The 144,179-nt window shown below is 37.0% G+C and overlaps 3 protein-coding genes across 4 annotated transcripts; 2 read left to right on the forward strand and 1 right to left on the reverse strand.

Annotated features, from left to right (window-relative positions):
* The first annotated feature begins 20,768 nt into the window (after window positions 1-20,768).
* Window positions 20,769-71,672, forward strand: LOC114419210 (ATP-dependent DNA helicase homolog RECG, chloroplastic). Of its 2 annotated transcripts, XM_028384855.1 has the most exons (17): window positions 20,769-20,884; window positions 21,012-21,064; window positions 21,150-21,255; window positions 21,927-22,481; window positions 22,579-22,691; window positions 23,707-23,929; window positions 25,716-25,879; window positions 43,361-43,442; window positions 44,835-44,924; window positions 51,118-51,351; window positions 52,791-52,862; window positions 53,607-53,759; window positions 53,865-54,008; window positions 60,360-60,518; window positions 62,187-62,270; window positions 62,883-63,455; window positions 71,289-71,672. In XM_028384855.1, exons 1-17 carry the CDS (start codon window positions 20,882-20,884, stop codon window positions 71,379-71,381), a joined length of 2,901 nt encoding a protein of 966 aa, XP_028240656.1. In that variant the 5' UTR covers window positions 20,769-20,881; the 3' UTR covers window positions 71,382-71,672. The 2 variants fall into 2 exon arrangements, with proteins under 2 accessions (XP_028240656.1, XP_028240657.1); XM_028384856.1 differs by lacking the exon at window positions 71,289-71,672 and having other exon boundaries at window positions 62,187-62,290; window positions 62,883-63,018.
* A 1,391-nt stretch (window positions 71,673-73,063) lies between these two features.
* Window positions 73,064-76,021, forward strand: LOC114420528. Its single transcript, XM_028386399.1, has 6 exons — window positions 73,064-73,178; window positions 73,258-73,292; window positions 73,341-73,788; window positions 75,368-75,499; window positions 75,575-75,768; window positions 75,857-76,021. The coding sequence occupies exons 1-6, from the start codon at window positions 73,073-73,075 to the stop codon at window positions 76,019-76,021; spliced, it is 1,080 nt and encodes a 359-aa protein (XP_028242200.1). The 5' UTR covers window positions 73,064-73,072.
* A 21,227-nt stretch (window positions 76,022-97,248) lies between these two features.
* Window positions 97,249-100,166, reverse strand: LOC114419211 (pentatricopeptide repeat-containing protein At1g62350-like). Its single transcript, XM_028384858.1, has 2 exons — window positions 99,762-100,166; window positions 97,249-98,013 (listed from the first exon to the last, which is right to left on the reverse strand). Exons 1-2 carry the CDS (start codon window positions 100,044-100,046, stop codon window positions 97,600-97,602), a joined length of 699 nt encoding a protein of 232 aa, XP_028240659.1. The 5' UTR covers window positions 100,047-100,166; the 3' UTR covers window positions 97,249-97,599.
* Between the last annotated feature and the right edge of the window lie 44,013 nt (window positions 100,167-144,179).

Genomic DNA, 144,179 nt, shown 5'->3' on the forward strand with positions numbered 1-144,179 from the left:
TTTAAATTCCTAGGATCATGGGCAACTAGGTGTGTCCTACTATGACTTGAGAAACAAAATGTGGTCAAATAACAAGCAGAAATTTAAAAGGTACTAGGTTGCCTCCTAGTAGCGCTTCTTTAACGTCTTGAGCTGGACGCTTGATGGCTTGTCGGTCACGGACCTAGTACTTTGCTTATCTTTGGCTTTGGACTTGGTCGCCTGCTGGTCGGCCATGGGTCGTAGGCAACGCACTAACGTTTTTTGTGGATGAGCTTAGGGGCTTTGGAGGTGGCGGCGGTGCGTCTGTTGCCCGCTGCCAGCCATCCCCAAGCTACTGTGGTGTCTTGCCCGGCGCCTGCCTGGGGGCGTAGTACTTCTTGATGAAAGTTCGATTAGTAGGGGGCCTGATGACCTTGCTGGGGGAGACAGACACTCTATGGAACTAACAGAAGCCCATAATCAGAGCTGGCAACTCCAAGACCCTGTGGGACTTCTTCGGGTCCACTGGGTGTCTTGCGGGCACGATCCCTGCAAACAATAGATGACATCAAAAATCAGTTGAGCGATGTGCATACTTACCTATGTCATGATGATGTGACCTTGCTGGGGGGAACGGGCACCCTGTAGGACTAACAGAGGCCCGTAACCAGAGCTAGAAACCCCAAGGCCCTGTTGGACTTCTCCGGGTCCACTGGGTGTCTTCGTGGGTGCGATCCCTGCAAACAATAGATGATATCAGAAATCAGTTGAACCATAAGCATACTTACCTATGTCGGGATGACACAGACCAACTGATACTTCCGCAGGGGGAGATCGGCATTGTGGTCGTTGGACGGAATGTTGCTAAGTAGCAGTGTCATCCATATCTGTGTAAGAGTGGTCATATTGGTGTGCATGATCCGCACTCGTCTCTTTGCAGTGGCACAGGTGAAATCCTGCCCCGGTGTGCATAGTAGTTGCGTGATAGCCTCCCTCTTTGGTTGTGCTTGCATAGTTGGTCGCCCTCCAATATCAGGGGGTGGCCCAGAAACTGATGAAAATAAACTACTGGCCCCTTAACCAGGAGTGCAAGTCTCGGTTAGGCATTAAGGGCGGAGGACCTTGAATTCTCTAAAGGTGGGGATATGGATCCCACTAAAGGTGAGGATGCATAGCTCTCTAAGGGTGAGGGTACTAGTACCCAAGGGTCCACCCTTATGAGAAAGCAAAAGATTGACTCATTGAGAGGGTCAATCATCCCAAATTCAAAAGATTGGACATTAGATGTAGGAAATCTATGCAATTAACATGATTTTTTAGGGATGCAGATGCATGCAACCTTTGTCTTGAAATGCGGTAAATGCGGACTTCATATGCAACAATGAAATGTATTGGAAAGTTGTACAATGTTCATGACATTCTTTCCCTATTTTGTGATTTTGATTTTGATTTAATTTTTTTTGGAAAACATAGATTTGACTGTCCTTTGGAAAGAGGTGATAATTCATGCAACCTTATCCTATCTTTTGCAAATCTCTCCAGGAACTCCCTCAGAGTGTATGTTCTGTTTGATTTAGTCACTTGACCATTTTGGAGTGACGGAAATGGAGCTTTTTGATGTTTGATCAATCCATTGAAATGCCAGGGTTTGTCCCCCCCCCCCTCTTTTTTGTTTAAAGACATTGACGGGTGAGAACTTTTGATTTGCCCCTAGGTTCGCTTGAGGCTCATGCACGATGCCCCTCATTGCCCCAGTGTTGGGCTTTGAGGTACCAATCGTTGTCTTTCGTCATGACCTTGTAGCAGGGAACCTATGGGGTGAGAACTTCTAATCTGCCCCTAGGTTCGCTTGAGGTTCATGCACGGTGCCCCTCATTGCCCCAATGTAAGGCTTTGAGGTACCAATTGTTGTCTTGTTTTCACAACCTCGTAGTGAGGAAGAATGAAAGAAGCAGTTGATTCTTGCAAAAAGAATTTTCCAAGGACGAGAAATAGTTGAAGGATTTTTTTCAGTTGATGGATTAAGTCAAATGACTCCTATGTAGAAGCAAGATGTTTTGATGTTTTTGATGATGCCAAAAGATCATGTGCTTCTAAGTTTTATTCAAGACAAGAATCCAAGAATCCAAGAAAATCAAGATATATGATCAAGTTGATCTCTAGAATCTTAGGAAGAAGTTTCCAAATTGGAAAAGCAAAAGGTTTGGCCAAAGAATTCTATCTAAATCATTTCAATTTGAGATTTACTCTCTGGTAATCAATTACCAGCAGCTGAAAATGTTTATAACAGTCACTAGAAATTTGAATTCAAAATTTATAATGTGTAATCGATTTCACATGGATGGTAATTGATTACCAGCAGTTTATTGAACGTTTTAATTCAAATTTTTAAAGCCTGTAATCGATTACACAAGTCTTGTAATCGATTACCAGAGGAGATTTTTAGAAAATAATTTCCAAGAGTCACATCTATTCAAATGGTTTAAGAATGGCCATCAAGGGTCTATTTATATGTGACTCGGAAACATGAATTTAAAGAGATTTTTCATTGCCCAAAAAGTTTTATCCTCTCAAAAGATTAAGAGAGTTTTTCTGAACTGAAATGTCTTATCCTCTCAAAAAGATTCCTTGGTCAACCACTTGCATTTTCAATAAGGAAATTTGATCGATCTTCATTGTACAATCTATCTCTTTTAAGAGAGATTTCTTCTTCTCTTCTTCTTATTTCTGAAAAGGGATTAAGAGACCGTGGGTCTCTTGTTGTAGAGGATTCCTGAACACAAGGGAAGGGTTGTCCCTATGTGGTTCAGACATTGTAAAAGGAGTTTTACAAAGAGTGGAAAATAGTGGGTTGCTTGAGGACTGGACGTAGGCATGGGATGTGGCCGAACCAGTATAAATCAAGTTTGCATTCCTCTCTTCCCTTAAACTTCTTTTATTTATTGCTATTTATCTTTTGCTTTAAAGAAGTTTATTTTGAATTGTCTTCTGAGTAATCCATGTTAGGGGTGCATTGTTAATCCAAAAAGAGAGAGTGAAAGTTTAATTGGGGAATAGTCTTTGTATCTTAATTCAACCCCCCCTTCTTAAGATAACTGAGGCCATTTGTCCAACATCCTATTCTTGATAACTCATTTCTCTCTAAAAAGACAAACTTTCCGGAATGATAAAATGAGGTCACATGAACGTCTTGAAAACACAGTCAATCAAATGCTTTTTTTTTTATTTTGAAACTTATTTGTTTTGAACTTTACTCGTTGTTTTACTGCTCCCCCACCAACGTGCAAGACGAGTAATCTCTGATTGAACGGTCTTGGAAGTCAACACTCAGGAATGCAGGTCGTTTTGAGCAAACAAATCAATGGCTCGCACCCATATTCCAGTGGAAGCAAAGATGTAATTATGAGAGGATGAGGGACAAAGATGCCAAATTTATCCATTTATTTGGCGTTGTAACTGTGGTTAATAATGGCATAAACTTGAAAATCCTGATGAGTCATTAGAGACATCTAACAACAGCTTTCAAAATTGCCCCATGTGTGGTGTCGCTTGTCAATGTTAGGATTTACACGCGATTCTCCTCAAATTTCAGCCAGCCCGCATCAATTGGACCTTGCACCTTACGCTTCAGGGCCCTACAATGCTCAAAGGAACGCCCCGGGGTTTCTCCATGACAAGCACCCGCTGCGTTTGAGTCGTATTTTCGAAGAAATGAAGGTTGAGGATCCTTGGTTGGGGTTATGGCTATCATTGAATTATCGAGTGGATATGGGAGCAAGTCATCATAGGACACCGAAATTAGGGTGAATTCTATAGGCTTTTTCGCTGCGAAATTCCTTCCTTCGTCGGTGTTTTGGTTCGTGCTAAAGGTGGTGTTCGTGATTGGAAGTGTGGTAAACAGGCTTTGTGGTTGATTTAGGGATGGCCTTTGTGGATAATTGGGTGGTGGGTAAGGAGATGGGTTGTTATTGGCTGAGTAATGACATTGTTGGGTTGGTGGGAAACTTGGCTGTATAGGAATGGTAGTCACAGTATGGGTTTCTCCCTCATTCTCACCCTCTTTACTTGCCCCAGTTTTTTTGCATTTATCAAAGCATGATGATCAGATTTGCCTCTTTTCGGACTCACATCGATCCTTTCACTGGCGAAGACCAAATCCGCAAAGCTTTGAAGGTGTGTAGCCCACCATCTTTTCATAGTGAAATATCGATAATGTGTTTACCATCACGATTATCGTCTCCTTTTCCATCATTGGGGGTACCACTTGAGCTGCCAGATCCCTCCACCTTTGGGTGTATTCTTTGAAGGATTCATGCTCCTTTTTACACATGTTATGTAGTTGCATCCTATCCGAAGCCATTATACTGACACCGCCTAACGAAGGCAGCCATTAGGTCCTTCCAAGAATGGACTCGGGAAGGTTCCAAGCTAGTGTACCAGGTAACAGCTACCCCAGTAAGACTTTCTTGGAAGGAATGTATCAGCAATTCCTCATCTTTTGCGTATGCCCCCATCTTCCGACAATACATCTTTAGATGGTTCTTGGGGCAAGTAGTCCCCTTGTACTTGTCAAAGTCCAGCACCTTGAACTTGGGAGGGGTGATGATATTGGGTACTAGGAACAACTCTTCTAGGTTAGCAAAGGCATAATCTTCACCTCCTTCAATGGCCCTGAGCCTTTCCTCTAGATGATCCAACTTTCCCATTTCTGCCATAGCACGAGGGTTTTTACTTGTTGTGGAATGCAAGAGGTGTAGCTAGGGGTGATACTGAGGGCCCTCCAAAGGGTTTTGTAGGGGTATACCACCAACTGCTTGCCCTTCAGTGGCATATCCGAGGCAAGGCTCGAAGTCGGTTAGATTGTGGTGGGGAATTTCATGTGTCTCCCCCACGGTTTAAGAGACATGTGCATGATCAGTTTGGGGTTGTTGTCTCTCAATGGGTATAGGAGTGGAGTTATTGACATTCTCATTGGGAGTGTACACCACATTGGGTGGCGTATAGTTAAGAGGCAAGCCATATGGCGGGAAGGCGTGCTCTTTTTGAATTTGCACATCATGGGGGCCGCCCGTACTTCCCAAATCTTTGCCTACCATATCTGAGGTTGGATGATTCATTTGGTTGATGCCGGATGGGGACGTCGGGTTCACCTTAGCAAGAGCGCTGGTAGTGGCAACTGCAACCGCATTGGCTTCCATTATTTTCTTCATGCTCATCATGGCCTCCATCATTGCGGCCATTTGCTCTTTCATGGCCTCCATGTCGGCCTCCATTTGCTCTTGCACCTCCTCTACTTCACCCATTACTCTTGCTCTAGCACAGGTTTGGTAAGGGCGTCGTAAAGCATGTTCTTTTCTTTTTTATAACAATGATTAAGTTCTTTTTTTTTCAAGGAAAGAATGCAATGAGCAATGCAACCAATGAACAACACGGATGTATGTGAATGATGCACAGTTGAAGTATTGCGAATTTTTACACAGGATATGGGGTTGAATCAATTTAGATTTTCAACATGGTCCATGACATCTTCGTCAAGGTGAAACTAGAAGTAACAGGGACATCGACAGTCCTAAATATGTTTGGCAGTAGACGAAGCAGCGATGTAACACGATCCATTTTTTGCCCCAATTTTTTGCAAGATGGTTACTTCCATACTTCAACTTGACTCGATGAACCTTTTTGTAAAAGCACGAGCTTGGTTCAACCCCATAACCCAGGGAATGACAATTTTGATCGCCAATACTTCATCAACATTTCATAGGGATGAAAGACTCGGGAATACGCATGCTATGCATGGAAAATGTAATTATGAGATTGAGATGCCCGAAGAAACATCCTTTCTTAGTTAACCATGCATTAGGTACCATGTTCAATCATTTTGTTTTTAAGTGAAATGGGTTTATGATCCCAACATGGTTGGCTCATGGTACTGAATATATGCAACTAAGAATGCAGCGTGAATTTTCGTGCTTTCTTTTTTTTTTGTTTTGCAGAGGAAAACGCAAGGGTCACGCAAGAGCAAACATGAAAACAATTAGTATGCAATTTGTAGATCAAAAAGTTTGTTGAATGCATATGCATGATGATGCAATGACTTATGCAAAATGTGACGCTGGAATATGATAACGGACAAATGCAGGAATGATATGTTCATTATGATGCCTTGAAGAGATGCATGATATGAATTCATTTTCGGACACAAGAGCCCGGAAAATCATTTCTTCTTACTTGCGCATTCGGGGACGCAGTTCCCCATGTGTGTAGTTAAGAAGGTGATAGGGACCTTCCGGCTTCCCATGACAAAAGACGAGACTAACATACAACGCGTGCATGACGACATGATGCAGACGTGAAAAAGCATAACACAGGGATATACACAGCATGACAATATCCACAAATGATCATACAGCAAAGGCATACATGACATTTAGGTTATATGCATGACAGTGTTTAAAAGGCGCGCAGTGTGTTCGCTTCGTGCCCCTATTTTAGGGACCTATAGGAGAATATCTAGGGGTCTCTAATAACTACTCCCAACGATCCATATCTCACATGGCTGTTTTCTAGAGGTATCATCACTCAAGATAATAATATTGCGGCGGTATGGAATACCAGCGACAACACATTATAAAGAAAGAAAGCTCTAGACGAGGTTTCACTATTATCAAGCGAGTCGGAGACCTAGCATGACCATAGATTCACCTCCACTCCTTAGATTCCCATGAACCCGGGTATAGGGCCCCTATTTTACTCAAACCCGTGGGTGCTTAGAATGCAGTGTAAAAATGTGGAAAAGACAACATTTATTATATTTACACAATTAAAAAAATGCACACACAAAGTTTCACAATTCCACAATTTCCTAAAATAGGCCTAACTCACAAAAACAGTACCCAGTGGCATCGCCAACTGTCGCAACCTACCCTTTTGCAGGCGAGCGGGGCGAGGCTCACAGGTGCATCTTCCAAAGGAGGAAAATGCGCGAAGTCGCCACCAACGTTTATTTGTGGAAAACGTCGGAAAAACCAAAGGAAACCGGTCATGAAGAATATTCTAGATTCGGGAGTTGTATTTACGTTTAAGGAAAGTATTAGCACCTCTCACGTTTGTCCCAAAGGACAACAGCCTTAGATTAGAATTGTGTGAAATCGTGCATCTAAACTTTTATTTCTTTTTTATTTTTGAGGTTGACAAAAGCGGGGCTCTTGCTCCTACGTACCCTCCATCGAAGAGGAAATCAGACCTACGTAGTTCTTTCTAAAGGGCAAATCAAGCGATTCTTTTTACTTGGAAGGAGGTTCTTTTAAAGCGTTGGACCTTAAAATGACCCATTTTTACTTGGTGAGAAAAACTGAGGTATCGAGCCTTAAAATCCTTTTTAGTAATTTTTTTGCGGACGAGCTTCACTTTGCGAGTTGATTTTAGCCTTAGTTTCACTTTAGTTATTAGTCAATTCAATTAAGAAAGAGAAATCCCAAAGAAAAATGTCCGATTGATTTTTTTGGTTTATTTTACTAAAAGCTATTTTTTATTATTATATTATTATTTTACCTCTTTTTGGTTTCCAACGTGGTTACGGCATGACCGAACGGTCGGATTTCATTTAAACAGAAATTAACGAATATTACAAATAAAATGATCGGTGGAAATTTATTTTATTTTTTGATTAGGCGAGAAAATGACTTAAGTAAATGACTAAAGCACGTCAAAAGAGGGTACGAAAAGTAAATGAAACGAAAATAAAAGTACATGAAACAAATGGGGACCACCAAGGGTACATAGAAGGAATTGAAAAGTTCGATTTCGGGAACTTACCAGTTGAAGACCGAAGAACGACGAAGAACAAACGACGAACGATGAAGAATAGTTGAAAATCTTCGCGAAATCACCCACGGAAACATTACGGAAGCGCCTCGGCTTGGATTTTCTTCACGGAAACAATTTTCCTCACTAATTTTAAGTGATTAAGAAATACCAGAAGGGTTGAACCCTTTCTCCTTCACTCCTCCCTCTATTTATAGGAAAATAGGGGAGGAGCTTGCCACCCAGCTCGCCCAGGCGAGCCAGGTTGCTTCCTCCTTCTGGAGGAACATCCTAGAAGGCCCAAGTGGGCCTAGTTGCTATTTGCACCCCGTTTTTTTACTAAATACACCCTCCTTTGCTTTTTTTTGGTGATTCTTTTTCCGTAACGTTACGAAACTTTACGAATTTCGTAACGATACTTGTTTTATTTCTGTAAGGTTACGGAACCTTACGGGTCATGTAATTACTCCTTTTTTAGCTTTCAGAATGTTACGGAAACTCACGGATTACGTAACAATACTTCCTTTTGATTTTTGGCATGTTACGGAATTTCACGGATTGTGTAACAATGCTTCCTTTTGATTTCCGGCATGTCTCGGAACTTCACGTATTGTGCAACACAGGGTGCCCAGTACCTCGAAGCGGTCAAACAAAGGTTGCATGCCATCAAACAATGGTCCCCGGATGAAATTAGGGTATGACAGCATGCACGAGAGTCTGGGCTTGGCTTGAAGCTTTTGCATGTGTAGGAAGTTCTAGGGAGAGAAAGATCCAAGTTCCAGAGAGTTTTGAGAGATTTTGTTGTGTGAAGATCTGTAGAGATGAGAGCTCGAAGCGGAAGCCGTTCTGAGAGCTTGAGATGAGTTTGTGAGTGATTGTGAGATCCTAGAGGGGAAGGAGACATCTTTACCACTTGTATTTTTTGCAATCTTTCATCTTGTTATTCTCTGTGTTGTAAAGGAGGTTTCCGAACTATGGAAAGCTAAATCTTCTGTTGGATCTTCCCTGTAGGTACCTGATGTAAATATATTTCTATCTATGTAATGATGTTTTGTGTGTTCTATGTGCTATCTGCTTTCCATTCCAGTATGCCTTTACCTTGATCACATAGATGCATGCTTTGTTAGGGTCATTCAATAGTGGAAACTGGTCTGATTCTAAAGTCCTTGATAGTACGAGGCTAAGTTGTGTACTATCACCAGGAATCGGGGTACAAGACCTTAGTTGTGTATGTGTGTCTTAATGCGGTCCTGGTTGAGTTTAGTCTTACAAGAGGAATCTACGGACGAGGCTTGATCAAGATTAGGCTAGGCTATCATGAGGAATCAGGGTCTAGCAGTCTAGGAGACAACATAGGAATACGTGAGCATTGTTAGATAGAGAACATTCGTTTTTGCATCAGGAACCTATTAGGAAGACCAACGCGTTCTCTACTTGTTTTTACACAACATTTCTCTTGCGTGATTTTCTTTCTTTTTGCATAGATAGTTTACATACTTGTTCATAACCACAATCAGCTTTTCATACCAGACACCTATTTACCGAAATAGCTTGCCAGATAACACAAGTTCCCCAAGAGTTTGATATTCGGTTCTTACCGTTTTATACTACTTGTGCGATCTGGTACACTTGTCGGCCGTGAACAAATAGGCTAAGTCTTATAGCTTCATCTGGCACACCAACAATCTTAACAGTGTTGCATATTTCGATGAACGTTGCCAAATGTGCATAGGGGTCTTCGTTAGGTAATCCTTGGAATAAATTCCCCTATATTAAATGAATCAAAGAATGCGGGTTGTTGATGTTGTAAGCTTGCACTTCAGGACGTGCAATGCTAGTAAAGAATTGTGGTACTGAGCTGCTTGAATAATCCTCAAGGGTAATCCTCTAGTTCTGCTCGTCTGCCATGGTAGTGGCTTCAGGCAATTGAGTAGTGGATTCCCTTGATGATGGTGAATCAGGTGATAATGAATCAGAAAAATGAGTTTCTTCCTCAAGAATGGATGCGACTGTTCTGTCTTGCAGAAGCTTCCTTCTCCTCTCAACCCTGTTCCTTCTTAATGTAGCTTCAATTTCTAAATCCATTGGAACTAAATTGCCTGTGGGAGTTCTATGCATATAAAATACTAACAGAACAACGGTTATCCAATTCAATAAGAGAAGACAAAAAGGAATTGAGAACAAATATTCACATATAATCAAAGAATAACAAATAAAGAATAGACACCTAAAAATGAACTAACTTTCCAAATAAAAAGAAGTTCCCCAGCAATGGTGCCAAAAGAAGGTGTTCTATATGGACCATGTCGTTTTTCTTGTGCATTTGAAGTGTGTTTTGGAAGCACTTAGGTGTGAGAAATTGTATGCTAATGTGGAAAAATGTGTGTTCTGTATGGACCATGTCATTTTTCTTGGATTTATTGTTAGCTCACAAGGAGTGCAGGTTGATCCAGAGAAGGTGAAACTCATTCAAGATTGGCCAACCCCCAAAAATATAAGTGAGATAAGGAACTTCCATGGCTTAGCAAGTTTCTATAGGAGGTTTGTTAGACATTTTAGCACTTTGGTTGCACCTCTGAATGAAATTGTTAAGAAAAATGTTGTTTTTGAATTGGGTGATCAAAAAGAGAAGGCTTTTACTGCTTTGTTAGAAAAGTTAACTAATGCTCTTGTTCTTGCTTTGGCTAATTTTGCTAAATCCTTTAAGCTTGAATGTGATGCATTTGGGGCAGGCATAGGTTTGTGTTGATCCAAGAGGGGCATCCTATTGCATATTTTTTTAGAAACTGAATGAGGCTGCTCTTAGTTATTCTACATATGATAAGGAATTGTATGCCTTAATTAGAGCTTTGTAGACTTAGCAACATTATCTCTTGCCCAAGGAATTTGTTATTCATAGTAATCATGAGTCTTTGAAATATTTGAAAGGACAAGGAAAGTTGAACAAGAGGCATGAATTTTTTATTCACTATGATCATGAGTCTTTGAAATATTTGAAAGGACAAGGAAAGTTGAACAAGAGGCATGCTCTTGTTGCAATTGTTGTAGCACAAGATTAGTTTCCAAGTCGAACCTCACTATCATTTCCCACCCAAAACCTTATAAACTTCAATGGTTCAATGAACAAGGGGAAATGATAGTTAACCAACAAGTGAAGGTACCTTTCTCCATTGGGACATATAAGGATGAAGTTATTTGTGATATAGTTCCCATGGAGGCAGAGCATATTCTCATAGGAAGTCCATGACAATTTGATAGGAAGATCATTTACAATGGACTAACTAATGAGATTACCCTCACCCATCTTGGCACTAAATTTGTGTTGCATCCTCAAACATCTTCACAAGTAGCTAAGGATGAACTTACAATGAAGGACAAGAAGGATGAGGAAAAGTTAGAAAAACAAAAGAAAAAAAAAAGGATAGTAAGGCCTTAGCTCCAAACGTCAAGGAGAAGGAAAAAGAGGGAGGGTGTTGTTCGCTTCAGGCAAGTGCACCGGATCGCGCAAGTAGTATAAAATGGTAAGAACCGAGTATCGAACTCTCGGGGAACTTGTGTTACTTGGTAAAGATATTTCATTAAATAGGTGTCTAGTGTGAAAAGAGATGTATTTATATGAACAGATGTGTAAACTAACTATTAAAAAGGGAAAATCACGTGAGAAATGATGCGTGAAGTGATCGAGGTCGTACCCGAATCAAATAAACATGAAAATGCAGTAACTAGGAAGTGATCCTAGATCGTTTTCCAACGAGCAATGATAAACCAAATGTTCATAATACACTTGCAGTAACAGTAACAATTGGGGGGGGGGGGTTGTTTGTTTTGTGATTTAAAGGACAGAACAAGTAAACTGGAATACGAAACTACTAATATTAAAAATGGGTTGTTTCCTCTTATTCAGAAGCCATTCTCTTATCCGGGGTTATGGAGAATTCGTCCCTAACAGTTAACCACTTAATCCAACCTTATTTCAATTTACTAAGCGAAAATCAACTTAGGATTGTCAATACGTGATTAGGCAACACATACACCAGTTAGCCCTTCGTCCATTAAGCATGAACGCAAGTTAGGCTCAGAGGCAATTAATCGAACACGAATCGTGTACTGATTAATGTTCACGAATTTGGGTTAACTGGTGAAGGGGAAACTGCCAGGAAGCCACATTATAAATGAAACCTCAAAGAGAGTTGGGCTTCGTACTCAAAAGGAAACAACACCAGAAAATCTAGCCTTCCATAGATTCAAACAGAAAACGCAAATGAAACTAAAAGCAGAAACGTAAATGAAGAAGAAGAGTAGCACAAGTTTTGGTCCTTTGAATCTTTTGGTAAGAGAAAGAAGTGAATGAAGAAGAAGAGTAGCACAAGTTTTTGAACAATGAACTTTTCTTGGAAGAGAAAGTATTGAACAAAAACTCTTAGAAAGAAGTTGAGAAATGAATTAGAAATTTATGTAAAAACTTGTTCTTGAAATTCATGCCATGGTCACATATTTATAGTCATTTGATGAATCAAGTTAAAGTTTGTAACTCTTGATAATTTCTTTAAAACTAATCACTTTAAAAGATTGTGACTCTTTTGAAAACTAGTCACTTTAAAAGTTGTGACTCTTTTGAAAAAATCTTCAGAAAACTAGTCACTTTAATAATTGTGACTTTTGGTAATTTATTTTTCGAAATCAGTCACTGGTAATCGATTACCATGAAGGTGTAATCGATTACACATCAACAAATGTGACTCTTCATGTTTAAATTTGAAAATCAAAACGTTTAGAAACAGTGGTAATCGATTACAAGTATTGTGTAATCGATTACACAAGTTTGAAATGATTTGAAAATGTTTTATCACAAGTTGTGACTTTTAAAATTTGAAATCTAAAATTTTAAAACATTGGTAACCGATTACATGCTCATGGTAATCGATTACTGCTTTGTAAATCAGTTTTGAAAACAATGTTGGCTACTGGTAATCGATTACCAGAGAGTAAAACTCTTTGGTAAAAGATTTTGTGAAAAATTCTTGTGCTAATCAATATTTTGAAAAACTTTTTCAATACTTATCTTGATTGAGTCTTCTCTTGATTCTTGAATCTTGATCTTGATTGTTCCTGAATCTTGATTCTTGAAACTTGATTGTTCTTGAATCTTGAATCTTGAAACTTGATTGTTCTTGAATCTTGATTCTTTGAGACTTGATTCTTGAAGCTTTTTGACTCCTGATTCTTTGGAACTTGCTTAACTCTTGATTCTTTGGCATCATCAAAATAATCTTGGAAGTCATTACTTCCACAGAAGGGGGCTTAATGGGGCACTTTAGGGTACAAAAGACATATGACAACTTGCATGATCATTTCTATATGCCTCACATGAAGCATGATGTGCATAATTTTTGTGATAAATGTCTTGTTTGCAAGAAAACTAAATCCAAGGTCATGCCACACGGTTTGTATACTCCATTGCCAGTTCTTGAACATCCTTGGATTGACATTTCAATGGATTTTGTTATAGGTTTGCCTCGGTCCAAGGGAGGAAAGGACTTGATTTTTGTGGTGTTTGACAGGTTTTCTAAGATGGCTCACTTCATAGCATGCAAGAAGGTAGGTGACGCTTATCATGTTGTTGATTTGTTCTTCAAAGAGGTGGTAAGATTGCATGGTTTACCTAGGAGTATTGTAAGTGACTGAGATTCCAAATTTCTTAGTCATTTTTGGCAAACTTTGTGGGGGTAAAGATTGGAACTAAATTGTTGTTTTCAACTACATGTCATTCCAAAATGATGGGCAAACTAAGGTGGTTAATAGAACTCTTTCTACTCTTCTTAGAGTCGTTATTAAGAAAAATCTTAGGACTTGGGAAGAGAGTTTACCACATGTTGAGTTTTCTTATAATAGGGTTGTACATAGTACTATTTAGATGTCACCCTTTGAAATTGTTTACGATTTTAATCCTTTGACTCCTTTGGATTTGTTGCATTTACCTAACATTTCTCAATTTAAAGATAAGTTTGGGCAGGTTAAAGTAGAATATGTCAAGAAGTTGCATGAGAAAGTCAAGGCCCAAATTGAGAAGAAAATAGAAGGGTATAAAAAGAATGCAAACAAAGGAAGGAAAACGGTAACATTTGAACCAGGTGACTGGGTATGGGTGCATTTTAGGAAAGACCCAAGATAGTGGCTAATCTGAGGGCAATCCAATTATATGAGGGGACCTAACATCTAGAGGCCTACATGCGTGGGTTGCTAGTCACATGTGTTGTTTGCTTGGAGTGAGAATAGAAGATAATTATTGACTAAGGCATGTAATAAAATCATAATAATAACAATAATAAAGTTTAGTGGCTAGTTTTGAGACTTGAACCTCAAGCTTAATTATGTCTCACTTAACCACTAAGACATTTTAGTTATACTTACAATGTTGAGATTTTATATTTCTTTTATTTTCTACCAAGTACATGAGAACTAATTTGTATAAATCAATTGTGAAGTGAATGGACAGGGACTTTTGTTGGTTTTATCATTGAAGCGTGAAAATTGTCTCTGCTAATCCTTGAACCATTTGATCTTATTAAGAATTGCTCAATTCTTGAGGCGATCCTCAAGGCTTATTAAACATCATTGTTTGTGGCACCTATCTTATTCTTCCTTTCACACTTTCTTGTTTCCTTGTTTAATTTCCGCAAAGCTAATTCTGTAATTCTGCCTGAATATCTTATTTGCATATCTCTCATTTTACATAACCTTTTGATGCAATCCTACCCTGGAAGGGAATTGGATAGAAGACTCCAAGTAGATTGGGACAGAGATGCAAGAGAAGGCCCTAGGGTTCTCATGAGCCTTACGGCAGATTTCAGGCCCATGAGATAAGTATGAGCCCACTTATCTCTGTATATATTAGATTAAGGTTTCATTATTTTTGGGTCTTGTATTTAGGGCTCCATAATGTAGGTAGGGTACCCTAGAAATGTAGGATTTTTCAGTCCTTGTATTTTAGGGCACCTAGACTAGTTTCTGTATTAGGGGTAGTTTTGTAATTTCAAATGCATTAAGTGAATATTTGATGTGTGTGTTGGAAAATAAATTTAATTGAATTAGGACAAACCCAATCCAATTAAATTTTAGAGGGGGAGTGAGCATTTGCTTGCTACACCCCATTGCCACATCATATAGTCACACTTTGTGCATGTCCTTCATGCTTTACATGCCTCATGACACCTAAGCACACTTAGTGGAGAATCTTTGACTTGATCTTGGATTAGTGGGCTGAACCATAACTAAAATTCACTAATCATAATTAGTGAAATTTTGGCTCCACAAATTCAATTTCAAATCCAAGTGAAATTTGAATAGAAATTCAAATTTCCCTCCAATTTTATGTGACACTTAGGCTATAAATAGAGGTCATGTGTGTACATTTTTTTTAACTTTGATCATTTGAGAATTACACTTCAAAGTTTAGACCTCTTTTGAGGCACAAATTTCGTGCTCCCTCTCTCCTTCTCCCTCCATTCTTCTTCTCCTACCTCCAAGCTCTTATCCATGGCTTCCTATGGTGGTGAGCTTCTTCTTGACTCATCTTCTCCTTGAAGTGGCGTCTCCTCTCAACTCTTCTTCTTCTCCATTCCGCTGCCATTAAAATTCAAGAAGCAAAGGACTCCATTGATGAAGAAGATCCAAGGCCTACAAGCTCCAATGGAGTTACATCATGTGGTATCAAGAGCATCTTCATCTAGGTGATGTTCTTTTGCTTCCTCTATCTTTTTGTTCGGTCAATTCACTTTAATTCCTTGTTATTGATCTTATTATCCATGTATATCCTCCATTGTCTTGTGGTTTGGTGCTGTTTAGAGTAGATTCAAAAAAATAAAGCGATTAAATCTTAGATCTACAATTGTTCTTGCATTTCTATGGTTCAAATTTTATAGATCTACTCTTGAATCATGTTTTTGTGTTGATTTTAGGTTCTATCATTTTTGAGTCATAATATCTTTGTGCTGAACCTTTAGATCTAAATTTTCTTCCAAAATATTGATTAGAAAAAAAACACAAAAGTATAAGTGTAAATCACTTAATCCATGTTGTCTTAGAGTCATGTTTAGTCATAGTAATTGTCACATTATGTTCTAAGTTTGTGTTGAATTTTTATTTTGTTGATTGAATTCTAGATACATTTGTTCATGTATTCTTTTCATTCTTAGCCTATCTTTTGAATTTTAATTCATGCATGTTATTTAGTTAATAACATGTTCTAAATCAATTCCTAGAAGTAATCTTGTTGTTGAACTTTTTTTTGTTTTCTAAGTTTCCTACATGATGCCTATGATGAAGTTGAGTTATGGTGCTGAGTTGTGGCTGGATTTGTGAATCAAAATAAGTCTTAAGCTCTCTTGAATTGTGTTATTCAAGATAATTGAGCCTAAACAAACACAAATTGTAACTATCCAAGACTTAAGCAACATAAACACTACTCTTGATTTCTAGGTTGAAATCGCTAGTGCTGACAACTTGAACATACGAACTTGCATAAATTACTGAGAATTGGTCACTACGAATTTTGAGCTAAATTTTTTACTGAAGTTTCTGGACATCTGGAAAAAAAATTATAAAGGAAGAACCAAGCGATTTGGATAAAAGGAAAAAATAATAAAAATCACACAAGTTGGCAAAAAAATCAGTGTCTAGGAAAAAAATGTGAAAAGGAAGTGTGCTTGTTGTTTTGGCTCGAAATTTGTTCTATAATTGGTGCCTATTTTATACCAATTTTAGTTCTGAAATTTTAATTGAAAATTAGTGTGAAAACAAGTCCCAAAACTAGAGGTTTCTCGAATTTTTTTTTTTGTATTTGTTACTCTACTCTAGAGCCATTCAAAGTTTCTCTTTGAGCTCTAGCTTGCTTTTATATGCTTTTCATTGCTTTAATTGTTGAATAATACTTGAAAATTTGTCTTGTTAAAACTCTATTGGTTTAACTTTCATTTCATTTTTTTGGTCTTTGGTTATTGCTTGTGTCTTTGTTTCCTTGTTTGTGAGTTGCCACATAGGGAATTGGAAAGGAGGATTGATGCCATCCATTGAAGAATTTGAGTTAAGAAGCAAGGGGTCAACCACCTTATGAGCTATTGGACTAAGAAGCACTCGAAAATTGAGTGAAACACCACAAAGAGAATAGCCACCAAAATTGAAGACTTTTTTTTTTGTAATTTTGTAATTGGCAATTTGCTTTGCTTTCAAATTTTTTAACAAAAAGGCTTTTCATTGGAAGTAAGTTGGGAGCCTCCAATAGGTCACCCTACTTCCATTTGTGTGTAATAATTTTAGGCAATTTTCCCTTAGGATAGTGAGTGTTTTGTTGGGAACCTTAAATGAGGTCATCCAAACACTCTTAGGATCCGCCTAGTTTACATTTCTTGCACTTTAATTTCTTGCTTACTTTCATAGCTTATTTCCTTTACCTTCCATTGTCAAACCGCCTAGATAGCTTGCCTTTTACCAATTAGTTTTTACCTTATGTTTCACCACTTTTAGTGTTTATTTTGGCTAGTTTCAATCATAGTTTTTTTTACCTTTTGTTTTCAAACCCCCAACAAGAAAGAACCACAACTTAGGAACCAACATGAGTCTTCATTTTTCATCTAGTGTTAATGATGAGGGTTCTACTCCTAAAGACCCCTTGTATAAGATATTAGATGAGTTGAGATCCCTTAAGTTGTGGAAAGAAAAACAAGAGAGAAAAGAAAAAGGAAAAAAAAGAGTGGAAGAAATAAGTTAAGATGAAAGAGAGAAAATAAGAGAGGAAGAAAGAAGAAAAATAATGAAAGAAATGAAAAGAGAAAAACATGCATCCTATAGTAGTCATAACTCTTGCAAGAGCCTAAGTGAAGAACTTTATGACTATTATGAAGGAAGGCATAGGTCACATCTTAGACCACACTCCCATAGGAGAGAAAATGAAAGAAAGCCTCAAGTGGCTAACTTTAACCTCCCATACTTCCATGGGAAGGACAATGCAGAGACTTACTTAGATTGGGAAATAAGGGTAGAGCAAAAACTTAAAAGAAAGTCTACTTTAAAATCTTATGGCTCTTATTCTTATCCAAAGAAAGACTAAGGTCTAGGCATCTTAGGGGCAACACCTTCTAAGCCCAAAGATGATAAGGGGAAGACAATAGAAAAACAACCCCCTAAGGCTAGTATGCAAGAAAAGACTAGCTCTATAAAGTGCTTTAAATGTCTTGGAAGAGGACACATTACTTCTCAATGCCCCACTAAGAAAACCATGATTATGAGGCTACTACTTTACCTTCCTCTAGTGAAAGTGAAGAAGCAAAAGGGGAAGAATCTAGTGAAGAAATCTACCCCCAAGAAGAAGGACAAACTTTAATGGTTAAGGAGGAGTATAAGGAGGTAAGTGTCTCCTCCAAGAGGTTAGCTAAGAAGGAAAGACATTTTGAAATAAAGACAAATATTAAAGAAATTTCCCCTCTTAGATAACCTCCACATTTTCTCCTTTGTAAAAAGACACTTGTTAGCATTGCCACACCTCTTGGGCTTGAGTTTATTCCTAAAGTAAAGGAGTTGTTGGATGAAGATTTGGTTCGCAAGAGCTTAAATCCTTGTGCTCTGTTGGTGCCCAAAATAGGTATTATTAGGCATCAAATCCCTAAAATAAGTGGTATGATGAATGTTTTGAGTGGTGCAACCGTCTTTTGTAAAATCACTCGTGCACCCAACATCTAGTGAAGAAATCTCTCCTTCTCCCTCTATTCTTCTTCTCCTACCTCCAAGCTCTTATCCATGACTTCCAATGGTGGTGAGCTTCTTCTTGACTCATCTTCTCCTTGAAGTGACGTCTCCAGTTATCTTTCTTCCTTCTTCATTCCGCTGCCATTAATCTTCAAGAAGCAAAAGACTCCATTGATGAAGAAGATCCAAGGCCTACAAGCTCCACATGGAGCTACATCACCTTTTTCGGTGTTTTTTGTGCCTAAATTGCATTTCAGAACGGCCTCTTTCACCTCATTTTGGAATTGTTCCAATTTGAGTTCTATAGGCCGAGAAACGAATAAAAATTAAAATACGTTTCTAACTCAATTGGTGTGCAAATTCCATCCTAGAATTGATCCAAAATGAAGCAAGGCAAGGGGGATTCACATCAACTCTCCAAACTTACAAGAAATAAAAGCAATCTTTCTCCAAAAACTTTGTCTAGCAAAGCATTATCCAGAACATTAAGCTTTGCAAGAGTTTCTGTAGCACTAATGATATTCTTCACCACAAAGAGCAAATTTCTTGTGAAGAACTTTTACAAATTCAAAGCAAATTATGATAAGAACGTTATTTCATCATCTGTAAGCTTCCTTAAGAACTTTGTTGCATTACCTCCCAAAATTTGTAACTAAAAGCAGTCATTCAGTTCAAATCAAAGATATAATGATAATCCCATGCCTGATGTAAATAAATTAGATGGACACCTCTTGAACCATTCGTTTTAACTAGGCATGATTGCTACAACAACTTCCATTGATAATTCTAACAAATCATAACATGTTAAACTTCATTTAATTTCAATTTTCAAGAGAGAGCAGAACAAAGAAGAGCAACACCAACCAAAATTCAATTTCATAATAAAAAAATTGACATTTGGTAGTCCGCTGTAACAACCATGCGTGAATTAATTAGGATTGTTGATAACTCACCGCCTTCTTGGATTGAGATTTGACTAAAACCTTTACTTTACAAGATGAGTATCATGGGTGTGGTGTTTGTGCAAAATTCAACATTAGGTGCAAAACCTTCCAATGCTATTGTGCTCTACCTCATCGTTATCTGTTCTACAATCAAAGTTCAATTTTGCACAAGAGTTGAATCCAACACACACACACACACACACTCACACTCTAGCATTCATTTACTACCATTGTTAGTTGCCTTTCGTTAAGTGATGACGTGGTAGACGGAGTGCCGTGTCATTATGCCTTGTCACAGACACCTCATTGCTACATCATCACCGCTAATGATATGGCACTGACGTGTTAGTGATTGGTGTGATGACGTGACACTCTATCTGCCACATCATCACCTAACGGAAGACAACTAACGACAGATAATAAAATGAAACTGAAATTTTTTTCAGATAGGTAATTGACAAAAAATGAATCTTTAGGTAATAATCTGAAAACTTTTTATGTATGAAAAGCTTATTTAATATATAACATGAAAAACTTATTTAAACCATATATAATTGCTGTTTTGCGGACCATGATCAATGTACGCATGTAACATGTTATGCCTACCCTTACTCTTCCTTCACCATTCTCTTTTAGCTTTGTCCAAATATTAAATGTATGTATTAACTCTTTAATTTCACCTTTAATATTATCTTATTAATCTAGTTCACTTGATTAAACATAATAAATTGATAGGTGGGTTATTGTAAATTTCAAATACTATTTTTTATTCCTACCAATAAAAAATATCTTATTAATTTAATGTATTTCTTATTTCGAATGAGGAATAATCTTAAAAAAAAGGATAAAGTTTCTTAAGTTTATAGAAAAGCAAATTACATATATGTTCATCCACTTATTTTAATTAATTTTTATTTTTTTTGACAATTTTACAAATATTTGATCAAATAAAAGTGTTTAAGAAACTATTTTTTATTATTGACGTATAAGATTTTCTTTTAAATAGAAGTTAAATTTACTATTACCATTTTTATTTTAAATAAAATGATAAAATTTGTCATTTATTATTTTATCTAAAATGAAATAATTTATTTTGATAAATTTTTTCCTTATCATTTATTAACTGAAAATTATTTTTCAGATGGACTTAAATAAATTTTTCATACTTAAAAATTTGGTCATTTTCATATTATTATTTAAAAATTCTTTTTTTTTTTATCAAATACCTAACAAATTTTTCAGTTAGTGATACGTTAGTGCTATGTCATATATATATATATATATATGTATATATATATATATTATTTTTCATTCGCTAAGTTCGCAACTGGTAAAGAATAGAAAGAAACTGAAATGATAACTGTGCCCCTCCGTTTCTGTCTCTGAATCTCTTGCTCTTCCTCGCCAGTCGCGACGCCTCCGACAACATTGCGATGGTAATTTCTAGGTTTCATATTCTTCATCTCTTTCACGAAGCTTTTATATACACTTCATGTCGTTAAACTTCTCGTTCCTAAAACATTTCTTTCAACTCTTGCGTCTTTTCAATGTCTTTGTGGCAAGCAACTCGCAAATGTTGTGCCCTTTCAAGGCACCTTTCTCAATAGAAGAATGAGGTGCGTCGCATTATTTGTAGCATTTTACCTTTTTGGGCTTATATATGATCCAGGTTGAGGACACGTGGCCTTGTTATTGTTGCAGGTATTGTAGTTTTGTACCTTCGAAAATGTGTTACCGGCTCAAGCATAAGTTAGCAGAGAAGAAGGTTGCGCGAGGTGTGGGAAGCGGTTCCAAGTTGCGGAATAAGGTAGACCTATACATTTGTGTTTGATAAAAGTTTTAAGTGATTATACTTTTTATTTTTTTAATCTTTTTTAGTTTATTGTATTTAAATTTTGGGTAATATGTGTTTAAGAACGTCTGTAAACTTTATTTATAAACGATGTTTTTTTTAATATATAGACTACAGGTAGATATCCTTTACGTGAGACAATCCTGAATTTAACAATGACTTTGGTCATTGTATTTTTTATAATTGGTGAATTTTGCCCCACTTTGTGAAACTTAGGATGCTAGGGTGGGTGATGAAATTCATCCATCATAAAAGATACAACGACTAGCATCATCTTTTTTTTTTTTTTTTTGTTATAGCATAGGGATTAAAAGCAGTTTTGACAAAAAATTGAAAGACTTGAAACACATTTGACCCTTGTTTTTCTTTTGCTTTCCTGTAACTGGTTGTTTACAAGTTCAATTTGATGTTATCTGATTGATTGACATTGAGGTGTCTCTGGAAGTTCATATGCTTATTTTCTTCATCTCCTTCATTCTTTTATGAATCTAATGATTGTTTTTGACATTTTTTTTAGCTTACTGCTTTGAATGCATGACTTGATAAGAAATGTTGATAGTTTGTTTATAAATGCTTATGGCTGCACGGATGAATGTATCATTGACTGAAATTCATTATACTTTCAGGTAGTTGCTCTTATGGATTATAACCTTCCTGACCTAATTGGGAATGGAAGCGGTGAAAAGAAATCTAAAATGAGTCCAAAAGATGCATTAGATGATCTGGACATCTCCTTGATATGTAAGAGATTTCCGTCAATTACTTTGGGTTATGCTCCTCGAGTGGATTTATATGATGGGACCAGGTCATGTTCTGAGACAATGAACTCTTTAGCAACGGAAAATTTTGAAAATTCTTTTTCTGATTCTTTAGAGGCTAGTTGGGTGCAAAGTACTCTCTCTGAAGAACGGCCTTCTCTGTATGCCAGTCATTCTAGTCTCACATCTTCCACATTAGGAGAAGAAGATTCTTGTCCTTCTCCTTTGCCGCCTGATTTGACGCCTTCAATATATGAAGAAAAATTGGATCAAATCACCAGGGAAGATTCTCAAATGAAAGTGAGGATGGAGTCACAATCAAATTCTACACCCAGTGAGTTATTTCTTGACAAATCTGTAAGTTGCATACCTGGATTAAGTAAGAGGCACTACCAGCAGTTGGATAACTATGGGTTTCACACGGTGGGTTCCTGAAACTGGATTTTTAAAAATGTGTAGTTCTTTGGATTTTCAGTTTTGAAATGTTTGGATTCACATTAATCCCACTCTTTATGTGTAGTTACGGAAATTGCTGCTCCACTTTCCACGATCATATGCCAATCTGCAGAATGCGCATGCTAAAATTGATGATGGGCAATATTTGATTTTTGTTGGAAAAGTCTTGTCTTCAAGGTGACTCTATTTCATTCATTGACCTGATTTATGCATATTTGTATCCTGTTATCTTGTCATAGGTTCTCTTGGTGCTTGCTTTGTCACTTGAATTAGATATTTGTTGTGGCTGATGTATGCTCACACATTTTCCATTATCCAATTTTTTTAATGTCTTTGAAGATGCTTATGATGTGTTTTGGTTGAGAGGTGAAAAATGGAGGGTGCGTTTAAAATGATTTTTGACCTAGATAAAGTACTTTTCATTCTGGGTTTCCATCTTCCACTTTCCACCTGCTCAAACAACATTCTTAGTTAGCATATCACCGTCTGACCAAACTTTCTGCAGTAACTGTAAGTAAGATGATTAATGAATCATTAAAGTCCTGTCTGCAATTTGAATGCTAATAAAATGTATAGTTTTATGTCTATCTAAAATACTTATCACATATACACCAGCGTAAGGCTGGGGAACCATTAACTAACCTCTTCTTGCTACATTCCTGTTCTGTTTAAGTGGCTTGTGTGTCTTCATATAGTGAATAAGTTAAATTGATTTCTTAATCATACTTTGCAACTTTGAAATACTCAAACTTTTAAACCATTATTTTTATTTCTGTTGTTAGACATAATAGCTTTTGGGTGTCTTTACCTAACAGCTTTAGATTTTGAAATAGTTGGTTCATGACATGGTATCAGAGCTGACCTCCTTGATTACGTGATCAAGATTTTAATTCTTGCTCTCATTATTCTAATTTAAAAAAATGAATTTCAGCATATCATAAAAATGGGTTTGCGCATTATCTATGCTTCAAGCCCAAATGGCATTTATGTGAGGGTGTTTGTTAAATATGGAATAGAGCAATTCATGTGGCTTCACCTAGCAACTTAAGCTTTTGGGGTAGCAAGTAGTAACTCACTAGGGCTCATGAAATCACCGAGTCTAGCATCCATGTGCATGTCATCGTGTGTAAAATCACATTCTGTTAATATCTTTAGAAACTGGTGGTGATTTAATATTTATTTTCATTTGCAGGGGAGTCAAAGCTAATTTTTCATTTTCATTTCTTGAGGTGGTTGTGGGCTGTCAAGTTGCTGAAAGTGAATCTGCTCCTGAGCATGTAACTATTGATGTGCAAAAGACAGTTTATTTGCATCTGAAGAAATTTTTTCGTGGCTCACGTTTTACTTTTAAAGCTTTCCTTAAAAACCTTGCAGAAAAGTATCAAGAGGGAGACATAGTATGTGTTAGTGGTAAGGTGAGTTTGTTATACTCCCCCTTCTCTCCAACCCAGTTTTCTTATTGTATTGCAAGTTCCGATGTGTGGAGGGATTGTTATTTCCTCAAACTGATACAAGATATCATAAATGAGTATTGAAGGTGATGATAGGTGGACTGTGTGAAATAAACATCTATGTTCTGTTTTCCGAGTTTGACTCATGTTTGGTTGCCTGCCACTAAGTAAGAAATTTGCTTAGATGCATTGAAATTTTTTTAGGATCTGTTTGGAAGAGCTTATTTACAATTTTTTGGACTTATGACATAAGCATTTGTGTAAATGTTTAGGAGAACTTACAAAAATAAATTGTATGTTATTTTAAGCTTATTTTAATAAGCTCTCCAAGATTCCTTGTGAAAACAATTTACAACTTATATGAAAACAGTTTAGCCCTATTTTCTCTTTGATTAATAAAACAAATTATACATAAGTGTTTACATGATAAGAACTTAATAAGTTCTTAATTAAGTTGTTTACCCAAACTGACCTTTAGTATTAGATTCCATAATAAAACTGATCGACTTTAAGTGAAGTTGTCCTACAGTTTTTTTTAAACTGCACTCCAGCAATTGAGGCAGTTGATGTGTGGCTTTTTGAGAGAGCCCAACTCATCTGGCTCTATCACTTTTCAACACTTCCCTCCATTGATGTCTTTCAGAACAAGTGATACATGAAAATGAGCTATAGGCTTTGATACAATGTTAGATTTCCTTTTATAATCAATTAACATTAAGTGAAGTTGTCCAACTGGTTTTTAAACTGCTCCCCAGTAATTGAGGCAGGTGATGATGTGGGATTTTCTAACATTTATGTACCGTGTTGGGTTTCATTTTAAAACAAAATGTTACACAAAAATGGGCTATAAGCAGATACCATGTTAGATTTCATTTTATAATCAATTGAAATTAAGTGAAGCTGCCCAACAGGTTTTTAAACTGCACCCGTCATTGAGGCAGGTGATGATGTGGGATTTCCTAACATTTAAATATCATCAGGCAATAGAATGAATTGATGAGACCTAGGAGTCATGGTTTGATTAATTCAACCAGCTAAATTGGTTGTTGAATTTGGCACTGTAATAAGGAGTAATTTGACCAGAATTACAATTTTAATGGAGTCTTCAGTTCCTTAGTCAAAGGGAGACTCAAATAAGAAACTTGCTTAGAAGCGTAGTGATTTTTAGTCGGGTACCATTAGGTAATATTTTAAAAACTGTAGATAAAGAATTGTCAAATTTCAAATGTTAGAGAGTGAGTGAGATCTCTTAACTACCAAAGAAAGTTTACATAATATGCATTGATTTGTCACTAATAATAAATAACATAAATAAATAGTAAAATAATTGTTACAATCTGAACTAATCTGAATCTTTTATCCAAAATAACAGCAACAAATGTTGATAATACTTGTTTTGTTTCTAGATTATTTTTAAGATAGAGTTTTATGAGATTCAAAAATGATATCAACAGCATAATATTTACATTGTCGTTAAAGAGAGGACAATTATCGCTAAAGTAACACTAATTATCTTAATCTATTATGTGCATCATTCTTGCCATCTAAGATATTCAATATATTCTAACATGTCTTATATTTTAAATTTTAAATTTGCATTATATTTATACTTATTTATATGATTGAGTATACTTTCCTTTTTTCCATACATGCAAGAAGATAAAACATTTTTCCTTCAGTTATACATGAATATTCTGTTTTAATTTTGGAATTTTGTAAGATTTCACATGATTGTTGCTTTTTAAAATAGGTCAGGACTATGCGTGCTAAAGATCACTATGAGATGCGAGAATATAATATTGATGTGCTTGAAGATGGAAAAGATTTGTCTTTTTTTGCTAAAGAGAGGCCATATCCTATCTACCCTTCAAAAGGCCGTTTGAACCCAATATTTCTTAGGGACACTATTGCAAGGTTTGTGCTTCAAATTCCTGTAAGTCAGAATCTTATTCGAAATTAAGTTGTTTTATAAAAAATGTTTCTTGTTTAGGATTGATCAACTACTCAACATGATAATGATGTAAGAATGGGCAAAGAGTAACCATTTAAACTGCTTGACTTTTTAGTTGTTCCCATATAGAAGTATTTCTATCAAGATTATGTATATTATTTTTAATTTTTCAATACATAGTTCGAAAATGGTATATTCTCGACTATAAGTTATAGTAAAATAATTTCCTTCTGTTAAAGATAAAGTCATGCTTTAAGAGACTATTAGTAGTTATTGATTCTTTCTGTCTTAGAGAAATATGGTATTCTGTCTCATGACGTATTGATGTTTTGTTCACTACTGCATGCATATTACTGCACCACTTTGTTGGGCCATAGATAGTAGTTAATGGGTTTGTGGGCCTAATACTAAGTCTCTGTGTACAATCTGATATATATATAGAGCAGAGACTCTAACTAACTAACTGACAGCTGTACACAACTGTCTAACTTAGGGTTAACTTACAGAGTATACACTCACACCCCCCCCCCCCCCCCCCCCCCCAAACTGAATGAGGCTGTGAAACCAAAGGGAGCTCAGCAACATTAAGTTTGGAACTTAGAAAAGAAAATCTATTAGAGGACAAAGGTTTGGTGAGCAAATCAGCCTACTGATCATAGCCAGCAAGGAATGTGTTGAACAATCAACTTCTTGGAAAGAACCTTTCCCTTACAAAGAAGAGGTTCAACTCCATATGTTTAGTCTTAGGCATGAAGAACTGGGTTATGGGCCATCTGTGCAGCACTGGAATTATCACAAAGCACCAAAGGAATGAGATGAGGAACTGCAAGTTCACTAGGAAGAATCTGAATCCACAAAATATCAGCTGTAGCAGCTGCAAGGCTCCTGTACTCAGCTCGTGTATATTCGAATTGAATGCTACCAGCAACAATGGTTACAAACGCTGATGAGTTCGAGGTCTCATCACCCTCCTACTATTCCCCAATTTTCTCTCTGCCCTCTAACTAATTTCTCCCAATTCTATTTATAGTTTCTTAACTAACTAACAAACTCTTTAACTCTTCCAAGGATATCTCTTAACATACACCTTTCCCCATCTATCACTACACCCCCCCCTTTAAGATGGACCTTGTCATCAAAGGTCAAGTTGAGGAAGAATAGTCTGTATTTCATCAGCAAGTTCCCAGCTATCTTCATGGTGGGGTAAGTCTTACCATTTGATGAGAACTTCCTATCTGCCATCTTCTGAAATTCTACTCTGCATTACTTTCTCTGGTTGGACCTGCAGTTCCCAATTCTCATTCAGGGCTGTTGGTAATGGTTGAGGGGAACAAGTGAGCTTTAACCGCTTTCTTGAGCATAGATATATGGAACACCGGATGTATCTTGCTATCCTCTAGGAGTTCCAGTTTATAAGCGACCTCTCCAATTCGCTGTATCACCTTGTAGGGTCCATAAAATCGTGGGCTCAACTTCTCATTTGGCTTTTTTGCTAGAGACTTCATTCTATAAGGTTGCAGTTTCAAAAAGACCCAATCTCCTTCCTAAAGGACTAGCTCACTTCTATGATTATTTGCATATCTTTTCATCTGATCCTGAGCCTTGAGCAGGTTGTAGCTCAGTTCCTGCAATAATTCATCTCTGTCCTTACTCAACTGATTTACCTCTTCTAATCTGGAAGGAATTTCAGCTACTTTAACTAAAAGTGGGGGTTCCTGTACATACAAAGCTTTAAAAGGAGACTGTTTTGGTTTGGTTCCAGTTAAACACCTCAAATAAGATTCTAAGCATCAGTGAGCTACTTCAGTTTGCCCATCAGTTTGAGGATGATAGGCTGTGCTCATCTTCAATTGGGTTCTTGCTCTCCTGAACAATTCCTTCCAAAAGAGACTCATGAAAAGTATGTCTCTGTCAGATACTATTGAGGCAGGAAAATCATGCAGTCTCACCACTTCTTTAATGAATAACTCAGCTACTTCCTGAGCTGTATAAGGGTGACTTAACGCAAAAAAATGAGCATATTTAGTCAGCTTATCCAATACCACTAATATAGTGTCCTTCCCTTGAGCTTTTGGTAACCCTCCGATGAAATCCATGGAGATATCAGTCCACACCTTAGTTGGAATGGGTAGTGGTTGAGCAACCCTGCATGGGCTAATGTATTGGCCTTATTTCTCTGACAGATTTCACATGCAGCAACATAATCCCTTATAGTTTTCTTCATTCCTTGCCAAAACACCACATTAGCCACTCTCTTGAAGGTTCTAAAAAAACCGAGTGTCCTCCCAAAGGGGAGCCATGCAATTCTATCAAAAGTAGAGGAATTCTAGTGGAACTTTTTGACAGAACTAATCTATCCTTGAAGTATAGTTTACCTCCATGAATGACATATCTAGGCTTCTTTGCTGTTTTAGTCAGAATCCCTTGATATATTTCATATAATTGAGGGTTTGCTTGTATTTCTTCCTCCCAATCAGCCTATTCCTCCTCTTGCACCATTGAAATTGCTGAAAATGAAAACTGCCTGGATAGTGCATCAGCCACTTTATTCTCCTTTCCTGGCCTATACTGAATATCAAAATCATAACCAATCAATTTAGTAGCCCACTTGAACTGTTCCTCACTCATAAGCCTCTGCTCATTTAAGAACTTCAAACTCCTTTGATCAGTTCTAATTATAAATTTCTTACCCAACAGATAGTGCCTCCATTTTTTCACTGCTAACACCACCGCCATCAATTCCCTCTCATACACTGACTCGAGTTTGAGAGAGCCTTGCTCCAAAAAAGCTAAGGGTTTCTCTTTCTGCAATAATATTGCTCCCAGTCCAATTCCTGATGCATCAGTTTCCAAGATAAAACCCTTAGAAAAATCAGGTATTGCCAAAATAGGAAGCTTCCATCAAGTTCTTTGGTTCATGATGCCTTACCTTAGTGCTAGTCTCTTCCTTTAACCCCTTGAGGAACACTTCCACCAGAAATGGCTCCTCCAACCCTTTCACCATTCCAACGCACTTCTCAAATTGGTCTATGAATCCTTGCACTGTCTCTTCTTGTTTGAGTGCCAGCAATGCTTGAAAAGGATTTCCCAGGATAGAAGCTTGAAACCTTTGGGTGACAGCTTTGGATTCCAAGATTCCCACCATTGGAACCAACCTAGAGCTCCCCCATCCATCGTGACCATTACAACCTCCAGCTTGTCCTCTTCCCTTACGATGTGCAACCGAAAATATTGTTCGATCTTTTTCAACCAACCCATAGGATCCTCACTGTCGAATATGGGCATTTTCAAATTTCTCCACCGATTGTCGTCATGCGCCACAGTGCCCTTATCTCCTCCGCTCGCACCAACGTGTGAACGTTTGTAGTAGGAGATTTTTTCTCCCATGCCGCCGCCAACCTTTGTATCATCCCTTTGATCAAACTCAACCGCGATTCCATTGCTTCGCGATTCTCTTCTATCGCTTTCTCCATGGCTTCCATGTGCGTCTCCATTCTTGTGTTCGCCTTCGTCACCATTAATGATTCTACACTCCAAGATCGGAGCTTTGAAACCAGTTGATAGAACTAGACCAGAAAAAGAGGAAAGATCCTGTATATTCGAATTGAATGCTACCAGCAACAATGGTTACAAACACTGATGAGTTCGAGGTCTCATCACCCTCCTACTATTCCCCAATTTTCTCTTTGCCCTCTAACTAATTTCTCCCAATTCTATTTATAGTTTCTTAACTAACTAATAGTTAGTTATCCTAGTTGTCCTGACTAACTGATAGCTCTTTAACTCTTCCAAGGATATCTCCTAACATACACCTTTCCCCATCTATCACATTATTAACATCCAGTTGTAAAAGAAGCCATTTGTTGGTGAGGAGAAGAGTAGGTCTATGAGAGTAATATGTGGAAGATGACTCTCTATGAGAACAATGAAAGAATCAAAATCCTTAGGAAGTTCTTCAAGGATTGAATCCATGTGCTCGTGATAGGTTGTAGCTTTACATATTGAAGCGAGATCATCAATAATTATTTTGATCTTAACTAAAAATTCTGAAATAAGACGATTATTGAGAAAGGTGTGACTAAGTTCCGATTGAAGTTGTCATGCTTTCGTTCGAGTCTGATGATGAAAGTAGGTGTGGATTTTATCCCAAACCTGATATATATGTGACAATCCAGAGCCAGTAGATTGTCCAACCATGAAAGCCGTAATGGAGAGAGAGAGTGGAGAGAGAGAGTGGAGAGAGTAGAGAGAGAAACAGTGGGTGGGAGAGAGTCAGGACTAGAAGAGAGAGGAGAGAGAGCGCCAGACTACGAACGGCGGAGGGTTCCCATCATAGTTGTCAATACTGGCATAGCGGAGCAGAGCGGCCGACCCCAAAAGTGGAATAACGGGATAGCGGGATGATCGCTATTCAAATGTTTTTTTATATATGTTAAATAATTAATTATATATATGTTTGAAAACAAAAATATAAATATATATATATATATATATATATATATATATATGTTTTTAATATTATAAAATAATGATATTATTATATTTATTTAATATTATTTCTATATTATTTAATTATTATTATTATTATATATTAATATTGTTTGGCTACCATTTAACTAAATATGTTAAACTTTTAAAAAAATATAAGTATATAAATAATTAATAATATATATATATATATATATATATATATATATATATATATATATATATATATGTTCAAAAAAATAATATATATATATATAAGTTTTTAATATTATAAAATTATGATATTATTATATTTATTTAATATTATTTCTATATTATTTAATTATTAACATTATTATTATATATTAATATTGTTTGGCTACTTAACGAAATATGTTAAACTTTAAAAAAAATATAAGTATATAAATAATTAATAATATATATATATATGTTCAAAAAAATAATATATATATATATATATATATATATATATATAAGTTTTTAATATTATAAAATTATGATATTATTATATTTATTTAATATTATTTCTATATTATTTAATTATTAACATTATTATTATATATTAATATTGTTTGGCTACCATTTAACTAGATATGTTAAACTTTAAAACAAATATATATATATATATATATATATATATATATATATATATATATATATATATAAGTTTTTAATATTATAAAATTATGATATTATTATATTTATTTAATATTATTTCTATATTATTTAATGATTAACATTATTATAATATATTAATATTGTTTGGCTACAATTTAACTAGATATGTTAAACTTTAAAACATATATATATATATATATATATATATATATATATAAGTTTTTAATATTATAAAATTATGATATTATTATATTTATTTAATATTATTTAATTATTAACATTATTATTATATATTAATATTGTTTGGCTACAATTTAACTAGATATGTTAAACTTTAAAACAAATATATATATATATATACAAGTTTTTAATATTATAAAATTATGATATTATTATATTTATTTAATATTATTTCTATATTATTTAATTATTAACATTATTATCATATATTAATATTGTTTGCCTCTACATAAGCGAACCCTAGTGGTATGTATGTTTTTTTTGCTGAATCCCCGAATGGTATATTAAAATCGCGTCGCAACATAGAGCCCTCTCTCTCTCTCTCTCTCCCCCTCCCTCCCTCTCTCTCTCTATGGGAAGAACAAAGCAGAAGAAGCAACACAGAACAGAACCACCGAACCCACTCAGAACCACCAGTGCTTCGAAGTAGCAGCGCGAAAAATTGCTCTGCAACCCGCGCCGCTCCGTCGCGATAGCGGCCGCCCCAGCCGCGACCCGAAACCACGCCGCTACACACGTGCCCGTCGTGAACAGGTGCCGCTCCGCTCCGCCCCGCCGCTATAGCGGCCGCTATTGACAACCATGGTTCCCGTCTGACCATTGGAGGGAAAACAACAGGACAACATCAAAGCTACATGCGAGTGAATTGGAGAGACCATAAGGACGTCACTTCTTTCTATTTCACTAGGTTCGCTGAAGATGAAACAGCAGAAGAATTATGGTTCCATTTCAAATAGACAAGAGATGTGCAAGAGGTTTTCATACCCCGAAAACGAAACAGCCAAGGAAGGAGATATGGGTTCGTGAGGTTCAAAGGGGTGAGAGACATGCATTAGCTTCAAAAGAAACTGGATAGTATGGTGTTTGGAGGACTGAAGACGAATGTTAATGTTCCCAAATTTGGGAGAGCAAAGAATGGAGAGCCACAAACAGCAAAAGGGGGAAGAACAGAGGCTAGACAACCACAAAAGGGGAAAAAGAGACTTGTGCCTGAGCAGGATATCAGGAACGAAGGTGGGAATCCAGTGAGGGTCGTACACAGAGGTGGTCAATCGGAATATCCCAAGACCAGAACAGAGGCAAGCATTAGCCAAAGTCGATTAAACTCGTTACAATTCGACATCCGAAGTTACCCTTGACATACCTGATGTGAACCTGAGTAGGAGCGGATCGTTTGATACAGGCTACGAAGGTTTTGGGTGACGCCACTTCTGATGAAGGAAGATAAGTCAGGGTAGACGCCACTTCCGGTGAAGGAAGATAAGTCTGGGTAGACGCCACTTCCAGTGAAGGAAGATAAGTCTGGGTAGACGCCACTTCCGGTGAAGGAAGATAAGTCCGGGTAGACGCCACTTCCAGTGAAGGAAGATAAGTCAGGGTAGACGCCACAAGGATTACCTTGATAAGTCTGATAATTGGTTCAACAAGGAACCCAGAGAGAAACTCTCACCCAATTTTATGAAAATGCCAAAAGTTTTCTTATTCAAAACAAAAACCCATACTTATAGTGTAGCTGAACAAAAAGATAAAAATAGACATGGGCCTTTTAAACAGTTTGGGCCAAAATTACAATAAAAATAAATTATAACTAAAAACTTATTTAACTTGGGCCTTCAAATTAGTTTGGGCCTTCAGCAACAATTAATAGTCTTGATAGTGTCTCTGCCTCTGGGCCTTCATCCTTCTCCACTTGGGCCTTCATCCTTCTCCACTCGGGGGCTTTATCCTTCTCCACTTGGGCCTTTGCCCTTCTCCACTTGGGCCTTTAGCCTGTATTTGGCCAATTTCAGGATTCTCATCATTCCCTCCTTCTTGGAAAACATTTGTCCTCAAATGTTCAGGATCATCACCGGGTTCAAGTACCACTTCCTTCCTTTTCTTGTGGGCTTGCTTGACATAGCTTTCATTCTTCTTTGCAATTTGCACCTTCACTTGGTCATACAATCTTTTCACATACTCAACTTTGGCATGTGCATCCTTACGTTGAGTCTCTTGGGGATTGCTTTTGTAAGTTGGCCTGTTAGGCAATGAAGCTCCGGGGAGGAGATCAACTTGATGTTCTATGCCTCTTGAAGGTGGTAGTCCATGAGGAATCTCCTTAGGAAAGACATTTTTAAATTCCTGCAATAATGGTTGAACACTAGGAGAAATAGAAATAGTAAACTCATTAGAATTATCAGTAGAAATTTTACTGTCTTTGCAATACTGTAGATTGAGTGGTTCATGAGCAGGTAACACTTTCGTCACTTCACTCGCCTCTGCAAAATAATTAAATTTTCTCTCATGTGTATCACTCTTTTCCTCGGGTGTATCACTCTTCTTTTTCATATTCCTTTGTGGTGCCTCACTATTTTCTTTCTCTTGTTCTCTCTTTTCTCCCATTCTGATTTGGTCATCACACCCTTCTCTAGGGGATAGAGGTTTAAGAGTAAACAAGGAAGATTTGGTCAACAAACGTTGCATTTGTGTAGTCCACGCGTCCAGAAATAAGCGTTGAGATTCATCCAGTTGATGATATACACCACCATTGTCACCAGCTCTTGCCATGATTAAGGAACAAAGAATTTTGCAGTAAATTAAAAAAAATTCAGGACCTCACCACACTCTACTCACGTGTTTCTCTCTTTAATGGTAGTTCACTCGTGTTTGATGCTCTCAATATAGGCTTTTGTGTGATGTTTTCACTCTTGCCTTTTACCACTCACTCCCTCTTAAGTTCCTGGATAGACCGAATTAGACACACAAGGTAATATAAAATAAAAGGAAAGACAATAGAATTATCAGAGTAACAGATTTGATTTGGGATAACAACTTGGACTTGATTTGGATAACAGATTGGATTTGATTTGGATAACAGATTAGATTTGGATAACAAATCTGATTTGGATAAATTTTTTTGATTTGATTTGATTTGGATAATAGATCAGATTTGGGATAACAAATTAGATTTAATTTGGATAACAGATATGATAACAAATAAGATAACAGATAGGATAACAGATAAGATAACAAATATGACAACTAAACTTCAAATGCTCATAACTTTTGCTACGGTTGTCTGTTTGAGGCCCACTATATATCAAAACGCTCAGAATTCAGAGGAGAATCTAGATAAGGGGATTTGGTACACGATTTTCTGCCAAAAAAAAGCCTCTAACTGCCTCAATTTCGTGTTGAAAGATCAAACACCCACTTTCTCTTTTTTCTCTTTCTTCTTTTCTTCTCTTTTTTTTTCTTCAAAATTTCTGCAACTTTTTTTTTACTTGAAACAGAACCCAAACAATTTTTTTTTACGACACAAAGTCTGAAAGACACTAGAAACAAGAACAACAACAAGAACACAAACGTGACAAGAACAAGAACGAAACAAAGACACAAACAAGAACGCAACAAGACGCAAACAAGAAAAAACAAATAACAGAACAAGGACAAAACACGAACCAGGACAAATTACCAAGAAAAAAAAAATAGGATAGGATAGGATAGAACCTGTATCAAGAGCCGAAGCTCTGATACCAAATGATGCGAACCTGAGTAGGAGCGGATCGTTTGATACAGGCTACGAATGTTTGGATGACGCCACTTCCAGTGAAGGAAGATAAGTCAGGGTAGACGCCACTTCCAGTGAAGGAAGATAAGTCTGGGTAGACGCCACAAGGATTACCTTGATAAGTCTGATAATTGGTTCAACAAGGAACCCAGAGAGAAACTCTCACCCAATTTTATGAAAATGCCAAAAGTTTTCTTATTCAAAACAAAAACCCATACTTATAGTGTAGCTGAACAAAAAGATAAAAATAGACATGGGCCTTTTAAACAGTTTGGGCCAAAATTACAATAAAAATAAATTATAACTAAAAACTTATTTAACTTGGGCCTTCAAATTAGTTTGGGCCTTCAGCAACAATTAATAGTCTTGATAGTGTCTCTGCCTCTGGGCCTTCATCCTTCTCCACTTGGGCCTTCATCCTTCTCCACTCGGGGGCTTTATCCTTCTCCACTTGGGCCTTTGCCCTTCTCCACTTGGGCCTTTAGCCTGTATTTGGCCAATTTCAGGATTCTCATCAATACCGTTGATGGGCTAGCAGTGGCTCAAAGAGGCATGGGTGGGCAGATTGAAAAACTTAGCAGGTTTTGACAGCATAGAGGATGACATATGGTGGGATAGTGGACAAAACATATCACCAAAGTACATCGGCGATGATATGGTTTTGCTCCTTGGTCTCACAGAAGAGAAAGCGGAGTGAATGTTGAACGAAGAAGATGGATGGGGCGATTTGTTTTACTCCGTAGATAAATGGAATCCAAAACTACGTCCTGGTTATAGACTTACTTGGCTTCAATGCTGGGGAATACCTTTGGTAGCATGGGATATGCATCACATTAAACAAATAGTTTCGGGTATTGGTGAAGTGGTGGATGCTGACGATAGTGTAGAGGAACGAAGGAAGCTCGACGTGGCGCGGATCCTAATCAAAACGCCATGGAAAGGCGAGTAAGTCTATAACAGGGGGAGACATTTCTGGTGCACATAGCAGAGGAGAGTGGGCCTCCAGGAGCTAGATGGCAGCAAAGGCGAGAGTGTGACTTCAGCTCATCTGAGGAGATTAACTCCGACGAAGGAGATGACGTAATGTCGTTTGAAGGAATGCTGCCGTTGTGGCGGCACAATCCTCGAGTATCGGACATGGCGGAGGACAGAGGAGCAACAGGAGGGGTCGCGGGCTTAGAGGCAGAACGTACAGAGGATGATCATACGGAGGGAGCGATGGAGCGCGACGACAACGTTCGCGCAGAGAGAGGCGGCAGTGCGTCAACAAAGCCCCAAACGGGAGCTCGAACCACATCAGGCACCGTTGATGGTACAGAGGACGTTTCTGGCGGCATGGAGCTGCTGACGCGCGGTGACGGAGGGCGACGACACTCGTCGGCTGATTGGCCACAAGGTCCGGCGTCGGGAGCGGAAGGCGCGGGCTGTACTGGTGGTTCGGTTGGGCAAAGCAGCGGACATGACTCAAAGGACAAAGCTTGTCCGATGGGTCGTCAAGGACTCGGTCACTGTGCAGACCAAAGCACAGCGCATGCAGAGCTGTAGTGTAGCCGGGCCAGTGGCACAGGGAGAAGGGATGAGCGAAATAGGGGATGAAGGGAACATAGGGAGGCGCGTCAGCATTGTCATCAGAGACAGCTTTCACGAAAATGGTAAAAAGGAGGAGACAAAGAACGTTGAAGGAGAAGTGTACGAGGAAGACAAAGGCAGTTTTAAATCACCTCCATCCATGTCACGTGACAAGGAGGTGATGGGGCTAGTGGACTTAGGCCGTGTTATTGACACCACCCCTAAACCATTTTCACCTAATAAAAAAGGCCCATTGTTACAAGAAGCAGTGCTTTTAACTTCGTGGTTAGTGTATTCCCGTAAAGGGAGTAAGACAAAAAGAAAAGCCCACAAAGTTGGTGCCGGCATGCCTCAAGCTAACTCAAGCCCAACACATTTTGACATTGAACCAAATCAGGAGGATAAGGATGGAAGTGGACCAGCTAATCAGCAGGTGCAGATAGATCACTCACCATCACACAAAAGGCATGGAAATCAATTCCAGGCGGAAAATCATGATCCTCACGTAGAAAGTATGTGGAACATGGTCACCGAATTGGGGCTGACAACAGGTACTTCACAAAGAAATTTCGTTCAACAGCTGTTGGACATGGAGGAAAGAGATGGAGAAGAGGCAGCTAGGTTGGGAGGCAGGAGACGGATTCCATGAATATCATTTCTTACAATGTAAGAGGGTTAGGGAAGGGGGTTAAGTGGCCAGCAATCAGAAGGATGGTCAAAGAGCATCATATTGATTTGTTATGCCTACAAGAAACAAAAAAGGAGATTGTTAATAAGAATATGTGCCAGGCCTTATGGGGGAATTCTGATTTCAGTTGGGAGACTTGTCCATCAGCCAATTCAGCTGGTGGCATTCTTTGCGTCTGGAATCAAAGTTCTTTTAAGGTGGAGAGCAGATTCGTTGGAGCCGGATTCATATTGTTGTCAGGGAAGTGGGGACAAGAGTCGCAATTAGTGCATGTCGTTAATATCTACTCCCCTTGCAACCTCCAAGAAAAAAGGGTGTTGTGGGATAAAGTCTCTCAGCTGAAAAACCAAAACCCGGGTGGATGTTGGTGCATTCTAGGGGACTTTAATAGCATCAGGTCACCTAGAGAGAGAATGGGATCTTCGCAGAGGGGGCTGGTGGATGGAAGCCTTGCAGAATTCAATAATTGGATTGAGGAGATGGAGGTAGAAGAAGCGCCTCGGGTGGGAAAGAGATTTACATGGTTTAGACCGAATAGTACAGCAAAAAGCAAATTGGATAGATTCTTGGTTTCCCTAGAATGGCTTTCCAAATGGCCTAGGTCCGCCCAATCTACGCTGGTCTGGAATTTCTTGGACCATTGTCCTATATTGCTCAGATCCAAAAATATCGATTGGGACCCAAAACCCTTCAAAATACTAGACTGCTGGCTTTCTGATAAATCCTTCAAGAAGGTGGTTACTAATAGTTGGGCGTCCAACCCTCAGAGCGGGTGGGGGGTTATGTGTTAAAAGAGAAAATCAAAGCTCTCAAACAGAAGATTAAAGTGTGGAACAAAGATCAATATGTGGACACCTTCAGCAAGTTCAAAAAGATAGAGGAAGAGTTAAATAAATTGGAAGAGATATCAGCAGATAGGCAATTGGAAGACAACGAGCGGACACACAAAAAGCAGCTTCAGCAGGAGTTATGGGAGGCAGCTCAAACGCATGAGTCGTTATTGAGATAGAAGACAAGATCTAGGTGGATTAAGGAAGGAGATTGCAATTCGAGATATTTCCATTTGTTGATAAATTCCAGGCGGCGATCCAACTGTTTGAATGGAGTGATGGTTGATGGTGTGTGGAAGGATGAGTCGACAGAAGTCAAAGAGGAAGTTAGGAGGTTTTTTTCACAGAGGTTCCAGGAAGTTGATTTTGACAGACCAACATTGGATGAGATTAGTTTCAAGACCATTAATTTCCAGCAGAATGTCATGTTACCAGAGCGATTTCAGGATGAAGAGATAAAAATGGCGGTTTGGAGCTGTGGAAGTGATAAAAGTCCTGGCCCGAACGGGCTTAATTTTAAATTCATCAAGCAATTTTGGGATGCCATCAAACCAGACTTCCTCAGATTCTTTGATGAGTTCTATGTTAATGGAGTCTTCCCGAGGGTTCTGAATGCATCTTTCATAGCATTAATCCAGAAGGTAGCGGACCCTCAAGTGCTGAATGACTACAGGCCTATCTCACTGATAGGGTGTACTTACAAGATTCTTGCTAAGGTGTTGGCTAATAGACTGAAGAAGGTTATGCATTGCATCATTAATGAACGACAGTCAGCATTCATAGAAGGCAGACATATGCTCCATAGTGTGATGATTTCAAATGAGGCAGTCGAAGAGGCTAAAAGATGTCAAAAACCGTGCATTGTGTTCAAGGTGGACTATGAGAAGGCGTACGATTCGGTGTCTTGGGAGTATCTGATTTACATGATGAGGAGATTGGGCTTTGGTTCGAAGTGGATTCAATGGATACTTGGATGTCTAAAATCAGCTTCTATCTCGGTATTGGTAAATGGAAGCCCTTCAACTGAATTCTTATCGCAGAAAGGGCTAAGACAGGGGGATTCGCTATCACCTCTTCTATTAAATATTGCTGCTGAAGGAGTGAGCGGTCTAATGTCAAAGGCTATTGACAGAAGGCTCTATAGGGGTTTCTTAGTGGGCACAAAGAAGGTTGAAGTTAACATGCTCCAGTATGCAGATGACACTATATTTTTGGGAGAGGCAACTATGGAGAATGTAAGAGCAATCAAAGCAATATTGCGTGCTTTTGAGCTTGCATCTGGACTAAATATAAATTTTGCTAAAAGTAGCTACGGGACCTTTGGTGTGTCGGATCAGTGGACTTATGGTGCATCCAACTATCTCAATTGTAGATTGATGTCTTTTCCTTTCACATATCTTGGCATCCCTATTGGTGCCAAAATCCCAGAAGATGTCAGACTTGGGACCCTATAATCACTAAATGCGAGAGAAAATTAGCGAGATGGAAACAAAGGCATTTGTCTTTTGGGGGGAGAGTGACTCTCATAAATTCAGTGCTAACATCCATTCCGATTTATTTTTTCTCATTTTTCAGGGTCTCCAGACAGGTGGCCGACAAGCTATAGTCAGACTACAGAGGAATTTTTTATGGAGTGGGGCGGCTGATCAAAACAAGATTCCTTGGATCCGGTGGGAAACGATATGTTTGCCAAAGGCACAAGGAGGACTGGGAGTCAAGGATATCACTTCGTTTATCATTGTTGGGAAAGTGGAAATAGGACCTATTTCAGAATCAGGGGGAGACTTGGACAAGAATTCTTGAATCAAAATATGGAGGGTGGAGGAGTCTAGATGGAGCTCTGAGGGCTAGCACCGAATCCTTATGGTGGAGGGGTCTGAAGACGGTAAATCATCTTTCACATCAGGGACAACAGCTGAATAGGTCGACTTTGTGGAAGGTCGGGTGTGGAGACAAGTTTAAATTTTGGGAGGATAAGTGGATAGGTGGAGATACTCAATTGTCAGAGAAATATCCAAGATTATACACCATATCGGCTCAGCAACACCAATTCATTCAGCAATTAGGAGCTTTCAATGAAGAAGGGTGGGAGTGGCAATTTCAGTGGAGAAGACCATTGTTTGATAGTGAGATAGACATGACGGTCGCTTTCCTTCAAGAAGTTGAAGGGTTTAGAATCAGGCAGGATTTGCACGATCAATGGATCTGGACTGCAGAGCCAAGTGGCAGTTATTTGGCTAGGAGTGCTTATAAGGTAATTAGAGAAGGCATATCAAGTGAAGGGCAGGATGGAGGGTACAAGGATTTATGGAAGCTCAGGGTACTATCGAAAGTGGCTATGTTCGCGTGGAGGTTAATCAAAGACAAATTGCCAACCAGAGACAATTTGAAAAGGAAACGGGTTGAGTTGCAGGAGTATTTGTGTCCTCTTTGCAGATCAGCGGATGAGAGTGCAAGTCACCTATTCTTTCATTGTAGTAAAGTTAGCCCTTTATGGTGGGAAGCGGTATCTTGGGTGAATCTGGTGGGGGCCTTCCCATATCATCTGAGACAACATTTTATACAGCATATTCATGGAGTGTATGAAGGATTGCAGACGAACAGATGGCAGTGGTGGTGGTTAGCTCTGACTTATACTATTTGGAAGTACAAAAACAACATCATTTTCTCCAATGCCACCTTCGACGCTCATAAACTAATGGACGACGCGGTGTTTCTTCTATGGACATGGCTCAGATGCTTAGAAAAGAATTTCACTCTTCATTTCAATCAGTGGTCTTCAAATCTCAAAATTGGTTTTCTTAGGACATGAACATAGGAATATAGTCTACATTCCTGTTCATTTACCTTGCTGTGGGATCTTTCAGCTTATGTAATCATTGCTTGTCAGTGAACTAGATATGAAAGGTCTTTTAAAACCTGTATTTTCTAGTATCTCTGGTACTCATTAATGATATATTATATTTTGGTTGAGCAAAAAAAAAATATGTGACAGTCCAAGAACTCAAGCAAGCATTGAGCTTGAAAGAGTGGATTGAAGCCAAACAAGAAGAAATTTGTCTTGCTTATGTCACAACGAGAACTGAGGATTACCGCGATCGAGATCGTGATTAGCATCGGAGAGATATCACAGAGGGATTTGATGACTAGCTACAAAACTATTGAGACCAATCACAGTGATTGCTGGCTCAATTTATTGTCGCCACAATAAAAAGTTCTTATCATTGAGCTTTTTCGTGATTTGTTGTGAAAAATTTGCTGTAGGAAGCAATGAAGAAGGAATGTCTTGATTCATCAGAATTGTAGTAATCGTTCACTGGAGTCTCACTAGTGTTGAATGGAGTCTTACCATTATTTGCGGAAGCCATGAAAAAGGATGAGAGAGCTCTGAATACCATGTTGATAAACTAATATTATTGATATCAATAGAAAAATTACAATTGGCCGATGACTCTCTGTGTACAATCTGATATATAGAGAGAAGAACTAACTCAACTAACTAACTGATGGCTGTACACAGCTGTCCTTACTAACTAATGGTTAACTCTAACTAGTAGAGTTAACTTACAGGGTCTACACTCACATAACACAAACAAAGGGGATGTTGAAGTCTTGAAAGATTGAGGAGGATTTTGGGAGCATGAAAATAGAAGGAAAGAGGAAGTCTTGAAGGATGGAAGGTCCACTGATATGGTGGAAGCAAAAACAAAGATAAAATCAGAACTATAGGAATTAGAGGACTTGAACAAAGAACTGTACCGATAGTAATTTCAAAGAACAATAATGCATCTGTGCAAAATATAGGAAAATAACATCATAATGAATTAATGAGGGAGAAATTGAAAAGATTGGAGGAGACAATGCTCAGGTTGATCAAGGCAGGTAAGTAAAATTTCACTAGTGAGTCACAAGCTCAAAAGGAAGAAGATATGTCAGTGATTGGAGAAAGAGGTGGTTGGGGACGTTGAGGGGTTGACCATAATGGGTGACAAATGAAGCACTAGTTTGCCATGGCCACAAAACCAGGTATGTCAAGCTTTCCAGTCAATTGACTGCCACCAAAGCCATAAATTTGTGTTCTTTGAAATGATCTGCAAGCATGTGCAACAATATAGTTCACAAGGTTTTGGCTTAACTTAAGCCCAAAAGTTAGCTCATAGGGTGAGGGTTGCCCATCACTTATATTTTCTATCTGGGCACTGTCTAATTGATGCAGGACTTTGGTTTTTCCCAATACACCACCTCACGTCCGACACTTTCGGGCTTGGTTTTGAGAAGATCTAGAGAGAGAGAGAGAGAGACCGCTGGTTTACTAACTCTTGGTTAACTAACTCTGACATATGTGCTGAGTCAGCTCACTATATTCTAACATTACAGCATATACTCCTATCAGGAAGATAGGGGATCTGATTAAACCTATAGCAGTGATGATGCTCTGTTTCCTGGCCAAAAATGCCATTAGAGAAGAACAATGGCACTCATGTTTGTGTTTGACATAGCAGAATAGAAAGTTGATTTTGGGAATGCAGTGGTCTGGTTTGGCTTGGTCATCATGCTTTAAACAACCGGAGCTCTGATGTGGGCTTTATTTGCATCTGTCATGGCTATTCACCTTGAGGACAAGGTGAAATTTATGGGAAATATTGATAGATTCCCGTTAGTTTGTTGGTTGAAGAAATAAGGCATGTTGCTTATAAATAAGAACTAGGAAGGGAGGGGAAGACACAGATCATTTGTATTTTGTGAGAGAATTGGGTTTTGTGCATCGGGAGGTGCAAACCCTCGAAGTTATATAAGCTAGGCATTGTATTCAAGGGTGAAATCCCTTATTCTTTCTAATAAAACGTTATGTAAGCTAGGCATTGTATTCAAGGGTGAAATCCCTTATTCTTTCTAATAAAAGACCTCTATCATCATACAAGTAGTGTTGCCTCTAATGTGTCTACCTGAGATTTGGGGGGGCGGGGGGGAGCACATGTTTGTCCTACCCCAGTTTGGAGACATAGTAAGCATAGACCTACTATTAAGTTCATAAATCCCAATTTTGTAGATTAAGAGGCACCTTCCTATCACAAAAAATACCTTAAGCATTCTTTCATTTCATCTACCCATCTTGAATCCTATTCCTATAATTTACCTCGCTCCACTTTGTATGGTAGTTTCAAGATACTTGAACTAAGTAAATTGTGATTAGGTTTGGTATCCAATTTTTACCTCCAAATAAGTGGTAGTGTGTGTCTTGGTGAACTTGCATTCTATATACTCCATTTTACTTATGCTTATATGGAAACTATGTCATTCCAAATCTCGTCTCCATGTCTGGCACATTGATATGGAAATATGGCATATGCATTTGTTTTTATTTCTATTTTGAGTTCCAATTTAGTGTGGGTTATAACAATCCTCTTATCTATACAAAGGAACAATTTGTTCAATATATTACTCTTTTATTTTCTTGCAGAGCTTTACAAGCCTTGCCTGTCAATGTTGATCCAATTCCTAAAGATATCACAGAGCAATTTGGATTACCAAGTCTTCATGATGTAAGGATCTCTAACTTTAAGATTTCTTTATTCTATCAATGGAAATATTTATGTGCCTACCGTCCGTATGAAAATCTAAGTATTGACACCTACTTGACAGTGTAGACTTTTTGTCTGCAATATACATCTGTACCCTTTCTGCCTGCTGATGAATTGCAAAAGTGTTGTGGTGTTAGGGGAATTTGAAATTTATTGATTTAAAAAATAATTACAGTGAAAGAGGAAACAAGTCATTTTCAAGAAACCAAGTATTGGAAAAATAAAGGAAAGAAATACATGTACTCTTATAAAAAGTTGCAGTGGCCAGTTATGTACTCTGTATTTAAATCTTTGATATATTTGTTTTTTTGCTTTCAATATTGCTTTGTTTGTAATAGTTCCCTTCTCCCTTGTGTGCATCTGACCGTGTGTTGTGAATCACGGGGAAGTGTTCCACTTTATATTTTGAGGAGCAAATTTGGTTTTTGAAGCAGAAGTGCACAAATAAAGGAGAGGGGGAAGGTTGGACTTGTTGGTTGTGTTCATATATTTGTAGGATATAAGAAAAGAAAGGATTTTATTGACTGGTAAGAACATAACAGAAAATAGGAGAAAACTCTCCTCCAAGAGTTTCCTCTTCACAAAGGATTTCTCCTTTCACAAAGAGCTAATGCTCAATCTACAAATGATAAGACCCCCCTCTCCCCTATCCTTCTTCCCCCATTTATATCTAATAAACCCCTCTAACTAAGTAACTAATCAATACTGATTCATTTTTCTTATTATAAATAGCATGAGCTGTGGTCTATACATTGACTCAACATTACACAGTAAATCCTGTTATACTAACTAACTAACTCATTAATAGTCTAACTATCTTAACTAACTCTCCCTTCTCCTTATATCCTAACATATATGATGTCATGATTTTTTACAATTAAATTGTAATTTTAATATAGTTTTTTCTAGGGACTTCACTTGGTATTCGTTTGGTGCATGGATTTAGAATTGGTCTTTGGAATTGTAATTATTATTATGTTTGAAAATCCACAATGCTCAACCTAGGACTTTGGAATTAGGCACTCTTGCCTCAACCTAGGCTGGGCTTCTAACTTCCCCAATTCTCCTAAATTAATGTCTATAATGCACCAAGTCTTTATATCAATCTGTTTAAACTGCACTTGTGAATCTAAGCTAAAGTTCTCTAATAAATGTGTTAAACTGCTTACTAGTATTTGTGGTTTATGCTGTTCTTTGGTGTATTTGGGTGGAGAACATCGAGCAATGCCCACATTGATGGCCTCTTTCCCAAGGAAATAAAATGCTCTTTCATTTCTATTTTTCTGAAACTTTACTCCACCTGTTTCTGCATATTTTACTGAAATTTTAAAAACTTAAATGTTAACAATATAGGCATATTTTGGAATCCACAAACCGAAGGACATAAATGAAGCTGATTTGGCCCGCAAGAGACTTATATTTGATGAGTTTTTTTACGTACAGGTGAGGTTATCATTTTATATCAGATTTTATTGGTAGTATCTTCTATTGGCAACTGTAAATATTTTCTGTTATGAGAAATAATAGTAGTACACTTTCTAACACTCTTCTAAACTCTAATATTAGCTGAAATTTGTTGAGAATTGCAAAAATTGTGTAGGTCCTACTCTTTATTAATGAGCTTCCAATCATGATTTTGTAATTTCTAATAACTAATAGTAGAAAGTGTGTTGCTTATTGCTACCATTATGAAGCCTCTGGTTGGTTACATGATTTCATATATATATATATATGTGTGTGTGTGTGTGTATTATATTAAATTGTATAGTCATTTGTTTTAATTGTCAATTTGAAAGTTTCTGATGACCATTATTGGTGGGGTGTTGTTAGGCTACTGGTTAAGCAAGGTTAAGCAAGTGTATGAAGGAAGGACACATGATAAGTATAAGAGGAAGCCAGAGCAGCAGCCAAAGCAGCCAGAACCAGGGTTAGGTAGCTGACTAAGATCAGTTACAGTTTAGTAGTTGGCCTTGTAACTGTTTAAGTCAGTTAAAGGCAGTTAGTTAGTTAGTCGTTGGCTATAAATAGAGACTGACTTCCTAGAATTACTCATTCGGGAGTAATCAAGGTGGTTGGTTAGGGAGGCTAGGCTCCAATCCCTAGATGTACTTTTCTACCACAAGAGTAATAAAACGAGAGATTTGGCTGGTACCACCATTGGTATTAGAGCAAAATTTCAATTTGGAGACGTGAAGCTATTTATGGTTTCAATGCGAGGAAACATGGATGCGAATGTGGAATTTCTGGAACGAGGTTTTGAAGGCATGATCAACACGCATGAGGACGTCACAAGTCTGAAGCGATTGTTTGAAGATGAACGCACTGAGCGAGCGGTGCGGAACTGAGGTGGTCAATAGAGGAGTAGAAATATACTTAAGGTGTGTTACAGGAGAAAAACCAAAGCACTGGCCTTCCTGCTTAAGTTGGGCAGAATTTTGGTTTAATTCTAATTATAATAGTTCCTATAAGCTCGCTCCTTTCAGGGCTCTCTATGGCAGAGACCCACCTCAATTGCTTAGAGGCACCACTGTTCCTTCAGCAGTAGAGGGGGTCAACAGGCTTACACAAGATAGGGATTACTTGTTGGACCAACTACGAACTAATTTGCTTAAGGCTTAGGACCAGATGCGAGCCTATGCCAATAAGCACCGTAGGGATGTTAACTTGGCTGTGGATGATTGGGTTTACCTGAAATTACAACCGTATTGTTTGAAATCTTTGGCTAAGAAGTTGAATGAGAAATTAAGCCCTTGATTTTATGGATCATATCAGATTTCTAAGGTCATTAGTAAAGTAGCTTACCAGCTCAACCTACCACCCGAGAGTAAAGTTCATCCAGTCTTTCATGTGTCTCTATTAAAGAAAGCCATTGCTTTTGTGGTGAAACCCCAACCCTTGCCTCTGACTGATGAGCGGGTACTAAGGGTAGAGCCTCTAGCTGTAAAGGCTGTCTGAAACCACCCTGCAGGCACAGCTGAAGTGCTCATCTAATGGAAAGATTTACCTGACTTTGAAGCCACATGGGAATCGGTTGATGTTATGAAGCAGTAATTTCCTGCATTTCACCTTGAGGACAAGGTGGCTCTCTTGAGGGGGAGTATTGTTAGGCTACCAGTTAAACAAGTGTATGAAGGAAGGACACATGGCAAGTATAAGAGGAAGACAGAGCAGCAGCCAAAGCAGCCAGAACCAGGGTTAGGTAGCTGCCTAAGATCAGTTACAGTTTAGTAGTTAGCCTTGTAACTCTTTAAGTCAGTTAAAGGTAGTTAGTTAGTTAGTCGTTAGCTATAAATAGAGACTAACTGCCTGGAATTACTCATTCAGGAGTAATCAAGGTGGTTTGGTTAGGGAGGCTAGGCTCCAATCCTTAGATGTACTTTTGTACCACAAGAGTAATAAAACGAGAGATTTGGCTGGTACCATCAGGTGTCTAGTTTCCTTTCACTTTGTTGACAGGTGCTATTTAATAACTTGAAATATGAGGAAAAGCACTGAAATATTATTTCTTAATTTTTACAAAGAAGTCTGGACTAATCAGTCTTGATAAGGAATAAATCAAACTAATCGATCCTGATAATGAATAAATCAAACTAAATCAGAACAAAGAAAGGAAAGAAGAAATAAGTACATTTAGTACATGCTGCACATGTTAGAGCACTCCCCCTTATAGGAGTATACTTACTTGTTGTAATATTTATTTTTAGCTAAAGCTGTAAATCTAACTATAATTAGTATTTAGTCTGTTAGTTAGGACGGCTGTGTTACAGCTGTCACTAACTAACTCAGGTTTGTTGGCAGTTACAGTTGAGTAACTGCTATATATACTGAACTGTAATCAGTTTTCTGTTGGGTTGAATTTCCTCAATAAAGAAATCACTTTACACACACTCTCTCTCTCTTCTCTCTAAATCTTTTATGGTTTACAGAGGTAGGTCGATCCTAACCTAGTATTTTCATGGTTTCTGCACTCAATAATCCTCCTGGTGGTTCGCCACCTTCTCCTCCTCCTTCGCCACCATTGGTGTGACTTCTTCTCCAGCTTCGTTCTCGCACTCAATTTCTGAGAAGATAACGAACGCCAATTAACTGCTATGGTGTTTTCAAGTGCAACCTGTTATCAAAGGCCATGGATTTTCGCTTTTCCTTGTTGCTCCGATAATTCCGCCGCGGTTTGTAACAATCGCCGATCACGATGCTGGTATCGTGTCATCAGAGTATCTCAGCTGGGAGAAGCCGGATGAGCTTCTTCTTTCATGGTTACAATCAACGACCTCTAGCATTGTTCTTCCTCGTCTCGTTGGATGCAACATTTCATGGCATCTTTGGGAGAAACTTCACTTGCATTTTTAGTCAATTGCTTGTACGAGGAAACGTCAACTTCGAACGAAGCTTTGAAATATTTCTCTTGATAATCACAAAATTACCGATTATCTTATTCATATTCAAACACTAATTGATGTGCTTACCTACATTGGAGATTCAGTTTCACAAAGCGAACAAGTTGACATTATCCATGAAGGCCTGCCAACGGAATTTGAGTCCACGGTAACCTTTATCTACAATAAATCTAAGCCTATGTCTGTTGATGAAGTTGAATCCCTACTGCTTACTCATGAATTGCGACTTGGCAAACTCAATAAGAACTCTCTTGGCACTGTAAACCTTGCTGAGTGTAACTCTAATTCCATGGCCAATTCGAATTATTCCCACTCGCAGATGAGCACTGTGGTCAATTCTGATCCTCAGGTGCATCTCACTCAAGCTTCTAGCAGCAGTACTCATAATAGTGATGATTATAATGGTGCAAATTGTTTCAACAATTCAGTTAGGGGGGGTGGCCGAAATTTCTTCCATGGTGGTCGTGGAGGAGGCCGTGGCAAATATTCAAATGTTCAGTGTCAAGTCTGCCACAAGTTTGGCCATGAATCCTCTTTTTGCTATATCATAGGTATGATGAAAACTATGTTCCCACTCAACCTATGACTTATGACTTAGACTACAACATCCACTCAATCTTTGCAAACTCAGAACCAAATGCCCACCCAAACCTCATAGTGGTACTCTACCACTTCATCCCCTAATCAACCCCAAAACAGTACCTATCCACCCCAACAATACATGCAATCTACCCCTTTCCCATATTTCCCTTATCCACCTCAATACATGCAACCTCAGTACTTCTATCCTTTCCCGCAATTTCAGCCTCAGCCCATGACCTCTACTTCATCATCAACATCTCCACAAGCCAATGTTGATCCACAAACTGGTATTCTGATTCTGGTGCTTCTCACTCTTTGATTCTTAGAATGTGAGTTTAAGCGTAACTCAACCCCAAAAGCTAGTTCAAGGGTTGAGGGTTGCCTCTCACTTATATACTCTTATATGGCTTTATCTTTAGCCGATGTGGGACTTGGATTTTTTTCAATACACCCCTTCACGCCTAACACTTCTTGGGCTTGGTGCGTGGATAACAATGGTGGGTGACTCTTTCAAATAATATTGGATATGCTTTGATATCATCTTAGAATGTGAGTTTAGGCCTGACTCAACCCCAAAAGCTAGCTCAAGGGGTAAGGTTGTGCCTCACTTATATACTCTAACTAGACTTTATTTTTAGCCGATCTGGGTCTGGGTTTTTCCCAACACACCCCCTCACGCCCAACACTTCTTGGGCTTGGTGTGTGGATAACAATGGTGGGTGGCACTTTGGATTAATTTTGGATATGCTCTAATATCATATTTGATTATTAGAATGTGAGTTTAGGCCAAACTCAACCTCAAAAGCTAGCTCATGGGGTGAGGGTTGCCCCTCACTTATATACTCTTATATGGCTTTATCTTTAGCCGATTTGGGACTTGGATTTTTCCCAATATTCACCATGTGACCAATGTGTCACAAAACATTCAGTAGGTTACCCCCTTTGAAGGCCCTGATCAAATAACCATTGGTAACGGTTAGGGCTTGAATATCAATGCCTCAGGTGTTTCTTTATTTCATTCTCCCTCCTTTAATTCTAAAATTCCTCTTACTCTTAAAAATCTCTTGTTTGTTCCTTCTATCACTAAAAATCTTCTTAGTGTTAGCCAATTTTGCAAAGATAACTCAGTTTTCTTTGAATTTCATCCCTCCTATTGTGTGTTTAAATCTCAGGTTTCTAATGAGGTGCTTCTTCAAGGCTTGGTGGGTCATGATGGGCTCTACCACTTTCCTGACTTGTTTCAGCCTTTAAGGCAACCTTCATTATCCAGTCTTTCTATGCAGTCTAGTTCTCATTCTGTAAATAGTTTGAATAAAAATGTTTCCCTTGTAAATGTTGCATTCAGAGTACATTAGTATCCCAAAACGGAACATCTTAGAATCCCAGTGTTTTGGTACTCTAATATATACTGCATTCAGAATATATTAGAATCCAAAAACGGAACAGTGATGATAATAGCGTGATAGTATGTACAGAAATAGTACCTCTGGTACTGCTAACAATTATCAATCATTTTCAATAATATATATACATACTTTTGTTGATAAAAAATAAAGAAACTTGTACAGATTCCTATGCCATTTGGCACTCTAGACTTGCTCTCTCATTCTCCCGTGATATATGCTCCAGCACCTTCTACATCAGTGCAATCTTCTGCAGAAAGCTACGATGGGGCATGATGAAGGTGGTGCCAATAGGAATGACAATTCTACCTAGACCCTATTGTTACCTGCAAAAAATATCTGCAATGGATAGAATAGATAACTGTTCAATGGGGATGGTTGCGGGTATGGGTACTATATTACCCACCTTGCCCCATACCCACACTTGTATAAATATAATTATTTAATTTAAATATCTCACAGATATATATATATATATATATATATATATATATATATAAACTAATCAGTGTCAATGTATCATTTTTTAGCAAATCTTGGAGAGTACCAACACATGACATCCAAGTTTAAGAATTAATTGTTCTTGAAGTTTATTGGAAGATTCAATCAATTTTAACTTTTAAGCATTGATTTATGATTATTTTTGTATGATTTTAGGATATTTTTCAATTCAATGGCAGCAATTTTGTTAATTAGTTTCTTGGAGAGTACCAACACATGACATCCAAGTTTAAGAATTAATTGTTCTTGAAGTTTATTGGAAGATTCAATCAATTTTACTTTTAAGCATTGATTTATGATTATTTTTGTATGATTTTAGGATATTTTTCAATTCTATGGCAGCAATTTTGTTAATTAGTTTCTTTTTATTTGATTATTGATTTTACAGTTGATAAAATTTCAGGTAGTGGATGCATGTTTTGATATATAGGTAGTTAGCGGGTATGAGGGTGGAGATTAGAGTTGCTATCCACGTGGGTATGGGGTAGGGTACGGGTGTTTTTTTTTTCTTTCCAAATGTGAGGATGGGGATGGGTACTATAGTACCCTTATCTTTACATGTTCAGGATTTCTCAAATGCTTTTAAATTATTACTTCTGGCAATTCGTATGCTGGACTTGTGCATTGTGCAGTCTTTCTTTAACCTTTTCTCCAGTGGTTTATTTCTCTCTATCACGTTTTCTCATAATACTTTATTGCTCTCTTCGTATGCTTCCAAAATTTTCTGACTACGTCTCTACTGTCTTTTGTCAGTTGGGACGCTTATTCCAAATGCTCGAAAGTCTTGGTTCACAAATGGAAAAGGATGTATTGCTAGATAAGTATAGAAGACCAGTAAATAATGCTGTGTGTACTGAACAATGGTCCTCTCTCACCAAGAAGGTTTTGGATGTCCTTCCATATACTCTTACTACTAGTCAACAGCTTGCTGTTTCAGAAATTATTTGGGATCTACAAAGACCAGTTCCAATGAATCGGCTTCTTCAGGTCTGTCTTCTCTTGGTTTTGCTTTACTGTCAACAGCATACAGTATTTCCCTAACTTCTAATTGATTCTTGTCTCATGTACTTCCTACCAATAAAAATTCTAACAGTGGAAATGAGGCATTATGAAACAAGCTCCTCAAGCATGCAATCACCAATTCAAATTAACATTTTTCTGCTACTTTCAAGTGAGGAAACATTGACCCGCAAATCAAAACTCCAATCTTTCAAGATGATCTTCAGGATTCAACAACCAACTGTTGTTTTTCAGATTAAAGAATATGAATAAGAAAATAGTAGTAGATTACAGAGAGATTGAATGATAAGAAGTCCTCCTAAGTAAGAAAATACGACAACAAGAGAACAACAAAAAAAAAAGAATGAAACATAGTTGCCCAATCCCCAAACATATTTTGTTGGTGAAATCCCTCTTAAAAGACGACTTTTACACCAAGTAGCATCTAAGCACCTTAACTTATATCCCAAAGAAGCTGCTAAGCCTGAGATCTCTTATTAAACATTTGAGAATTATGCTCCTACCTGTTGAACAATGAATATTGTTAGATATCTTTAATTATGGTAATTAGGCAAGTAGGATATCTGTAATTATTTTTCATTTATTACCTATATTATATAATAATTCACTCTGCTGTGTACATTAACACAAGGATTCAGTTTTGTCTCTTGTTTTCTCTCCCTTTCAACACTACCATTGAATTCCACCTTACTAGGACATAAAGGGCGCATACTTTGATTTTTCTAGAATGGAAAGGTTATGCTTCTCTTTTGAACTAATGTATTATCTTTTGATTTCCATTTTGCCGCTTAATAAACTTAACAAACACTTATGGAAGAAAATAGAATGGATTAAGAAGGTATCAAACTTTTCTCATAAGTTAAAAGTTAAAACCAACTTATATTCTCAATTTTTTTAGAAGTTTCCTCATTTAACTCTCCACATGTTAAAATCAACTTATGCATAATTTCATTTTAACTTAATGGAGAAGTTTAATTTATTTTACCTCAATTCATTTTACTTCTTTTATAAGCCCTTGTTGAGAAGTTTATTTAAATAGGTCCTTTATATTGTTGCTTTGTGAATGTCTTATGTCTTTCTTTTTTTTAATAAATTTTTCTTTTATAAAAAAATCAAATGAAAAAAATTAAATAAAAGGATTAGGAAGCCTGATTTGAGCACTTTTGTGTTCTTCATTCTTTTCTTAAATCAGTTTACACACTAGAATGTGGAATCTAAAATGTCTCAGCTCATTTTCTTGTAAATTTTACTTGATTTCCTGGTTTGTTCTCCCCAATGTTCATTTTTCACTTGCTATTTTTTCATAATATTGTGTCTAAAGTGAAGCATTTTTTATTGATGTGATATAGTCTATAGAGAAGCAGCATGACATGTTATCATCTGATGTTATCTTGTGACATTTTTAGGGTGATGTTGGATGTGGAAAAACTGTTGTAGCTTTTCTTGCATGCATTGAAGTTATTGGCTCTGGCTATCAGGTTGGTCCACCTTTTATATTTGGCTTCCTTTTTGTTTTTCTTATTACCTTGATTTCTCATTAGATTCATCGATGTATAGCATATGGTAATTGGGATTGCAGGGTTTGTTTTTATCATTAGGGGTTTTACACAGTGCAAAATTTTTAACATTTAATTTATATTAGAAAAATTATCACCTTCCTGTTGGTAATTGTCTATCCCACATCCACTCAGACAGTTATACACTTATAAAACACAATTAACCATTAGACGTTTCAATAATCTCAAATACTATTAACGTCTCGTGAGGCATGTTTCACCATTAGTGCCACAAATACAGATTGATAATTGTATACAATCACATTAATTTACTCTTAACCACTTGTGAGACAGCTAATCATGGTTAGACATTTCAATAATGTCATGCGATTATTAACCACTTGTGAGACATATTTAACCATTATTGCTAAGAGTACATGTTGATGATTGTATGTCATTTACTCTGAATCACTTGTGAAGCAAAGTTAACCACTATTAGACATTTCATCAATCTCATAACATTAACCACTTATGAGGAATATTTAACCAATAGTGCCACAATTACAAATCGATAATTGTATACAACTACATTCATTTATTCTTAATCACTTTTGAGACAAAGTTTATCATATTTACACGTGTGTGATGGGTAGAGAATTCCCAGGGGTATGAATTTCATTATTCTTTATATTAATGTTAATATTAGGTTTTCTTGTCTCATTATAGGCTGCTTTCATGGTTCCTACCGAGTTGCTTGCGATCCAGCATTATGAGCATTTGCTTAAATTGCTCGAAAACTTGGATGAGGTCGTGTTCAAGCCAACTGTTGCTTTACTCACTGGTTCAACCCCACTAAAACAATCACGGATGATTCGTAAGGTATGCTTTACTAAAACGTAAGGAATGTCCAAATGATGTGAATCCAGTTATTCTTTTCTTGAACCTGCATGGTAATCTTTAATTTTACCTTTTATGGTATTACAGGGTATCCAGACCGGAGAAATCTCGATGGTCATAGGAACTCACAGTTTGATAGCAGACAGTGTGGAATTCGCAGCCTTACGTATTACTGTGGTAGACGAGCAGCATCGCTTTGGTGTGATTCAAAGAGGAAGGTTTAACAGTAAGGTGGTTGACATCTTCAGGATTTAAATACTTTACTAGATAGAAAGGAGTGAAGTACAAAGTACAATGTGTTGTTACATTGAACAAAGCAATAACAATAGATCATTCCATTCCCTCTGCATAATATGGATATTCCCTTACATGTACTAAATATTGATGTGGCTAATTTCAAAGCAGGATTATAGTTGCATAATCTAATGGAACGACTACTTCTAGGTTTATGTACATATATTATGTTTGAAGTTTAATGTCATATAAAAATGTTGGTTTTACCATTAATAAATAGCTAGAATTATTTGCATAGTTAAGTATAAATGTAGATTACACTCATAATTAGAGAAACACAAATGACAGAAGAATAATGCTGTTTGAATATGTTGAATAAGGTTAGTGATATAGATACTTATTTGACACAAAGCAAGTAGTCAAGTATAGTTTAACATAGTAAGGGATGTTTAAACCCCATTATTGTATGTTCCTTAAAAGATAAGTAGATATAAAATTAAGTTCGTATCCTTTCCAATTGATGGTTCATGGCAAAAGATATTTACCACGATCTAAAATAATAAAGTTATGTAATCAGTTAAACAAGATAATTACTTAGATTTTAGTTCTTTGGAATAACTCTAATGGTCCATTTGGTAGGACAGAAAGTGGGAGGAAAGAAAACACGACTAACGAAGCATTTTGTTTTGCTTGTTTGGAGAGAAAATGGAAGGAAAAGTTGCTTTTGTAGATACAAAAATTTAAATTTTTCCTTCCTGCCATTTTCTTTCCAATTCAAATTTTAAACTTTTCCTTCCTCCCCTATTTTCCTTCCATCCAACCAAACATACCATAAAAAAGCAGATTGATGATCATTTGTGAGGCTTCGTAAGAGTTATTCAGTTGGGTAGATTAGAGAAGTATGGGTAACTATGGCAAATATTCATGTTATGTTTTTGTGGAAATTATGTCTTCCTTGCCTCTCGAAATTGCATCTTGCATACCACTTAAAAGGATTTCAGAAAATGAAAGAGGGAAAAACTCAGATTTCAGAAAATGGAGTTTTTGTATTAACCAGCTCAACTTTAAACAGTTACATCTGTATTTATACTAGAGTTAGACAGCTGTTACAACTAACATTAGTAACTGTCATTAAGACGGTTGTCTCCACTGTCAACGACGTCATCGAACCTGACGACGATACCGAAGACCGCCGTCGCTTGGACTGAGCTCACTTGCTGGTTCGAACACCACTTCCGCCGGCGATTAAGGAGGTCAACGTCCGTGTCGGCGATATTAATTATAAGGTGTGGATGGTGGAGGAAGTAGGGGGTGATGGAGATTCGAATCTGAGGAGAACCTTACCGTCCGACGCATGGTCGGATGAGGTAACGTCGGAGGAAGGAGGCGACGATGTTGACGCTGACGATGACAGCGATACCACTTTCTCCTTTTCGCCGGAGCTGTCCTTGAAGAAGTCGATACTTCGTTCGAACCACTGGTCAGAGGACACAACCAGTGGTTACGGCCGCCAAACCACACACCAGCCCAGACCGATGGGTAACAACCTTTCTGATGACACATGCAGAGAGGGAACAGAGGATAGAGTCAAGAGTATCCAGAGCCCGAATACAGCAAACGTTGACTCTGGAAGCAGAAGTGCAGAAAAGGCAGAGGCAAATGGTTGCTTAAAAGAGGCAATCCTGAACATGGATAAAGCTGCTTCTCGGGAGCACAAAGGTGACCCTGTAGGAAATAATTTGAATTGTGGAGATAAAGTTTCAGATGTCTAGGCTCCATATGGGGAAAGCGTGGGAGATATAAGGCACACACATCTTCATCTAAGTCTGCCCTCCTTGCAGACCCAAAAAGATGTTGGGCCAAGTTACAACTTGGGCCCATTTCGGGAGAATGAGGGGAGTAATAAGGATGGACACTCACCCGTAGCCCATTCCTTTAAAGAAATTTCTGATATGTATTCCAAAGTCTATGTTAGACAAAAGCATGCTAAATCTAAAGCCCCCATCTCTCGAGCCCGTGGAAGAAGAAGCTCAAATAATAAAATATGATAATGGAGTGGATGTCATGCATGAAATACAAGACAAAAGCCCAAATCAGAGACATTTCGATTTAGAAAGGGGTTTAAAAAGCACAATTGAGTGTAATACAACAATGCTGGAAGAGGCACAACAACAATGGAACCTTGGGAAAGTCCTAGGTTTGGAGGCTGACACAGATCAATCTGACTATATCCACAGCTTTGCCAACATGGAATTTCGTGATAGGAAGGAAGCTATGGAGCTGGGAAATAGAAAAATATGCAAATAAATATCCTTTCCTATAACATTAGAGGGTTTGGTAGAGGTATTAAATGGGCCTCTATCAGGAACTTGGTGGGTAGACTTAAAGTTGACTTACTTTGTCTGCAAGAGACAAAGAGGGAATCTTTCGATAAGGCATCTTGCCAAGCCTTGTGGGGCCATCCTGATCTTGCTTGGGAGTGGCAGCCTGCGGTGAATGCTGTTGTGGGGCTGCTGTGTGTTTGGAATAATAAAAATTTTCAGGTTGATCTTCGACTCTCTGAAAAGGGTTTCATCATGTTGGGTGGGGTTTGGTTGGCTGATATGCAAAGGGTTGTTGTGGTCAACATTTATGTCCCCTGTGATATTGTGGGTAAAAGACAGCTGTGGCAGGATTTGAGTATAAGGAAGATGCAATCCCAAGACAATTGTTTGTGTTTTGTTGGGGATTTTAATTGTATCAGGCATCCCTCAGAAAGAATGGGGAGCAATCGTGGCAATTCAGATACCAACATAATATCTGAATTTAATGATTGACTTTCTGTTATGGAGGTTGATGATATTCCCTGTGCGGGTAAGTCTTTTACCTGGGTTAGGCCCAATGGATCCTGTAAAAGCAAATTGGATAGAGTCGTGGTCTCTGATGGTTGGCTATCTAAGTGGCCAGATAGTTCTCAACTTTACCTTGAGAGGAATTACTCTGACCATTGTCCTATCATCATGAAATCCAAGAGCATTGATTGGGGCCCTAAGCCTTTTAAGGTTTTTGATGGATGGTTAAATAACAAGGACTATCAGAAGGTGGTGAGGGACTGCTGGGCTGATAATCAGCCTTTGGGGTGGGGTGGTTTTGCTTTAAAATGCAAGCTAAAGACTCTCAAACAAAGGCTGAAAAGTTGGAGTGAAGACAATGCAGATGATCTGTGTCTCAAGGTGAAACAGCTTCAACAGAATTTGAATGATATGGAGAATTTTCCATGCCACCTCAGCCTTCTGACCAGCAAGTTCAACAGTTGAAGAAAATTCAAGCTGATCTATGGGAAAAGGCTAACCTGCATGAATCTTTTGTCAGACAGAAATCAAGAAGCAAATGGATTAAGGAGGGGGATAGTAACAGCTCTTACTTTCATAAAATTATCAACTATAGCCGGAGGAGAAACACTTTTAGGGGGCTGATGATGGATGGTTTTTGGGTAGAAAATCCTGACTTGATTAAGGCAGAAATTTTGCAGCATTTCCAGAGTAGATTCAACGAACCTCATCTGAATAGACCTAACTTGGATGGGGTTTATTTTAATACTCTGTCTCCTACTCAGAGGGAGATGATGGTTGAGCCTTTTAATGAAGAGGAGATAAGGTGTGCTGTGTGGAATTGTGGTAGCGACAAAAGCCCGGGACCTGATGGGTTTAATTTCAGGTTTATTAAACACTTTTGGAAGGAGCTAAAACCTGATTTTCTAAGGTTTATTGCAGAATTCTATGTGAATGCTACATTCCCTAAGGACAGTAATTCCTCTTTTATTGCTCTCATCCCTAAGCTTAAGGACCCTCAGTCTATTAGTGACTTTAGACCTATTTCCCTCATAGGTTGTGTCTACAAAGTCATCGCTAAACTGCTAGCTAATAGGCTGAGAAAAGTCTTGACTCACCTCATTGATGAAAGGCAGTCAGCCTTTGTAAAAGGTAGACAGCTGCTCCATGGAGTTCTGGTTGCTAATGAGGTAGTAGAGGAGGCTAGGAGGTCTAAGAGGTCATGTCTGGTCTTTAAAGTTGATTTTGAAAAGGCCTATGATTTTGTGTCTTGACAATTCCTTTTCTACATGATGAGAAGAATGGGATTTCATGAGAGATGGATTAGCTGGATCAAGGGATGCATCACCTCAGCTTCTGTATCAATCCTAGTGAATGGAAGCCCAACCACTAAATTTAAGCCTCAAAGAGGCTTGAGACAAGGGGATCCATTGGCCCCGCTATTATTTGATTTGGTTGCTGAAGGTTTGACAGGTTTGATGAGGGAAACAACAATCAAAAACTGCTTTCAAAGTTTCTTGGTGGGGAAGAATAAGGTGCCTGTGAATATTCTCCAATATGCTGATGACACTATTTTTTTTGGAGAAGCTTCTATGGAGAATGTGAAAGCTGTGAAGGCCATTCTTAGAAGTTTCGAGATGGTTTCTGGACTGAGAATCAACTTTGCTAAAAGCCAATTTGGAGCAATTGGGCAATCAGAGTATTGGTGCCTCTCTGCTGCTGCTTTCTTAAACTGTGCCCTGCTTCATTTCTCTTTCTGCTACCTAGGGCTACCAATTGGAGTTAATTCGAGAAGAATGGTGATGTGGGAACCTATAATCAGAAAATTCGAGGCTAGGTTGAATAAATGGAACCAGAGAAGCATTTCGATGGCTGGCAGAATTACCCTAATCAATGCTGTCCTAACAGCATTGCCTGTGTTCTATTTGTCTTTTTTCAGGGCCCCTACAGCAGTGATTAATAGGCTAACTGCCATTCAAAGGCAATTTCTTTGGGGTGGCAGCTTTGAAGGGAAGAAGATAGTCTGGGTAGCTTGGAGACAAGTGTGTGCCTCTAGAGAAATGGGAGGGTTGGGGATCAAAGATATTAAGGTCCTCAACAATGCTCTCCTAATTAAATGGAAATGACTGATGTTTCACCAATCAGATCAGCTTTGGAGCAGGATCCTGGTCTCTAAATACAAGGGATGGAGAGGCTTGGAACAAGGGCCATCAAAGAAGTATTTCTCTCAATGGTGGTCTGACCTAAGGTCTATTAATCAGCATCCGAGTATGGTTGATGTCTCTAATCAGTTTTCTTGGAAGGTGGATAGGGGAGATCAGATTCTTTTTTGGGAAGACTCGTGGGTTGATGGTGGGATACCTCTTAAAGACCAATTTCCATAATTATATCAAATTTCTTCCCAAAGATTACAGATTGTGGAAGATATGGGTTATTTTTCTGAAAATGGGTGGGAATGGACTTTCTCTTGGAGACGAAATTTGTTTGACAATGAGATGGGGATAGCTTCAATATTTATTGATCAAATTGAAGCTATCAGCATAAATGTTAATCTGAATGACACTTGGGTGTGGGGAGCTGAATCTAATGGGATCTTTTCTACCAAATCTGCTTACAACCTTATTAAAGCTGAGCAGTCTTCTGAAGTCCAATGTCTGGGTTTCCATCAGCTTTGGGATCTTAAAATCCCTCTTAAAGCCTTATCATTTGCTTGGAGACTGCTTTGGGATAGGCTTCCTACTAAGGATAACCTATCTAGGAGACAAGTTGAGATTGACAATGATCTCTGCCCCTTCTGTCAAAGCCAACCTGAGACTGCCTCTCATCTGTTCTTCACATGTGGTAAAGTTTTGCCTTTGTGGTGGGAATTCAATACATGGGTTAAGGAAGATAGAGTTCTCCACTATCGCCCGATGGATAACTTTCTACAGCACTCAACTACAGCAGGAAGGAAGGACATCAATAGAAGATGGAAGATATGGTGGTTGGCTGCTACAAAGTCAATTTGGAAATTCAGGAATGACTTGGTGTTTCATAATCATTCTTTCGATATCTCTAAGCTGGAGGACAATTCAATTTTCCTCACTTGGTCTTGGCTCAAGGGGTGGGAAAAGGATTTCAATGTTCCTTTTCACCAATGGTCCTTAGCAATGTCCTTAGCCTTTATATAGTTTTGCTCTGTAGGGTTGGGTTTGTGGTGTTTTTCTTGTTGGGTTGCTGTCTTTTGTATCTTCATCAGGAGATCTCTCTCCTGTGTTATATGTAGTACCCCTGGTACTCTTTATCTATTAATATAATTATTTTTGCAGTTCAAAAGAAACATTAGTAACTGTCAACTAACCTTAAGTTAGTTGAGTTAACTAACACAACTAAGCAACAGTAGTTAAAAAACAGAAAAGGAACAACAATTATACTCTTCTACTCTAATACCACTTATATTTTTTATTCTGGCAAGTAATGCCTTCAATTCCCTTTTCCCTTTTTTATCTGAGATTTTTAATGCTAGTATTGTAGTGGTGTCCTAACTTTTCTCTTTTAGTTATACTGTGCATCTTCAAATTCAAACATGGAAGATGCCATTACAGATGATTCCTCTAAGAGTGATGCTTATATGGCCCCACATGTTCTCGCCATGTCTGCTACTCCTATTCCAAGGACACTTGCACTGGCTTTATATGGTGACATGACAATGACACAGGTATTTAATTTGTCCTGTCCATGATGTTGATGCTAGATTTTGACTCCGTCCCTCTAGATGTGTTCTTTTGGCATGAGTATGTTTGAATTTTTTGTATCTACTTGTGAATTGTTTTGTGATTTGCTTGCGAGAAAAATTCTCAACCCTCTCATTTATATTTTACATAATCAAATAGAGATGTGGAAATGAGCATTGGAAAAAGTTTTGCAGTAGTAAGCAATAGGTTCACTGGGTAAACATAGATTAAGGTTTGCGTCTTATTAGGCTCTAGATATCATAAAAGAGAACATATGAATGAATTTGTATCTGAATTATACAGTAGAGGAGCATATATTTATTTGAGAAGTCACAAATACAAGGATAATTACAAATAATTTTAAGAATATATTGTGCTCTATTTAACATAATCTGCTCTATTTACATTGTTACTACAATTACATTATTTGCGAACCGAAAGACTGGTGTGATGTGGTGTTTTGGGTCACAATATGTTTGAGAAAGAGAGGGATTACGAACTATGTGATTAGAAGCACTAGAATGAGTATCCAAAATCCATGATCGGATAGCAATGAATGCGAGAGACAAACTGTAGAATTTAGCAGTATTAGCTATAACGGCTAAAGATAACGTGCATTGTGCTGTATTAAGTTGAAGGTACTCTTGGTATTCCGCATCAAACAAAGCATCCTGATTGTCACCTGCAAAATCTGTTTTTCATTACCTGAAGGATTGAGAATGTCACATTAACTGATCTTTCTGGAAATCCAGTCTAGGAATAACATCTATCTTTGGTAAGGCCAGCATGTTTAACAATAGGAGCAATGGGGACAATTACTTGTACTAGTACCATGGCCTCCTTTTTCACTACTAAATCATGACTTTGGCCTCCACAACTTGGCAATTGAGTTACAGGCTGGGGATTCTTAGCCTGTTTGTAAACAATTAATATTGGTCTCTCCAAAAGGGGAACTTGTAATAAATAATCTAATGAAATCTTCCACACTAGAGATGCTAGGGTTGATCAATATTTGAACAATATTCAAAATATTTCTGAAGGCCATGTATAGAAAACACCATACACATTGCTGCAAGTATCCTATATTTCAGGGGTTAGATTAACTATTTACAGATAGTACCTGGAAATTCCTATAGTCCAAATATATACCGGCAATCTGATTGGAATAAAAGAAATATGATACTTTGGAAATAGGGAAATAAGGAAATTCAGAAATAGGGAAATGCAACATGTATAATCAATATTCATCTAATCTTAATCTTTGTCTTAAGATCTTCATGGTCCTGTGCATTATATTTAGGGTTAGATTTGGGTTTTTATTATCAATAATAGTATCAGTTTTCGAAACTTCGGAGGGATCCAGAGTTTTTGTGGAATATTATACTTACTCTTAGGCTGAAAGACTCATGAACTCAATCATACTTTCTTGTGTTATGATATTAGATTGTCTTGCCTGCTTTTCTGTCTTTTCTGATATTTCTTTAGTGATTCTATTCTCAAAAGAAAATATTATAAATGAGAGCCTTTACAAAATTTGTGAAAGATATTTTTCGTTGACTGTTTCATTTTGGTTTGTTTTTCCCATTTTTCACAATTTAATGTGTGAAATCATTTTCTTTTGCAAATGCTTTCAACTTTGCCTTGCATCACAGATAACCGACTTACCTCCTGGAAGAATTCCTGTTCAAACATTTATCATTGAAGGAAATGACAAAGGGTTGGAGGATGTCTACAAGGTGACAGTCCTTTTGAAAATGTACTTCTTTATGTCTTTATGATTCTTTCTTATGCAGTCTTTGGTCTTTCTTTCCTTTTTTTTTAAATAATTGAAAATTTTATAATTTAGGAAATGAAATCTAGATGACGGGCTTCAATATGCCTCTTTATAGCGTGCTGGTAGCATCTACCTTTGAAAAGATCAAAAATTGTTATCTCACAATCAGTTATTTATTTATTTTTAAATGTTGGATTCTGCAGTCACTTCTTTCAATCTTTTGAAGTTAATGAATTTACTTTTGGTGTCATGTTCTTAAGCTTAACACCTAGTGTTAGTAAACAGGAGAAATACATTTTATTCTTGTTAGAACCATTCTTATGAAAAAGAGTGAAGATAATGAAAAAGATAGCATACATCAAGCTTTAGTGTGTACATACAAAGTTTCTTATTTAAACATAACATAAACCAATAGATATGACTAAATAGTAACCTATATACTGTATTGAGAAATATCTTATGCCATCAATTCATTAGCTCTTAATCAGCCTCAGATGCATTCTATGTCATTTAGAAATTTATTTTGTTGATTTTTTCCTAAGATATGGATGTAATTGATGTTTTAATGACACAGATGATGCTGGGTGAGTTGGAAGATGGGGGGAAAGTTTATCTTGTCTACCCAATTATTGAACTTTCTGAGCAGCTACCTCAGCTTCGTGCTGCCTCTGCCGATCTTGAAGTTATATCACACCAGTTTCGAGGATATAATTGTGGCTTATTACATGGAAAAATGACAAGTGAAGAAAAAGAAGAAACATTAAGAAAGTTTAGGACTGGAGAAATACATATACTACTTGCCACTCAAGTAATTGAGATTGGTGTTGATGTTCCAGATGCATCTATGATGGTTGTGTTGAACTCTGAGAGGTTTGGAATTGCCCAACTACACCAACTCAGAGGGCGAGTTGGGCGCGGAACAAGGGCATCAAAATGTGTACTAGTAGCATCAGCTGCCAGTAGCCTAAATCGTTTGAAAGTACTAGAGCAATCATCAGATGGGTTTTATCTTGCTAATATGGACCTTCTGTTGCGGGGACCTGGTGACTTGCTTGGAAAGAAACAATCTGGACATCTTCCTGAGTTTCCTGTTGCCAGATTGGAAGTTGATGGAAATATTTTACAAGATGCGCGCATTGCTGCACTGGTAATTGTTTAATAACACCCTCTAATATTTATTGAATTATCTATTAATTGTTAATATGGTGGTTTGTTACTTTTAATGTTACAGCTGTCCAGATAGTAAATTAGTTATTGGCTAAAGTGCGTGTTTCGTTCAACTTATTTTGTTATTCTTTACACTTGATTATTTTATGATACCTACCTTGAAACCCTCCCAAAGAATGTTTACAAGATGCGCACATTGCTGCACTGGTAATTGTTTAATAACACCCTCTAATATTTATTGAATTATCTATTAATTGTTAATATGGTGGTTTGTTACTTTTAATGTTATGGCTGTCCAGATAGTAAATTAGTAATTGGCTAAAGTGCGTGTTTCGTTCAACTTATTTTGTTATTCTTTACACTTGATTATTTTATGATACCTACCTTGAAACCCTCCCAAAGAATGACTAGTGGGGGATAGTGAGCATCCATACCACTTTTGTCCGAAACACAGGGTTCTAATTGTTGACACTTCACATTTTAGAATGGCACTTTCTGATCACATCGATTATTTGCAATTAAACCTAGTAGCACATTTCAATCCCTTACCTATTAGAGATAAGACTGTACATTTTATGTTTGTCATTTCACTGTAATTTCAGTTGCATTTATTCTGTTAGATGGTTAGTTTGTCCTTTAGTTTGTTAGTTGCTGATCAGCAGTACTGTTTCTCTTAATGATAATCTCACTGTTCATTTTCTGTACTATTATTGCTACTGTATTTTCTTGGAATGTGAATTTGTGATCTCCCTATACAGTTAAAGCTTATATCCTCTAGTTAACCCCTAAAAATGCATTGTTTACAATGCATTTAGAACTCCTTTTCAATAGACATGTACAAAGTTATTTAAAAAGGAACAGTTCTCACTCAAATTCATAGAGTTTGAGAGAGAGAGAAAGAAGAAATCTGGAAGATACTATTATTGATTCAGAATGAAAGACCGGTTACAAACTGATTCTGTTTCTCTATTTATAGAGAGAACAGATATGATTACACATAACCAACTAAGGCAGTTAACTAACCAAAGTTAGTTACTGCTCTAACAGAAATAACAGCTTCTAACAAAATAACAGAAATAACAAAACTACAGCTGTCCTAACTGAATCATAATTGTTCTAACAGTTGCCCTAACTGAATCACAAAGTAAAACTTACTTAATACACGAATACCCCCCCTCAAACTCAATGGGGTTGAGAATCAGAAATGGACTCAACTACATTGAGTTTGGACCTAAGAAAGAGAAATCAAGTTGGTGACAGAGGCTGTGAGGGCATCATCCCGTTGATCTATAGAAGGAATATGATACAATTTGAGCTCTTTAGCCAAGACTTTGTCCTTGAAAACAAAGAAGTCAATTTCCATGTGCTTAGTTCGGGAATGAAGAACTGGATTATGACTGATAGCTACTGCACTTTGGTTGTCACGGTAAATCTCTGGGGTCTGAAACGGAACAGATAACTCTGTTAAAAGAGTTTGAATCCATGTAACTTCAGTCGTGGCTTGAGCCAAGCTCCTGTATTCAGCTTCAGTGGAAGATCTAGCCACAATTTGTTGTTTCTTGGACCATCATGAGACCAAATTAGGACCAAAATAAATCACTGCACCAGAGGTAGACCTTCTATCATCTAGATCCGAGGCCCAATCAGCATCACAGAGGGCTTTGATAGTAAAAGGCTGAGAGGAAGGAGCAACCTTGAAATGTAGACCATGATGAATAGAGCCTTTAAGGTACCTTAGAATGCGTTTAACAGCTGCCCAATGAAAGTCCATAAGATTAGCCATGAATTGACAGACCTTGTTCACAACATAGCTTAACTCAGGTCTTGTAATGGTTGTGTATTGAAGAGCACCAACAACAGACCTATAGAGAGATGGATCACTGAATAAATCCGAGTCAGCTTTAGTTAACTTGCAATTAGCAGTCATAGGGGAAGAAATAGGCTGTGCTTTTTCCATTTTGGTTTTCTGAAGCAAATCTCTGATATATTTGCTTTGAGTCAGTAGAATAGTCCCATCAGCCACTGATTTGATTGCAATACCAAGAAAATAGTCAAGTTTACCCAATTGTTTAAGAGAAAAATTGGAATGCAACTTAGTGGTGAGTTGCTGAATTACAACATTGGAGGTACCAGTGATAATGTGTCCTTTGTATTTATAAACAAAAAACGAAGGATCGCACTTGCTGGCCACAAACCCAAGCTGTAAAAGAGTTCCTTTGAGCCTATCAAACCATTGTCTTGGGGCCTGTTTAAGGCCATACAAAGCCTTTTGTAGCTTGCAAACCAAGGTTTTATCTGAACTTTCGAAGCCTTGTGACTGCTGCATGTAGATAGTCTCTTCAAGATGACCATTTAAAAAGGCATTGTTGACATCTAACTAGAACAAATCCCATTTATTAGTGAGAGAAAGAGTGATAATCAGCCTGATTGTAACTGGTGTTATCACAGGAGAAAAGGTTTCATTAAAGTCACAACCAGCAACCTGATGAAATCCTTTAGCCACTAACCTAGCCTTGAACATGTTAACAGTTCCATCAGCATTCTCCTTAATTCTAAAGACCTACTTACAACCCACTGCTTGTCTGTCTTTGGGAAGAGGAACAAGATCCCATGTTTTATTATTGTTAAGAAAAGCCTCATACTCTTGTTTCATAGCAGCAAACCAATGAGGGTCAGCAAGAGTCTGTTTAACAGTGTTAGGTTCACAATGTGCCAAAAACAGTGAAGGATGCAGCCTAGATTGATGAATTCCAGAATTGGATCTGTTTTGCATAGGATGAACATTTTGAGGGAAAAATAGGATTAGAAGAAGAACTGACAGTGAGACTGAGAAGAGGTACTGGACAGTTCACTTAGATTTCTATTTAAGTCAGAAAGAAATAGTGTAAGGGTGTTCATTAGTAATAGAATTTGGTTCAGCATTTGAAAAAGAAGATGATATGACATTTTGAGAATTAGGGAATTCGGTATTAAGGGATCTAGAGGGATCAACACTTACAAAAATAGAATTAGTTTCAACATGTTGAGAAGAATGAGTGAGTTTATTAGGTGAAGGTGAAACAAGAGGAATATGAGCATTAGGTAAAAAATCACTCTTAGAAGAAGTGACAGAGTTGGATAAAGGTAGAAAAAGATCATTGTAAGGATATTTAAGCTCATTGAAAATAACATCTTTGAAAACATATAATTTGCCATTAGGAGAGACACTTGTAGCCTTTGTGAGAGGTGGAATAACCAAGGAACAAACACTCATGTGACCTGAAACAGTGTTATCAAATAGTGGCCATTTTTTTTTATCAGCAAAGATGATTTATATTAATAATGAAGTACCAGAGGTACTAAGGATACAAAAAAGCATGAAACATCAGTGACCTGGTTCCAAACTCTGGGAACCAGAAACTAAGAAAATACAATATGTAATTGCTGCCAGTGCAGCTAGTTGAACTACCCCCCTCTGTTAGACAAAAACTGATGAGAGATTTGACGACCAGTGATTGAAGGGGATCGCAAAATTCTCCTCAAAATTCCTTAGCCAGGTCCACAGTAAAAATATGGCGTCCTCCAATATTTTGTTGCCATCAAAAGTTTCATTTGAAAAAATAATGTTGTTCCTCTTCTGCCACACTGACCATGTAAGGGTCATCCACCAACACTTCCATCTACTATCCCGGATTCCTTTAACCATAACTTCGACATGTTGGGAGAAATGCTGCCTTGGATGTTGCGGGATAACACCTAGAATGTTCACCCACGACATAGATTCCAACCACAGAGGCAGGATTTTATCACAGTGGAAGAACAAGTGTGCAGCATCCTCCTCGACCCTCCTGCAAAATGGGCAAGATGTATCATTGATTTTCACCCGTCTCCTTGTCAAATTGTATTTAGTTGGCAGCCTATCCCTAATCAATCTCCATGCAAAAACTGCAACTTTGGATGGGATCTTTAGCTTGCATAGTTCTTCAAACTCCTTCACTTGATTGCCTTCTGGAGCGACTCCCCTCATCTCATCATAGGCACTTTTTGTCGAATATTGACCACTAGGGTCTGCTATCCAATTCCACTCATCCCTTCTTTTAATTTGTATATGGCTGCCTTCCACCTCATTTAGGAAGCTGGCTTCCATACCAATCTCACTGTTGAACAAATGCCTCCTCTATTTGAAGTTCCACTCCTAACCCATATCCTTCTGAGCTCCCATCTCCTCAATTCTGTGATTCTGTTGGCAAGAATTGAGGTATAGCCTAGGGTATTTTGCTAAGAATGTTATCTCACCATCAAGCCATCTATCCTCCCAGAACTTGATTTTATCTCCACTCCCTACCTTCCAAATTATTCCATCCTGAAAAACATTTTGGTGTATCGGATGATGTAGAACAAATTTTAGGTCCCTCCACCATATGGAAGCGTTATTATCGCATGATGCTTCATCCAGTCCCCTCCATCCCCCGTACTTTGATTCCAGAACCTTTGCCCATAACTCTCCATGGTGATGGAATAAATTCCACTTCCATTTGCCAAGCAGTGCCAGATTGAATTTGTTGATGTCCTTGATTCCCAAACCACCACTTTCTTTTGGAAGGCAGACTGCCTCCCAATTGACCCACGCGATCTTATTATGGTTAGCTCCACCACCCCAAAGGAACCTACGTTGTATGCACACCAATTTGTCCACCACCCTTGTAGGTACCCTGAAAAAAGAGAAGAAATAAATTGGAATAGAGGTTAGGATTGACTTTATAAGAGTGACTCTCCCCCCAAAAGATATGTCTCTGATTCCACTTTGTTAGTTTCCTCTCACACTTATTGATGATTGGGTCCCACAACTGACACCTCCTTGGATTTGCCCCAATGGGCATCCCCAAGTAAACAAAAGGGATGGGCAGCAGGCTACAATTCAAGTAATTGGCTGCAGTTTGCTTACACGACTTCCACATTCCAATTGATCCGAATCTGTTTTTTGCAAAATTTATTTTGAGACCTGACACTCAAAGGTCCTCAAGATGGCTTTGATTATCCTGATATTCTCCATTGACACCTCACCAAAAAACATGGTATCATCTGCATACTATAAGATGCTAATGTCCACTTTATCTCTCCCAACTGGATAACCTGTATAGATCCTCTTCTCTATAGCTTCTCGCATAAGACCATTTATGCCTTCAGCAACAATATTAAATAAGAGGGGCGCTAGTGGATCTCCTTGCCTTAGACCCCTTTTAGGGGTAAATTCTGCCGAAGGGCTCCCATTTACCAAAACGGATATAGACGCAGATGATAGGCATTTCTCAATCCATCAAATCCATCTAGAGCAGAATCCCATCCTTCTCATCATGTATATTAAGAAATTCCATGACACTGAATCATATGCCTTCTCGTAATCTACTTTGAAGACGATGCATGGTTTATCTTTTCTTAGCTTCCTCCACCACCTCATTTGCAATTAAAACACCATGTAAAAGATGCCTACCTTCTATGAAGGCAGATTGTCTTCCATCTATAATGTGCGCCATCACCTTCTTCAGTCTATTGGCCAAGAGCTTACTGACAATCTTATATGTACAACCTATTAGAGAAATGGGTCTGTAGTCCAATAGCCCTTGTGGATCATCCACCTTAGGGATTAATGCAATAAAAGATGCATTAGAACCCTTTGGGAATACTCCATTTACATAGAATTCATCTAGGAAGCGAAGGATGTCCAGCTTCATGATTTCCTAGAACTTCTTGATGAACTTAAAGTTAAGCCCGTCTGGACTTGGGCTTTTTTCACTCCCACATTCTCAAACAGCATCCTTTACCCCCGCCTCCTAAAACCGCCCTATCAACATATTATTGTTCTGGTGATTGATTGCCTGAAACCGAACTCCATCAAGTGTTGGTCCGAGAGGCTCGTTTTCCTAGAATCTTTGTAGAAAGAACATTCTAACTGCCTCTTTTACCTTTTTAGGTTCATCAACCCAAATGTCATCAATCATGATTCCTTTCAATAGATTATTCCTACGTGACACATTCATCAGCTTGTGAAAGTACTTTGAGTTACAATCTCCTTCTTTAATCCATCTGGATCTCGACTTTTGCCTTAATAATGACTCATGTGATTGGGCAGCCACCCACAATGCTTCCTGTAGCTGCTTCTTAGACATCATCTCCTGTGGGGATAATTGTCTATCCATTGTATCCTCTTCAAATTTATTGAGCTCTTCTTGAATATGCTTGACCTTCTTAAAAGTATCCCCAAATTGCTCCTTGCTCCAAACCTTCAACCTGCTTTTGAGTCTCTATTTTTTCTTTGAGTACACAGCGCCCCCCCCCCCCATCCCGACCCACTTTGGTGAACAGATGACCAGCATTCACGCACAGTTCTAGTGCAAGATCTGTCAAGCATCTAGCAATCAAGGACCTTAAATGGTTTGGGTCCCCAATCTATGACCTTGGATCTAATCATGACCGGGCAGTGATATGAGAAGTTTCTGTCTATGGTAACCTGGGTGGTTACAGGCCATTTGCTGAACCAATCATAGGATACTAAGAATCTGTCGAGCTTACTTTTGGCTAATCCGTTTGGTCGATACCAAGTAAACTTTCTTCCCACCCATGGTGCATCCTCCACCTCCAATTCATCAATCCAATCATTAAATTCTTTTATACTATTATCCTGCTCTCCTCTGTGACAGTTGCCCAGCCTCTCCGATGGGTTTCTCACATTATTGAAATCACCAAAAATGCACCATAAACCCCCGTTATGTGAAGATTTTAGTTGTTTGATGTTGTCCTATAAAACTCTCTTGTTCTGAATATCATAAGGTGAGTAGACGGTAACAATATGTATTTGTTGAGTCTCCTTGACCCATTCACCAGTCAGCAAGATGAAACCTGTGCCTATGACTTTACTTTGTAGTTTGAAAGCTGCTTCACTCCACAAGCATAATATCCCTCCAGCTGTGTTAGATGCAGGCTGCAGTTCCCACCGTACGTCATTGTCCCCCCATAAAGCTCGACACAAGCTCTTGTCAATGATCTCCTTTGTTTCATGGATGCACAACATATCGATATGCTCTTTCCGGACCATTCTCCTAATTGCAGCCCATTTTATCCCCCTCCCTAATCCCCTTACATTGTAAGAGATAATATTCATGGGGTCTTTGAGCCTTCATCCTTCTCCACTTGGACCTTATTAAGTATGTCTGATACCATTTGTTGAAGGGTATCCTTTAACTGTTTGGCCATACTTCTGGTCATAGGTCCTTGTATTTGGGCAGTTTGTGGAATCAAGTAAGAAGACAAACATAGGTTGCTGCAAACTCAGAATGTGTCACAAATTATGAGTTTTATTAATTCCTTGTACAGCCATTAAATTTCAGTTTATTTATATGCATATTTTCATATTATATTTTCTAATGATACTAGAAGTGTTAATTACCTAAATTGACTTGGATACTTAGATCTTTCCAATCATAATAATTAATGATGCTCAAGTTATTTTGGAATAGCACAGTACATGTGGACAAAAATTCATTATTTGTAATTTCTACTGGCATTTGTAGCTGCTGCTGTTTAAGGTATAGCTTAGGAAATTGTATATTGATCAAGTCAATAAACTTTTGATGGTCATATGGTTCTTGTTTTTTAAGTTTTTAGCTTCTATATTTATGTGGATTTTAATTCCAGGTCTCACTGCCCATTATAAGAAAGTTTATCGGCTGAATTAGTTTATGCTATATTTCATTGGATCTAGTGACAGTGATAATGCTGTTTCTTTTATCTGTAACAATAAATTAATTTTCAATTGTCCAAAACTGACTGATTGCAGACAATTTTAAGTGCATCCCATGATTTGGAGCAATTTCCTGAACTTAAACTGGAGCTTAGCATAAGACAGCCGCTTTGCCTACTTGGTGATTGAATCTTGACGTGGTATGGTATTCAGAAGTTACTGTGCTCATTGGATAATTTTGACAATGTAATTAATTTGATGGGCTCTTATTGGTCATGTAAACACCATTTAGCTTTTAGGTATTTTATATGTTTATACTTAGAAAGCCCGTTATTGTCTGTATACCATGTGTTAGCCTGGTCAAGTGGCCATAATGATTCCTTGTAGCAATCTGTCATATTTTGATGTATCAAAGAAACCCAGGGCAAAAAAATGAATTGAAAATCTTAGAAATCGTACTCATTTCTTTATACTTGTTCATATCTTTCACGTCATTTCATTTCCTTTGTTTTTTAGCACGTTGCAGTGCAATTTTATTGAGGATGCATGTAGTCAAGAGTGTATTAACATTTCTTGTATCAACTGCTGTGAAATGTTCAGAAATTTGTCTAACTAAATCGCCAGGGATATTCACAAGGTTAAGGAATGCTAGTGATACTTATATTTACACTTTTTCTAAATTAAATTTTTATTATTAAAAGAAATTCATGTGAAATTCGTAAAAAAATATTGAATTTACTTAGACTTGAATAATTTAGAGAGATTCACATGAAATTTACCCAATTTTTTATTGTTTAATATAAAGTAACTAATTTTTTAACTAAAACGATTGACTGGATGCAGTATAATTGCTGTTGATTTGTGATGAAAATTGATAAAATTGGTATTAAAGTAGTTCCTAATAATAATCACTTAATTGAAATGTATAGGTAATGGTAAGTTTTTACAATATTACCTAATTATAAATTATCAAACCTTAAATACGCTGTTTTTTTTTTCTCTCGCCTTGTTTTCATTTTTGGTTCCTGTGTCTTTTTTTTTTTTCTTACTTTTAGTCTCAGTAAATTTATATTGTTTTAATTTTTGTACCTTTAAGATTTTATTTTATTTTATTTTATTTAATCCTTATAAGTTTATATTTATAGGGATCAAAATTGGAGAAAATATAATCTTATACCGACTAAAAATATATTTATTTAAGGTTATCATATATGGTAAAATTATTAATTTTTTAATAATCGATTTAAAAGATATATGAGGTGATTTTAATAATAATTGGTTGAAAGTGTAAATTTTTACGCAAACTCAATGTCTAATTATAATCTAAATGTAAAATTCTTCCAAAATAACTTGTTATCCAAATGAAAGTCACTCGTAGCTTTTGTACGCATGCCAATTTGTATTCGGGAATAAGCATCTCTTCCCAACTTGGTTTTGCTGAGAAAAAATGGAGATTGTTGTTTGGTGCACCAGCAAAGTTTATAAATGACAAAAATGCCCCTAGGTTTTTTTTTCCTTAAAAATGTAATTTTTTTTAGAAACGTTGTTTACCTCCATTTTTGTTGGCTGTGCTTCTCTCGTTTTCTCTTTTTCGTGCGGCATTGCCTCTGGTTCGTGGGCTCGTTGGGAACAGTTAAGGGCGGTGAAGGTGAAGGTATCAGCGTTGAGCGTTGTAGTGGTCGACAACAGAAAACGAGGTACGTAGATGGTGGTGCGACTGTCACGGACGTACGGATCACTTACGGATCAAGTTGATCCGTATGTCTATTATTTTTTGTATTTGCTATTTTTGAATTTATTTTCCTTTTTTCTTTTAAATTACTAATTTTTTTGTGTGGCCATTTTTTGTTTGATTTGGTTAGATGGACGAAGATGAGTGGATGTATGAAATAATGTCTGAACGAGCGGATATGGATTATGAAAATGCAGAAGCATGTGGTGCGAAAGAACCACATGTTGATTGTTCGGATGCGTTCAACACTTCTCAGGTTATAATGTTAATGTTTGTCAGAGATTTAATAAAATGAATACTGGTAGAAAACTTAAATTATGTGGATTTCTTTGTAAGTGTTTGAGTGTCGAGAGGATGTTTTGCGGTGGGTTCGATCCATGGCTCATGAAAATGGATTTGTGGCGGTGATTTTAAAGTCGGACACAAACACAGGTAGTAGAGGAAGGACTACGTTTGTGTTAATTGGCTGTGAAAGGAGTGGCGAGTATAGGTGTAGGAAAAAAGAATGTATCAGAAGAGACACTGGGACTAGGAAATGTGGGTGTCCCTTCAAGCTTTGTTGCAAGCCAGCGGTTGGAAGAGAAGGCTGGATGGTGAAGTTGATTTGTGAAGTGCATAATCATGAATTGACCAAGTCATTAGTTGGACATCCATATGCGGGGCGATTGACTAAAGCTGAAAAAACACTTATTGCTGAAATGACAAAGTCCATGGTGAAGCCAAGAAACATTCTGCTAACTCTGAAGGAACACAATGTCAATAGCTATACGACCATTAAACAGATATACAATGCAAGAAGTGCATTTCGTTCTTCCATAAGAGGAAGCGATCTTGAAATGCAACATCTGATGAAGCTTATTGAACGTGATCAGTATATTCATTGGCACAGAATAAAGGATGAAGACGTGGTTCATGATATCTTTTGGTGTCACCCTAATTCAGTGAAGTTAGTCAACGCATGTAATTTGGTGTTTTTGATAGACAACACCTACAAAACAAACCGGTACAGACTCCCACTGCTCGATTTTGTTGGGGTAATACCACTGAGATGACATTCTCTGCCGGTTTTGCATATGTGGAGGGTGAACGCATTAATAATTTGGTATGGGCTTTACAATGCTTCCGAGGCTTTTTTTTAAAGCGTGATGCCCTCCCTGGAGTTATTGTCACTGACTGAGACCAAGCATTGATGAATGCAGTGAAGGATGTATTCCCTGAATGCACAAATTTGTTGTGCAGCTTTCACATAAACATGAATGTGAAGGTCAAATGTAAATCACTAATTGCACAAAAATATGTTTGGGATTATGTCATGGATTGTTGGGGATCTCTGATTGATTGTCCTTCAGAACAACAGTTTGATGAATGCCTGAAGAAGTTCGAAATGGCATGCGTACCTTGGCCAATGTTTGTTGACTATGTCAAGGAAACATGGATAATACCACACAAGGAAAAATTTGTTTCCGCCTGGACTAATAAGGTGATGCACTTAGGAAACACAACAACAAACAGGTATGAAACTGTTCAATTATTTCTATTAACGTTGACGAATTTATGGAATTGTATTATTGTATATGTTTATTTTTATTTGTGTATTTGAAATGTAGGGTTGAATCTGCTCACTCATCTTTAAAAAGACTGTTACAAAATAGCATTGGAGACTTATGCAGTGTGTGGGATGCCATGAACAACATGATTACGTTGCAGCACACGGAGATTAAAGCATCATTTGAAACAAGTACACATGTCGTTGGACATGTGTTCAAAAAAACCTTATACAAGAGGCTGCTTGGAATGGTTTCAAGGTATGCTTTAAATCAGATTGCTACTGAATTAGAGCATGTTGACTATGCTGGCAAGAATCCCTCAAGTTGTGGTTGCGTGGTGAGAACCACGCTTGGTCTTCCTTGTGCTTGTGAGCTATCCAAATATGTTGGTGGTTGCATCCCACTGGATTCAATCCATATGTTCTGGAGGAGACTCGGTTTTTCAGACCAAGGGTTATCTGGGCCCGAGGTGGGCATCAAGGACGTAATGGAAACAATATCCAAAAAATTCGAAGAACTTGATGTTTGTGGCAAGTTTACTCTAAGGACTAAACTTTGGGAAATTGCATACCCTAATCAGAATTTGATGTGTCCTCCTCCAGCAAAGGTTAACACAAAGGGGGCACCGAAGAAAACTACGAGCAGGAACCCAAGGTCAACAAAGCGCGATCCATCTTACTGGGAGTATGTAGATGCCTTTGAATCTATGCAAAATAGCAATTCGTCAGTGAGGCGTACTGCATCATCCTCTGAGCAACCGAATCGAAGAATGATTGTGCCCATGTTGGACAAGTTTCAGCCATTTATGCACGACTTCATTGATAAGATTGTTGATGTCAAAGCTGATGGTAACTGTGGATATCGGTCGGTTGCCGGTTTATTAGGTATGGGTGAAGACTCTTGGTCGGTGGTCCGCAACCATCTTCTTAAAGAACTTGCCAATTTCTCAGAAGATTATATCAAGCTCTTTGGTGGCACGGAGAGATTTGAGGAATTAAGGATGTCACTATTTGTCGATGGGTTAACCAAGATATGTAATTTATGTATTTGATTTTTAAGACTTTACTTTGAAATTAAGTTTGACGTGTATATTTGTTTCATTCAGGTGACAACGGATAAGTGGATGGATATAACGGACATGGGACATGTCATTGCATCAAGGTATAACATAATCATTGTATCCTTGTCTAAACAACAAAACATGACATTTTTTCCTCTTAGAAGTCAACCGCTGGCAAATTCTTCATTGCATCGTATAATTTGTATCGGTCATGTGTATGACAATCATTTTGTTGAGGTACATTGTAGATATGAAGTGTTTTTTTTTTATATTTATGCAATGAGTTTTGTAGGATTTAGTTAACATTTTTTCGCATATACAACAGGTTTATTTAAAAGAACATTGTCCCTTACCGCCTGTAGCATTGTTATGGTCTAGCAATTGTCATCCGCAGGCGAAGTCGTGGCCAAATCCATATATTAGCAGAATGCAGCATTACAATAGCTTCGTGATGTTCAAGAGATACTATGTTGACATAAATGATGATTGAACATGTAATTTATAATGACTGATCGTTATGAACATGTAATTTATTTGTTACCTCCACAACAAAATTATTACTTAATTCTAAAAAAGCATGTATGATATATCATTGTCTGAGTTGACAACACATTGTGAAAAACCGTGTATGATAAATTGTTGTCTGCATTAACATAAAGCGCGTGAAAGGACCCTGCACAGCATGACTACACATGCAGATCTGATGCAAGCTAAAGCATGTCACGTCATTGGTGTAGTTGACAACACATACAGAAAGCATGTGCATGCGTATTTTTAATCTTTAAAAAATACAACACTGATATTAAAAGTCATCTACATATATGACACATCCTAACACTGTAAGAAAGCACAAGTTTCAGTCTCAACCCAAGTCTTACAAAAAACTATGGCATTCTTGGGAGAGACAAGCAGTCAGACAGTTGTGAACTCCACATTAGGTTTTATTTTTCCAAATGGATCCATTGTTCACAACGACAGTGGTGTTTCCTTTCAAGCTTCCACTCCAGTTCCCATTCGAGTACCTAACGGGTGTGATTTTCAAACATTAAAAACCAGAATACACAATACCCTTAAGCTAACCAACAAACAATTTTTGGATGAAATTTACTACCGACAACCTTTCACGTATGCAGGTAATCAATTTTGGTTTCAATGTATGCAACTAAAAGATGATGTTGATGTTAACACAATGTTAATGTGTAATCATGAATTTTCATTAGTTGGTCCGATTGAGTTATTATGTAGCATTGCTAGAACCCCAGATGGTATTTTAAACTTACTTGAAGCTACTATGACCCCTACTCATGATGCCCTGCTATATTACAATGGGAGGTGGAACATGTCACGGCAAAATGAGTTTGTTGGTTACTCGTTCATAGGAAAAAATCCCAAAAACTTTGACATTCCCACCGGATGTACCATGGATGAACTGAAGGATTTGATCAAACAAGTTGCGCCTCATGGGATTCCCCCTTATGGTATTGATGAAACACAAATGGTAAGGCGATTGTTTTTTCGGAAACCATGTCACCATGAGTATTCAGAAAAAGTTATAAAATTCAAAATAATTGAACTCAAAACCAACAAGGACGTGATGAAGGTGGTCATTGAGTCTAACTACTGGAAAAAGATTGGGCCATTAGAAATTTTTGTTGTTTTAAGTAAACCTGTACTGCAAGTGGAAGACGAGTTGTCCTTGTCGCAAAATTAGCATGAGTTAGTTGTAGTATTTGATGCGAATTTAATTTCGTTCGACTATGTTGAAGTTAATGTACTATTTGAATTCATGTATTGCATAATCGTTTTTAATGTACTGTTTGAAATAAAGAAGTTGAAAAGGGTGTAGACATATGGAGGAATTTCAATCAAAGTACACATATGTAACGGATAATAAATATGCCTCTCGAGTCAATCCAAAACCCCTCATTTCTTACTTTGCTCAAAATAATCTAAATAACTTACATATGTACTATTTTTTATTTTATTTTTACTTTGAGGAGACTGTTAACGGTTGTTTGAACTAGTCTGTTGGGGAAGCCGTAGGGTTCCATGGCTTCGAGTGTTGCGTCCATTCACAATTCAGTTCATGGAAAGAAGAAAAAAGTGATTGATTGAATGAGAAAAGGGAATGTGAAACGACCTACCTTAGGACGTCGTTTCGGAGCCATGAGAACAAAGAAATTGCAGATGGAATGCAAAAGAAAAGGATCGGTTTATGTTTGCATTTGGTCACACATTATTCGATAATGAAGTTTGATGCTGACTATCCTGTACAAGTTTATGTTGACATTGAAATTCAAGGGAATTTACCTTAGTAACTCTTGAAGAACAACATGCACGCAAGCACACACACTTTTGACATAATTCGTCATACTAACACACTCACATAAACTAGTATATATCAAGTCAGGGTCAGAAAGTTGATCTACTATTGAAACTACTAGCTAAGTAAGTATATGGTTGAGTTAAACAAAGCCACTGCCATTTGTGAATATTTTGGTCACGTCATGGCTTCTTGTACAAGTTTCTCTGCTAAAAAGTTGCCCTACTTGACTTCAGCTCTCTCTAGTTATGATTTTTATCTTTGTAATAATGAGACTAGTTTTAGTAGCAATATATGGTTTGGAATATTTGGATAATTTCTGACAAGCACTAGGTATCTTTTGGAATTTTTTAAATGAAGAAAATTGTCAACATCTCAATATAATCATAATTCATGCTAATCAATATATACTATTTCGATAATTCCCTGAAAGAGGATACATCTATATATAATCATAATTTATGCTAATCAATCTATACTATTTATCTATATGTCGACATCTCATTATTTACAACCAAATTGTGACTAAGGTCAAAACAAATTGTGACAACAATCTAATAAGAATTATCCAAATTATAGACAATATTTATTCTTCTACCAAAGTAATACATAAAAGGAAACACTTGATATTCTCCAAAATGACACTATTTATCAAATATTTACCATACATTCAGAGGTCATCCTAATAACCAAAATTCCTAATTTCAAAAAGAACTTACAATGTATCAATCAAATATTTGGCAATTTGTAAAATGAAGCTGTGACAATTTACGGATCAGGTGATCCGTAAGTGTTTTACGGATCAAGTTGATCCGTAAGCATTTTTTGGATCAAGTTGATCCGGAACATGCTTACAGATCAACTTGATTCGTAAACAACGTTTTATTACTTTACGGATCAAGTGATCCGTAAGCATGTTCCAAATCAACTTGATCCGGAAAACGCTTACGGATCACTTGATCCGTAAGCTCCTCTAAGCTTCCCTACTCCGACATCAATGGCAGAAACAGAGGACAGTGGCGCTTACCTCGACGGTCGACGTTGACGACGCTCCCTTGACAGCGGCAGTGGTTCGTGGCTCCTCTTCACGACAACAAGAAGAACAAGAATCAAACGCAAGCTCCTCTTCACGACAACAATGGTTCGTGGTTGAGGAAGAAGAAGAAGAATCAAATGAGGAAGAAGAAGAAGGTAGTGGGAGAGAGACAGGTTCAAGAGGTCACCAACAAAATACGAAAATGGCTCTGAGGAAGAAGAATCAAACACTTTGAGGAAGAAGAAGAATCAAAGGTTGTGTGAGGAAGAAGAAAAAGAAACTGCAACGGAGAGAGAGAGTAGTGGGAGAGAGAGAGTCACGCGTTTATTTTTAAAAAATAACCGAGGGGCATTACGGGCTTTTCACCTCAAGTGCTGGGTGCACCTAGCAGCACTCAAAATTGCATTTAATTGATTTCAGATGTCTGCTGACTGAGGGAAAAAATTGTTTATTACATTTGATTGATTTTATGTGTGTTCCAACTTCCAACTGTTGTATTGCAATTTTTTTTTACATAAGTCATATTTCCAAAACGAAAGCATTTTTAGCTATAATTTTTAAATTGTTTTTCTTTAACCAGATTATGTTTCAAAATTTTTCTTAACCTCTTGTCTTTTCAACATATCATTCTTAGTTCTTTAGTTTTAACATGAATTTCAAGATTTTCTTTAAAACATTATTAATTAAATAATATTTATCACCATAAATTTTTTATCATAAATCTAAAATATAATTTATGTGCTAAAACATATTTATTTATTAAAAATTTTAATTAAATAAAAAATTAAATATTTTAAAGATTTAATTTACGATAAGATCGTTATCACAACCACCACCATCACTACAATCACCGTCATGGTTATTGTTGTCGCTATCAATATGACCATCATTGTTGTTGTCACAACCACCATGATCGTCATTGTCACCATCGTTGTTACCACCAACATAACTATTATTGTTTTCGTTGTCACCACCACTGTGATCACCACTATGATCATTGGCGTTACTACCACCATCATCATTGTTGTCATTGCCACCAGTGTCGTGATCACCTTCACGCTAGCTAGCAACAGTGGTGATCACAATGGTAATGATGATTTGTGATGACGATCATGACATAAATTAAATCTTTAAAATATTTAATTTTTTTCTAGTAAATCTTATAGAAAATCTATGGTTAAATAAGGCTTTAATTTGAATTTAAAATATTTTAATTTTGACCTTTCATATTAATCTAATAGATGAGAATGACCATTCTCATTATCATTCTGATTTCAAATGTCATCTTTCTCTCTCTACATATATCCAATTAAATTATAAGATCAAATTACACCAACCATCAATTCTTTATTTTAATACTAACTAGTTTTTTGACCCGTGTGATACACAAGGTAAAAAAGTTTTTGAAATTTTTAATTTTTGTTGTTTTATATTTACTTTGACAACAAATAATTGTATTTGAAGAGTTATATTTATTTTGACAAATAAAATTGATGATAAAATAAGAACATGTGACAATTTAAAATAATACATATAAATTTGATGGTGATAAAATAAGAAACATGTGACAAATAAATAATTAAAATTAAATCTTCATTATTTTAAAAATATATATAATGTTTTTAAAATTAAAAAATATTTATTTATATTAATTAAAAGTGATGATATTTTAAATTTTATATCAAGTAAAATTTTAAAGTAACCTCATCCACTTCGGTTGACAATTTCTTGTTTCCATCAATTTCAGTCTCATCAGTCTCAACATGTGAAATGAAGATTAATTCATATTAAATAATAAATTTTGAATTAATAGAAAACAAAAAATAATATGAATAAAATTCGGATAATGAACTAAATAATATTTAAAATTAATCAATACCTCAATGGAATATGGTCTTGAACTGCGCAATCAATTTTTTTTTCTGTGACTCTCCTCATTGTAAAATTTTACCAATTATTCACCTTGATGTCTAACTTGAAGAGAAATTACTGCTCTAAAAACAAATGAAACTCAATAGGATAATCATCTTCTCCATTTTCCTAGAGAATAAAAATTGCATTTACTTATCAATTAAAAATCGTGAATATTCAATAATATTTTCCTAGAGAATAAAAATTGCATTTACTTATCAATTTAAATTTTACCAATTATTACCTCAGGAATATATTATATCTGTTGCAGTCTTTCTAACAAAATATTCCAATTCTGTTTCAAAAATTACAAAAGTTTCATTTCCTGTGCTATCAAGTACATTAATATGTACTCTTAGCCTGCACACGTACAATTCACATCAGTACATTATCAATGAATAGAAAATTAAAAACGGTTCAAATCCTAAACAAAAACCATCTCATTAATTGTTTAGTACAAAAATAATAATTTAGCATTTTTTAAATTACTACAATTGAATTAAAACAAATTCATACTATTTTGATAATTATATTTTTATAAATGTCTTCATTTAATTTACTATTTTTCTTGTAGTAAATTTTGAATATACTAAAATTAATGAACTGAAATTAAAATATTGAATATTGAATTTACAAAATTGTAGCTGCCAATTAAAAAATGTGTACCCAGGTACTCCAGCAACCACCTTTCTTGTAGTTGTAGTTAACACAATAAAATTTATTTCCAGTTGGTTCAACCTTTCTTTTGCAATGGAGGCATGGGTTATAATATCGTTTTTTATGTTTGTCAATACTGTTAATCCTTGCAAGCACAGTACATAAACAATTCTTAAAAGTTAAAAACATAAAATGTTACTTTGGTTTATCATGTATTATGTAATATGCAGTCCATTCATTTTTATAGAATACTCAAATAAATCGTACACCTTTGTACTCTCACGAACTTCTAACATTGTTAGTGGTTGTGTTTGCAAAAGATCATCTCCTAGTGACATGGCAGAATAGCCCAAAATATGACTAATAACTTGTGAAGAAGAGAAATTTCCATTTTCCAGCCTAAAAAAACACATGTAAATTAACCTATTAAACTTTATTATGCTTCTAAAAATATATTAATTTTAAATACTTTTTTTATAATATGAGATTTCTTCTATGTCGTCGTTGATTAACATTTTTGTGCAATGCCAAACATTAGAAATACCCATATTACCTAACAATAAAAAGTAATATGTGTAATTATATAAGTGTTACGTACCTATCAGATGTATAACACAATATAAAAAAATAAAAATAATTATTTATCATTAAAAGGCTTCAACTTACACAACTGCAAAATCACTACAACAAGAGCGTCTGATTTATTTTGTATGAGATAAGAGTTCATCTCTCTTCAGCAACTTCATTCCACCTAGTGCATAGAACCTATTACTCCTAATTAAAAAGAAGAAGAAGCATATTTCCAAAGTAAAATTTTGATTAATTCATATATTGTAGAAATAATGTAATTACTAATTTTAAATAAGAAATACAGAATATTTATATATAAAAAATCAAAATTTCCAAATTCAATAATTACTCCAAATCTTCAAGGTAAATTTCCATTAATTTTTTTGAGTAAGTCAATATTTGAATAAATCAATAATGTAAAACAAGACTTTTCAATAAAATTCATACAAATCAAATAAAAATTCATTAACTGCATTTGCTCCTCCAAGTCAGCATATGTCACAAAATCAAAATAGACCTTTGGTATACTATTGGTGTCTAATAACTTAGTGACCTTTGTCACCCAGACAAATGACAATGCATATTTATGCTTGGTTGGTTTGAATTTCCGGTCAAGGTCAACAACCAATTTTTCCATCAAATAAGCATCGTCTTCCTCAATAATACTTTCAAAATCAGAGAATACGTGTGGCCTTATTGAAGCTTGTATGCGTTCATCTCTTCAGCAACTTCATTCCACGAAGTGCATAGAACCTATTACTCCTAATTTAAAAAGCAGAAATATGTATATATAATCTTTTTTTAATATGTTATAAAAATAAATTGTTTTTGTTAAAAGGGTATAAGATACAACTTTTTTTGAAAATGATTTTACCGTGTCATCAACTATTATTTTGATAACAAAGAAGAGTTGAATACTAATTTTTATTATCTTTTTGTCAAGGAGTATCATTTTGATACTCTTGATCTGCTGAGGTCTATTGTGTTCCGGTAGCTTTCACAGCTTGATAACTCGAACTCTTAATCTTCATTCTATGGTTGTAGCTAGGCTTTGTAACACCTTAAATTTTTTTTCCTCAAATTTTGCTTTAAAAACTATTTAAATAATAAATATTACAGAACATGCGTTATTAACTTTTAATTTCTATTTTTAAGTTAGACAAAATATCTCATCAATTTTTTTTTGTTTTTTTATAAATAAGATAAAATAAAATAAAGTAAAATAAGTGTGCTTCTTGGAAAATGTTAAGTTTTCATGTCACAATTAAATCCATAAATAAATGAACGTAGATTTATAATACGAAGCCTTTGTACATAAGTAAAGAAAACAAATAATGTCATCTTAGAAGAAATTTGGATACAACCCAAAGTGCAAAAGTAGTGAAACAATCGATATACATATGCTACATCAAAAAATAAAATACATTTGCAATGAAGATCCCATCCCTCAAAATAATCAAAAAGGATCATAAAATTAGAGCATATCACTATCCGACTAAAAGTATTGAACAATGCTTGAGGTATAGACACATGAAAGTAATCAATCCTCCTCCTTAGAAGAAGGTTCTAAGTCTCGTAAAAGCTCGTGATACTCTTCCTCCCCTTCGGGCATCATACCAGTGTGATCTTCCCAATCCTAAGTGACTTGCATAGGGCGTACTAATTCGAATCTCCAACTCAGGACATTACCTCTCGCATCAAACCTCACTGGGTCACTATGAATTATGGAGCATCGTGACGCACTTCCATGCCCAGATAAAAATTGTTGTCTTCAAACCACTCCAGCTGCAGATGAGACGTAAATTCCCAAGGAATGTAGCAGTACCAAAAGTGATCGATGGTGATGGGCGTGGCATCTGGACTATCTACTGGCACCATGTGCACTAGAGTGTGACACGTGTAAAGTGACGAGCATGTATTCTTACATGGCCACACTCTTTATGTCTGCCTACTACACTAAGCTTGAAAAGGGCATGACTCCCTCGACATCTCCTGAACCTAAAAGTTGTTGATTGTAGGGGTGAGTCCTTCGTTCCTCAAACACCACAAACAACAAACAAAATCATAATATATAATCTACGTAACCACTATGTGTGGTTGTCTAAGCAAATAACACTCTCGCGTCCTAAGCCCATAACTATTCCACTTATCTCATAATAGGGCCCAACCACTGCCACCAAGCTTCCCAAGTCATGCTGGTCTTACACTTATATATGGATGACAGTTGGGAGTGATCATCACATACAGATACAATGTACATCGATCCCTAGATCTCAACTTAAAAAGCATAGTTTCAGAGCCAACCAGGAATAATAAAGTGAGGCTTGTGAGCTCCTCGTGCCAAATGAGTGCACCAAATGTCAGGTAGTCACCACTCGCAAATTCCCCTAGGTCCCGTGTGTGACACCCTCTACCCCATACATATATGTACTAATAAAAGGAAAATAAATCATAATTAATTAAAAAATTTTTAAACACATTAAAAAAATCATTTCAACAAGGTAAAAAGCTCACATTCACTTTCTTTTACATCACATTCAAACTTGTCCAAATAAATAATAAAGTCATCTCGACTCAAACAAGGTTGTCTAAGACTTCATACAATTAATATAGAAACCTATACCCCAATGTCACATCCTATCAGAGCATGGTGTCCCGACGTCCTTCAACACAAGGTTCCTTAATGCAATATACCTTGTCTTCTGCTCCCCCGAACATAAAGTTCAAGATCATCACAGGATCCGAACACAAACAACACACAGGGAGTGAGTTATCACATTCTTAACTAATGGATAGAAACAAGATAACATGTAGGTATAAATATCATATAAACAAAATAAAACTTACTTAAACATAACTCACATCATTTCACCATTTTGTCCCCCAACATCACATCACAACACAACACATCTCATTCATTTTCACAACATTCACGTACTCAAGGATCAAAATACAATATCATCAAGTCAATCAATATCGATCAATACACAAGCGTTATGCAACATATACACTAAGACTCAATACTATATGCAATGTGGTATCATGTCAGTGAAAAATCTCGTCGGGCGCCTAGAAGTACATGACAAGACAAACCACATACTAGTAAGTTAGGTCACTCTCACTAGGTAAAATCATAGGGAGACCAATCAGGGTCACGCTGTTTTACAAGAATGTTCTAACCATGTGGAATTGGCACAGGCTTAAAGGAGTTCTCAAACCGGGTGTATTTACCCCCACGGCCTACACTCCAAAGAGTCCGTCAGGGCCTCTCCCTCCTGATTTAGGTCCAATCCAAAAAACATTTTAGCACATAGACTCTATCTATGAACTGTACAAAACACATGACTCCTCAATTGTTCTCAAAATAGTTTTATCTCGTTGCACTTGTGATTAAACTCGTCGGGTCCCCATAGTGGTTCCCATCACAATACCCGTCGCACATTAACTCGTCACCCTTAAAGGGTCTTAGCATTAACTCGTCGCCCTTAATGATGCAATCCTACCCCGCAAGGGCATTGGGTAGAAGACTGCAAGTCGATTGGGCTAGAGATCCAAGGGAAGGCCCTAGGGTTCTCATGAGCCTTAGGGTAGATTTCGAGCCCATGGTCTAAGTATGAGCCCGCTTATCTTTGTAAATATTAGAATAGGTTTTTCCTTCCTCTGGGCCTTGTATTTTGGCCATTCTAGTAGTATAGTGTTTTAGCCTTGTATTTCGGGACATTTTGAGTAGTCTTTGTAGTAAGGACTTTTTTTTTTGTATTTTCATGTTTTTTGTCATCGGGGTGAGCTTAGCTATTATAGGGGGTGTGTAGCTAAGCTCTAGCTTCTCATCTCAAGGAGGTGAGCTTAGCTATTAGAGAGGTATGTGTAGCTAAGCTCTAACTTGTTTAGGAATCTTCTTAAGGAAGCTTCTCAAGGAGGTGAGCTTAGTTATAAGAGGGGTGTGTGTAGCTAAGCTCTAGCTTCTCAAGGAAGTTTTCTCAAAGAAGCTTCTCAAGGAAGTTTTCTCAAGAAAGCTTGTCAAGGAAGCTACCTAGTCTATAAATAGAAGCATGTGTAACACTAGTTGTAACTTTGATGAATGAGAGTCTTGTGAGACACAACTCAAAGTTCAACTTCTCTCCCTTTTTCTTCCTTCAATTTTGTGCTCCCCCCCTCTCTCTTTCTCCCTCTCTTTCTTTTCCTCCATTGAAGCATCCTCTCCAAGCTTCTTATCCAAGGCTCATCTTGGTGGTGAAGCTCCTTCTTCCATGGCTTATTCCTTAACGGATGGCGCCTCCTCTCACCTCTTTTCCTTTGTCTTCCGCTGCATCTCCATATGGTGGAAAATCACCATTAAAGGACCCCATTGAAGCTCAAAGATCCAGCCTCCATAGAAGCCCCACAAGCAAGCTTCTATCAAGTGGTAATCAGAGCACAAGAGCTTCAAGTAGGTGCTCCTTAAACCTCCATTAATTTTTTGCTTTACCTTCTCTTCCATTGTTGTTTCTTCATTTTTTCTCCATGTATCTCCTCACATGTATTGTGCTAAATGTTTTTAACATGATTCTTTAGAGTTTCCACCAATTAAACTTGCTATAGAAGCTAGATTTGATTTTCTATGGTTCAAATTTCCTTTTCTTGTTCTTGAACCATGAATTGTGTTGAGTTTAGGTTCCTTTGAGTTTTGTCTTGTTATTTTTTGTGGCTGAAACCCAAACCATAAAATTCTTACAAAAATATTAAAGTAGAAGAAAACCTCAAAAATCTAGAGTGACTTGTTCACCTATTGTAGTTTTGTCATAGAAGTCATGTCTAGTCATGAAACTTGTCACATAAGATTTCTTATGTTGTGCTGAATTTTATTTTCTTGATTCTTTGTCTAACTCATTTGTTCATGAGTGTATGAAATTCTTTTAGCCTATTATTTTATTTGAGTCAAATCTTTCATGTTAATTAGTCCTTAACATGTTCATGCAAAATTCTTAGAGAGTCTTTGATTGTGAACCTTTTCTTGAACTTTTAGGTTTCCTTATGATTGTGTCTATTGTGAATTTGAGTTTTGGTGATTGAATTGCTGGCTGAAATGTTGATCCTAAGTGAATATTGAACTCCTAAAACTGTGGTAAACAATCCTTGTGAGTTCAACATACATAAGAGGGTTGAAAGTAAGCCCAAGGCAATCAATATACCATGCTTAAAAAAAATCGCTGGTGCTGGCAGCTTGGACATACAAACTTGTAAAAATTACTGAGAAATGGTTACTTCGAGTTTTGAGCTGAAATTTTTACTGAATTTTCTAGACATCTGGAAAAAATTTATCAAAAAAGAAACAATTGATTTGGATAAAAGGAAAAAATAAAAAAAATCACACAAGTTGGCAGAAAAAAAACAGTATCCAGAAAAAAAAGGGTGAAAGGGAAGTGTGCTTGTTGTTTTGGCTCAAAATTTATTCTATAATTGGTGCCTATTTTATGCCAATCTTAGTTCCTAAATTTCAATTGAAAATTAGTGTGAAAACAAGTGCCAAAGATAGAGGTTTGTTGAGTCTTTTTTTTCAGTTATTTTTACTCTACTCTAGAGCCATTCTAAGTTTCTCTTTGAGTCCTAGCTTGCTTTTATGTCCTTTTTGCATTGCTTTAATTGTTGAGTAATCCTTGAAAAATTGTCTTGTTAAAACTCCATTGGTTTAGCTTTCATTTCATTTTTTTTTTTGTCTTTGGTTATTGCTTGTCTCTTTGTTTCCTTGTTTGTGAGTTGCCATATAGGTAATTGGAAAGGAGGATTGGTGTCATCCCTTGATGAATTTGAGTCAAGAAGCAAGGGGCCAACCACCTTAAGAGCTATTGGACTAAGAAGCACTCCAAATTGAGTGAATCACCAAAGAGATAACAACCACCAAAATTGAGGACGTTTTGTAATTTTTTAATTTGCAATTTACTTACCTTTATTGCTTTCAAGTTTTGTAACAAAAAGGCCTTTCATTGGAAGTGTGTTGGGAGCCTCCAATAGGTTACCAAACTTCCATTTGTGTGTAATAATTTTAGGCAATATTTCCTTAGGATAGTGAGTGTTTTGTTGGGAACGTTGATGTGGTCATCCAAACACTCTTAGGATTCACTTAGTTTACTTTTCTTGCTTACTTTCATAGCTTATTTCCTTTACCTTCCATTGTCAAACCGCCTAGATAGCTTTCCTTTTACCAATTAGTTGTTTACCTTATCTTTCACACCACTTTTAGTGTTTATTTTGGCTAGCTTAAACCATAGTTTCTTTTACCTTTTTGTTTTCAAACCTCCAGCAAGAAAGAACCACAACTTAGGAACCAACATGAGTCATCATTCATCTAGTGTTAATGGCGAGGGTACTAGTCATAAAGACCCTTTATCTAGAATCTTAGATGAGTTGAGTTCCCTCAAGTTATGGAAAGAAAAACAAGAGAGAAAAGAAAAAGGGAAAAAAAGAGTGGAAGAAATAAGTCAAGATGAAAGAAAGAAAATAAGAGAGGAAGAAAGAAGAAAAATAATGAAAGAAATGAAAAGAGGAAAACATGCCTCCTATAGTAGTCATAACTCTTGCAAGAGCCTAAGTGAAGAACTTCGTGACTATTACGAAGGAAGGCATAGGTCACATCTTAGACCTCACTCCCATAGAAGAGAAAAGGAAAGAAAGCCTCAAGAGGCTAACATTAACCTCTCATACTTCCATGGGAAGGACAATGTAGAGGCTAACTTAGATTGGGAAATAAGGGTAGAGCAACAACTTAAAAAGAAGTCTACTTCAAAATCTTATGGCTCTCACTCTTATCCAAAGAAAGACCAAGGTCAAGGCATCTTAGGGGTGACATCTTCTAAGCCCAAAGATGATAAGGGGAAGGCAATAGAAAAGCAAGCCCCTAAGGCTAGTATGCAAGAGAAAACTAGCTCTATAAAGTGCTTTAAATGTCTTGGAAGAGGACACATTACTTCTCAATGCCCCACCACAAAAACCATGATTATGAGGGGCCAAGACATTTATAGTAGCCAAGATGAGGCTACTACTTCACCTTCCTCTAGTGAAAGTGAAGAAGCAAAAGGGGAAGAATCTAGTGAAGAAATCTACCCCCAAGAAGATGGACAACCATTAGTGGTTATAGAGAAGTGTAAGGAGGTAAGTGTCTCCTCCAAGAGGTTAGCTAAGAAGGAAACTCATTTTACAATAAAGACAAACATTAAAGAAACTTTCCCACTTAGACAACCTCCACATTTTCTCTTTTTAAAAAGGCACTTGCTAGCATTGCCACACCTCTTGGGCTTGAGTTTATTCCTCAAGTAAAGAAGTTGTTGGATGAGGGTTTGGTTCGCAAGAGCTTAAATCCTTGTGCTTTGTTGGTGCCCAAAATAGGTATTATTAGGCACCAAGTCCCTAAAATAGGTGGTATGATGAATGTTTTGAGTGGTGCAACCCTCTTTTGTAAAATCACTCGTACACCTAACATCTTCATGGTGTGTGTACATAGGGACCCATTAGGTAGGTTTGTTCTTATTTTTAGTTTCAATACAAACTTAGGTACTCATATGGGACACCTTAGGTTTGTCATACTTTTTGGTAGGAATAATCAATATGAAAATACAGAAAAAGGTATGTTTTATTGCGTTACTTTTCTTAATTTTTTAAATAGTGATCAAGGGGTTCCCATGAACCCTAAGAGAATAAAGGTCATTCCTGAGTGGCCTACTCCACCAAGTATAAGAAAAATTTGGGGCTTCCATGACTTAACAAACTTTTACAAAAGGTTTGTCCCATATTTTTCTATACTTGTAGCACCACTCATTGAGTTAGTGAGAAACCATGTTCCTTCATGGGAAGATGCCCAGGAAATGGGTTTTCAGACCTTACCTTCCTTCAACATACCAAACACCACTAATAAATATGTTTTTGTTCTTTTTACAGGTGTTGAAGGAAGGAGCCCAAGGTATGAAGAACCTCGGGATTTGATGTCAAATCCTTTCTAAGGTGGAGGGAATGATGCAATCCTACCCCGCAAGGGCATTGGGTAGAAGACTGCAAGTCGATTGGGCTAGAGATCCAAGGGAAGGCCCTAGGGTTCTCATGAGCCTTAGGGTAGATTTCGAGCCCATGGTCTAAGTATGAGCCCGCTTATCTTTGTAAATATTAGAATAGGTTTTTCCTTCCTCTGGGCCTTGTATTTTGGTCATTCTAGTAGTATAGTGTTTTAGCCTTGTATTTCGGGACATTTTGAGTAGTCTTTGTAGTAAGGACTTTTTTTTTTGTATTTTCATGTTTTTTGTCATCGGGGTGAGCTTAGCTATTATAGGGGGTGTGTAGCTAAGCTCTAGCTTCTCATCTCAAGGAGGTGAGCTTAGCTATTAGAGAGGTATGTGTAGCTAAGCTCTAACTTGTTTAGGAATCTTCTTAAGGAAGCTTCTCAAGGAGGTGAGCTTAGTTATAAGAGGGGTGTGTGTAGCTAAGCTCTAGCTTCTCAAGGAAGTTTTCTCAAAGAAGCTTCTCAAGGAAGTTTTCTCAAGAAAGCTTGTCAAGGAAGCTACCTAGTCTATAAATAGAAGCATGTGTAACACTAGTTGTAACTTTGATGAATGAGAGTCTTGTGAGACACAACTCAAAGTTCAAATTCTCTCCCTTTTTCTTCCTTCAATTTCATGCTCCCCCCCTCTCTCTTTCTCTCCCTCTTTCTTTTCCTCCATTGAAGCATCCTCTCCAAGCTTCTTATCCAAGGCTCATCTTGGTGGTGAAGCTCCTTCTTCCATGGCTTATTCCTTAACGGATGGCGCCTCCTCTCACCTCTTTTCCTTTGTCTTCCGCCGCATCTCCATATGGTGGAAAATCACCATTAAAGGACCCCATTGAAGCTCAAAGATCCAGCCTCCATAGAAGCCCCACAAGCAAGCTTCTATCACTTAAAGGGTCTTAGCATTAACTTGCCACCCTTAAAGGGTCTTATTATTAATCTGTCGCCTTTGAAAGGTCTTATAGTCGTGTGATTGTATAATTCATAGCTCACAACTCAATGCACACAACATTTCAATGCACTAATATATTACAAGTCAATACATACTCAATTTATCACATATATTCTATCTCAATCACAATGGTATAATCCCAAAATAGCATGTTATCACACCTCATGAATCATACACACTTTACCTATGAACTATGCAATACACACAACTACTCAATTGTTTTCAAAATCATTTTAACTCGTCGGGTTCCTACAATGGATCCCATCACAATACTCGTCGCCCTTAAAGGGTCTTACAACTGTGTGATTGCACAATTCATTGCTCACAACTCAATACATACATCTCATTTCAATACACATGTATTTCATCATTCATCACAGATTCAATTTATCACATACTCACAATTTGAATCACCATTTCATAATCTCAACATCACAATTTATACCAAAGGTTTATCACAACATGGGGAGTAAAACCCCTCAAATAATTTCACATAATTATATCAAAATCATGGGTCAAAACACAAAAACATCAAGAGCACTCAAGTTTATCAATTAATTCTCATCAAAACATCAATTGGTACATAAACACAACAATATTGTATTTATAACCGTAAAGGAAAATTTGTGATTCAATAAACATCCCAAAATAAACTTCAATTTAATCCTCTAAGGATCCCTACACATGTTCATTCTAACCCCAATTGTGATAAACTCATCCCTTACCTCTAAGAGGGCTCACGTGTGCATTGTCACAGCAATAACGGCATCTCTAGCGGTTTCCTGAGATTCCTCCAGTTTTTTCTCCGACTGCTCTGATAGGGTTCCCAAACGTCAGAGAGAAGGAGAAGGGATTGAAGGCTCCATTGTGTACTGTCTTCGTTCGATTCAGTTTTCTCTCTCCAAAAATATTATTTCACAAATCTCAACGGTGAAGGTTTGAGGAATTGAATCGTCAACCACATATCAACATTTCATGACAATCCAACGGTTAACTAGTTTGGGATCTTAGTTTTACTGAGACAGTTTTGGGTTTCTACGGAAAAAGAAAAAGTTGTGATAAAAAGGGTTTTTCTCTCAACTCCAACATCTTTTCGTAATTACCAACAGTGAGAATGTTCGGAAATGAGCTCTGACCATAGTGAACAAATTTCCCGATGATCCAATGGCGAATGAGTCCGAGATCATCATTTTTCTGAGATAGGTTTGGTGGTATGCGAAAAAAAGAGGGTTTTGGGAGGAGAAGAGGGGAAAACGAAATTGAGAGAAAGAGGAGGCATCATTAGTGTGAAAATTGACATAACACGTCTCTATTTATAGCTAGGGTACTTAAAACTTATCATTTACTCTATTTATTTATTTTTATAATTTTATAAAAACAAACTCTATTTTATTCCCAATCAAATGAATAAATAAAATACCATTTTTATTTTCTCTCAAACCATTATTTTAATTCATAAAGTTATTTCTCCTTATTTATTTGATTATAAAAAAACTTATCATTTTTTTAAAACTCTATTTATTTACAAATAGCAATCTCTTTTAAATTAGTTTACGAAAAATGGAATGTTATACAGTGAACCTCTCTACCCACTACACCTCAATGTATCTCTATTCATCATCCACTTTCTCAACGCAACCTCACCATTCAAAGATGACATAGAACCTTCAGTTTTTTACTCTTTCTTTGATACTCTCGCTCTTGCCGCCGTGTCTAGACATGACAACAAAACTCGTACCCATGGATACCTGCTCGAACCCACCCCAACTTTGACAGGGATTACCCGACTTTTTTAAGTGGGATCAGGGTCGGGGATGGTGTCACTATCCGCCATGTACCTGTACCCATACCTGCCCCAATGATGAAATTATTAAAATTTTATTTATTACTTGTTAATTTTATTTTAGAATTTTTAGATAATTTAAGATTCTTTTATTGACGTTTTTGGTAGACAAATGTGGTGCAATGAATTTATTGATATATAAGTAGTTAAAAATAAATGTGTAATAATCAATTTAATTTTTCTAAAATCAGATTTTTAATATAATTTTTGACAAAAAAAACTTATTTTACAAATTTGAGGATTAATCATACGAACTATTCTCAGGAACTGTGTGTGTGTGTGTGTGAATGAATTTATTGATATATAAGTAGTAAAAATAAATGTGTAATAATCAATTTAATTTTTCTAAAATCAGATTTTTAATCTCATAATAAAAGGTTCAACATGCTCAATCATGTCATTCAAAAATGCAAAACACAAAGCGCTCAATTCTAGCAATTTTATCCGTTTAAATCTATTGTACTGTAATTTTGCTAGAAATCAATTTTAACACTCCTTACTACTTCCCTAAGATTTTTCCATGTTCTAAATTCATTTTTGAGCTTAAAATCACTGAATTAAATCATCTAATACTCAAAATTCCCCTGCTGTCCAGGTTCACCAAATTTCGTTCCTAAGCTTTATTTAGATTTTCTAGGTGCTCCGAAAATCGATTTTTCCTAATCCTTATGTGTTGCCCTACATTTTCATACCTAACAAACTCATTTTTTGAGGTTAAAAACTCAAGAAAAACAATTCATACAACAACACTATCCAATTCAATTTCATGCTAAAATTATGGCTTCCTAAAAATCTCCTTAACTTGTTTTGCTCATAACTTTCTCTAGAAATTTTTGTTTTAGATGCACCTTAAGTCTAACCCTAGGTTTTAATACCCAAAAAACTCATTTTTGGCATCAAAATCTCAAGAGAAACAGCTTGCCACACAGATTTAGAACAAGGTAGCAATATGAAGGTCATGTACCTAAGCTTGATAGAAGAAGGGTTCAAGAACACTTGGAAAAGCTTGGAAGAAGAATGAAAATGGTGTTTCCTTCCCTCATGACCAGCTCATGAAAGAGAGGAAGAATGACAAAGTTTTGTGAGCTTTTAGAGTTTAAATGAAACTTATAGAAGAAGCTTAGAGCATGGTCCATTGGATTATTGTGTAGGACTTAATGGCCAAATTTGACACACTAAATGACCTTGATGGGCTATGTGTAGTTGTGCCATCCAATACCAAGTGTGGTGTGCTTCACTTTTAAATTTTTTACTCAAAAAGGTTAAAGTAGAGTTTTGCAAAAATGGATATTCTTGCTTTATACTAAAACTAGTAAATTCTATTCTAAACACCTTGATTGGTGTGCTAATCTCCATATGATTACATGTAATCAGAGTAAACCTCACATTGAGATTACTCTCTCCAGGGCCATGTACAGACATTTTGGAGCCTAAGGCGAAAATGTTAAAGGGGTCTTTTTTTTTACAATAATTTTAAAGAGACTTAGTATATTATATAAAATATCAAATTTTATATTAATCTTCTAGCTTTTTTAGCTGCAAAATCATTTATCAGAGTTTTATAATCAAACAATTCTAACACTTCATTTTCAATAGATAAAATAGCTAATCCATTCAATCTATCTTGTACCATTGTTGATTTTTGATATGATTTAAGCAATTTTAATTTTGAACTTACTTCTGCGTCATTTTTATGAATAATAACAAATTTATCAAGGGCACCACATTGAGATTCAATTAACTTTTCAACTTTTCATTTTTTCTTCAATTTTTCATAACCGGATTCATACTTTCTATTTGACATTTTCTTTTGTAAATAATCAAAATAAAAAAATTAACTAAATATTAAAGAAATCTAAATAAACTAAACTCTAAAATAAATATAGAAAATGATGATCGATGAACAGAACAATAGAACCTGAAATTGGAAACAGACATAGATTTTGTTGTTTAGATGTGTCAGGCGCAAGGGTGCTACGTGATACACATTGTATTGCTGCGTACCCAGAGTCATGCCCGTGAAATGAATTGTTCCACCAATCCACCGGGATGGAGATGAAAGACTCCGTACGCAGGACGCCGGAATGTATGCGATTTATAGGCGTTCAGAATCCAAACGATGTCAAATCCAGAGAGGTTGAGCCGCGGAGACAAAGTTTGATCAATAGACAATAGGTTTCATTCAAGGGAAGGAGAATAATAGATTTTTTTTATGAACAGAAGATGAGGAGATGAAAAAACGTGAAGAATGCAGTCTGGAGAGTGAGATACGTTAGTTAGGGAATTGAGATATGTTAAAGGAAAGTTAATATGGACTTACTTTTTTGGGATAAATAAAATACTTTAAATGACATTAATTGTGATATTGGTTAATTTTTAAAAAGATGATATTGATTGACTAGTTTTTAGGGAAAAAAGAGATTTTAAATTATTTTATTTTGATCAGTTAAAATTTGTTAATAGTTAATAATAAAAAAAATTTAGAGGCCTAAAAATTATTTGTTTTTGGACCTTAGACTGATGCCTAATTTACCTTGCATCTTGCACGACCCTGACTATATCATAGAGTTAAATTACACTGCCACTTAGTACACAATGCAATCTTGTCACAAATAAAATTTTCATGCAGGTAGTTTTCATATCTCTGTTAGCTAAGTTAAACAAATTGTTTATACTAAAAAAATATTTATATAGCATAGAAATTATACACTTAAAATTATGCAGAGAATAAATTAAATCACATGAGCACAAAATTAATTACTTAGTATGTCTAGAATTTCAGGATGTTACTGGCTTAATTTTTTCAATGGGTGAAATTTTGGGCGCCATTTAACTGCAAAAAATAAAAATATACGTGTTATATTTATATGATAACAATGAAGTAATATGAAAAATATGTACTCACAACACAATTGCATGTAAGAATTTTGAAAGGAAACTGAGTTGGAGATAAAACTTAGAGTGTGTCATCAAAATGGTATTATATAGGACTCTGACTTTTCAACCAATTTAGGAAATAATTTTACTGATTATTTTTTTGTGCTGCCACTAATTGTTTTAAACATTACGTAAATTGAGTAATATAACTATTTTTTTTATACATTTAGGTTAAATGTAATATATCTATTTTTTATATGAATCATTTAAACGTAATATATTTTTATATTTTATAATTGCACGCATCAATTAGTATCAAATTAAAAAATATTATATGTTATCAATTGCACGTATCAATTAATAACAATTTCATAATATATTTATAGTTTTATATTATCAATTTGACATATCAATTATAAATATATTTAATTTCATGTAATAAACTATATATAATTCAATAGTAACTATTTTTTTAATTCATTAGATATATAAAAAAATAACATAAAGAAATTGGTACATTTGAATCTTAATCACAATCCTTATCATCATTGTATTAGAATAGATTAAAAAAATAGATAAATGAATTTATATATTTCTGATTAAAAAATTATTTATATTTTTATTCAACATTAAAAGTATATAATTCAATATTTTGTCATTGGAAAGAAATATTTTGATTTCCTTTAATAAACTACATATAGTTAAATAGTAACTATTTTTTTAATTCATTATATATATATATATATATATATATATATATATATATATATATATATATATATATATATATATATATATATAAAGTTTAAAGAAACTATTTATTTAAACAGTATATTATATGTCACCTTAAAATATTATACTTTTTTAATATAGTAAATATTATAAATTCATAAAATATAAAAATTCAGGTAAAAAAAAAGAAATCTTCAATATATATAGTTAGTTTAAATAAAATATTTAATTTTTGAAAGCAGCACTGCAAATTACACTTTTAGCCTAAACAATGAGTTGAAACAAAATTAGAAATTATTATATTAATCTCCTTTTCAGCTGAAAATTTGAAATTACAACAATATTCTCACTCCTACTTTTATATATATAAAGATTTTATGTATTGGAAATATAAATTAATCATTATAATTGCTAAATAATAATAATATTTTAATTACAAATTTTAGAAAAATTGTAGTGTAGTTATTAACTTTATTTTTAAGATTTTTTTATTAATTTTTATATATTTCTTTTAATTAAAATATAATTTATACCTTACATAAAATTAAATTAAAAAATTGAAGTAAATTCCTCGTGAGTTTCACTAACCCCGCTGAGTATAAATTTAAATTTAAATTTTCTATCCCCATCTCTACTAAACCCAGCATTAAATTTAAACCTTTCATGTGTCCTCACAAGAGCTCGATGGAAAGAGCTCACTTGCCTCAAAATCGTCCCATTGCCATGGCTAAAGCATTCATTGAACATGTATTTCGATAGAATTGCTCGAAGCCGAACATAAAACCAAAATAAAAACACAAAATCAAAAGAAAAAAAAAATCTGAGTACTTGTGTATTTTCCATCGAACAACTACCTCCATATGTATCATGAACATTCGTTTACACTGTTTAGGCTAAGATGTAAATTAATCTTAAAAAAAATCTAAATTAGGAAAAACTCAAAGCTTAGAAAAAATCTAAATTAGGGAAAACTCAGCTTAGATCAAAAGAGAAGCACTTTGAAATTATTATATATACAACAGCTGTGGTCTCAACATTGCATGGCACCAGGCAGGTTCAGCATACAAAATAGGCTGCAAACACCTTGATCTCCACATGAATTGAATGTGTTAAAGCACATATAGTTGTGTAGGAGTCCAGGGAATTAAGCAATTCTATTCTAGTTATCTCTATCATTGTGCTGTTTATTATCTTCGAACAAATCCTCTGGAGGGTCGTAGATGATCATACCTGGGAAAATCTCTAAGAAGTCATCTTTTACTTTCTCACGTAATTCTGGATAGGGAATGAGCCCTTTTAATATCACGCGAAAAGGCAATGAAAGAGGAGGTTCAGGAGACTGTCTCATTTCTTCATATATGTCCATTGCCTCTGAGGGCAACCCGTTATCTAGAAAAGCTCTGATAATATCTCCGAATGTATGCTGATCAAATAAAACTTCCTCTGTTTTCAAATCACCCCAAACCTTTTTAGCTTCTTCTACCCTTTTGTTTCGTGCAAGCATCATAAGCATGTCCCTATAAAAAAACATGTCTGGCCGGTACCATATTTCTTTCCGGACTATATCATACAACTGAGACAGAAATGAATGATTTGTCATTAAATGATCAATGCAAATCAGAATATTAGATCAAACAGTTACTAACACCAAGAACTTGGTACTAAAATTAATGAAATGTTAGATAAAATTTAAGCTTTTGCAGTCTTTTTTATTGTTTTCTTTTTTCTGGTTCAATTTTATATTATATGTTCACTACACATTATGGATAAACAGGTAATTTTCAGTCATAAAGTACAGTAGCATAAGGGCATGAAAAAAGCAATTCAAGAGAAGTGGATAAATTGCTGTTAGGCATGGCAATAACGAGGAAAACGTGGCACTAGCTGAGAAGGTTTGGCGTGTCTATGCTAGGAGGAAGTTTAAAAAATAAGTAGGATCTAAGCCACTTATTGTATAGGCTATGAGGCACTAAAAGGGGTTAGGGGGTTAGCCGCTTCTGTTATAGGAAGTCTATTTAAATAGACTTTCGAATCAGTGAGAGGACACTTTTCAGATTTTATCTTTGCTGTAAACTGGCTTGCCCAGTGAGAAAGGAGATAGTTCCTTTGTGTAACCCATTTTCCTCCTTCTATCAATAATAATTCAACGGTTAATCCCACCCTTTTCTCTTTACTTCTCAGTCTTGGGCTATGGAATCCTAACTTGTTAATCCTCCCCCCTTGAACTACCTTTTCAGTGAGTTGGACCTAGTCATTCTCCATTCCGTTGTAGAACAGAGGCAATTTAACCGAAGTACTTAACATCAACTAAGACTGTACATTTTGTGGTAAAACCATGAAGAAATCTAGCCTCATAAACTAACAGAATTGAGAGTAAATGGATCTTTGCTACTAAAAAGAATCCATATGGTTCTATGGCTGGATTGAAGGCTCGATTGATAACTAAAGAGAATGCTCAACTTACTAGGTTGATCACTCTAAGACTTTCTCTATGGTGGCTATCCTCATATTAGTTTGCCTCTTTGTTTCTGTTGTGGCCACTCATTGTTGGCTGCTTCATTACTAGGATGTAAATAATTCTTTCATGGTGATCCATAAGAACATGTATACGTGAAGCTCATAGGGACTTGACTTTTGCAAACTTTACAAATCTCTATATAGGTTGAAACAAGTCATGACTGAATTTGGTCTATAAAAGAGTGCATGTGACTATTGAAAGTAAGACTTGTGATAATCTTACTGCGAAAATGAATGATAACAACAAATATGTGTTGGAAGACTCAAAGAGATATAGAAGGCTTGTGTGAAAATTCAATTATCTTACTGTGATGTGACCAGATATTGCCTTCTCAGTGAATGTAGTTGGTTTGTCCACATCACCCAGAACTACACAAAGGATATAGCTGTTCACACTAAAATATCTTAAAGGAGCACTAGGTAATGAGGATGTTTATCAAGATCTAGGTGCTTGTGATGGTGAGGGATTCCCTAATGCAGATTGGGCAGGATCTCTAGTTGGCGGTAAGCCAACAACAGCATATTGTCTTTGTCAGTGGTAATTGTGTAGCTCTGAATCTAAGTACAGGGTAACGGTTCAAGTTATGCATAAGCTTATGTGTATCCCATTTATTGAAGGAACTTGATGTTGGGATCTCTTATCCTATGGAGATACATTGTAACAAACAAACAGGCTAAAAATCTCGTATTCCATTCAAGACCTAAGCACATGAAGTGGATCACCATTTGCATATACTAGTATAATTTGTTCAAATTGGACGATAGGTTAAAATAATGAGATGTTTTATTATCAAAAGAAGGAACCTTGACGCAGAGGAAGAATTGATTCTGTCTCTGGAACTCGGCCAGGACGGCGACGAGGTCGGACTTGAGCAAGCGGGAGACGCTGGACCGGATGAAGCGGTCTAGCCGGACCGGGTCCGACCGGAACCTCTTCAGCTCTTTGGCCACCACCAGCCCTTCCTTCCCCATCTCCTTCTTCCGCCGCCATATCGAAAGGCTTGGGCTCGACGCCCCACTCGAAGCCCACCGGGCCCAGTTACGGGTGCCCGCTCGCACCACTGCAGCAACCGCAACACGCACCAGCATTAATAATCACTGAAACAGAACGAGGAGGAAGGGGAGGAACAAACAAGCTACGCTACAAATCTAAAACTATGGTGAAAATTCCCCAAAAAATTTAGACAATTTTTGAAGGATGCAAATGTAACAACGTTACGCAATTTTTGATAAGGAGATCCAAAATAGTTAAAAAGGCTGTAAAATTCGTCCTCGTGTTTTACTTACTTCTGCAAGTTTGTTTTTTATTTTCTAATTTACTAGTTATCTTATATTTTAAAATTATCTTAGTCCTGATTTTAACAATAGTTAAATCCTAAACGTTGACTCATATAATTTTACCACTACATCCAAACCTAAGTACTTATTTAAATATATTAAATATGTAAAATATAATATTAATATAAATTTTATAAAAAAATAATTCAAAATTTAAATTTTATTTTTTTAATTTATTATATTTTTATAATCTTATATATTATTTTTTAAAATATAACATATAAGGTTAAATTATATTTTCATACAAATTAGAATAATCATATTTATTTAATTTTATTTTTATTTTATATATTATATTTATCTTTTAAAATAATGTTTATATTTTAGTGATAACTTTTTTATCTATATTAAGATATTCATGTTATTTATTATAATATAAAAATATCAATAAATCACATAAATAAATATTTTAAAAAAATATAAAATATTGTCATTTTATTTAATTACATAATTTTATTATATAATTTAATTCTTTTAAGAAAATAACATATCTAATTAAATAAAGTTAAATATAAAAATATTAATATAATAAATAACAAGAAAATCTCAATATAAGTATAAAAATACTGTCATTAAATCACATATATAAATATTTTAAAAGATAATAAAATAAAATCATTTTATGAAATTATAATTTATATAAAAAAATATACATTAAAGATAAAAATTTATATTATATATTTACTGTATAAAATAAATTTTGAATAATATGATAAAAATACATAAGATTATAAAAATATAATAAATTAAAAAAGAATAAATTTTAAATTTTAAATTTATTTTACATAAAACTTATATTAATATTATATTTTACACTAAATATCCAAATGGTCATGTAAGTATAATGGTAAAGGAGTGTGTCATTCAATTCAAGGTTCCAGTTCTTAAACATTTTTTTAAGTTCTTATTTTTTTAAGAAAATATCGATCAACTTTTATAATTTAATCAAAGTTTAAAATTTAACCATCAACGATTAAAATCAGATTTGGGGATTAAGATAATGAATTTTGAAATATAGAAGAACTTAAATAGTGAATTAAAAAATAGGAGGACTGATTAGGTGAAATAGGCAAAATAAAGAGACAGATTTTGCAATTAAGTCTAGTTAAAAAACATTACAATAGAGACTTGAATCAGATATTTTAAATTATAGAGATTTAAATAGAAATTTGTTGCATATGTTAGGATCGAATGATAATTAAATCTTTAAAAAATAATTGATAACGATTGTCAAATCGATTCAAAATAAATAAAACTAGAAAATTTTGTAGTGCATGATTAACCTAAGTCAACTCGGAAATATGATTCAATATGATTTCGACTTTAATTCACTTATAAACAGAAAGGAGAATTTCAACGAATAGTTTGTGAGTACCGGAAAGAAATGCAAAAACACATTAATCCCTAAAACAAAGTTTGTAGGCACCGGAAAGAAATGTGAAATCTAAACCAAAACAAAGTTTTAGTTGTAGAACACAATTAGAAAATTGGACAGATAGGTTGTAAAACATATTGGAAATCATCAATCCAATTCACCAAACCAATACAAACAAATTATCACAGTTCAACATAGAATGATCATGTTGTGAGAGTTCAATCAATGTCATTAGAGTTGTTTCAATCGAATTAATCCCTAAATTCATTAAGATCGCAATTTAGGTTGGAATATCATCCAACCAATATGTGATTAAAGTTGAAATTAGGAAAGGAATCCCTAAACTAATTCATTTTCAATCCTAAGCATATTCATAATCATGAAAATCAAAAATAGGATAGAAGAGAAAAATGAACATTCACACAAATTAGAAAAGAAATATTAAATCAGAATTCAAATTCAGCCTTGCTTGGAGTTTATCCTTGAATTGATTGAGTGTTCAACCTTCTATGATCATCATCAATGGAAGATCCATGAAATGTGTGCAAGAAAAATGAAGAACAAAAGTGAAAAGTGAAAGAAGAATGAAGAATAGTTGAGAGAAAAAAAGAGAAATTTTTTTTATCTTAAAGCTTGCAAAACAAGAAACTAAATCTATTTTTGGTACAAAATGAAGTAACTAACTCACTAACTTCCACTAATATATACAATTACTATTTAGAAGGAAGGGATGGGCCTTGATTAGGCCCATCTAATCTACCTAATTAAACTAATTACACAAAGAAAATCCCAAATCTGCAACCCAATTATTCAAGTGTAGAGGTTCTGACTTCCAAGCCCAATTTGACCCTCAAAATGGCAGAATTGGCCCAAGCTTATTTGCGACAAAATTGAAGATATTTTTCTTTGCTTTCCAGGGACTAATCACATGCTCCATTTGGATTTTTGTAGTGTCCTATACGCCCTGCACAAGGAAAATAGGTCAAGTAAGCACAAAAATCCGAAAAATAAGCCACAATTATCAATTAAGTTCAATCATTTTCCTAAGACCAAAACTAACTTAAAGTGATAAAATAAGGGTCAAAGAGGTGTCAATTGAGCTAAGAAGAATAGAAAAATAGTAAACTACAACTCAATCAATAATAATGTGTGCTTTGGTTCTGTACCGTGTGGTACTGTACAACCCACAAACTCTACACATATTCGACTTGAGTTGGACCTCAACCATTCCCTAAAAACTTGGCACGATGCTTAGAAGAGTGATTGGCCAATGTGGTTCTGAATAACTCATAACCCCCTTAGAATCTAATGTGTATATATAGACCTAGACGAAAGACCCCTAGGTACGTTTTTAATCATTCCATACATAGATATATAAACACCTCAGGGTACTACTGACTTGCTTGTCGGAGTCCCTTTTATAGGTACCTCCCCCCGCTTCAACATAGAAGATAAAAAATTCCACTGAGATGAGGAGAACCAAGCAACTTGTAAGGAGCTTGCTGGAACTCAGCGGGAAAATTTGGGGCCCATAGTGGGGCTGAGGAAATTTTTCCTTCGGCCACAAGATGGTAGCAATAAGGAGAGGCAATCCCAGTTCGTTTATGTGCTCCACACGAGCCGAGACATTTACAATACATGAAATTCGAGATCAGATAAAATAATTATGAAAAAAGTAGGCCGATTTGGAGGCCTTGAGACAACAACACAAGGCGGACATGCAACGATTAAAGGAAGAGAATGAGAACCTTAAAGCCTAGCTTACAATTCAACCACCACCTCCACCACTCACACCACCACCAACTTTGCCTCACTCCCCATCCTCGCCACCACCTACCCACACTGAAACATGCACCCAAGAAAGCCATACTTAGCTCTCCTTCTACAATAATCACGAGGAACCTCCAATCCACTCTAGACTCAAGTTGCTAAACATCCATAATGATGCCATTGATTGACACCATTCCGTTGATGGCATCATGGATAAACCCCTACCCATAACCTGGAAACCTGTTAGTCGATGAATACGACTAACTTTTGTGTAATAAATCTGTGAAAATTGTATCTAACTCCTCCCATTTATGGTTATTTTGTAGTGTTGTAATTACTTTTTGTTAAATATAGGTAATAAATACTTAGTACTCCCAATTTGTGTATTTAATAATCATTTCCTTTCAATTTCAGGTTAATTAGGTAAGTTTGTGAAGTGCTAATTTTGATCTGCTCGCTAAGCCAATCTGCTGGCTTAGCGAGCCATCCGTTGAGCGCACCACTCTTGAGACTGAGCGCGAGGAAGAATATGGAAGAAGGATGAGCTGGACACACGCGTTAAGCGATGGCTCATCCCGCTAAGCGCACCGCTTGCATGCATCCACTAAGCGAGAAGATGAGCGCTAAGCCGAAATTCACTTATGCTCACTAAGCGAACTAGAGTTGCGCTAAGTGCGCAAGCACCAACAAGGCCACCTGATGCAATCCTACCCCCCAAGGGCATTGGATAGAAGACTCCAAGAAGATTGGGCTAGAGATGCAAGAGAAGGCCCTAAGGTTCTTATGAGCCTTAGGATAGATTTTGGGCCCATGGGCTAAGTATGAGCATACTTATCTTTATACATATTAGATTAGGATTTCATTATTTTTGGGCCTTGTATTTAGGGCTCTATAATGTAGGTAGGGTACCCTAGAAATGTAAGATTTTTAAGCCCTTGTATTTTAGGGCACCTAGACTAGTTTTTGTATTAGGGGTAGTTTTGTAATTTCATATGCATTAAGTGAATATTTGATGTGTGTGTTGAGAAATAAATTTAATTGAATTGGGAGAAGTCCAATCCAATTAAATTTTAGAGGGGGAGGTGAGCATTTGCTTGCTACACCCCATTGCCACATCATATAGTCACACTTTGTGTGACATCCTGGAAATTTCTACCCGGAATTTTTGAAAACGATGTATTTTGAATGATTATATATATATATATATATATATATATATATATATATATATATATATAAGTATTATTTAGTGTATATGCATATATGTTCTTGATAGAAGTAGGAATAGTGGGGGCAAGATATGCGGGTTAGGCTAATTAAGGAAGAGAAATCCATAACTGGGAGGTTATGGGTTAATTCTTAATTAATTAGTTTAAAAATCATCGTTTTGCGTGAGACTTAAAATTTAACGAAACCAACCTCTGAACCACGCTCGGGGTTTTATTTTGAGCGTTTTGATATATATATTGATTACTTTCGAAAACTGGCCCCGACGGACGCAGAGAAACGCGAGGAATTGGAACCAGAGAAACGGCATGCAAACCGAGGCAGGATTTTAGCGTTTCAAAGGTCAGATTTTTCTCACTTTCTGTGGCTGTGTATGGGTCACAATCAAAAGAAAAAGTGGGCCCTTTTTGCTCCACTCAAATGGAGACATGTGGCATAGCTTAAATAAAATAAAAAGAAAAGAGGAAAAAGCCTTTTAAAAACCAAAAAGCAACTCTCTCTCTCCTCACTCAGCCCCATATTTTCAGAAGCTCTCTCTCCCTCTCCCTCACGTTGCTTTTCTTTCTCCTTCATTCTCCATTGAAGCTCCAAACAAAGCTCCAACCTTTGGCCATCATTTCTACTCCAAATCGCGAAAGGAGGGCATTTTCGGAGTCGTGAAGCGCGTCTCTACGTGTGGGACTTCGAAATTTCAGGTTTGGGTGGACTTCTTTCTCTCTTGAATTTTGTGGGTATTGGGTTTTGGGAAATATGATGGGTAGTTTTGCTAAGTTTCTGCTTCATGATAGTTATTTGTGAAGGAATTTGTTGAAAGCATGTTGAACTTGCCATGTTTGGATGAGTTAAACATACCCATTCTGTTTTAGGGTTTTTATGATGATGCTTGTGATGTTCATGTGCTGAAATTGCTTATGGAAAACTGTTAGAGATGAAGGGTAGAATTAACCTAGGGTTAGAAAGTGAGAATGTGGTGTTATGAGTGGAAAAAGAGTGAGGCTTTGAGAGTTGGAAGGTTAAATTTGGATTCTATGGTAAATGGAGGTTAAAATGAGTTAATCCTAGCTCGAAATGCCATTTAGAACATGTGAGAAAGTTTGGGCTGTGCTAGAGAGAAAAACAAATGACCAAAGTGAACAAAGAGCCATTTCTAGGGTAAATTGGGTGTTGAGGAGTCAAATTTTGATTCGGTGAAATTTTAGGTGTAAATCCAGTTTGAACAAGTTTAAATTAATGTTATAGACTTGTGTGAGGTGAGAGTTTGCTTCAAATTTACCTTATTCTCAATTTCACTTCTCAAACCTAGAAAATCCATTAAATTGAGGGGTTTTGGACACCTAGATTTTGTGTTGCTATGTTTTGAAGCTTGACTTTGGTTTAGACATGATTGATACATAATTTGGGACTTGTAGGATTTGATTTGGGCAAGATTGGATGAGGGGAAGTGTGGTTTTCGAAATCTGCACTTTATGCAGAATTTTGCTGTGAAATTGTGCAGTAGAATTTTGCATAAGTGCAGAAAAATGCTATGTTTTGCTGGTTCTGGAAAGAGTAGTGCAGAATGAGTTCTGGATGTTTACTAGTAGATCCCAACGGTCAAAATGTAGGCTTATGTACTAGAGACTTCCAGTAAAATTTTCGAGTCGATCCAACGGTTAAGGAATTGGAAAGAAGGAATTGTTACTGGGGTCTTTAAGTGAGAAAAGCTGTGATTTTGAGTTGTGTTTTGGGCAGAGTTTTCTGCCTTTGCCCTGTTTTGCTTGGTTTTGTTAGTCCATGATGATTGGATGTTGAATTAATTGGATGTTGGGAAGCTTGGGAGGATTGATGGGGACCCGGTGTTGAGAGAAACGATGATATGGGCTACGTGGGAGTACGTGAGCTCAGTTGGAGGTGGGCAACAGGGGATGGTGGGTTTATGCGCGATTTGTGGATGTGGAAAACTTGTTGTGCACCATCGCCCGACCGCCACCTAGTACCACATGTGATGGGTACCCCATAATCCTACAAGCTTGAGATGAGAAAGTGTAGAAGGGTGAAACTTCCTGCTTTTATTCGTTGACCACAGAGTGGTACCTGGAGATATGTCGCGGGGGTCAGGAGACCTTGGGGACGTCAGGTGGGGTGCTATTGCCCAAAACCAAGCTTGACCAATCCCGACCCAACCCGGACATAGTCAGTCAGTGAGAACCTGTGATGTACCTAAACAGGCGAGCTCCTGGCAGTCAACAGATAAAAGGAACAAAGACCACAAAGCAAGGAGGCTTGTGTGGTGGCTGGCCAGCTGTGAACTTTGATTGATATATGGGATATGGGCTCTGGTAATCGATTACCAAGGGTGGGTAATCGATTACAAGGCTTAAAAATGAAGACAGGAGGCTAAGATGGTCTCTGGTAATCGATTACCACGGGGTGTAATCGATTACCAGGCTTGAAAACGAGGTCAGGAAGCTATGAGGGCTTCTGGTAATCGATTACCAAGGGGGTGTAATCGATTACCAGGCTTAGAATGAAGGCAGCAGCAGGTTGTGGAGGCCTCTGGTAATCGATTACCAGTCTGTGTAATCGATTACACAGAGGAATGGGTCACTGGTAATCGATTACCAGGTATGTGTAATCGATTACACAGTGCCTTTTTCAGGTTTTTATGTCCTGAAGTTGTGTGATTCGAGTTTGGCCTCTGGTAATCGATTACCAAGGCTGTGTAATCGATTACCAGGGATGAAAAGCCTTGAGATACCCCTTTTACTTGCATGTAGTGGTTATGAGACGCATTGTGTTGCGGCATAGTTAGATTCTTGTGAAAGAGTCTACCCCTTTCTTTTCTTTCTTGTAGATCGTGATGGCGGCGCAACTAATCCATGATCGAGTGGAGATGGAGTGCCTAGAGGGAGCTTGGGAGACCCTTGAAGGCAACACGAGGTGCCAATTTCGGGGCACTATTCGATTCACGGCTACTTCTTTGGTGCATCCAGATGAACTTGCACGGACGCTTCAGCGCACTGTGGAGTGGATACTACCCACGCCTACACCATACCGTCTAGTGGAGCCAGTCCAAGTGATCGAGGTGACGTCATCCGAGGAAGACCCTGAGGAGGATCCTGAGGAGCTACCTCCTGAGCCTGCCGTGGATGCTCTTGACTTTCTAGAGGGTGATGAGGACCCACTTCTTGAGGTGGATTCTCCCGAGGAAGTCATGTCGGCATCTGAGGCAGACTCTACGGAGGATAGTGGCCCGGGGGAGATGGCGATCAGCGGAGGCTCTTCATCCTAGTGGACAACTCTTTGGATTAGTTTTGTATACTTTTTGAGGGTGGGTGTATCTAGGACTGACTGTTAGGTTTACTCTTTTGTTTTTGTATGGGTAGACCTGTTGTATAGGAATTTGATGATTGTATACATGTGGCTGAAGCCACCACTGTGGACACCTTTGCTCAGGATGACACTATGTATTTTGTAAAACTCCCATATTTTGGACAGCTTTAAATGATGAATGCATTTATGATCAATCTTGTTATTTGAAAAGAAAGCATTAGTAAATTTATTTGTAAAAGAGTTTATCGACTGTATTTTATTCTTTTATTTTCACATGACGACCTAAAGTAATGGCTGGTACATTCTTCCTTTTGAAACAGCAAAATAGTTTAGAGATTATGAGCGGTAAGAAAGAAATGACTCCGAATAGAGTTGTGAACTGGCCATTCAGGACTCTATAGGGAGGATTTTCCTTCTAAACCTAATTATGGTGAAAAGAGAAAGAAATGAAAAGGAAAAAGAAGAAAAAAAAATTTGCCATGGTTTTGTTATTTAAATCATTACTATCAAACCAGTCATTATTTTAGGGACGCCACAATTGGTGGTATCAGAGCAAAAGTTGGATTCTAGTGAACCTGTTTATGGTCTTGCTGTGTGAATGCTGTGTATCTCTGAAACTTGGGAGTAGGTTTCGGGGAGTGACGTTAAGTCACACATGGTGTGTATTTCTGCCTTCTTGTTTTGAGCATGAATGTGTGACTGATTCATAGGATTGTTGTGTGTATAAGTATGTATAAAGAGAAGGATGTTGTTATAACTGTCATAGCCTGTGTGGTACACTCTCTCATTAGGATTTCTTGGGTACTAATAGCTTCCCTACAGGTTAAGTATGGCAGGACATGGTAGGGATCAGAACCGTGATGTCCTCGACCGCATCACAGCTGTGCTGGAAACTCTGGTGCAGGAACGTGATGTGGAGCCGGCGGAGTATCGGGGACTCATGGCTTTCCGTAAGAACCACCCGCCAAAGTTCAGTGGAGACTATGATTCGGAAGGTGCTAGGTTGTGGTTAGCTGAGACGGAGAAGATTTTCGAGGCGATGGGTTGCCTTGAGGAGCATAAGGTCCTTTATGCGACATTTATGCTCCAAGGAGAGGCCGAGAATTGGTGGAAGTTCGTGAAGCCTTCGTTTGTTGCACCTGGAGGCGTGATTCCTTGGAATGCCTTCAAGGACAAATTCCTGGAGAATTACTTTCCACGAGATCTCAGGAAGCGGAAGGCGAGGGAATTTCTGGACTTGAAGCAGGGAAACATGTCGGTTGGCTATAAATAGAGATCATGTGTGTGCATTTTTTCAACTTTGATCATTTGAAAATTAAACTTCAGATTTTAGAGCCCTTTTAGAGCATAAAATTTCGTGCTCTTCTCTTCCTCTCCCTTCATTCATTTCTTTCTTCCTCCAAGCTCTTATCCATGGCCTCCTATGGTGGTGAGCTTCTTCTAGACTCATCTTCTCCTTGAAGTGGCGTCTCCTCTCTCGCTTCCTTCTCCATTTCGCTGCCATTCATCTTCCAAGAAGCAAAGGAATCCATTGATGAAGAAGATCCTAGGCCTACAAGCTCCAATGGAGCTTACATCACCACCTATTTAAGCCTAAAATCAGAAATGGAAGGGGAGTTTGGGCAATTTCTCGAATCCTTTGCATGTTTAGAGATTTCTAGAGAGAGAAAGGTCCAAGTTCCATAGAGTTTTGAGAGCTTTTGCTGTGCAAAGACTGGCAAAGAACTGAGAGTCAAGAGGAAACCATCCTGAGAGCATGAGATGAGTCTGTGAATGATTGTGAGGTTCTAGAGGTGGAGGAGACATCCCCACTACTTGTATTTCTTCAATCCTTCATTTTTCTCTTCTCTTTGTTGTAAAGGAAGCTTCCCAGATATGGAGAGCTAAATCCTCTGTTGGTTCTTCCTTGTAGGTACTTGATGTAAATACCTGTATATCTATTTAATGATGTTTTATGTGTTCTCTGTGCTATCAGTACGTCATTTCAGTGTGCTTTTGCCTTGATCATGTAGATGCATGCTTTGTTAGGATCATTCAATAGTGGAAACTGGTTTGATTCTAAGAACTTGATAGGACAGGGCTAGTTTATCGTATTACCACGTGGGATCGGGGTATGGTAACCTAGTTGTTTGTATGTTTTTCTTAATGCGGTTCTGGTTGAGTTTAGTCCAACAAGAGGAATCTGAGAACGATGCTTGATCAGGATCAGGCTAGACTATCACGAGGAATTGGGGTTTAACATTTCAGGAGACACCATAGAACACATGAGCATTGTTAAGTAGAAAATATCCTTATAACATCAAGCACCTAATAGGAAGACCAACACGTTCTCTACTTGTCTTTACACATCATTACTCACGTGATTTTCCTTTTTAATAGTTAGTTTATATACCTGTTCATAGTCCACACATATCCTTTCATACTAGACACCTATTCACTAAATATAGCTTTACCAAGTAACACAAGTTCCCCGAGAGTTTGATACTCAGTACTTACCATTTTATACTACTTGCGCAATCCGGTGCACTTGTCGGGTTCGAATAAGTTCTTGGCGCCATTGCCGGGGAACTTCTTTCTATTTGGAAAGTTAGTTCAGTCCTAGGTGTCTATTCTTTATTCTTCGATTAACTGTGAATACTTGCTTTCGATTCATATTTATTTTCCTCTTGAACTGGATAACCACTGTTTCTGTTAGTGTTTTATATGATAGATCTCCCACAGGCAATTTAGTTCCTATGAACTTGGAGATTGAAGCTACATTAAGAAGGAACAGAGCTGAGAGGAGAAGAAAATTACTACAAGATAGGACAGTAGCTTCCATTCTAGAGGAAGAAGCTCATTTTTTTTATTCTACATCATCTGACTCACCATCATCAAGGGAATCCATGACATATTTACCAGAAGCCGTTATTATGGCTAATGAACACCAGCAAAGGGTTACCCTTGAGGACTACTCAAGTAGTTCAGTACCACAATTCTTTACCAGCATCACACGTCCGGAAGTCCAAGCTCACAACATAAACTACCCTCATTCTTTGATTCATTTAATACAGGGGAACCTATTCCAAGGATTACCTAATGAAGACCCTTACGCACATTTGGCAACATTCATTGAAATATGCAACACTGTAAAAATTACAGGAGTGCTAGATGAGGCTATTTGACTCAACCTGTTTTCATTTTCCTTTGCAGGAGAAGCCAAGAGGTGGTTCCACTCATTTAAGGGTAACAGTCTGAAAACCTAGGAAGAAGTTGTTGAAAAGTTTCTGAAGAAATATTTCCCAAAGTCAAAGACTGCAGAAGGGAAAGCTGCAATCTCTTCATTTTGTCAGTTCCCTGACTAGTCCTTGAGTGAAGCGTTGGAGAGGTTTAGAGGTTTATTGAGAAAGACTCCCACCCATGGGTTCTCTGAGCCAATTCAATTGAATATGTTTATAGATGGGCTAAGACCACAAACCAAGCAATTGCTAGATGCTTCAGCAGGGGGAAAATAAAGCTGAAGACCCTTGAAGAGGCAATTGAGCTAATTGAGAATATGTCAGCCAGCGGTCATGCCATTCTACGCGACAAAGTTCATCAACCCACAGAGAAAAGCTTGTTAGAGCTATCATCACATGACGCTTTATTGGCATAGAATAAGTTGCTTTCTAGGAAACTTGAGATTTTAATAGAAACACTTGGTAAGTTGCCAACTAAACTGTCTATTGGTCAACCTATACATTCTTCTGTTTTGCAGGTTACAGGTTGTACAATCTGTGGTAAGGCTTATGAAACATGCCAATGTATTCCCATTGAGGAAAACACTCAAGAAGTTCACTATATGGGAAATAAATAGAGACAAGGATATACTCAAGGAGGATTCTCAGGCTTCCAGTAGGGTCCTTTTAACCAACAAGGACAGTGGAGATCACACCCTGGCAATCAATTCAACAAGGACCAGGGTGGACCTTCCAATAGGCCAATTCAACAAAGGCCTAACATCTTTCAGAGGACTACTAAGCTGGAGGAGACTTTGACTCAGTTTATGCAGGTAACAATGTCAAATCATAAAAGCACTGAGTCAGCACTGAAAAACCTTGAGGTCCAAGTGGGACAACTGCCTAAGCAGATAGCTGACAAGTCATCCAACAGTTTTGTGGCGAATACAGAAAAGAATCCCAAGGAGGAATGCAAAGCTGTGATGATAAGGAGTAAAAGGTTTGTGGAGGTGGAGGATGAGGATAGTGTTGTATCCAAGAAGAAAGCTGCTAAAAAGAAAGGTACTGATAAAAACAAAGATGATGCGAGAGGTGAAAGGAATTAGGAAAAAGAAAAACAAATAATGGTCAAGAAAAAAGAATTAAATGACCAAGAAAAAGAAAAAGAAGTAGAAAAAGAAAAAGAAAAAGAAAAAAAATGAAAAAGAAGATGATAAAAAATAAGAATGAAGAGAGGAGTAGAAGTGAACAAGCTAGAGAGAAGAAAAGAGAAAAAGTTGTGAATGAAGGTGCAGAAGTGTTCGCTTCCGGCAAGTGCACTGAATCACACAAGTAGTATAAAATGGTAAGAACCAAGTATCGAACTCTCGGGGAACTTGTGTTATTTGGTAAGCTATTTCAGCAAATAGGTGTCTGATGTGTAAAGATAAGTGTGAATATGAACAGGTGTAAAAACTATCTGTTTAAAAAGGAAAATCACGCTAGAGAAATGATGTGTAAAAACAAGTAGAAAACACGTTGGCCTTCCTAATAGGTGCCTGATGCTAAAAAGATATTCTCTATCTAACAATGCTCATGTGTTTCTATGGTGTCTCCTGAGATACTAAGCCCCGATTCCTCATGAAAGTTTAGCCTAATCTTGATCAAGCATCGTCCGTAGATTCCTCTTGTTGGACTAAATTCAACCAGGACCGCATTAAGACACACATACACAACTAAATTATCGCACCCCGATTCCTCGTGATAGTATGACAACTTAGCCCTGAACTACCAAGGACTTTAGAATCAGACCAGTTTCCACTGTTGAATGACCCTAACAAAGCATGCATCTACGTGATCAAGGTAAAGGCATACTGGAGTGAAAAGCAGATAGGATAGAGAACACACAAAACATCACTAAATAGATAGAAATATATTTACATCAGGTACCTACAGGGAAGATCCAACAGAGGATTTAGCTTTCCATAACCAGGAAGCCTTCTTTATAACAAAGAGAAGAACAAGATGAAAGATTGCAAAAATACAAGTGGTGAGGATGTCTCCTTCACCTCTAGGATCTCACAATCACTCACAAACTCATCTCAAGCTCTCAGAATGGCTCCTGCTTCAAGCTCTAGTCTCTGTAGATCTTCACATAGCAAAATCTCTCAAAACTCTCTAGAACTTGGACCTTTCTCTCTCTAGAATCTCTAGACATGCAAAGCTCTGAATCCCAGCCCAAACTCCTTTCACAAAATCTGATTTCAGGCTTAAATAGGTGGCCTTGTTCATGCTCGTGTGCTTAGCGCAATTCTGAACCGCTTAGCGCACATTAGTGAATTTCGGCTTAGCGCGTGTCATTCTCGCTTAGCGGATGGACTGAAGCGGTGCGCTTAGTGAGATGAAGCAGTGCGCTTAGTGAACCTGTATAGCTCATTTTCTTCCAGATTGTTCCTTGCGTTTAACTAATGAGTGTTGTGCTTAGCGGACGCTCGCTAAGCCAGCAGATTGGCTTAGCGAGAGAGTGAAAATCAGCACTTCAAAACTTGCCTAATTAACCTGAAATTGAGAGAAAATGATTATTAAAAACACAAAACAAAATTACTAAGTATTTATTACCTATCTTTAACTAAAAGAACTTATAACACTACAAAATAACCATAAATTGGAGGAGTTTGATAAAATTTACACAAGTTTTATACACAAAAGTTAGTTGTATTCATCAACTAACAACTCCCCCAAATTTATAGTTTTGCTTGTCCTCAAGCAAAAAGAGAACAACTCACTTATCCTCAAGTGACAATAACATGCAGTGATCTTGTACAAAGGTGTATGCAGCAAAAATTACTGGTTGCATGATAAGAGAATGAAGCATTATGTACTCATCACTTGTCTTTCACAAAATATGCAGCTATTCAAAGAGAAGAATAAAATGTAAGTTGTACTATTAGATGAAGTTAATCATAAGACAAATATTAAGGAAAGTTGCTTAAACCACAGTCTCACAGTTACTGTTTCACTCAAGCACAAGTGTTTAAGCTATTCATTAATAACAACTAGCAAGAGGTCCAATCTTTGCACTTCATCTCATGCCATAAAGTCAAAAATGTATAAACAGAATCAGAAGGGCTTTCTCAGGCTTGTAGTGAGGCTTGGCTACAAAAATTCATTGGTTTTTCTAGGATTCAAAGGTTTAGATTCTAAGAGAGCATAAGTCCTAGACTTATCCAAATGATCTTGTGTCATACAAGTAGCTTTCTCACTATCTTTTCCTCTTAATTTGCTTTTGAACTTATTGTAACAACACAATTTATTCTTTTTTTTAACATACAACTTATTTGTTGTGTGTGCTGATGCTTTACCTTTTCTTTCACAATCAATTTGTCTACTGACTAACAATTCTACCGTAAGTTCACAATCTTGTTCTTCCTTTGTCCAATAGGCATATTTGTTCAAACTCATGAAAAGAAACACAAACTCCATCCTAATCATGCATTCAATCTAAAATAAAAGCATACAACCATTTCCACAAAATAATTAAAGTGCTTCATTGCCATATCATTAAAACTAAGTTAAACTGTTCAAAATTCTTCAAGATGAGCAAATAAACTACCTATGAACAAAACTAAAAAAAAGGAATTACTGTACTAAAACCATGACAATAATAATAATAATTCAAAAAGCACAAAAAATATCATCAGGAATTTAAAAATCCTGTGATTGGTCCTGAGTATCCTGTGTCTAAACATCCTCCTCGTCTGTTAAGTGAAGCACAAGGGTAGCCGTAGGAGAGGTGTTCGGAGACAGGACTGGTGTAGTATGATCCTCAGCAGTGGAAGGGTCTGCTGCCTGCTGAGGTGAAGTTGTATCTGCCACTGGTTCTGAAGGCTTAGATGTGGCCTCAAGAGATTTCTTAGAAGTGGCTACAGCTTCTTGTGTTTCATCTGCCTTCTTCCTTCTGACCAAGGGCTTTGGAGTGGTAGTCTTGGATGACTCATTCTTCATCTGCTGTGGTACCTGGGCTGTGGGACCTTCATCAGGGTTCCAATAGTTTTTCTTGATATAGGCCAAGTTAATGACCAGGCTCAGGTGTTTGAAGACTAGGCTGTCAGAAGCAACCCTTCTGGACTTACATAAAGCGGTGATAAGAGCAGGGAACCTAAGTCTAGAAGAGTTAGACTGGGCCATAGATGTAATCTGACTAGAGATGAGAGCTCCCACATTCATGTCCATCTGAGAGACTAGGCCAAAGATCAGCCTATCTCGATCTACTGTCAGGTCTGAGGTGTGGGAAGTAGGAGCCAGGTTGGAGTATGAGAGAACACTCCACACCCGAGCAAGAGTTGTTAAATCTTTCCTGAGAATCTTCTCAGGGTGGCCTTCAGCATTCAAAACAAACCCCCGACTTGGGATACATAAGGCAGCCTCAATCTCTCTGTAGTCTGTAGGCAACCTGCAGTATCTGGAGAAAGCAGGTAAGGTCTATTTAATGATGTTTTATGTATTCTCTGTGCTATCAGTACGCCATTTCAGTGTGATTTTGCCTTGATCACATAGATGCATGCTTTGTTAGGATCATTCAACAGTGGAAATTGGTCTAATTCTTAGAACTTGATAGGACAGGGCTAGTTTATCGTATTATCATGAGGGATCGGGGTACGGTAACCTAGCTGTTTGTATTTTTGTCTTAATGCGGTTTAGGTCGAGTTTAGTCCAACAAGAGGAATCTGAGGATGATGCTTGATTAGGATAAGGCTAGACTATTACGAGGAATCAGGGTTTAGCATTTTAGGAGACACCATAGTGTTGGATCGAGTGGCCTCAGAATAATTAAGAAGGGGGGGGTTGAATTAATTATTCCTAAACCTTTACTAATTAAAAATTACTCTTCTAAGGCTTTTAATAAATTGTTAAGAAAATGAGGAGTAGAAGAGAAACTTAACAGAAAGTAAAAGCGGAAATTAAATGCACAGCGGAAAGTAAAAGAGTAGGGAAGAAGGAGACAAACACACAAGAGTTTTTATACTGGTTCGGCAACAATCCGTGCCTATGTCCAGTTCCTAAGTGACCTGCGGTCCTTAAGATTTCTTTCAACCTTGTAAAAATCCTTTTACAAGCAAAGATCCACAAGGGATGTACCCTCCCTTGTTCTCTTTGAACCTAGTGGATGTACCCTCCACTAGAACTGATCCACAAGAGATGTACCCTCTCTTGTTCTCAGTCAAACCCAAGTAGATGTACCCTCTACTTGTACCACAAAGGATGTACCCTCCAATGTGTTAAGACAAAGATCCCAGGCGGTTAAACCTTTGATACTTTGTGAATGGGGATACAAAAGAATTCTTAGGCGGTTAGTCCTTTGAACACTTTTGTATTAGGGAAAGGGAAGAATCAAAAGAATTCTCAGACTGTGTCATTTTGAATTCTTTGACAAGGGAGAAGGGAGACACAAAAGAATTCAGGCGGTTAGTCCTTTGTTCTTTTGGAAAAGGGAGAAGAGAGACACAAAAAGAATTCAGGTGGTTAGTGCTTGGCGAATTCTTTTTGGCAAAGGGAGAAGAGAATGAAAAGATGAATAGCACAAGTTTTCAAGGTTTAGAAAACCAGAAAACTTTTAGAAAGCTTTTGGTACAAAGAAGAAGAAGAAGTTCAAAGAGATTCAAGGCTTGTAAAGGATTGTAAGAGATTGATAGGAAAAGTATTCAAGATTGAATGAATGAATAAAAATGCAAAACAAAGCCTTGCTTTTATAGACTCTTCATGTCTGGTCAAGAAGACCTTTTAGAAGAGTTATAACTTTTAGAAAAAACTTAAAACCAATTTGAAAAAGTCAAAAACCTTTTGAAGAGTTACATCTTTTGATTTATTCAGAAATAGTCACTGGTAATCGATTACCAAATCAGTGTAATTGATTACACAAGGCTTTTATGTAAAAGGATGTGACTCTTCACATTTGAATTTGAATTTCAACATTCAAAGGCACTGGTAATCGATTACCAAAACATTGTAATCGATTACAACTTTTTGAAATTAATTGGAACGTTGTAAATTGAATTTGAAAACTTTTTCAAAACAATTTTGCTACTGGTAATCGATTACAGCAATCTGGTAATCGATTACCAGAGAGTAAAAACCCTTTGGTAAACATGTTTTGAGAAAAATCATGTGCTACTCAGTTTTTGAGAAAAACTTTTTATACTTATCTTGATCAAGCCTTCTCTTGATTCTTGAATCTTGATCTTGATTCTTGAGATCTTGAGCCTTGAATCTTGATTCTTGACTCTAAACTTTCTTCTTGAGTCTTGAATTCTTCTTGATTCTTATCTTGAACTCTTGAATTGTTCTTGATTCACATGAGTTGTTCTTTGATTGATCTTTGATTCACTTGAGTTGTTCTTTGATTGATCTTTGAGCTTTTTGTCATCTCCTTTGTCATCATCTTTTGTTATCATCAAAACACCTTTGAATCACTTTTGATTCACCATGAAGCTTTGCTTCTACACATAGAACACATGAGCATTGTTAAGTAGAAAATATCCTTATAACATCAAGCACCTAATAGGAAGACCAACACGTTGTCTACTTGTCTTTACACATCATTACTCACGTGATTTTCCTTTTTAATAGTTAGTTTACATACTTGTTCATAGTCCACACATATCGTTTCATACTAGACACCTATTCACTGAATATAGCTTTACCAAGTAACACAAGTTCCCCGAGAGTTCGATACTCGGTTCTTATCATTTTATAGTACTTGTGCGATCCGGTGCATTAGCCAGGTTCGAACAAAACCCTTGAACATTGAAAGATATGACAGTACTTCAGATCCAAATAAGCACTTGGATGCCTTCACCATTCACTACTCAGGTGAACTTGTACTCCAACGATGATGTCGTGATGTGCTAGGTGTTTCCCACCTCCCTCAAAGGACCAACACTTACGTGGTACAAGGGCTTACCTCCATGGTCTATTGACTCATTCTCGACTTTAGCCCAACATTTTCGGAGTGCAGTATGCAACCAGCAACCCTCATCACACAACACCCGTCGCTTTGGTCAATTTACGCCAAGCTAATGGCGAATCCTTGCGATCTTTAATGGAGAGGTATGCAACCATTTCTAGTGTTGCATTGTATTCCATGATCATGACGCTCAAATTGAGGTCATTCATTGACAGCCTTTGTCGGAAACAACCCAAGGATTTGGACGAGCTTCAAGCACGAGTGGTGGGATACATCCAAATGGAGTTGTTTACTTTCTGCAACCAGATGCGCTGTACGGAGTAGAGAAAGGAAGACCACACGAAACCTATCTGATCGAGGCCGTACCCGAATCAAATAAAAATGAAAATGCAGTAACTAGGAAGTGATCCTAGGTCGTTTCCCAACGAGCAATGATAAACCAAATGTTCATAATACACTTGCAGTAATAGTAACGATTGGGGGGGGGGGGTTGTTTGTTTTATGATTTAAAGGACATAACAAGTAAACTGAAATGCGAAACTACTAATATTAAAAATGGGTTGTTTCCTCTGATTCAGAAGCCATTCTCTTATCCTGGGTTATGGAGAATTCGTCCCTAACAATTAACCACTTAATCCAACCCTATTTCAATTTACTAAGCGAAAATCAACTTAGGGTTGTCAATACGTGATTAGGCAACACATACACCAGTTAGCCCTTCGTCCATTAAGCATGAACGCAAGTTAGGCTCAGAGGCAATTAATTGAACACGAAGCGTGCACTGATTAATGTTCATGAATTTGGGTTAACTGGTGAAGGGGAAACTGCCAGGAAGCCACATTATAAACGAAACCTCAAAGAGAGTTGGGCTTCGTCCTCAAAAGGAAACAACACCAGAAAATCTAGCCTTCCATAGATTCAAACAAAAAACGCAAATGAAACTAAAAGCAGAAACGTAAATGAAGCAGGAACGTAAATGAAGCAGAAACGTAAATGAAAGTAGTAGAAGAAACAAGAACGAAATTGTTATTAGAAGCAAAAAATGGAAAATTGCATTAAGAACGAAACAGTAGCATTCAAAACAGAAAAACGTAAAACCCTAAACAAAGCTCTGAATAATTAATAACATAACAAAATAGCCTTGCACGAATCCCAAGGCTGCTATTTAAAAAGAGTCACTCAAAGTCACTGGGCCTTATTACAATACTCTGGCCCAAAACGAAATAAACACTGAACCACATAAAATAAAATTGCGAAATTTCCTAATTAGAAATTAACTAAGGTAAGCGATGCTTTATTTGCCTTCTTCAAGTCCACAACCAAAATCTGGATTTAGCCCAATGTTTCATTAATTCCTGAAATTAGATTAAAAACATCAAATTAGCTAAATGAGCCCAAATAATAAAACTGCCTAATTAGTTGACAATTAAGACCAATCAGTAATTAAAATGGTGCAAAAAGGGTTTAGAAAATAGAAGAAAATGATGGCACATCAAAACCCCCCAAACTTAGCCTTTTGCACTCCTGGGCAAAATGAAACAAAGAACAAAATCCAAGGATATCAAAGAGAGACAAACAAAAACATTCACATATTTCTCAATGAACATCAAGGAATGAAAGGAATGGGTAACATTTAACATAAGGAGATCCGAAAAGTCAAGACATTCATGAAAATCATCCAAGCAACCCAATCATGGCAAAATAGTTAATCAACTCAAGAATGAAAAGTGATAAAGCCTCACAAGATATACACTCTATCTCTCAAGTGTCTAGGCTACTATTTACCCTTAAAGCACCCATGAAAACAAACACCACATAAACTTGGCAAGATTCTAAAATTGAAAATCAACCCATAAACACAAGCACATGAGGATCAAAAGGTCTTTTAAGGTTGTAATGGGGCCAAGGACAAGGTATGGAAAAATATGGAATAAGTGGCTGAATCCCAAAGGAATAGAGGAGCAATGGGGAATAAGTGCATATTAAGAAAAAATAAGAAAATAAAAAGAAGTAAAGATAAAATTTAAACATAAAGAGTAGAACCAAGAGTCTCATCATTCTTTTGTCATTTAAGATCTTATTCACTCAACTTTATTGCTTTTCTTTTTTTCTTTTTTTATGTACGTAGCCTTTGAGAAACAACATCTCATTCAGCATGTCCAACATTTAACCAATATACAATGTACATCAAGTATGACCCAAAATACATCATGAAGCATAGCCAACAAAACATGTTATCCAATGAAACAAAACCCCCACACTTATTCCCAAAACAATTCCAAAGCTCCAAAATTCCTTAAGGATATGGTGATATCATGGTTTTTCATTTAAGGCTTGTAGTGAGCTTCAAAGGGAAACAAGGCTCAAAAGGGCTATAAATGGAATTAATTCAAGGTAAGTCCATTTGGCTAGAAGCTTATGAGAACAAAATTGCCTCAATCATTTCCAAATGTGCATGTGAATTAGGAAGCATTAACAAGAATCAAGCCAAGGCTATTGTGCAAGCAATCAATGGGGCAAAACACACCAAATGATTATGATGATGGATGGCTCAAATTCTCACAAAGGTAAACTCATCACTTTCAAATTGAGCTTTCAAAACTATCATGACATGTAGAGGAGAATCAAGGATTTAAAGTCACAAAATGTCAAGAACTTTTATTTTCAAAACAATTACCCATTTCTTGAACATATCCTATAATTCAAAGAAAAACAAGCAAAGTCGTACATGCACACAGAATTGACCCAAAATATTAAACTAGAAATCCGACGAAACTAACAACATTAACAAATTAACACAACTAACAAATTAACAAAACCAACAAAACTAGCAAAACCAAAGAACACTCCCCCCTATACTTAAACAACACATTGTCCTCAATGTAGCACAATTAAAAGATTAAAAACAATTAAATCATCAAATAGAATCAGACAAGTGTAATAAAAGCAAAGAAGGAGATAGGAAAAGAAAAACTCCCTAAGTCATGGTGGAGGAAGAGTAGGGTGTAGTAAGGAAGTCTCCTCCACCACTATGTCCACTAAAGAAGGGTTCGTGAGGAATGGCTTAAGTCGATGTCCGTTGACCTTGAAGCTCTTGTTTGTGGAGTCGCTTTTGATCTCAACTGTACCATAAGGAAAAACATTAGTAACAACAAAAGGACCAATCCACTTAGACCTCAACTTACCACTCATGAGTCCAAGCCTAGAATTATACAATAACACTTTTTGCCCAACCATGAAGTCCTTCTTAACTATCATGCTATCATGCAACTTCTTGGTCTTTTCTTTGTAGAACTTGGCATTCTCATAGGCTTCTAGGCAGATTTCATCTAACTCACTCAGTTGCAACTTTCTTTCCTCACCAGCTTGATCCATAGAGAAGTTGCAAGTCTTCATTGCCCAGTATGCTTTGTGCTCAATTTCCACTGGAAGATGACATGCCTTTCCAAAGACAACCCGATAAGGAGACATTCCTATGGGTGCTTTGTAGGCAGTCCGATGTGCCCAGAGAGCATCATCAAGCCTGGTACTCCAATCTTTCCTGCTTGGTTGCACAATCTTCTCTAAAATTCTCTTGATCTCCCTATTAGAAATTTCTGCTTGTCCATTGGTCTGGGGGTGGTATGGTGTGGATACCCTGTGTACCACCCCGTACTTTTTAAGCAGGGCATGCATTGTTCTATTGCAAAAATGGGTTCCTTGATCACTAACAATTGCTTTAGGTACTCCAAACCTGCAAAACAGATTAGACCTGACAAAATCTGCAACTTTAGCATCATTAGTTCTAGTGGGCTTGGCTTCCACCCATTTTGAAACATAGTCAACTGCAAGGAGAATGTAAACATAACCAAAAGAGATAGGAAAAGGGCCCATGAAATCTATACCCCAGACATCAAACACCTCACAAAATAGCATAGGTTGCTGAGGCATTTGTTGTTTCCATGTAAGTGTATTTCCTGCTCTCTGACACTGCTCACAAGTGCTGCAGACCAGGGAGTAGAAAGAGAGTCAGAAATACTATACTGTATATACAAATGATCATCCAGGAAATCATCCTGCATGGGTGAATCCGCATCCGTTACACGTTCAATCCGACTTAAATGATCAGCAACTAAATTTTGTGCTCCGCTCCTATCACGGATCTCCAAGTCAAACTCTTGGAGCCAGAGCATCCATCGGATCAACCTAGGCTTAGAATCAGCCTTCTTCAACAAGTACTTTAGAGCTGCATGGTCAGTATAAACAATAATGCGGGTACCAAGCAAATAAGATCGAAATTTTTCAAGAGCCAAAACTATGGCTAGAAGCTCCTTCTCAGTAGTAGTATAATTCGCTTGGGCAACATCTAAAGTCCTAGAAGCATAGTATATCACCCTGGGCAATTTATCAATTTCTGAGCAAGGACAGCCCCCAATGCATAATTTGATGCATCACACATAAGCTCAAAAGGGGTTGTCCAATCGGGTGCCTGGATGATGAGGGTGGTAGTCAGCGCTCTTTTGAGGCAATCAAAAGCCTCTTTGCATCTGTCATTAAAGTCAAACTCCACCTCCTTTTGCAACAAGTTGGACAGTGGAAGGGCTACTTTGCTAAAATCCCTTATAAAGCGCCTGTAGAATCCTGCATGACCAAGAAAAGATCGCACCTCTCGCACACAAGAGGGGTAAGGCAATTGTGAAATAACAGAAATTTTTGCAGGATCTACTTCAATACCCTTATTGGAAATAATGTGGCCTAAAACTATACCATGCTCAACCATAAAATGACATTTTTCAAAATTTAGAACAAGGTTAGTTTCAATGCATCTATTCAAAACTTTTTCCAAACTATCTAAACAACCATCAAAAGAGGATCCATACACAGTGAAATCATCCATAAACACCTCTATGCAATTTTCTAAGAAATCACTGAAAATACTAATCATGCACCGTTGGAAGGTACCAGGGGCATTGGACAGGCCGAAAGGCATCCTCCTATAGGCAAAAGTGCCGAAGGGGCAGGTGAATGTGGTCTTTTCCTGATCCTCAGGAGCAATAGTAATTTGCACATAACCAGAAAAACCATCAAGGAAACAGTAGTGAGATTTACCTGCTAGGCGTTCAAGCATCTGGTCAATGAATGGTAGGGGAAAATGGTCATTTTTGGTAACCTGGTTCAGCCTCCTATAGTCAATGCAGACTCTCCAACTGTTCTGCACCCGAGTAGGAATCAGCTTCTCCTTCTCATTTTTTTATCACTGTGAGGCCGGTCTTCTTCGGGACTACCTGGACGGGACTCGCCCATTGGCTTTTGGAGATAGGATAAATGATTACTGCTTGCAAAAGCTTGGTTATCTCCTTCTTCACTACATCAAGAATCACCGGGTTGAGTCTTCTCTGTGGCTGTCTTACTGGTTTAGCTCCATCCTCTAAATTTATTCGATGCATACTTGTGGATGGGCTAATACCAGGAATGTCCGCCAGGGTCCAGCCTATAGCCTTCTTATGCTTCTTGAGAACAGACAGCAACTTCTCCTCTTGCTCATTAGCAAGGGAGGCAGATATAATCACTAGAAAACTTTTGCTATCATCCAAGTAAGCGTATTTTAAATTTGATGGCAGAGGCTTCAATTCTGGTGTGGTCGGCTGGATAGTGGTACAAGGAGATGGTTTCTCAGCCTGTACCTCATAAAGAAAGTCAGAGGTATGTGTACTTCCTGAAACATGGTTAGTCCTATCTGACACTATAAAATCAATCTCGAGAGGTAAAACACCACCACCAGACATGCAATCAATATCACTTTCAGATTCACTCTCAGCATCAAATTCAGACATATGCTCAAGTACAATTTCAGACTCAATGCATGAAGAGTGAGAGGCATGCAGATTAGAGTAAATATCAGTCATGCATTCATCAACAACATGGTCAATTATTTCAGCACGAAATATAGAAAGATCTTTAGATGGGTATTTCATAGCATCCAGAATATTAAAATGAACAGTTATATCACCAAACTCCATGGATAGTGTGCCTGGATATACATCTATCTTAGTCCTAGCAGTTTTCATAAAGGGTCTGCCTAGAATGATGGGAACTGATCCTTAAGAAAACCCATCCTCCATATTCAAAATATAAAAATCAACAGGGAAAATCAGTTCACCAACTCTAACTAAGACATCTTCTATGAAACCAACAGGATAGGCAACACTTCTATTAGCTAAATGAATTACAACATCAGTTGACTGCAAGGGACCTAGAGATAGAGAATTAAAAATAGACAGAGGCATAACACTAACAGAAGTTCCTAAATCTAGCATGGCATTGTCAAACTTACTATTCCCTATAATACAAGGTATGCTAAATGTACCTGGATCTTTACATTTTTCAGGAATTTGGGGAACAGATTTACCAATCAATGCGGAGACATTTCTGCCCATGCTAATTCGTTCACTTCCTTTAAGCTTCCACTTATTAGTGCACAGCTCCTTCAAGAATTTAGCATATCTTGGAATTTGCTTTATTGCATCCAGCAGAGGTATGTTTACCTCTACTTTTCTAAATATTTCCAAGATCTCTTTCTCTGCCTCTTCCATTTTTTTGTTGGAAACTGCTTTTGGAGGAATGGAAGAGGAGGGATGTGCTGCTTCTGCAAATCAGAATTACCAGTGGAAGATTCACCTGCATAGAAATTGTTAGGTAAATTTTTGTCATCACCTTTTTCTGGAGTAGAGTGAAGTTTAGCAGGTTCATTTGCAGATGAGGAAGGTGCTACGGGTTGAGGTCCTTGACATTGCTTTCCCGACCTCAATGAAATGGCACTAACATTTTTGGGATTTTGGACAGATTGAGAAGGTAGCTTGTCAGAATTCTGGGACTGTTGTTGATTTAATTGTGTAGCCAATTGTCCCATTTGATTGGTTAAGCTCTGAATGGAGGCTTTGGTCTCTTGTTGAAACTGCATGTTCTGCATGGTCATTTGCCTCACAAGTGCTTCGAGGGAAGGTTGCGGAGGAGCCTCAATTGTTGGCTGTTTCTGGGGCTGTTGTTGTTGTTGGATTGGTGGAGGAATGTATGGTCTGCTTGGGCCAGCAGCATTTTGGAAGGAAGGAGCAGGCTACTGTTGTTGTTGCTGAGGGCTAGACCATATGAGATTAGGGCGATTCCTCCATCCAGGGTTGTATCTGTTGCTGGAGAGGTCATAATTGTTCTGTTGTGGTTGATTTTGCTGTTGAGGTTAATGAGGTCTATTGTAAATGTTTGCAGCATAAGCTTCAGGCTGCTCAATTGCTCTAGGTTGCTGCATGGAAGGGCAAAGGTCTCTTCTCTCCCTCTCCCATCATTCATCTCCTTCTTCCTCCAAGCTCTTATCCATGGCCTCCTATGGTGGTGAGCTTCTTCTAGACTCATCTTCTCCTTGAAGTGGCGTTTCCTCTCTCTCTTCCTTCTCCATTCCGCTTCCATTCATCTTCCAAGAAGCAAAATAATCCATTGATGAAGAAGATCCTAGGCCTACAAGCTCCAATGGAGCTTACATCACAGAAAGTAGATGCCGATTTACTACACCTGTAACGACCCGCCTCGTCGCGAGAAATTTCAATTTTTAAATGAAAACTTCGTTAATTTGCTTATGAAAAATGAAAGTAATTTTTTTTCTCGATATACATTCACCAAACAATGCACCATATCTTAGGTGAATACACACTCACACACACACACACACACACACACACACACATATATATATATGAGAATAGTAACTTAGTACACGCCATTCACATAATGGAAAGTAAATTTGTTCATACATATAATTAAATTTGTGATTTACATCTTCAATGCAACAAAAAGAATTATGGAACCAGCTATGGAGGAGTTGATTAACCAAACATAACTCTCTACCAAAATAATCCCAACGTCATCACGTTGGCTCGACGGCTCCACAAAAGAATCTCACTTCTCGTACTCTACTGCTGTCATTCTGCTCCCACAAACAAAGATTTGTGATCATCATAGGCACCAACCACACAGTACAAAATAGAGAGGGGTGAGTTTAGTATAAAAGAAATTAATACAAAAAAAAAATCAAATAACCACAATTAGTAAGAAAACATTAACAAATATCATAAGCTTACACAAACATTCATTAGTCTAACACATACTCAATAAATAGTCATCATCATAGCTGCCTATTAGGCCAACCTTGGATTCACTCAGTTGGGGTAGTCCTTTCAATGCTCCACCAAAAGTTGAAATTTATGGTGGAAGGGCAATTGATCATAGTCTCGGGAGAGGAAGACATTCTTGTAAGTTGTCCTTCTTCTACGCCCTATATGGAGGCCGCGGAGGAGTCCTTGGAGAAGGCCTTTCAAGCATTTGAAGTGGTGAGCAACGCTTATGTTGAGTCTCCCCCGGTGCAACCGCGCTCATCCGATGCTGCATTAATGGTGGCTCGTGTGATGTTGGGACATGGATACGAGCTCGGCATGGGTTTGGGCTGAAACAGAAATGGTGTGGCGAGCTTGATAGAGTTCATAGGAAATTGTGGAAGGTTCAGGCTAGGATATGAACCTACACGTGCCGACATGAGGAGGGTTTCCTAAGAAAGGAGGGGAAGGAGCATGGGCCATTCGCAAGGACCGCAAATGAAAGGGATTCCCTTATGTCACATCAACAAAAGCTTTGTCAGTGTAGGCTAGATGGTGAAGGCTAGGTCACCATGATCCATGATGAAGTCCCTCAAGAGCAATCAAATTGGGTACGACCGTGTCCTTCGAAGTTTGAGTTAGAGAACTGGCAAATTGTCGAGCAACTCGGGATTTCCGTGGTGAACATAATGTAATTTGTTAGTCCTAACCCCATTGCTAGGCCTAGGCTTTAGGGTTTTCTCCCTGTTTTGGGCTTGTCTTTTGCTACCACAAAATATAAATATATGATCTTTCTTCATTTGTTTTTTCACTTTCATCCATTCTCATCCGTCTGCATGTTTATTTTTGTTGTGATTAAATGGTACAGATCCGATAATGAGTCCTATGAAGGTAATGATACCGAGGACCCAGACGTCGATTTTGAGCAGCTGGTAAACCAAGCTAAGGATGGAGAAGATGAGGATTGCGGGCTTTCCCCAAAGCTAAAAAGGATGGCCGAACAAGAAGATAGAGAGATGCAGCCACACCAAGAAGAGACGAAAATCATAAACTTGGGTGATGGCGAGGAAAGAAAGGAGGTGAAGGTGGGCATGGGCATGTCCACAAACGTCTGAGATGAATTGGTAGCTCTGTGTCATACCCTAATTTCATCCGGGGACCATCTGTTGTTGGGATGCGACCCTCGTTTGACCACTTCGAGGTATTTGGCACCCATCGTTAGGCAATTTGTGAAGTTCCGAGACATGCCGGAAGCCAAAAGAAAAGCGTTGTAGCACAATCCGTGAAGTTCCGTGGCATGCCGAAAATTAAAAGGAAGTGTTAGTGCGCAATCCGTAAAGTTACGTAACGTTCCAGAAGGCAAAAAAGGGATGATTACATAATCCGTAAGGTTCCGCAACATTACGGAAAGAAAACAAGTATCGTTACGAAATTTGTAAGTTTTCGTAACTTTATGGAAAAAAAATCACCAAAAGAAGGCAGAGGGGTGTATTTAGTAAAAATGGGGGTTCAAATAGCAAGCAGGCCCACTTGGGCCTTCTAGGATGTTCCTCCGAAAGGCGGTTGCTTCTGGAGGAAGCAACCTAGCTCGCCTGGGTGAGCTGGGTGGCAAGCATCTCCTTCCATTTCCTATAAATAGGGGAAGGAGGGAAGAACAAAAATGTTCAACCCTCCTGGTATTTCGAGATCACTTGAAATTAGTGAGAAAAATTGTTTCCGTGAAGAAAATCCAAGCCGAGGCGCTTCCGTAACGTTTCCGTGGTGATTTCGTGAAAATTTTCAACCGTTCTTCAACATTCTTCGTTCGTTCTTCGTCGTTCTTCGGTCTTCAACCGGTAAGTTCCCGAAATCAAACTTTTCAATTCATTCTATGTACCCTTAGTGGTCCTCATTTGTTTTCACATGCTTTTATTTTCATTTCATTTACTTTCCGCACCCCCTTTTGATGTGCTTTAGTCATTTACTTAAGTCATTTTCTCGCCTAATCAAAAAATAAAATAAATTTCCACCGATCATTTGAATTGTAACATCCGTTCATTTCTGTTAAAATGAAATCCGACCATTCGGTCATGCCGTAACCACATTGGAAACCAAAAAGAGGTAAAATAATAATATAATAATAAAAAAATATCTTTTAGTAAAATAAACCAAAAAAAGCAATCGGACGTTTCTCTTTGGGATTTCTCTTTCTTGATTGAATTGACTAATAACCAAAGTGAAACTAAGGCTAAAATCAATTCATAAACCAAACTTTTGTCATCGCCTAAAAAAGCCATTTTCAAAGGTCCAACGCCTTGAAATGGTCTTTTCCGCTTTTATTGGTTAAGTGTAGATTTCTAAAAAGCCTAAAATCAATATGTAACTTTGTTACCTCTTTCAAAAATAAAGAAATCATTAATGGTCCAATGCCTTAATGTTTTCTCACTTTTCAAAAGAATTGAAAGATTGTCTAATGGTCCAACGCCTTAAATGACCTTTCATTCAATAAAAACATATCTTGCAAAAAAAGATAAAAAAAAATAACTTAACCAAAACGCTTTGTTCACAAAAGAACTACGTAGGTTTGATTTTCTCATCACAATTGAGGAATACGTAGGAGCAAAGGGAAACGCCCTTGTCGACCACAAAAAAGATAAAAACATAAAAAGGAATAAAAAGATATAAATGTAAAAAGGAAATTGAAGTCATATTTGCACATTTGATTAAAGGCTGCCGTCTCTTGTGACGGACGTGTGGGGTGCTAATACCTTCCCCGTGCGTAAATACAACTCCCAAACCTTTCACTTAAAGTTCGTAGACTACGTCTTTTCCGGTTTTTCGACGTTTTCCTCAAATAAACGTTGGTGGCGACTCCGCGCTTATTCCTTTCTTGGAAGACGCATCCCGCGAGTCACGCGTCGCCCTCCCGCCGAAGGGTATGTTGCGACACTTTGCTACAAGGCTACCAAGACATTTTCACTTGGTCATACCAAGATATGCCAGGCTTAAGTCCTGACATCGTGCAACATCGATTACCTCTGAATCCCGAGTGTTCCTCGGTCAAGCAAAAGCTGCAGAGAATGAAGCCCGAGATGTCCTTAAAAATAAAAGAAGAGGTCAAAAATCAATTTGACGTCGGCTTCTTCGCTGTGGCGAGATACTCGGAATGAGTCACCAACATTGTGCTAGTCCCTAAGAAAGATGGGAAGGTGCGAATGTGCGTGGACTATCGGGATCTAAACCAAGCCAGTCCAAAGGACAACTTTCCTTTACTGCACATCGATGTCCTTATAGACAACACTGCCAACTTTGCTTTGTTTTCTTTCATGGACGGGGTTTTGGGCTATAACCAAATAAAGATGGCGCCAGAGGACATGGAAAAGACAACCTTTGTCACCCTATGGGGGACGTTCTACTACAAAGTGATGTCCTTCAGGCTTAAGAACGTTGGGGCAACCTACCAATGGGCTATGGTAGCATTATTCCACGACATGATGCACATAGAAATTGAAGTCTACATGGATGATATGATTGCCAAATCTAAAACCTAGGAGGAACATCTCGTCAACTTACGGAAGTTGTTCGAAAGGCTGCATAAGTACTAATTAAGATTGAATCCCGCCAAGTGCACTTTCGGGGTCAAGTCAGGAAAATTGCTCGGTTTTATCGTAAGCCATAAAAGGATAGAGGTAGACCCAGACAAGGTGAAAGCCATCCTTGAAATGCCTGAGCCATGCACCGAGAAGCAAATCCGAGGCTTCCTAGGACATCTAAACTACACAGCGAGGTTCATATTGCAGCTAACCGCTACCTATGAGCCTCTCTTCAAGCTATTATGCAAGAATCAGTCTGTCCAATGGAATGACGACTGTCAAGTGGCATTCGGAAGGATCAAGCGATGCCTTATGAATCCTCTTGTGCTTGTGCCACTGGTGCCCGGAAGACCTCTTATTCTATATATGACGGTGTTGGATGAGTCAATGGGGTGTATACTGGGGCAGCATGACGAGTCCGGAAAAAGGGAACGGGCCGTCTATTACCTAAGCAAGAGGTTCACAACATGTGAAATGAACTATTCTTTGCTTGAAAGGACATGTTGTGCTTTGGTGTGGGCAGCCCACTGTCTAAGGCAATACATGCTGAGCTACACCACTTGGTTGGTGTCCAAAATGGACCCAGTCAAGTACATATTTGAAAAACCCGATCTCACCGGACGGATCGCTCAGTGGCAGGTTCTGCTGTCAGAATTCGACATTGTTTATGTCACCCAAAAGGCGATAAAGGGAAGTGCCTTGGCAGACTACCTGGCTCAGCAGCCCATCAACGACTACCAACCAATGCACCCATAATTCCTAGATGAAGATATCATGACCTTGTTCGAGGAGGAAGTAGAGGATAAAGATAGGGATAAATGGATTGTGTGGTTCGACGGCGTGTCCAATGCACTAGGCCACAAAGTAGGGACAGTTTTGGTTACCCCCGACGATCAATGCATACCCTTCACAACTAGGTTGGGCTTCCACTGCACGAATGACATGGTTGAGTATGAGGTGTGTGCCCTTGGGATTCAAGAAGCAATTGAATTCAAGGTCAAATAGCTCAAAGTATATGGAGACTCAGCCTTGGTGATCCACCAATTGAGAGGGGAATGAGAGACTAGGGATCATAAGTTGATAACCTACCAGGCGTACATCAGAAAACTGATAGGGTACTTCGATGATATCTCCTTTCATCACATTCCCAGAGAGGAGAATCAAATGGTCAATGTGCTCGCCACTCTAGCATCCATGTTCCAGCTGACCCCACATGGAGACTTTCCGTACATTGAATTCAGATGTCATGGCAAGCCCACACATTGCTGCCTGATAGAAGATGAGCAAGATGGTAAACCTTGGTACTTCGACATCAAGTGATACATCAAAGACAAAGAGTACCCACGTGAGGCTTCCGAAAACGACAAGAGAACGTTACGAAGGTTAGTGATGTTCGCCCTCCGGGATACTACTTGTTTGTGTGGGTGCGAAATCTACCGGCAAGTGCACCAGATCGTCAAGTAAATAATTAAAACAAAATATCCGAGTATCGAACTCAGGGAACCTGTTTTACTTGGAAAAACATCATTCAAAATACAATTATTTGTAAAAAGAATTATGTATCATGAATTGAAAACAAAGGTATATTCTATTGTAATTAAAGAAACAACGAACGTGAACAATTGAGTGTGAAAACAAATATGTTGAGATACTTGATGCAATTAGGGTTTTTCTCTATTTGAAATTATTCTCGTGTTCTATGCTAAGGACAAAAATACCAACACTGATGTCTCGTGAGTTTGGACTAATTTAAACTAAGCTTCGTTCGCAGGTGTCTCTTGTTGAACTTAGCCTAATTTAAACAACATTATAAGCACATCATAATAAAAACTAGAACCCTGCACACTATGTCTAGCACTACAGTTATCTAGTCTTGATCTATCAAGTCCCAAGGAAATAGTATATTTGTCAATGCTAAAGTTCTTAACAGCACACACTAGTGGGTGATCAAACCACAAGCACGCGTACAATAAGCTTAGATAGAGACATTGAACACATAAAAATAATCTCAAATATATAATAAAAATATTTACATCAAGTACTCAGTAGAAATTCCCAACAAAGGATTTTAGCCCTCCATAACAAGGGAGCAACTTTCACAAATAAGAGAAGGGTTTTAGAGAAAATACCAGTTTACAAAGCAGTGGGGATGTCTCCTCCACCTCTAAGAACCTAGAAAATAACTCTAAAACCTAGAATCTACCTAAAAGTTAGAACCTTTGCTTCCTTGCTCAGCTTTTCCTCTGTTCTCTGCACACAATTTGCAGTCAATTCATACCTCTCTCAGGTCGTTACGCTCTCCCTTTTTTTCTATGCAAATCAGGCTTAAAAAGGGCTTTCTGACCTTGAAGGTGTGCTTAGCACCATTCTCACACTTAGCGCGAGTAATTGATATTTGGCTTAGCGCCAATCTTGTGCTTAGCGCAGAAGAGACAACTGCCTCGCTTAGCAAGCTGCATATGCGCTAAGCGCGTGCTGGCGTGGAAGAACTCTCTTCAGGCTTATCCTCATGTGCTAAGCCACTGCTGTCTCACTTAGCGGTTTGGTCTCGCTAAGCGCATGGTTCAGGCTTAGCAAGACAACACTTTTTGAACCTTCATAATTTTCTCCTTTTTACTTGAAATTGAAGTGAAATTTACATTATATTCAATAGGAAGGCTTCTACTGAGCACAAATGAAAACTAAACTAGAAATATTTACAATCCTACCAAAAAAATAACCATAAATTGGGAGATTTATTTTCAAGAGTGCTTGGGTTGAAATTTCTTGGTAACATCCTTCTAATTTCTTCCTTGCCATTTTATATTACCTTGTTCATGCTATTTTTTTTAATTGAGGTTGAACCATTGCAAAAATTAGGCCTTTAATTTCTTATTAAAAAAAGAAACTTATTTAAAAAAAATTATTTGGGCTGAATGGTTCATGCTATAATAGCTTTCAAAAATTCTTGAAGGTAATATAATTGGTTGTTAGAAGGTTTGAATTACCAAATTACGAAGTTTAATTCCTTCAAATAAAAAAGAATCCCATTGTGTAGTTGCTGGAATTTTTCGTCCTTGTTCTAAGCTTTTGTTAGCCTAACCTTAAGCCTTTTCCTTGTCACAAATTGGTGGTTGAACTTTTTGTAAGCTTTATCTTGAATTGCTTTAGAACTCAAGGAGAATTCTAGAGTGGAAAAAGGCAAGAGTGTACAATTTTTTTTTAAAAAAAGCCATATTTGAGAGATACACTTGAGTGTGGTGAGGTTCTATTTTCTTTATAACTATTATTATTTTTATTTTGAATATGTCAGGTAGTGGTGAACATCAATTGGATGGGGCACAAAGATTCTTGTTGGATGCTCTCAATGCTAAAATTTAAAGACTATTGAGGGAGAACAACGAGGAGTTATATGAAAGAATTGAGAGATTAGAGAATCGTGAATGTCATGAGGAAGAAAGGAGAGGAGGAAATGGCGGTGGTCCAAGGCCAAACCGAATTGAAGGAGTCAAGTTCAATATTCCTCCCTTTAAAGGCAAAAGTGATCCGGAGGCATATTTGGAGTGGGAGCTCAAGATAGAGCATATCTTCTCATGTAACACCTATGAGGAGTCCCAAAAATTGAAGCTAGCAGTTGCGGAATTCTCAGATTATGCTCTTGTGTGGTGGAACAAATTGGAAAGGGAGAGAGCTAGAAATGAGGAGCCTTTGGTGGAAACTTGGGTTGAGATGAAACAAATCATGAGGAAGTGGTATGTGCCGGCAAGCTATACTAGGGACTTAGAATTCAAACTTCAAAAGTTGTCCCTAGGTAGCAAAGGTGTTGAGGAATACTGTAAAGAAATGGAGGTGCTCATGATTCAAGCCAAGATAGATGAGGATGAAGAGGTAACTATGGCTAGATTTCTTAATGGTTTAAATAGTGATATCCATGATATTATTGAGCTGCATGAATTTGTTGAAATGGAGGATTTACTTCACAAAACAATCCGATTAGAGCAACAATTGAAAAGGAAAGGTGTGGCCAAAAGGAGTTCCACTAATTATGGTTCTAGTTGGAAGGACAAGGGTAAAGGGGTTGCCACCTCTAATGCAACACCTATAACATCAAAAACTCCTCCAAAATTCCAAGAACAATCCTAAAAAAAAAGTCGGGATGTGAAGTGCTTTTGGTACCAAGGCTTGGGACATTATGCATATGAGTGCCCTAACAAGAAAGCCATGATTCTTAGAGATGGAGAGTACGTTAGTGAGTCCGAAGTTGAAAAGGGAGAAAAGAGTGAGGATGATGAGGAGGAAGTGGAGAAAACACCGGAGGGAGAATTGTTGATGATTAGGCGGTTACTTGGCCATCAATTGAAGTCTATGGAGGAAAGTCGAAGAGAAAACATTTTCCACACCAGATGTTTGATCAATGGCAAAGTTTGCATGATGATCATTGATGGAGGGAGTTGTACCAATGTGGCAAGTGCAAGACTTGTGTCTAAATTGAATTTAGTCACAAAACCACATCCTAGGCCGTATAAGCTTCAATGGCTTAGTGAGGATGGAGAGGTGCAAGTAAGGAAGCAAGTGGAGTTGGATATTTCCATTGGAAAGTGCAATGATAAGGTGCTTTGTGATGTTGTTCCTATAGAGGCCAGACACTTACTCTTGGGGAGACCATGGCAATTTGATAAGAGGGCTAATCATGATGGTTTCACCAACAAGATCTCTTTCACGTATCAAGGCAAAAAGATAGTGTTCAAACCATTGAGTCCACAAGAAGTGTGTGAGGATCAAAGAAAAATGAGAGAGAAAATTCTTCAAGAAAAAGAGAGCCAAACACTTGAAAGTTCAAAAGTGAGGACAAAAAGAGGGAAACACAAGAGAGGAAAAAGATGAGTGAAACACTTGAAGTGAGGGAGAATTTTCTAGCTACAAAAGGAGAGGTCAAAGGGTTGTTTCATTCAAAACAGCCCCTATACTTGTTGATTTGCAAAAATTATGTTTTGACCACTAACACTTTTGACAACTTTGAATTGCCTTCTAGTGTGAAAACTCTTTTGCAGGAATTTGAGAAGGTATTTCCATCAAGTGTTCCAAGTAGGTTGCCACCATTGAGGGGAATTGAGCATCAAATTGATCTCATGCCGGGAGCTTCTTTGCCTAATAGGCCAGCTTATAGGAGTAACCCTCAAGAGACCAAGGAGATCCAAAAACAAGTGGAGGAACTCATTGGTAAGGGATGGGTAAGAGATAGCATGAGTCCATGTGCTGTCCCGGTAATTTTGGTTCAAAAAAAGATGGTTCTTGGAGGATGTGCTCCGATTGTAGAGCTTTAAACAATGTTACCATTAAATATAGGTATCCAATACCTAGACTTAATGATTTGCTTGATGAATTGCATGGTACTTGTTTCTTTTCCAAAATTGATTTGAAAAGTGGTTACAATCAAATAAGGATTAAAGAAGGAGATGAATGGAAAACCGCTTTCAAAACTAAATATGGATTATATGAATGGTTGGTTATGCCTTTCGGTTTGACTAATGCACCAAGCACTTTCATGAGATTAATGAACCATGTTTTGAGAGAATTTATTGGTAAATTTGTGGTGGTGTACTTTGATGATATCCTTGTTTATAGCACAACCCTTGATTTGCATGTTGCACACTTAAAATCGGTGTTGTGTGTGCTTAGGAAGGAACAATTGTATGCTAACCTTGAAAAATGTATTTTTTGCAAAGACCATGTTGTGTTTCTTGGTTTTGTAGTGAGTTCCAAAGGGGTTCAAGTTGATGAAGAAAAGGTCAAGGCTATCCAAGAGTGGCCTACACCTAAAAGTGTGACCGAGGTGAGAAGTTTTCATGGCCTAGCAAGTTTTTATAGACGATTTGTGAAGGATTTTAGTACCTTGGCAGCACCTTTGAATGAGGTAATTAAGAAAAATTTTGTTTTCAAATGGGGGGAGAAACAAGAAGAAGCTTTCAATGCTCTTAAGCAAAAGTTAACCAATGCCTCCATACTTGCTTTGCCAAATTTTTCAAAATCTTTTTAAATTGAATGTGATGCTTCAAATGTTGGGATTGGGGCTGTATTGTTACAAGAAGGTCATCCAATTGCTTATTTTAGTGAAAAATTAAGTGGGCCTACCCTTAACTATTCTACTTATGATAAGGAGTTGTATGCCTTAGTGAGAGCGTTGAAAACATGGCAACACTATCTTTATCCCAAGGAGTTTGTGATCCATAGTGACCATGAGTCCCTAAAATACTTAAAAAAACAAGGTAAGCTAAACAAAAGGCTTGCCAAATGGGTGGAATTTCTTGAGCAATTTCCTTATGTTATTAAACATAAAAAGGGAAAAGGAAATATTGTTGCGGATGCCTTGTCAAGGAGACACTTTTTGCTTTCTATGCTTGAAACAAAAATGATTGGATTTGATTGCCTGAAAGAAACGTATGAAGGAGATGACACCTTTGGTGAAATCTTCAAAAATTGTGAAAATTTTTCTAAAGATGGTTTTTATAAATATGAGGGCTATATTTTCAAAGAAAATAAATTATGTGTGCCCAAGTGTTCTACTAGAAACTTGCTTGTGTGTAAAGCACATGAAGGAGGGTTGATGGGGCATTTTGGGGTCCAAAAGGCCTTAGATACATTGAAAGAGCATTTTTATTGGCCTAACATGAAGAAAGATGTGTAGAAATTTTGTGAGCGTTGTATTGTTTACAAAAAGGCCAAGTCAAAGGTAATGCCTCATGGTTTGTATACCCCTTTACCAATTCCGGATTCTCCATGGATTGATTTATCAATGGACTTTGTTTTAGGCCTGCCTAGAACAAGTAATGGTAAGGATTCCATATTTGTTGTTGTTGATAGGTTTTCTAAAATGGCTCATTTTATTCCTTGTAGGAAATTTGATGATGCTAATCATGTGGCGGATCTGTTCTTCAAAGAAGTGGTGAAATTCCATGGATTACCAAGAAGCATTGTTAGTGATAGGGACTCCAAGTTCCTAAGCCATTTTTGGAGGACCTTATGGGGGAAGTTGGGTACTAAGCTACTATTTTCTACTACTTGTCACCCTCAAACGGATGGCCAAACAGAGGTCGTGAATAGGACTTTGGGTACCTTGCTAAGGACCATTTTGAAAAAGAATCTTAAAAATTGGGAAGTTTACTTACCTCACATTGAATTTGCTTATAATAGGACTGTGCATAGCACCACTAGTTGTTCTCCTTTTGAGGTTGTTTATGGTTTCAATCCACTAACTCCTCTTGATTTGTTGCCAATGCCTAATATTTCAGTTTTTAAGCATAAGGAAGGACAAGCCAAAGCGGACTATGTGAAAAAGCTCCATGAAAGAGTCAAGGCCCAAATTGAAAAGAGGAATGAGAGCTATGCTAAACAAGCAAACAAGGGGCGCAAAAGGGTTGTTTTCCAACCCGGAGATTGGGTTTGGGTTCACATGAGAAAGGAGAGGTTTCCGGAGCAAAGGAAATCCAAGCTTCAACCAAGAGGGGATGGTCCATTTCAAGTACTTGAAAAGATAAATGACAATGCGAACAAGATTGGATTGCCTAGTGAGTATAATGTGAGTACTACATCTAATGTGTTTGACTTAACTCTTTTTGATGTAGATGGAGAAGCCGATTTGAGAACAAATCCTTTTGAAGAGGGAGAGAGTGATAAGGACAAGGCAAGGAATAAGGGCAAGGAACCTTTAGAAGGACTTGGAGGACCTATGGCAAGGGCTAGAACAAAGAAGGCCAAGGAAGCTCTTCAACAAGTGTTAACCATGCTATTTGAATTTAGGCCCAAGTTACAAGTGGAGAAACTTCGGATTGTTAATTGCACCATGTTCCAAGAAGAATAGAGGATGCCACTTTTGTTGAGTGGTTTTATTAGCATTTTGTTAGTTGAAATAAAGGCCCAAACTTGTGTTAAAGTCGCTATCAATTCTCTTGGGATTTGCACCACCTATGGGCTTGTTTTAATTTAAAGAAATTAAGGTTTAATAAGGTGAAAACTCCAGGATTGTGGCTGCCTCTTGGCTGACCAAGGAGTTGCATAATTTTCCATATGTTTATGTGTTTTAATTATAGTTTTAATTAGGTATAATGACACTATCAATTGTTGTTATCAATTCTAGTTTTAATTAGGTTTAATGACACCATCAATTTTTGTTATTGGTGATCATTTCACTTGTGTAACCAACTTGATGTCATTCCTATTTATAGGCTGCACATTTTCTAATAAAAATATAGACCTTGAATTTGAGTTTTTAATCACCTTCTAAAGTGTGAGAGTGAATCTCCTTAGTTACTTGAGTGATTCAAGAAATTGGTTTATCAAGGAACACCACCTTGTCTGTGACACCAATTCCAGAGGAGTGATTCTTCCAACCCCCTTCTTCATTCTCCTTCTTCATCTTTCTAAACCTTCATTCTTTAATCCCACTTGAACACCATTTTTATCATCTTCATTTTCCATCCAAACACATTCAAACTTTGAACCAAATACCTTACATTCAACCCTCCATAAACTCATCACTTTCTCTCTCATTCAATAAATTTCATAAAAAAAAGAAACAAAAACCTTTGAAGATCCATCTTCAACCCTTGTGCAAATGGGTTTACATCACTAGCCAACATGGACGATGAAGAGTTGCCTTCACTCGTGAATTCTGATATCATCAAACAATATTATGCTTAGTACCTGGGGCAGTTAGAGGGTTCCACACATGTTTGTTCTCCAAGGACTCATTGGGATCCCCAAAGTCTTAAAAACCTTTATAAACCATGATCACAACATTAATAAATATTGGATTAATGATTTGCATCTTAAGTTTCTTGTGTTGTGTCTTTTACTTCTTAAGAAACCTACACTTTTGATTTTTCCCACTGAATCTGGAGCCATTTGGCTCCATCAAAGGGGTGTCGTAAGCATTTAAGTAAAATTGAATATGATAAACACTTGTTTAGTTGTTACACTTAAACATCCAAATCATAAGCATGCATGCATTTGCATCTTGTCATCTTGCGAATCGGAGGATAAATAAAAGTCATTTTGAGTGATGGTCAATACCACACCAAAATCAAGCCAAAGGTAAGTGAAAGGTAATATCGGTATTTTGTGGTGTTGTTTCACATTTATTGCATGATGCCATTTCCTTTATTCAAAAGCTTAGGGGTAGGTACGAGCAGGTGCTAGGCCCATGATCAACAAATCATCATCCCATGTCTGGCTCAAGACGTTAAAGAAGCGCTACTAGGAGGTAACCTAATATCTCTAATTCAGCTCTTTAAAATTCCTAATTTTGTTTATTTGTTTGTTTTCTTGAATTATATTTGAATGCGCCTAGTTTATTTGCAATTATAGGAGTTTAAAAATATATATAAATATGACAAGGGCTAATACAGGTTTTGCCAAAAAAAAAAATGAGGGTTAGCTTGCCTGGGTGACAAAATATAGTGGTCAATCCAAATAGTGTTTGCTTCACAGAAAACTTCAATCATATGAAATGAATATCATGGAATACTTCAATCAATTGCTCTTCATTGTTGGATCAAGTGGCCTTGGAATAATTAAGAAGGGGGGGTTGAATTAATTATTAACAAACCTTTACTAATTAAAAATCTACCCTTCTTAGGCTTTTACTATGTTGTTAAGAAAATAAAGAATAGAAATAAAAACTTAACCAAAAGTAAAAGCGATTATTAAAGTGCACAGCGGAAATTAAACAGTGTAAGGAAGAAGAAGACAAACACAAGAGTTTTATACTGGTTCGGCAACAACCCGTGCCTACATCCAGTCCCCAAGCAACCTACGGTCCTTGAGATTTCTTTTCAACCTTGTAAAAATCCTTTTACAAGCAAAGATCCACAAGGGATGTACCCTCCATTGTTCTCTTTGAACAACCTAGTGGATGTACCCTCCACTAGAACTGATCCACAAGAGATGTACCCTTTCTTGTTCTCAGTCACAACAACCCAAGTAGATGTACCCTCTACTTTTACCACAAAGGATGTACTCCAATGTGTTAAGACAAAGTTCTCAGGCGGTTAGTCCTTTGAAATCTTTTGTTTATGGGAAAGGGAAGAATCAAAAGAATTCTCAGGCTGTGTTGTTTTGAATTCTTTGACAAGGGAGAAGGGAGACACAAAAGAATTCAGGCAGTGGTTAGTCCTTCGTTCTTTTGGAAAAGGGAGAAGAGAGACACAAAAAGAATTCAGGCGGTTAGTCCTTGGCGAATTCTTTTTGGCAAAGGGAGAAGGGAATGAAAAAGATGAATATCACACTTTTGTTTTCAAGGTTTGGAAAACCAGAAAACTTTGGAAAGCTTTTTGCAAAGGAAGAAGAAAGAAGAAGAAGAAGTTCAAGAAGATGTTCAAAGAGATTCAAAGAATATGTGGAAAAGTTGTTTGTAAAGGTTGTCAAAGATTGTAATGAATTGTTCTGAATGAATTGATAAAATGAAAATCAAGGTCTTGCTTTTATAGACTCTTCATGTATGGTCAAGAAAACCATTAGAAGAGTTATGACCTTCAGAAAAACTTGAAAATCATTGGAAGAGTTACATCTTTTGATTTTTTGTTCAAAACTTATCACTGGTAATCGATTACCAAATCATTGTAATCGATTACACAAAGAATTTTTGTGAAAGGATGTGACTCTTCACATTTGAATTCGAATTTCAACGTTCAAACACACTGGTAATCGATTACCAAATCATTGTAATCGATTACACCATTTTGAAATCAATTGGAATGTTGTAAATTCAGTTGAAAGCTTTTTGAAAACAATCTTTGCTACTGGCAATCGATTACTAGAGAGTAAAAACTCTTTGGTAAAATGTTTTGTGAAAAGTTCATGTGCTACTCAATGTTTTGAAAAACTTTTTAGTACTTACCTTAATTGAGTCTTTTCTTGATTCTTGAATCTTCAACTTGATTATTCTTGATTCTTGATTCTTGAAACTTAAATCTTGAAACTTGATTCTTGAATCTTGAAATCAAATTTCCTCTTGATTCTTAAAGTGTTCTTGATTCAATCTTGAACTCATTCTCTTGGGCTTTTTGTCATCATCTTTGTTATCATCAAAACTCCTTGAATCAATCTTGATTCAACATCATGAAGCTTGCTTCTACAATCTCCCCCTTTTTGATGATGACAACCCTGAAATCAAGAAACACGGCACACACTTTTTCCTAGTCGATCTCTCACTTAATTCTCCATATTCTCCCCCTTTGTTTTTGAGTTTATGCTTCATTTGAAATTAAGTTAATCACTTATGTGAGTTCTTGATTTAATCCCTATTTCTGTCCCCCTTTGGCATCAACAAAAAAGCCAAAGTGCGTAATAAGTAAAAAATGTACATACACTACTAATCATACACAAGACATTCATTAAAAAGTATAAACCAATCATGAAGCAAGAAACATGAATAGATCAAATATATAAAAAAAATATAGTCATATAACATAATTCATAATTGTTCAATCATACCATGCAAATAAAAGAAATACTAAATTGTTCAAATGTCATAATAATATAGATTATTTAGACAAGTCACTAGCATCTAGCAGTCCTAATTCTCTTCTAATTATGTAGAAGGAATCTTTGTTTAGTGGTTTTGTAAAGATTTCTGCAAGTTGATTTTTAGTATCTACATATTCTAAAACAACATCTCCTTTTAGAATATGATCTCTAATAAAATGATGCCTAATTTCTATATGCTTGGTTCTAGAGTGGAGAACGGGATTTTTAGATATGTTTATGGCACTTGTGTTATCACATTTTATGGGAATGTGATCTAATACAATTCCATAATCAGATAGTTGTTGTTTCATCCACAAAATTTGTGCACAATAACTACCAGCAGAAATATATTATGCTTCTACTGTGGATAATGCTACACTATTTTGCTTCTTGTTATTCCAAGAAACAAGAGCAGACCCTATGAATTGACATGTGCCACTAGTGATTTTCCTATCTGTTTTTGATCCAGCAAAATCCGAATCTGAATATCCTACTAAATTGCATAAAGAATTCTTAGGGTACCATAATCCTAAGTTAACTGTTCCTAATAGATATCTTATGATTCTTTTTACTGCCATTAGATGTGAAAACTTTGGATTTGATTACTAAACATAATATCTGGCCTACTTGCAGATAAGTAAAGTAGAGATCCAATCATACCTCTATATTGCTTTACATCAACAAGTTGACCGGCTTCATCTTTGTGAAGATAACAACTGGTGCTCATAGGAGTAGCCAAGTGTTTTGAGTTTTCCATTCCAAATCTCTTGATGAGTTCCTTGCAATACTTTGCTTGATTGACAAAGATCCCATCATTTGTTTGTTCGATTTGTAGTCCAAGAAAGTAATTTAACTCACCCATCATGGACATCTCAAACTCACTTTGCATATCAATAGATAACTTCTTGCACAAAAATTCATTAGTAGATTCAAAAATTATATCATCAACATAAATTTGTACCAATAAGATATCATTATCCTTCTTTTTTTATGACTAAGGTGGTATCTACCTTCCCTCGAGTGAAATTCTTTTCTAATAGGAATTTACTTAATCTTTCATACCAAGCCCTAGGTGCTTGTTTTAAACCATAGAGAGCTTTCTTTAATCTATAGACATGATATAATTTTTGTGAGTCTTCAAACCCAGGAGGTTGTTCTACATATACCTCCTCTTGAATTAGACTATTTAAAAAAGCACTCTTGACATCCATTTGATATAGTTTAAAATTCATAATAGATGCATAGGCTAATATCATCCTAATGGCTTCTAATCTGGCTACGAGTGCAAAGGTTTCTTCATAGTCTATACCTTCTTCTTGATTATATCTTTTTGCTACAAGTCTAGCTTTATTTCTAATTACTATACCATTTTCATCCAATTTATTTCTAAATACCCACTTAGTTCCTATAATTGGATAGTTTGAAGGTTTCTCTACTAATTCCCATACATCATTTCCCTCAAATTGATTTAATTGTTCTTGTGTAGCTATTATCCAATGATCATCTATAATGACTTCTTTAAATTTTTTAGTTTCTATTAATGAAACAAAAGCCATATTATTGCATAAATCTTTAAGAGAATGTCTAGTTGTTACCCCTTTTGAGATATCTCCGATGATGTTGTCAAGAGGATGATTTCTTGAAGTTTTCCATTCTTTGGGAAGATCAACATTTTCTTGGACTATATCATCTTGGGCTTTTTGTCATCATCTTTGTTATCACCAAAACTCCTTGAACCAATCTTGATTCAACATCATGAAGCTTGCTTCTACATTCACAAACATGCAGCTTTTCAAAGATAGGAACATATGTACTAGAGTCACAACTGAAATAAGCTAGTAAGAATGACAAATATCAAGGAAGGATCATCAACCAGAATCTCACAGTCATTGTTTCACTCAAGCTCAAGTGTTTAGGCTCATTGCATCATAAACAACTAAAACAAGTCCTAATCTTTGCATTTCATCTCATACCATACAGAAAATGAATCCGAAGGACTTTCTAGGCTTGTAATGAGGTTATGCTGCCAACAAATCGTGGTTTTTCTAGGATTCAAAAGCTTAGATTCTAGGAGAGCATTCATCCATAGATAAACCTTTACTTTTCATTCATTTTCACCCCAATACTTGCCTTTTATTGAAGCACTTAGCTTTATTTCATTGATATGCAGCACACATACTTTTATACATTTTTATTTATACTTACAGTTTTTTTTAACACATAAAACAGTGTGTGTATATACAGAAATAGTGTGTGTATGCTATTTACTTTGACCATTTCAATTCTTACCCAGTATCTCCCCCAAATTTGGGACAAATTTGCTTTAACATATAACTTCCCCAAATTTAGGACAAATTTGTTTTGAACCAAGCTTTCTGTGGATGATGCTCTCCTATAACCTAAGACAAGGTAGCAGGAGATAACACAGTATAGGCTCAAGGTTCAATCAATCAATAATTAATTCAGCTCAAACTGGGTGCAAGGGATAAATCATTCAAGCACAAGGTCAGCTTTTTGGCTAAGTAGCTATCACAATCAAAACATGGCCTTGATCATCCTCAATTCATGCATTCAGTCCATACTTCAGAGATTCATGCAAAAATCAGTACTAAATGATAGTCGTTTCTCTCAAATTTAAAGATCACACTCTCACCGGGATACGGTCAATGCATTCCTTCACAATCAATTTGACAACCCGACTAACATTTTCAGTCATACTTCTAATCACATGTTCTTTTTCTTCTAATGGCTGTAAGCTTGATCAAAACAAGCATCTAATCATTCCAGTCCACTTAATTCATACATTTTCTCATTCAAGTCATTCACAAACACTCATTTCATATCAAATAAACCACTGAAACATGAT

This window comes from Glycine soja, chromosome 7, assembly GCF_004193775.1.
Source record: "Glycine soja cultivar W05 chromosome 7, ASM419377v2, whole genome shotgun sequence".
Classification (NCBI taxonomy): domain Eukaryota; kingdom Viridiplantae; phylum Streptophyta; class Magnoliopsida; order Fabales; family Fabaceae; genus Glycine; species Glycine soja.

Excerpts from the sequence above, each read along its gene's own strand:
- LOC114419210 (XM_028384855.1), top strand. Across the intron at positions 21,256-21,926 it reads GTTCCAAGTTGCGGAATAAG|GTAGTTGCTCTTATGGATTA; the intron begins GTAGACCTATAC and ends TTATACTTTCAG. Across the intron at positions 54,009-60,359 it reads GAGGAAGGTTTAACAGTAAG|TTATACTGTGCATCTTCAAA; the intron begins GTGGTTGACATC and ends TTTCTCTTTTAG.
- LOC114420528 (XM_028386399.1), top strand. The coding sequence starts at position 73,073 with ATGTATGAAATAATGTCTGAACGAGCGGATATGGATTATGAAAATGCA. Across the intron at positions 73,293-73,340 it reads GAGAGGATGTTTTGCGGTGG|TCGGACACAAACACAGGTAG; the intron begins GTTCGATCCATG and ends GTGATTTTAAAG. Across the intron at positions 73,789-75,367 it reads TCTGATGAAGCTTATTGAAC|ACTCTTGGTCGGTGGTCCGC; the intron begins GTGATCAGTATA and ends GTATGGGTGAAG.
- LOC114419211 (XM_028384858.1), bottom strand. The coding sequence starts at position 100,046 with ATGCTGGTGCGTGTTGCGGTTGCTGCAGTGGTGCGAGCGGGCACCCGT. Across the intron at positions 98,014-99,761 it reads AATTCTTCCTCTGCGTCAAG|TTGTATGATATAGTCCGGAA; the intron begins GTTCCTTCTTTT and ends TTTCTGTCTCAG.